Raw genomic sequence first — 144,179 nt, 5'->3', positions numbered from 1 at the left:
ATTTCAAATAGATCTTGTACCAGGAGCTGCACCAATAGCTCGTGCTCCTTACAGACTCGCACCCAGCGAGATGAAAGAACTGCAAAGCCAATTACAAGAACTTTTAGAGCGTGGTTTCATTCGACCAAGCACATCACCGTGGGGAGCTCCTGTTTTGTTTGTCAAGAAGAAAGATGGTACATTCAGGTTGTGTATCGACTACCGAGAGTTGAACAAACTTACCATCAAGAACCGCTACCCACTACCGAGAATCGACGACTTATTTGATCAACTACAAGGCTCGTCTGTTTATTCAAAGATTGACTTACGTTCCGGGTATCATCAAATGCGGGTGAAAGAAGATGATATTCCAAAGACTGCTTTCAGAACACGTTACGGTCATTACGAGTTTATGGTCATGCCGTTTGGTTTAACTAATGCACCAGCTGTGTTCATGGACCTTATGAACCGAGTGTGTGGACCATACCTTGACAAGTTTGTCATTGTTTTCATTGATGACATACTTATTTACTCAAAGAATGACCAAGAACACGGTGAACATTTGAGAAAGGTGTTAGAAGTATTGAGGAAGGAAGAATTGTACGCTAAGTTTTCAAAGTGTTAGAAGTATTGAGAAGGCAAACCCCAAGGAAGACCCATGTTTCGGTTGCGGTGAGATGGGTCATTGGAAACGAAACTGTCCGGTCTACCTTAAGGAGTTGAAGGAGAAGAGGGATGCGGGGCAATCCTCATATATATGGTATATATAGAGCTTAGCATTACTTCTTCTAATACATGGGTATTAGACACTGGATGTGGAACTCACATTTGCAATTCTTTGCAGGGGTTCAAAAGAAGTAACAAACAAACGGGAACATCAAGTCTCTTCATGGGGAATGGAGCTAAAGTGCAAGTGAAAGCTCAAGGAGACTTTGTGTTAAAACTTCCAAGTGGCTTGGAACTTATTTTGAATGATGTTTTGTATGCACCCGACTTATGTCGAAACATTATTTCTGTTTCCCGTTTGAAACAATGTGGTTTTAATCCTAATTTTGTTAATGATGATATCCACATTTATTTAGATAATGTATTCTATTTCAAGGCTTCACCTTCAAATGGAATTTATGAATTGGTTCATGATGACACATTATCTAGTAGCTCAATATACCATACAAGCACCAAGAAACTCAAAAGGGATTTGAGTGATTCCTATTTATGGCATTGTCGCCTTGGTCACAGAAACAAGAACCGAATGCATACACTTCAAAGGAATGGACTTTTGAAATCAAATGAAATGGATTCGTTTGATGTATGCGAATCTTGTTTACAAGGCAAGATGACTAAAGCACCTTTCAAAGGGACTTATGAGAGGGCTAAAGATTTATTGGGATTAATACATTCGGATGTATGTGGACCCTTTAAACCCATGACTAGGAATGGTGAAAGATACTTTGTTACTTTCATTGATGACTTTAGTCGTTTCGGATATGTCTACTTATTAAGACACAAGGACGAAACGTTTGAAGCATTCAAAGAATATCAAAATGAAGTACAAAATCAACTCAATAGGACAATTAAGGTACTTCGTACCGATAGAGGAGGTGAATACCTAAGCGATGCCTTCCAAGATCATCTTAGGAGTTGTGGGATTATCTCACAACTCACTCCACCTGGAACACCCCAACTCAATGGAGTTTCCGAAAGGAGGAACCGAACCCTAATGGATATGGTTCGATCTATGATGGCAAGAAGCTCGTTACCTCTATCATTTTGGGGTTATTGTCTAAGCTCCGCGGTTCGTATTTTAAATATGGCCCCAACCAAGAAAGTGGAACGAACTCCTCATGAGATGTGGTTTGGAAAACCTCCTTCTCTTTCATACTTGAAAGTATGGGGATGTGAAGCTTATCCTAAGTGCCATGTAGCTAATAAGTTACATGCTCGATCCACAAAGTGTATCTTCATAGGATATCCCAAGGATGATATGGGATACTATTTCTATGATCCGACCGAGCAAAATGTATTTATTGCTCGGAAGGCGGAATTCCTTGAAACCAAATTCCTAATGGAAGGTGATGGTGAAAGGAAAATAGATCTTGTAGAGGTACAAGATCAAGTTGATGATACACAAATGGTTGACACTAGTACTCAACATGAGGATGTTGAAAATGATCAAGTGGATGATCAAAGTACACAAGACGTTCGAAGATCTAGTAGGATTAGTAATCCTCCTGAGAGATATGGTTTTCTCGTGGATGGATGCTATACGGTTGATTTGGATGAACCGACAAACTACGAAGATGCTTTATCAAGGATTGATAAAGATAAATGGCAGGAAGCCATGAATGCCGAGATGCAATCCATGTATGAAAACCAAGTGTGGGAACTTGTTGAGCAACCTCCTAGCTCTAAGCTAGTTGATTGCAAATGGCTTTTCAAGAAGAAAACCGACATACATGGAAACTTGGATACATATAAAGCTAGACTTGTAGCAAAAGGTTTCACTCAAACTCAAGGGGTTGATTATGATGAAACTTTCTCGCCAGTGGCAATGCTAAAGTCTATTAGGATATTATTTGCCATTGCTGCTCACTACGACTATGAAATATGGCAAATGGATGTCAAAACTGCTTTCCTAAATGGATATCTTATGGAAGATGTCTATATGGTCCAGCCTGAAGGTTTTGTTGATCCAAAATATCCTAAAAAGGTATGCAAGTTAAAAAAGTCAATCTACGGATTGAAACAAGCATCTAGAATGTGGAATCATCGTTTTAATGAGGAAGCCGAGAAATTTGGCTTCATTAAAAATGGTGATGAAGCTTGTGTATACAAGAAGGCTAGTGGGAGCTCTATAATGTTCCTTGTGCTATATGTGGATGATATATTATTATTTGGGAATGATGTAACCACAATGCAAGAGGTCAAAACTTGGCTAAAAGGTTGCTTCGCCATTAAGGATCTTGGAGAAGCACAATACATATTGGGGATAGGGATCTATAGGAATAGATCCAAGAGATTGATAGGTTTAAGTCAAAGTACATACATTGATAAAATCTTGAAAAGGTTCAAGATGGAAAACTCTAAGAGAGGTTTGGTACCCATTCAAAAAGGAACCGTTCTCAGTTCATCTCAGTGTCCTGCCACGAAAGATGAATAAGAGAGAATGAAGAAAGTCCCATACGCATCTGCTATTGGGTCTATCATGTATGCAATGATATGTACTAGACCGGATGTGTCATGCGCTCTAAGCTTGACAAGTAGATACCAGAATAACCCAGGAAATAGTCATTGGATTGCTGTTAAAAGCATATTGAAATACCTTAGGAGGACTAAGGATATGTTTCTAATATATGGGTCTGGTGAGGAGGAACTCGCTGTAAAAGGTTACGTGGACGCGAGTTTCCAAACTGATCGAGATGACTCTCGATCACAATCCGGTTATGTCTTCATGTTAAATGGTGGTGCGGTCTCTTGGAAGAGCTCAAAACAGGAAGTTGTTGCGTTATCCACTACAGAGTCGGAGTACATTGCCGCCTCACTGGCAGCTCAGGAAGCTGCATGGATGAAGAAATTCATCGACGACTTAGGAGTGGTCCCTTCCATTCAGGACCCTCTTGAGATCTTTTGTGACAACGAGGGTGCGATTGCTCAAATCAAGGAACCTTGTGCTCATCAAAAGACTCGTCACATTGAGCGGAGATTCAACTACATCAGGGATGAGGTTGAAAAGGGAAAGATATGTATTCACAAAGTTCACACAGATCAAAATGTTGCGGATCCACTCACGAAGCTTTTACATGGGCCAAAGCATGAGGGACATGTTAGTGCATTAGGGCTTCGGTATTCTAGTGATTGGTCATGATCTGTTTTAAGTATTGTAACGGAACGAAATTTGTTCAAACTCATTAATATAATTGAGGTATTAATTTATTAATTTTGAGTTATGTTCCTATTTTGCATATTTCATCCATGAATAAGCAATTATTCTAAATTTCCGTAGTCGATCACATTTGTGGGAACAAATGTGAGGTTTAGACTATTATGAACTCGGATTGGTATACATTCATAGGTTGAATGTGGGGCAAGGTTGCAACCAAGGTTCATAGATATTTGTGGGAAACAAATATTGGAAGACCCGCTCTCAAGAATTACTGTATAGAGCCTTTGTGGTTGATCACATGTAATCTTGAGTAAAGGCGAATATCATTGTATCCTCTGACCTGAGATACATATTGGGTTCGGATATTCACCAAGTACTGTGCCTTGATTCTTTCCTTCGCTATTCTGAAACATGGTAGTACATAAGGAAGAACTCAGGTATATTACAAAGTGTATATCTAGGACGTATGTAGTCAAGATGGAATTTGTCCCTCTTATTCGTTGAGAGTCAGATGTCTAAGGCCTGAAAAGTTAAATCTATAAGAGAGTGATCACTCTGTATCTCTTGGATTTAACATGACATCTAGGACGAAAGGAAATAATGAAAGATTCACCTACATATATCAGTTCGAGTAGGGAGCTCGAAAGGGATGATGTTATTGAATGGCACAAAGTCATAACATATTAGGGGTGATGGACGGTGTGTTAGGCTGTATCCATCACTTGCATTAATTTCTTATGTTTCTCGTGCAAGTGGGAGATTGAAGGTATTTCATATGCCCGAGAGACATATTAAATTAACGTGGCTAATATGTTTTGATCCAAGTCGGGTCATACCCAATAACAAGCTTACCGACACCTTATTAGTATTTGATCTTAACAATTGGATCGTTGATTAAATACGAAACACTTGAACTTTAAGAAAAATGGTTTTCTTAAATATTACTTGATGTGTATATATATATAAATTGTGGAAAATTTATATATATGGATTTAATTATTTATAGGTTAAATAATTAATAAATTTATGTTACATTTTATATAAATGGGTTTTATATAATAAAATGTACATAAATATATATGGAAGTTTATGAAATGGTTTTATAAAATACAAGTCTTTTATAAAATAAATTCAAGTCTTTTATAAAACATATTTTATTAAGCAATTGTGGAAGTGGCATTGGAGTCTCAACAAGCATGCATTTGACTAGTATTTTGAGTGGTTACTTCCATATATTCCAAGTGCATATGTACCAAGACCTCTTGGAGACTTAAACACTTGAACAAACACATCAAAAAGCAAAAAATTCTGCTGCATTTAGGCTGTTACAGCCGTGGGTTTTCAAGAGGATTAAGGGGTTCTTAATTTGATTTTGAAAGTCCATATCAAGTGTAAATTAAATCCTAACCAAAGCTAGGGTGTTGGTGCACAAGTTTGGGGTATAACTACTTGAGGTTTCATAGTTTTGGAGCTCCATTCATCATCATCTTCATCATCATCTATCAACAAGCTAGGAGAAGGTATAAACACTTTTCTTACTTGTAGTTTGTAAGTATGTTTCACAACTTGATCCTAATTGGGATTTAACTTTAATTGGTTAAAGATTAACATGTTCCAAAATGGTAATTACATGCTTCCGCTTTTAATTGATTCTTAAATGGTTTTAAGTATAATGGAACTTGTTAAATCCCAACAGGATACATATAAAGCTAGACTTGTAGCAAAAGGTTTCACTCAAACTCAAGGGGTTGACTATGATGAAACTTTTTCGCCTGTGGCAATGCTAAAGTCTATTAGGATATTACTTGCCATTGCTGCTCATTATGATTATGAAATATGGCAAATGGATGTCAAGACCGCTTTCCTAAATGGACATCTTGAGGAAGATGTCTATATGGTTCAGCCTGAAGGTTTTGTTGATCCGAAATATCCTAAAAAGGTATGCAAGTTAAAGAAGTCAATCTACGGATTGAAACAAGCATCTAGAATGTGGAATCATCGATTTAATGAGGAGGCCAAGCAATTTGGCTTCATTAAAAATGGTGATGAAGCTTGTGTATACAAGAAAGCTAGTGGGAGCACTATCATGTTCCTTGTACTATATGTGGATGATATATTGTTATTTGGAAACGATATTCCGGCAATGCAAGGTGTTAAAACTTGGCTAAGTAAATGCTTCTCCATTAAGGATCTTGGAGAAGCACAATACGTTTTGGGGATTGGGATCTACAGGGATAGATCCAAGAAACTGATAGGTTTGAATCAAAGTGAAGGATTTTCTTATGCCCGAGAGACATAATAAATTAATGTGGCTTACATGTTATGATCCAAGTCGGGTCATACCCAATAACAAGCTTATCAATACTTTTAGTATTTATTTTATTAAATGGAACTTTAATAAATAAATACTTGGCACCTATACTTTAGAAATTGGTTTTCTAAAGTTAAAATGCAAGATATAATTATTTGGATGATTATAAGTACAAGTTTAATCATTAAACTTATATGTGTGTGTTATAATTTTATAAAGTGGCTTATAAAATTAGGTATATATATATATATAATATACATGTACAAATCATATTTATTTATCTTTATAAATGGTTTGTAAAGATAAAAATGTGTACATGTTTTAACATATATATATATTTGCAAGTATCATGAGATTTTATTTAACAAGTTTAAAAAAAATAAATAAAAGATATAAAATGGGGAGGCATGGGGCGGTTTTGTGGTCTCCTAGGCACCTCCCCATTTTGTTTTAATAACTAGCAATTACTTCTATACTTGTATGTTTGAATTCTCCAAGACACACACTTACTCTTGCATTTTCAAATTAGCAAAAGCTCTCCTTTTCCTCCCCTTTTTGGCCGAAAGTTTTGAGCAAGGAAGAGGGTTCTTCCATTGATTTTGCTTGTGTTTTAGGTGTCTTGCAAATCCTAACCAAAGGTGGTGTTGATTACATAGCTTGTGGGTATCATTCTCTTGAGGTTTCAAGTTAGAGACTAGCCTTTCTTCATCATCATCTTCATTTTGTTCTACACCTCCATTTGGAGAAGGTATAAACTCCTACTAGCTTATACTTACATTTTAGCATATATTTCAAGACTAGATCTTTAATGGATTTCATGCTTTAAAAGGTTAAACTTTACATGCATGAACTTGAAATTGCTTCCGCTTTATATATACATATACACACGAATTTATATGTAACAAAATGGGTTTTGTAACTTTGTTTATGTATTGAAATCCATCAATGGTATCTAGAGCCAAAGTCTTGTTAATATGCTTCTTGTTTTTGGCTAGAAAACTCATTTGTTTTACAATCTACTAACATGCATGAATGTAGAATGTAAAAATCTTGAGTTTTGGTGGGGTTTATGGTCTTGGCCGAATTATTGGACCCAAAAGTGGGTTTTGGGACTTCAAGTTTGGCCAAGTTTGTTGTTATGTTATTGTTCACAATCAAGCCTAGACCATATGTTTGAATGTTTGGTTGAATTGGTTGTAATATTCATTCATATGATTTGTAATAATTTTGTTATTTTGGTTTGTAATAAGTTGTATGTAATCTTGTAATATTCATGTAATTTGTTCTATTTGGTTTGTAAAATAGAATAGGTTGTTATTTCATTTTCTAGAAAGATTGTATTAGGATATAATTTTGTAAAGAGAAAATGAAGATCATGAAGAAAGTTACAAGATGAAGCATTTGAGGATTACAAGATTAAGTGGGAGATTTTGGTAAAAATCTCTTATTTTGGTTTAACCCCTTAGGTGACATTTGTTTATTGGCTAAACAAATGTCTACCAAAATGGCTCTTGATTGTGAACACTTTGTTATGCATGTTTGTGAATGTTTGTATGTTTGGTTGCTACAAGATCATCACTAGATAACACTTGCATAATACATTATAAAATGGTTATAATAAAACATAACAAAATGACACTAATAATTGGTTATTAGACTTAGATAAAATGGTTTATTTAAAAGCAATGGAATGGTTAAAACTAGTAATTGGTTACTAAAAGGTACATGAAAATGGGTTTTTCATAAACATACTACACACCAAATGCATGTTGGTGTATAGCTCTTTGTTTTCTAAACTAGAATGTAGAAAACCTAAAATCCCTTTAATAAAACAAGGTAAACAAGTTTAACGCCATCCTTTTGTGGAAACACTTAGACATATTAGGAATCTCTTGATGGGATAAAGGTCACCTAACCGTCATGAGTGAACTAATATGAATAAGGTACACTTCACATACATGTGGGATAAAGGTCACCTAACCACTTGTATGTTAAGTCTACATGTCTACACAAGTAGGACAACTTGATTTGGGAATCATGAATTAGGGTCACCGAAGCATGAGGAACAAATAGGCGTTGATGGGATTAATATGCCATGCAAAAGGATTGCATGATCCCATAAATTAGAAGTTGCAAAAGGATTGCAATTGTCATTATGACTACCTAGCAAAATCAAATAACGGGATAAAGGTCACCTAACCGAAATTTGATTTACCGTTGGATTCTAATATTTAATAAAACAAATTAAAAGGGTATTGTTTATTAAATTTGAAATCAATACTTAAATGAACTTTGTTGAATTTTGTAGATGGCCGCTAATAACAACAACAACATGAACAACGCACCACTTAACTTTAACAACCTATCGTTACGGTCTCTCCTCGAGAAAGACAAACTCAACCATACAAATTTTATGGATTGGTTCCGCAATCTTCGGATTGTCCTCAAACAAGAGGATAAAATGTATGTGCTTGAGGACCCCATTCCCGATCAACCGGATGAGAATGATGTGGAGGCAATGGCCGCTTACGATAAGTATTGCCACGACTCCCTTCAAGTCTCATGCTTAATGCTTGGGACTATGATACCCGAACTCCAAAAGGATTTCGAGCATCATAGCGCATACGACATGATAACACAATTGAAGGAGATGTTTCTCCAACAAGCACGTGTTGAGCGTTTCGAAACGGTTCGGGCGCTTCATGCTTGTCGTATGGACGATACCCAATCGGTTTCATCTTATGTACTTAAGATGAAAAGCCTTATCGATCGTGCTAACCGTCTTAACCTTAACATATCTAATGAGTTAGCCACCGATCTTATCCTTAACTCCCTATCAAAGAGGTTTGATCAATTTGTAATTAATTACAACATGAATGGGATGGATAAGAGTATAGGTGAGCTTCATGGTATGCTTAGGACGGCGGAAACTAGCATGGGTAAAAGGACTTTACCCGTGTTAGCAATCGATCAAGGTGGGTCTAAAGGTAACACCTCTAAGCCAAAGGTGGCTAAGAGAAAAGGACCCGCCCATCAAGGCAAAGGGAAGGGGAAGATGGTTACCCCAACCATCAACAAGGCAAAGAAGCAAAAGGTAGCCGAGAAGGCAAACCCCAAGGAAGACCCATGTTTCGGTTGCGGTGAGATGGGTCATTGGAAACGAAACTGTCCGGTCTATCTTAAAGAGTTGAAGGACAAGAGGGATGCAGGGCAAACCTCAGGTAATATATACATGGTATATGTAGAGCTTAGTATTACTTCTTCTAATACATGGGTATTAGACACGGGATGTGGAACTCATATTTGCAATACTTTGCAGGGGTTCAAAAGAAGTGATCATAAAGCGGGAACATCAAGTCTCTATATGGGCAATGGTGCAAAGGTGCATGTTAAAGCTCAAGGAGAATTTGTTTTGAAGCTTCCAAGTGGATTGGAGCTTATTTTAGAAAATGTTTTGTATGCACCGGATTTATGTCGAAACATTATTTCTATTTCTCGCTTAAGACAATGTGGTTTCAATGTTAATTTTATTGATGATGATATCCATTTTTCTAAAGATAATGTATTCTATTTCAAGGCTTCGCCTTCAAATGGAATTTATGAATTGGTTCATGATGACGCATCATCGAGCTCTATATACCATACTAGCACCAAGAAACTCAAAAGGGATTTGAGTGATTCCTATTTATGGCATTGTCGCCTTGGTCATATAAACAAGAACCGAATGCATACACTTCAAAAGAATGGACTTTTGAAATCAAATGAAATGGATTCGTTTGATGTATGTGAATCTTGTTTACAAGGCAAGATGACTAAAGCACCTTTCAAAGGGACTTATGAAAGGGCTAAAGATTTATTGGGATTAATACATTCGGATGTATGTGGACCCTTTAAACCCATGACTAGGAATGGTGAAAGATACTTTGTTACTTTCATTGATGACTTTAGTCGTTTCGGATATGTCTACTTACTAAGACACAAGGACGAAACGTTTGAAGCATTCAAAGAATATCAAAACGAAGTACAAAATCAACTCAATAGGACAATCAAGGTACTTCGTACCGATAGAGGAGGTGAATACCTAAGCGATGCCTTCCAAGATCATCTTAGGAGTTGTGGGATCATCTCACAACTTACTCCACCCGGAACACCCCAACTTAATGGAGTTTCCGAAAGGAGGAACCGAACCCTAATGGATATGGTTCGATCTATGATGGCTAGAAGCTCGTTACCTCTATCATTTTGGGGTTATTGTCTAAGCTCCGCGGCTCGTATTTTAAATATGGCCCCAACCAAGAAAGTGGAACGAACTCCTCATGAGATGTGGTTTGGAAAACCTCCTTCTCTTTCATACTTGAAAGTATGGGGATGTGAAGCTTATCCTAAGCGTTATGTAGCAAATAAGCTACATGCTCGATCCACAAAGTGTATCTTCATAGGATATCCCAAAGATGACATGGGATATTACTTCTATGATCCATCCGAGCAAACGGTATTTGTTGCTCGGAAAGCGGAATTCCTTGAAACCAAGTTCCTTATGGAAGGTGATGGTGAAAGGAAAATAGATCTTGTAGAGGTACAAGATCAAGCCAATGATACACAATTGGTTGACACTAGCACTCAACATGAGGATGTTGAAAATGATCAAGTGGATGATCAAGGTACACAAGACGTTCGAAGATCTAGTAGGATTAGTAATCCTCCTGAGAGATATGGTTTTCTCGTGGATGGTTGCTATACGGTTGATTTGGATGAACCGGTAAACTACGAAGATGCTTTATCAAGGATTGATAAAGATAAATGGCAAGAAGCCATGAACGCCGAGATGCAATCCATGTATGATAACCAAGTTTGGGAACTTGTTGAGCAACCTCCTAGCTCTAAGCTAGTTGATTGCAAGTGGCTTTTCAAGAAGAAAACCGACATACATGGAAACTTGGATACATACAAAGCTAGACTTGTAGCAAAAGGTTTCACTCAAACTCAAGGGGTTGACTATGATGAAACCTTCTCGCCTGTGGCAATGCTAAAGTCTATTAGGATATTGTTTGCCATCGCTGCTCATTATGATTACGAAATTTGGCAAATGGATGTCAAAACCGCTTTCCTAAATGGATATCTTGAGGAAGATGTCTATATGGTACAGCCCGAAGGTTTTGTCGATCCGAAAAATCCTAAAAAGGTATGCAAGTTAAAGAAATCAATCTACGGATTGAAGCAAGCATCGAGAATGTGGAATCATCGTTTTAATGAAGAGGCAAAGAAATTTGACTTCATTAAAAATGGTGATGAAGCTTGTGTATACAAGAAGGCTAGTGGGAGCTCCATGATGTTCCTTGTGCTATATGTGGATGATATATTATTATTTGGGAATGATATAACCACAATGCAAGAGGTCAAAACTTGGTTAAAAGGTTGCTTCTCCATTAAGGATCTTGGAGAAGCACAATACATATTGGGGATTGGAATCTATAGAAATAGATCCAAGAGATTGATAGGTTTAAGTCAAAGTACATACATTGATAAAGTCTTGAAAAGGTTCAAGATGGAAAACTCTAAGAAAGGTTTGGTACCTATTCAAAAGGGAACTGTTCTCAGTTCATCTCAGTGTCCTACCACGAAAGATGAACAAGAGAAAATGAAGAAAGTCCCATACGCATCTGCTATTGGGTCTATCATGTATGCAATGATATGTACTAGACCGGATGTGTCATGCGCTCTTAGCTTGACAAGTAGATACCAGAATAACCCAGGAAATAGTCATTGGACTGCGGTTAAATGTATATTGAAATACCTTAGAAGGACTAAGGATATGTTTCTAATATATGGGTCTGGTGAGGAGGAACTCGTTGTAAAAGGTTACGTGGACGCGAGTTTCCAAACTGATCGAGATGACTCCCGATCACAATCCGGTTATGTATTCATATTAAATGGTGGTGCGGTCTCTTGGAAGAGTGCGAAACAGGAAGTTGTTGCGTTATCCACTACAGAGTCGGAGTACATTGCCGCCTCATTGGCAGCTCAGGAGGCTGCATGGATGAAGAAATTCATCGACGACTTAGGAGTGGTCCCTTCCATTCAGGACCCTCTTGAGATCTTTTGTGACAACGAGGGTGCGATTGCTCAAATCAAGGAACCTCGTGCTCATCAAAAGACTCGTCACATTGAGCGGAGATTCAACTACATTAGGGATGAGGTTGAAAAAGGAAAGATATGTATTCACAAAGTTCACACAGATCAAAATGTTGCGGATCCACTCACGAAGCTCTTACATGGGCCAAAACATGAGGGACATGTTTGTGCATTAGGGCTTCGATATTCTAGTGATTGGAATTGATCTACTTTATGTATTGTAACGGAACGAATTAATTCAAACTCATTAATATAATTATGGTATTAATTCAATTATGAGTCATGTTCCAATTTAGCATATTTTATCCATGAATAAATTATTATTCTAAATTCCGTAGTTGATCACATTTGTGGGAACAAGTGTGAGGTCTAGACTATTATGAACTTGGATTGGTTAACATTCAAATGATGAATGTGGGGCAAGGTTGCAACCAAGGTTCATAGATATTTGTGGGATACAAATATTGGAAGACCCGCTCTCAAGATTACTATATGGAACCTTTGTGGTTGATCACATGTAATCTTGAGTAAAGGAGAAGATCATTATATCCTCTGACCTGAGACACATATTGGGTTCAGATATTCACCGAATATTGTACCTTGATTCTTTCCTTCGCTATTCTGAAACATGGTAGTACTTAAGGGAGGCTTCAGGCATGGTATGAAGTGTAATGTCTAGGACGTATGTAGTCAAGATGGAATTTGTCCCTCTTATTCGTTGAGAGTCAGATGTCTAAGGCCTGACAAAGTTAAATCTATAAGAGAGTGATCATTCTATGTCTCTTGGATTTAACATGACATCTAGGACAAAAGGATATATTGAAAAATTCACCTAAATCATATTCGAGATGGGAACTCGAAAGGGATGATGTTATTGAATGGCACCAAGTCATAACATGTTGGGGGTGATGGACGGTCGTTAGGTGGTATCTATCACTTACATTAATTCCTTATGTTTCTCGTGCAAGTGGGAGATTGAAGGATTTTCTTATGCCCGAGAGACATAATAAATTAATGTGGCTTACATGTTATGATCCAAGTCGGGTCATACCCAATAACAAGCTTATCAATACTTTTAGTATTTATTTTATTAAATGGAACTTTAATAAATAAATACTTGGCTCCTATACTTTAGAAATTGGTTTTCTAAAGTTAAAATGCAAGATATAATTATTTGGATGATTATAAGTACAAGTTTAATCATTAAACTTATATGTGTGTGTTATAATTTTATAAAGTGGCTTATAAAATTATGTATATATATATATAATATACATGTACAAATCATATTTATTTATCTTTATAAATGGTTTGTAAAGATAAAAATGTGTACATGTTTTAACATATATATATATTTGCAAGTATCATGAGATTTTATTTAACAAGTTTAAAAAAAATAAATAAAAGATATAAAATGGGGAGGCATGGGGGCGGTTTTGTGGTCTCCTAGGCACCTCCCCATTTTGTTTTAATAACTAGCAATTACTTCTATACTTGTATGTTTGAATTCTCCAAGACACACACTTACTCTTGCATTTTCAAATTAGCAAAAGCTCTCCTTTTCCTCCCCTTTTTGGCCGAAAGTTTTGAGCAAGGAAGAGGGTTCTTCCATTGATTTTGCTTGTGTTTTAGGTGTCTTGCAAATCCTAACCAAAGGTGGTGTTGATTACATAGCTTGTGGGTATCATTCTCTTGAGGTTTCAAGTTAGAGACTAGCCTTTCTTCATCATCATCTTCATTTTGTTCTACACCTCCATTTGGAGAAGGTATAAACTCCTACTAGCTTATACTTACATTTTAGCATATATTTCAAGACTAGATCTTTAATGGATTTCATGCTTTAAAAGGTTAAACTTTACATGCATGAACTTGAAATTGCTTCCGCTTTATATATACATATACACACGAATTTATATGTAACAAAATGGGTTTTGTAACTTTGTTTATGTATTGAAATCCATCACAAAGTGCATACATTGAAAAGGTCTTGAAAAGGTTCAAGATGGAGAACTCTAAGAAAGGTTTGGTACCTATTCAAAGAGGAACGCTCCTTAGTTCATCTCAGTGCCCCACCACGAAAGATGAACAAGAAAGAATGAAGAATGTCCCATATGCGTCTGCTATTGGGTCAATCATGTATGCAATGATATGCACTAGACCGGATGTGTCATGCGCTCTAAGCTTGACAAGTAGATACCAGAATAACCCAGGAAACAGTCATTGGATTGCTGTTAAAAGTATATTGAAATACCTTAGGAGGACTAAGGATATGTTTCTAATATATGGGTCTGGTGAGGAGGAACTCGCTGTAAAAGGTTACGTGGACGTGAGTTTCCAAACTGATCGAGATGATTCTCGATCACAATCCGGTTATGTCTTCACGTTAAATGGAGGTGCGGTCTCTTGGAAGAGTTCAAAACAGGATGTTGTTGCATTATCCACTACAGAGTCGGAGTACATTGCCACCTCATTGGCAGCGCAGGAAGCTGCATGGATGAAGAAATTCATCGACGACTTAGGAGTAGTCCCTTCCATTCAGGACCCTCTTGAGATCTTTTTTGTGACAACGAGGGTGCGATTGCTCAAACAAGGAACCTCGTGCTCACCAAAAGACCCGTCACATTGAGCGGAGATTCAACTACATAAGGGATGAAGTTGAAAAGGGAAAGACATGTATTCGCAAAGTTCACACAGATCTTAATATAGCGGATCCACTCACGAAACTCTTACATGGTGCAAAACATCAAGGGCATGTTAGTGCATTAGGGCTTCGATATTCTAGTGATTGGTCATGATCTGTTTTAAGTATTGTAACGGAACAAAATTGTTCAAACTCATTAATATAATTATGGTATTAATTTATTTTGAGTTATGTTCCTATTTTGCATATTTTATCCATGAATAAGTAATTGTTCTAAATTCCGTAGTCGATCACATTTGTGGGAACAAGTGTGAGGTTTAGACTATTGTGAACTTGGATTGGTATACATTCACGTGATGAATGTGGGGCAAGGTTGCAACCAAGGTTCATAGATATTTGTGGGATACAAATATTGGAAGACCCGCCCTCAAGATTCACTAAATGGAGCCTTTGTGGTTGATCACATGTAATCTTGAGTAAAGGCGAATATCATCGTATCCTCTGACCTGAGATACATATTGGGTTCGGATATTCACTAAGTATTGTGCCTTGATTCTTTCCTTCGCTATTCTGAAATATGGTAGTTCATAAGGAAGAGCTCGGGTATAATGCATAGTGTATATCTAGGACATATGTAGTCAAGATGGAATTTGTCCCTCTTATTCGTTGAGAGTCAGATGTCTAAGGCCTGATAAAGTTAAATCTAGAAGAGAGTGATCACTCTATGTCTCTTGGATTTAACATGACATCTAGGATGAAAGGATATAATGAAAAGATTCACCTAATCATATTCGAGATGGGAACTCGAAAGGGATGATGTTATTGAATGGCACTAAGTCATAACATATTGGGGGTGATGGACGGTCGTTAGGTGGTATCCGTCACTTGCATTAATTTCTTATGTTTCTCGTGCAAGTGGGAGATTGAAGGTTTTTCGTATGCCCGAGAGACATATCAAATTAACGTGGCTAATATGTTTTGATCCAAGTCGGATCATACCCAATAACAAGCTTACCAACACCTTATACGTATTTGATCTTAACGATTGGATCATTAAACAAATACGCGACACTTAGATTTTAGAAAATCGGGTTTCTAAAATATTATCACTTGAGATAAATTATTTGGATAATTTATATATAATTGTTTATGGGTTTAAATAATTATATTGTGTTATATTTTATAAAAGGTTTTATAAAATATATAAGTAACAAAATAATACATAAGTTTATAACAAGTTTATAAACTTTTATAAACTTACAAGTATTATTATTAAACATTATAAGTGTGCAGATTTTGGGACTCCAAGGAGACACCCCATGCTTATTTTGGTTACTTTAAAGTTGACACAACTCCTAAGGAACATGCCTAACTAGTTTACCAAGGCTTCACTCAAGTGATACATAAAAATACACAAAAATAGCAAGTGAAATTCAGCTCCTTTTGCTGAATTCTGGCTGATTTTTCTGCTGTCCAAGAGGGAGTTCTTGAGCTTATTTGGAAGCTTATTTTCAAGTGTCAAAAATCCTAACCATTGTACAAGGTGTTGGTGTCAAGTTTGGGGTATAATCTCTTGAGGTTTCATCACTTTGAGGCTTGCATTCATCATCATCTTCATCATCATCTTGCAACTTTGAAAACAACCCTCAACTAGCTTGAGGAGGTATAATCTCTAAACCCACTCTTAGTTTGTAAGTATGTTTCACACCTTGATCCTATTTGGGATTTAACTTTAAATGGTTAAAGATTTACAAGTTTTAAAATGGAAATTTATACGCTTCCGCAAATCTTATTTCTTGAATGATTATAAGTATTATGAAACTTGTTAAATCCCAACAAAAGGATCCTTGGATGGCTTGAAAGTTCTTGAAGCAGAATCATGATACGAAAACAATTTCAAGTAAGATTTCCACTCGAAATAAGATTGTTATAGTTATAGAAATTGAATTAAAGTTTGAATATGATTATTACCTTGTATTAGAAAGATAACCTACTGTAAGTAACAAAGGTTTCTTGATCTTGGATGATTACTTGGAATGGATTTAGAAAACTTGGAAGTAAACTTGCAATCTTGGAAGTATTTTTGATTTTATGAAACTAGAACTTTTGGAATTTATGAAGAACACTTAGAACTTGAAGATAGAACTTGAGAGAGATCAATTAGATGAATAAAATTGAAGAATGAAAGTGTTTATAGGTGTTTTTGGTCGTTGGTGTATGGATTAGATATAAAGGATATGTAATTTTGTTTTCATGTAAATAAGTCATGAATGATTACTCATATTTTTGTAATTTTATGAGATATTTCATGCTAGTTGCCAAATGATGGTTCCCACATGTGTTAGGTGACTCACATGGGCTGCTAAGAGCTGATCATTGGAGTGTATATACCAATAGTACATACATCTAAAAGCTGTGTATTGTACGAGTACGAATACGGGTGCATACGAGTAGAATTGTTGATGAAACTGAACGAGGATGTAATTGTAAGCATTTTTGTTAAGTAGAAGTATTTTGATAAGTGTCTTGAAGTCTTTCAAAAGTGTATGAATACATATTAAAACACTACATGTATATACATTTTAACTGAGTCGTTAAGTCATCGTTAGTCGTTACATGTAAATGTTGTTTTGAAACCTTTAGGTTAACGATCTTGTTGAATGTTGTTAACCCATTGTTTATTATAACAAATGAGATGTTAAATTGTTATATTATCATGATATTATGATATATAATATATCTTAGTATGATATATATACAGTTAATTGCCGTTACAACGATAATCGTTACATATATGTCTCGTTTCGAAATCATTAAGTTAGTAGTCTTATTTTTACATATGTATTTCATTGTTAATACACTTAATAATATATTTACTTATCATTTAACATAATTAACCAAGCGTATCAATATCTTAATATGATTCATATGTACCTAGTAAGACGTTGTTATAACGATAATCGTTATATATATCGTTTTCGAGTTTCTTAAATTAATAGTCTCATTTTTATGTATATAACTCATTGTTAAAATACCTAATTAGATACATACTTATAATAAAATCATGTTAACTATATATATAACCATATATATGTCATCGTATAGTTTTTACAAGTTTTAACGTTCGTGAATCACCGGTCAACTTGGGTGGTCAATTGTCTATATGAAACCTATTTCAATTAATCAAGTCTTAACAAGTTTGATTGCTTAACATGTTGGAAACACTTAATCATGTAAATAACAATTTCATTTAATATATATATAAAAATGGAAAAGTTCGAGTCACTACAGTACCTACCCGTTAAATAAATTTCGTCCCGAAATTTTAAGTAGTTGGAGGTGTTGACGTATCTTCTGGAAATAAATGCGGGTATTTCTTCTTCATCTAATCTTCATGCTCCCAGGTGAACTCGGGTCCTCTACGAGCATTCCATCGAACCTTAACAATCGGTATCTTGTTTTGTTTAACTCTCTTAACCTCACGATCCATTATTTCGGCGGGTTCTTCAATGAATTGAAGTTTTTCATTGATTTGGATTTCGTCCAACGGAATAGTGAGATCTTCTTTAGCAAAACATTTCTTCAAATTTGAGACGTGGAAAGTGTTATGTACAGCCGCGAGTTATTGAGGTAGCTCCAGTTGGTAAGCTACTGGTCCGACACGATCTATAATCTTGAATGGTCCAATGTACCTTGGATTTAGTTTCCCCCGTTTACCAAATCGAACAACGCCTTTCCAAGGTGAAACCTTAAGCATGACCATTTCTCCAATTTCAAAATCTATATCTTTTCTTTTACTGTCCGCGTAGCTCTTTTGTCGACTCTGGGCGGTTTTCAATCTTTGTTGAATTTCGATGATTTTCTCGGTAGTTTCTTGTATTATCTCTGGACCCGTAATCTGTCTATCCCCCACTTCACTCCAACAAATCTGAGACCTGCACTTTCTACCATAAAGTGCTTCAAACGGCACCATCTCAATGCTTGAATGGTAGCTGTTGTTGTAGGAAAATTCTGCTAACGGTAGATGTCGATCCCAACTGTTTCCGAAATCAATAACACAAGCTCGTAGCATCTCTTCAAGCGTTTGTATCATCCTTTCACTCTGTCCATCAGTTTGTGGATGATAGGCAGTACTCATGTCTAGACGAGTTCCCAATGCTTGCTGTAATGTCTGCCAGAATCTTGAAATAAATCTGCCATCCCTATCAGAGATAATAGAGATTGGTATTCCATGTCTGGAGACGACTTCCTTCAAATACAGTCGTGCTAACTTCTCCATCTTGTCATCTTCTATTATTGGCAGAAAGTGTGCTGACTTGGTGAGACGATCAACTATTACCCAAATAGTATCATAACCACTTGCAGTCCTTGGCAATTTAGTAATGAAATCCATGGTAATGTTTTCCCATTTCCATTCCGGGATTTCGGGTTGTTGAAATAGACCTGATGGTTTCTGATGCTCAGCTTTGACCTTAGAACACGTCAAACATTCTCCTACGTATTTAGCAACATCGGCTTTCATACCCGGCCACCAAAAATATTTTTTGAGATCCTTGTACATCTTCCCCGTTCCAGGATGTATTAAGTATCTGGTTTTATGAGCTTCTCTAAGTACCATTTCTCTCATATCTCCAAATTTTGGTACCCAAATCCTTTCAGCCCTATACCGGGTTCCGTCTTCCCGAATATTAAGATGCTTCTCCGATCCTTTGGGTATTTCATCCTTTAAATTTCCCTCTTTTAAAACTCCTTGTTGCGCCTCCTTTATTTGAGTAGTAAGGTTATTGTGAATCATTATATTCATAGATTTTACTCGAATGGGTTCTCTGTCCTTCCTGCTCAAAGCGTCGGCTACCACATTTTCCTTCCCCGGGTGGTAACGAATCTCAAAGTCGTAATCATTCAACAATTCAATCCACCTACGCTGCCTCATATTCAGTTGTTTCTGATTAAATATGTGTTGAAGACTTTTGTGGTCGGTATATATAATACTTTTGACCCCATATAAGCAGTGCCTCCAAGTCTTTAATGCAAAAACAACCGCGCCTAATTCCAAATCATGCGTCGTATAATTTTGCTCGTGAATCTTCAATTGTCTAGACGCATAAGCAATCACCTTCGTCTGTTGCATTAATACACAACCGAGACCTTGCTTTGATGCATCACAATAAATCACAAAATCATCATTCCCTTCAGGCAATGACAATATAGGTGCCGTAGTTAGCTTTTTCTTCAATAATTGAAACGCCTTCCCTTGTTCATCCTTCCATTCAAATCTCTTCCCTTTATGCATTAATGCAGTCAAGGGTTTTGCTATTTTGGAGAAATCTTGGATGAATCTTCTGTAGTAACCAGCCAATCCTAAAAATTGACGTATATGCTTCGGAGTTTTTGGGGTTTCCCACTTTTCAACGGTTTCGATCTTTGCCGGGTCCACCTGGATACCTTCTTTGTTCACTATGTGACCGAGGAATTGAACTTCTTCCAACCAAAATGCACACTTTGAAAACTTAGCGTACAGTTTTTCTTTCCTCAATACTTCTAGCACTTTTCTCAACTGTTCTTCGTGCTCTTGATCATTCTTTGAGTAAATAAGTATGTCATCGATGAAAACAATGACAAACTTGTCAAGATATGGCCCACACACTCGGTTCATAAGGTCCATGAACACAGCTGGTGCGTTAGTCAATCCAAACGGCATAAGGGGTTAAACTCGTAATGACCATAACGCGTCCTAAAAGCAGTTTTTGGAATATCATCCTCCTTTACTCGCATTTGATGATATCCAGAACGTAAATCGATCTTCGAATAAACCGACGAGCCTTGTAGTTGATCAAATAAGTCGTCAATTCTCGGCAGTGGATAACGATTTTTGATGGTAAGTTTGTTCAACTCTCTGTAGTCAATACACAACCTAAATGTACCATCCTTCTTCTTGACAAACAAAATAGGAGCTCCCCATGGTGATGTGCTTGGTCGAATGAAACCACGTTCAAATAGTTCTTGCAGTTGGCTTTGCAGTTCTTTCATCTCACCGGGTGCGAGTCTATAAGGAGCACGAGCTATTGGTGCAGCTCCTGGTACAAGATCTATTTAAAATTCAACAGATCGATGTGGAGGTAGTCCCGGTAATTCTTTCGGAAATACATCGGGAAATTCTTTTGCGACGGGAACATCATTGATGCTCTTTTCTTCAGTTTGTACTTTCTCGACGTGTGTTAGAACAGCATAGCAACCTTTTCTTATTAGTTTTTGTGCCTTCAAATTACTAATAAGATGTAGCTTCATGTTGCCCTTTTCTCGGTACACCATTAAGGGTTCTCCTTCTTCTCGTACAATGCGAATTGCATTTTTATAACATACGATCTCTGCTTTCACCTTCTTCATCCAGTCCATGCCAACTATTACATCAAAACTCCCTAACTCTACTGGTATCAAATCAATCTTAAATATTTCGCTACCCAGTTTAATTTCTCGATTTCGGCATATATTATCTGCTGAAATTAATTTACCGTTTGCTAATTTGAGTAAAAATTTACTATCCAACGGCGTCAATGGACAACTTAATTTAGCACAAAAATCTCTACTCATATAGCTTCTATCCGCACCCGAATCAAATAAAACGTAAGCAGATTTATTGTCAATAAGAAACGTACCCGTAACAAGCTCCGGGTCTTCCTGTGCCTCTGTCGCATTAATATTGAAAACTCTTCCGCGGCCTTGTCCATTCGTGTTCTCCTGGTTCAGGCAATTTCTAATAATGTGGCCCTGTTTTCCACATTTATAACAAACTACATTGGCATAACTTGCTCCGACACTACTTGCTCTGCCATTACTCATTCCGACACCATTTGTTCCTTTCGTTCTGTTAACCCCTGGTCCGTAGACCTCACACTTCGCCGCGCTATGACCATTTCTTTTACATTTGTTGCAAAATTTGGTGCAGAACCCCGAGTGATACTTTTCACACCTTTGGCATAGCTGCTTCTGATTGTTGTTGTTGTTGCGGTTGTTATTGTTGTTGGGATGATTGTTGTAGTTGCTGTTGTTGGTGTTGTTGTTATTGTTGTTGTTGTTGTTGTTGTTGGGCCGTTTGTTGTAGTTGCGATTGATGTTGCGATTGTTGGGATAATTGTTGCGATTATTATTGTAATTGCTGTTGTTGTTGTATTGGTGATTCTTATCACCGTTTTCCTCCCACTTTCTTTTGACTTGCTTCACATTGGCCTATTCAGCCGTCTGTTCTTTAATTCTTTCCTCAATCTGGTTCACTAGTTTGTGAGCCATTCTACATGCCTGTTGTATGGAGGCGGGCTCGTGTGAACTTATATCTTCTTGGATTCTTTCCGGTAATCCTTTCACAAACGCGTCGATCTTCTCTTCCTCATCTTCGAACGCTCCCGGACACAATAGGCACAATTCTGTGAATCGTCTTTCGTACGTGGTAATATCAAATCCTTGGGTTCGTAAGCCTCTAAGTTTTGTCTTGAGCTTATTGACCTCGGTTCTGGGACGGTACTTCTCGTTCATCAAGTACTTGAATGCTGACCACGGTAGTGCGAACGCATCATCTTGTCCCACTTGCTCTAGATAGGTATTCCACCATGTTAACCAGAACCTGTGAAGGTATGCGTAGCGTACTTCACTTTGTCCTCTTCAGTACACTTACTTATGGCAAACACTGATTCGACCTTCTCGGTCCACCGTTTCAATCCGATCGGTCCTTCGGTTCCATCAAATTCCAAAAGGTTTGCAGGCAGTGAATTCTTTTTAGGTGCATCCTACACGATTTTCTGTACTGCTAGATCCAAGGTTATTGTTGGTATGTAGCGCAGCCTGTACTGCGGCTATGTTTGAAGCAAGAAAGGCACAAAATTCCTCTTCATTCATATTCACGGTGTGTCGAGTAGTCGGTGCCATTTCCTTCAAAATAGTCAAATGGAACAAGTTAATCATACAGAATATTAAGAGTAGTTAATAGTATTTCGTAGCATAATATGAACTCATTTATAAAAGCTTTTTCTTCATATTAGCGTTTTATAAGTTTAAATTCGGGTAGTACCTACCCGTTAAGTTCATACTTAGTAGCTAATATACAATTCAACTACTACAATTCTATATGAAAAACTGATTATAATAATATTTCGCGTTCAAACTTTTATACAATATTTTACAAACTTACAATACCGCTTATTTTACATAAAGCATAAAATATAGCACACAATAACTTTGATACAAGATAGTTGTGAAGATAATTCTAGCTAGTACACAAGTCGTTCAGCAAAGGCAATAAAGACACGTAATTCATACGTCCAGAAACAAGTCATGCATTCTGGTTTTACTAGGACTACTTCCCATCCTTGGTCTTGTGGAACATAACCGTTATGGCCGTTGATAATGAAATGTCCCGTTCTTATTGATTAAAAACGTTCCATATTAATTGATTTCGTTGCGAGGTTTTGACCTCTATATGGGACGTTTTTCAAAGACTGCATTCATTTTAAAACAAACCATAACCTTTATTTCATCAATAAAGGTTTAAAAAGCTTTACGTAGATTATCAAATAATGATAATCTAAAATATCCTGTTTACACACGACCATTACATAATGGTTTACAATACAAATATGTTACAACAAAATAAGTTTCTTGAATGCAGTTTTTACACAATATCATACAAACATGGACTCCAAATCTCGTCCTTATTTAAGTATGCGACAGCGGAAGCTCTTAATAATCACCTGAGAATAAACATGCTTAAAACGTCAACAAAAATGTTGGTGAGTTATAGGTTTAACCTATATATATCAAATCATAATAATAGACCACAAGATTTCATATTTCAATACACATCCCATACATAGAGATAAAAGTCATTCATATGGTGAACACCTGGTAACCGACATTAACAAGATGCATATATAAGAATATCCCCATCATTCCGGGACACCCTTCGGATATGATATAAATTTCGAAGTACTAAAGCATCCGGTACTTTGGATGGGGCTTGTTGGGCCCGATAGATCTATCTTTAGGATTCGCGTCAATTAGGGTGTCTGTTCCCTAATTCTTAGATTAACAGACTTAATAAAAAGGGGCATATTCGATTTCGATAATTCAACCATAGAATGTAGTTTCACGTACTTGTGTCTATTTTGTAAATCATTTATAAAACCTGCATGTATTCTCATCCCAAAAATATTAGATTTTAAAAGTGGGACTATAACTCACTTTCACAGATTTTTACTTCGTCGGGAAGTAAGACTTGGCCACTGGTTGATTCACGAACCTATAACAATATATACATATATATCAAAGTATGTTCAAAATATATTTACAACACTTTTAATATATTTTGATGTTTTAAGTTTATTAAGTCAGCTGTCCTCGTTAGTAACCTACAACTAGTTGTCCACAGTTAGATGTACAGAAATAAATCGGTAAATATTTTCTTGAATCAATCCACGACCCAGTGTATACGTATCTCAGTATTGATCACAACTCAAACTATATATATTTTGGAATCAACCTCAACCCTGTATAGCTAACTCCAACATTCACATATAGAGTGTCTATGGTTGTTCCGAAATATATATAGATGTGTCGACATGATAGGTCGAAACATTGTATACGTGTCTATGGTATCTCAAGATTACATAATATACAATACAAGTTGATTAAATTATGGTTGGAATAGATTTGTTACCAATTTTTACGTAGCTAAAATGAGAAAAATTATTCAATCTTGTTTTACCCATAACTTCTTCATTTTAAATCCGTTTTGAGTGAATCAAATTGCTATGGTTTCATATTGAACTCTATTTTATGAATCTAAACAGAAAAGTATAGGTTTATAGTCAGAAAAATAAGTTACAAGTCGTTTTTGTAAAGGTAGTCATTTCAGTCGAAAGAACGACGTCTAGATGACCATTTTAGAAAACATACTTCCACTTTGAGTTTAACCATAATTTTTGGATATAGTTTCATGTTCATATTAAAAATCATTTTCTCAGAATAACAACTTTTAAATCAAAGTTTATCATAGTTTTTAATTAACTAACCCAAAACAGCCCGCGGTGTTACTACGACGGCGTAAATCCGATTTTACGGTGTTTTTCGTGTTTCCAGGTTTTAAATCATTAAGTTAGCATATCATATAGATATAGAACATGTGTTTAGTTGATTTTAAAAGTCAAGTTAGAAGGATTAACTTTTGTTTGCGAACAAGTTTAGAATTAACTAAACTATGTTCTAGTGATTACAAGTTTAAACCTTCGAATAAGATAGCTTTATATGTATGAATCGAATGATGTTATGAACATCATTACTACCTTAAGTTCCTTGGATAAACCTACTGGAAGAGAGAAAAATGGATCTAGCTTCAATGGATCCTTGGATGGCTCGAAGTTCTTGAAGCAAAATCATGACACGAAAACAAGTTCAAGTAAGATCATCACTTGAAATAAGATTGTTATAGTTATAGAAATTGAACCAAAGTTTGAATATGATTATTACCTTGTATTAGAATGATAACCTACTGTAAGAAACAAAGATTTCTTGAGGTTGGATGATCACCTTACAAGATTGGAAGTGAGCTAGCAAACTTGAAAGTATTCTTGATTTTATGAAACTAGAACTTTTGGAATTTATGAAGAACACTTAGAACTTGAAGATAGAACTTGAGAGAGATCAATTAGATGAAGAAAATTGAAGAATGAAAGTGTTTGTAGGTGTTTTTGGTCGTTGGTGTATGGATTAGATATAAAGGATATGTAATTTTGTTTTCATGTAAATAAGTCATGAATGATTACTCATATTTTTGTAATTTTATGAGATATTTCATGCTAGTTGCCAAATGATGGTTCCCACATGTGTTAGGTGACTCACATGGGCTGCTAAGAGCTGATCATTGGAGTGTATATACCAATAGTACATACATCTAAAAGCTGTGTATTGTACGAGTACGAATACGGGTGCATACGAGTAGAATTGTTGATGAAACTGAACGAGGATGTAATTGTAAGCATTTTTGTTAAGTAGAAGTATTTTGATAAGTGTCTTGAAGTCTTTCAAAAGTGTATGAATACATATTAAAACACTACATGTATATACATTTTAACTGAGTCGTTAAGTCATCGTTAGTCGTTACATGTAAATGTTGTTTTAAAACCTTTAGGTTAACGATCTTGTTAAATGTTGTTAACCCAATGTTTATAATATCAAAAGAGATTTTAAATTATTATATTATCATGATATTATGATGTACGAATATCTCTTAATATGATATATATACATTAAATGTCGTTACAACGATAATCGTTACATATATGTCTCGTTTCAAAATCATTAAGTTAGTAGTCTTGTTTTTACATATGTAGTTCATTGTTAATATACTTAATGATATGTTTACTTATCATAATATCATGTTAACTATATATATAACCATATATATGTCATCATATAGTTTTTACAAGTTTTAACGTTCGTGAATCACCGGTCAACTTGGGTGGTCAATTGTCTATATGAAACCTATTTCAATTAATCAAGTCTTAACAAGTTTGATTGCTTAACATGTTGGAAACATTTAATCATGTAAATATCAATCTCAATTAATATATATAAACATGGAAAAGTTCGGGTCACTACAGTTGAAATGTCCCGTTCTTATTGATTAAAAACGTTCCATATTAATTGATTTCGTTGCGAGGTTTTGACCTCTATATGAGACGTTTTTCAAAGACTGCATTCATTTTTAAAACAAACCATAACCTTTATTTCATAAATAAAGGTTTAAAAAGTTTTACGTAGATTATCAAATAATGATAATCTAAAATATCCTGTTTACACACGACCATTACATAATGGTTTACAATACAAATATGTTACATCAAAATCAGTTTCTTGAATGCAGTTTTTACACAATATCATACAAACATGGACTCCAAATCTTGTCCTTATTTTAGTATGCAACAGCGGAAGCTCTTAATATTCACCTGAGAATAAACATGCTTTAAACGTCAACAAAAATGTTGGTGAGTTATAGGTTTAACCTATATATATCAAATCGTAACAATAGACCACAAGATTTCATATTTCAATACACATCCCATACATAGAGATAAAAATCATTCATATGGTGAACACCTGGTAACCGACATTAACAAGATGCATATATAAGAATATCCCCATCATTCCGGGACACCCTTCGGATATGATATAAATTTCGAAGTACTAAAGCATCCGGTACTTTGGATGGGGTTTGTTAGACCCAATAGATCTATCTTTAGGATTCGCGTCAATTAGGGTGTCTGTTCCCTAATTCTTAGATTACCAGACTTAATAAAAAGGGGCATATTCGATTTCGATAATTCAACCATAGAATGTAGTTTCACGTACTTGTGTCTATTTTGTAAATCATTTATAAAACCTGCATGTATTCTCATCCCAAAAATATTAGATTTTAAAAGTGGGACTATAACTCACTTTCACAGATTTTTACTTCGTCGGGAAGTAAGACTTGGCCACTGGTTGATTCACGAACCTATAACAATATATACATATATATATCAAAGTATGTTCAAAATATATTTACAACACTTTTAATATATTTTGATGTTTTAAGTTTATTAAGTCAGCTGTCCTCGTTAGTAACCTACAACTAGTTGTCCACAGTTAGATGTACAGAAATAAATCGATAAATATTATCTTGAATCAATCCACGACCCAGTGTATACGTATCTCAGTATTGATCACAACTCAAACTATATATATTTTGGAATCAACCTCAACCCTGTATAGCTAACTCCAACATTCACATATAGAGTGTCTATGGTTGTTCCGAAATATATATAGATGTGTCGACATGATAGGTCGAAACATTGTATACGTGTCTATGGTATCTCAAGATTACATAATATACAATACAAGTTGATTAAGTTATGGTTGGAATAGATTTGTTACCAATTTTCACGTAGCTAAAATGAGAAAAATTATCCAATCTTGTTTTACCCATAACTTCTTCATTTTAAATCCGTTTTGAGTGAATCAAATTGCTATGGTTTCATATTGAACTCTATTTTATGAATCTAAACAGAAAAGTATAGGTTTATAGTCGGAAAAATAAGTTACAAGTCATTTTTGTAAAGGTAGTCATTTCAGTCGAAAGAACGACGTCTAGATGACCATTTTAGAAAACATACTTCCACTTTGAGTTTAACCATAATTTTTGGATATAGTTTCATGTTCATAATAAAAATCATTTTCTCAGAATAACAACTTTTAAATCAAAGTTTATCATAGTTTTTAATTAACTAACCCAAAACAGCCCGCGGTGTTACTACGACGGCGTAAATCCGGTTTTACGGTGTTTTTCGTGTTTCCAGGTTTTAAATCATTAAGTTAGCATATCATATAGATATATAACATGTGTTTAGTTGATTTTAAATGTCAAGTTAGAAGGATTAACTTTTGTTTGCGAACAAGTTTAGAATTAACTAAACTATGTTCTAGTGATTACAAGTTTAAACCTTCGAATAAGATAGTTTTATATGTATGAATCGAATGATGTTATGAACATCATTACTAACATAAGTTCCTTGGATGAACCTACTGGAAAAGAGAAAAATGGATCTAGCTTCAATGGATCCTTGGATGGCTCAAAGTTCTTGAAGCAAAATCATGACACGAAAACAAGTTCAAGTAAGATCATCGCTTGAAATAAGATTGTTATAGTTATAGAAATTGAACCAAAGTTTGAATATGATTATTACCTTGTATTAGAATGATAACCTACTGTAAGAAACAAAGATTTCATGAGGTTGGATGATCACCTTACAAGATTGGAAGTGAGCTAGCAAACTTGAAAGTATTCTTGATTTTATGAAACTAGAACTTTTGGAATTTATGAAGAACACTTAGAACTTGAAGATAGAACTTGAGAGAGATCAATTAGATGAATAAAATTGAAGAATGAAAGTGTTTGTAGGTGTTTTTGGTCGTTGGTGTATGGATTAGATATAAAAGATATGTAATTTTGTTTTCATGTAAATAAGTCATGAATGATTACTCATATTTTTGTAATTTTATGAGATATTTCATGCTAGTTGCCAAATGATGGTTCCCACATGTGTTAGGTGACTCACATGGGCTGCTAAGAGCTGATCATTGGAGTGTATATACCAATAGTACATACATCTAAAAGCTGTGTATTGTACGAGTACGAATACGGGTGCATACGAGTAGAATTGTTGATGAAACTGAACGAGGATGTAATTGTAAGCATTTTTGTTAAGTAGAAGTATTTTGATAAGTGTATTGAAGTCTTTCAAAAGTGTATAAATACATATTAAAACACTACATGTATATACATTTTAACTGAGTCGTTAAGTCATCGTTAGTCGTTACATGTAAGTGTTGTTTTGAAACCTTTAGGTTAACGATCTTGTTAAATGTTGTTAACCCAATGTTTATAATATCAAATGAGATTTTAAATTATTATATTATCATGATATTATGATATATAATATATCTTAGTATGATATATATACAGTTAAATGTCGTTACAACGATAATCGTTACATATATGTCTCGTTTCGAAATCATTAAGTTAGTAGTCTTATTTTTACATATGTATTTCATTGTTAATACACTCAATAATATATTTACTTATCATTTAACATAATTAACCAAGTGTATCAATATCTTAATATGATTCATATGTACCTAGTAAGACGTTGTTATAACGATAATCGTTATATATATCGTTTTCGAGTTTCTTAAATTAATAGTCTCATTTTTATGTATATAACTCATTGTTAAAATACCTAATGAGATACATACTTATAATTAAATCATGTTAACTATATATATAACCATATATCTGTCATTGTATAGTTTTTACAAGTTTTAACGTTCGTGAATCACCGGTCAACTTGGGTGGTCAATTGTCTATATGAAACATATTTCAATTAATCAAGTCTTAATAAGTTTGATTGCTTAACATGTGGGAAGCATTTAATCATGTAAATATCAATCTCAATTAATATATATAAACATGGAAAAGTTCGGGTCACTACAGTACCTGCCCGTTAAATAAATTTCGTCCCAAAATTTTAAGCTGTTGAAGGTGTTGACGAATCTTCTGGAAATAGATGCGGGTATTTCTTCTTCATCTGATCTTCACGCTCCCAGGTGAACTCGGGTCCTCTACGAGCATTCCATCGAACCTTAACAATTGGTATCTTGTTTTGCTTAAGTCTTTTAACCTCACGATCCATTATTTCGACGGGTTCTTCGATGAATTGAAGTTTTTCGTTGATTTGGATTTCATTTAACGGAATAGTGAGATCTTCTTTAGCAAAACATTTCTTCAAATTCGAGACGTGGAAAGTGTTATGTACAGCCGCGAGTTGTTGAGGTAACTCAAGTCGGTAAGCTACTGGTCCGACACGATCAATAATCTTGAATGGTCCAATGTACCTTGGATTTAATTTCCCTCGTTTACCAAATCGAACAACGCCTTTCCAAGGTGCAACTTTAAGCATGACCTTCTCTCCAATTTCAAATTCTATATCTTTTCTTTTAATGTCAGCGTAGCTCTTTTGTCGACTTTGGGCGGTTTTCAACCGTTGTTGAATTTGGATGATCTTCTCGGTAGTTTCTTGTATAATCTCCGGACCCGTAATCTGTCTATCCCCCACTTCACTCCAACAAATCGGAGACCTGCACTTTCTACCATAAAGTGCTTCAAACGGTGCCATCTCAATGCTTGAATGGTAGCTGTTGTTGTAGGAAAATTCTGCTAATGGTAGATGTCGATCCCAACTGTTTCCGAAATCAATAACACATGCTCGTAGCATGTCTTCAAGCGTTTGTATCGTCCTTTCGCTCTGCCCATCAGTTTGTGGATGATAGGCAGTACTCATGTCTAGACGAGTTCCTAATGCTTGCTGTAATGTCTGCCAGAATCTTGAAATAAATCTGCCATCCCTATCAGAGATAATAGAGATTGGTATTCCATGTCTGGAGACGACTTCCTTCAAATACAGTCGTGCTAACTTCTCCATCTTGTCATCTTCTCTTATTGGTAGGAAGTGTGCTGATTTGGTGAGACGATCAACTATTACCCAAATAGTATCAAAACCACTTGCAGTCCTTGGCAATTTAGTGATGAAATCCATGGTAATGTTTTCCCATTTCCATTCCGGGATTTCAGGTTGTTGAAGTAGACCTGATGGTTTCTGATGCTCAGCTTTGACCTTAGAACACGTCAAACATTCTCCTACGTATTTAGCAACATCGGCTTTCATACCCGGCCACCAAAAATGTTTCTTGAGATCCTTGTACATCTTCCCCGTTCCAGGATGTATTGAGTATCTGGTTTTATGAGCTTCTCTAAGTACCATTTCTCTCATATCTCCAAATTTTGGTACCCAAATCCTTTCAGCCCTATACCGGGTTCCGTCTTCCCGAATATTAAGATGCTTCTCCGATCCTTTGGGTATTTCATCCTTTAAATTTCCCTCTTTTAAAACTCCTTGTTGCGCCTCCTTTATTTGAGTAGTAATGTTATTATGAATCATTATATTCATAGATTTTACTCGAATGGGTTCTCCGTCCTTCCTGCTCAAGGCATCGGCTACCACATTTGCCTTCCCCGGGTGGTAACGAATCTCAAAGTCGTAATCATTCAATAATTCAATCCACCTACGCTGCCTCATATTCAGTTGTTTCTGATTAAATATGTGTTGAAGACTTTTGTGGTCGGTATATATAATACTTTTGAGCCCATATAAGTAGTGCCTCCAAGTCTTTAATGCAAAAACAACCGCGCCTAATTCCAAATCATGCGTCGTATAATTTTGTTCGTGAATCTTCAATTGTCTAGACGCATAAGCAATCACCTTCGTTCGTTGCATTAATACACAACCGAGACCTTGCTTTGATGCATCACAATAAATCACAAAATCATCATTCCCTTCAGGCAATGACAATATAGGTGCCGTAGTTAGCTTTTTCTTCAATAACTGAAACGCTTTCTCTTGTTCATCATTCCATTCAAATTTCTTCCCTTTATGCGTTAATGCAGTCAAGGGTTTTGCTATTCTGGAAAAGTCTTGGATGAACCTTCTGTAGTAACCAGCTAGTCCTAAAAACTGGCGTATGTGTTTCGGAGTTTTCGGGGTTTCCCATTTTTCAACAGTTTCTATCTTTGCCGGATCCACCTTAATACCTTCTTTGTTCACTATGTGACCGAGGAATTGAACTTCTTCTAACCAAAATGCACACTTTGAAAACTTAGCGTACAGTTCTTCCTTCCTCAATACTTCTAACACCTTTCTCAAATGTTCACCGTGTTCTTGGTCATTCTTTGAGTAAATAAGTATGTCATCAATGAAAACAATGACAAACTTGTCAAGGTATGGTCCACACACTCGGTTCATAAGGTCCATGAACACAGCTGGTGCATTAGTTAAACCAAACGGCATGACCATAAACTCGTAATGACCGTAACGTGTTCTGAAAGCAGTCTTTGGAATATCATCTTCTTTCACCCGCATTTGATGATACCCGGAACGTAAGTCAATCTTTGAATAAACAGACGAGCCTTGTAGTTGATCAAATAATTCGTCGATTCTCGGTAGTGGGTAGCGGTTCTTGATGGTAAGTTTGTTCAACTCTCGGTAGTCGATACACAACCTGAATGTACCATCTTTCTTCTTGACAAACAAAACAGGAGCTCCCCACGGTGATGTGCTTGGTCGAATGAAACCACGCTCTAAAAGTTCTTGTAATTGGCTTTGCAGTTCTTTCATCTCGCTGGGTGCGAGTCTGTAAGGAGCACGAGCTATTGGTGCAGCTCCTGGTACAAGATCTATTTGAAATTCAACGGATCGATGTGGGGGTAATCCCGGTAATTCTTTCGGAAATACATCGGGAAATTCTTTTGCAATGGGAACATCATTGATGCTCTTTTCTTCAGTTTGTACTTTCTCGACGTGTGCTAGAACAGCATAGCAACCTTTTCTTATTAGTTTTTGTGCCTTCAAATTACTAATAAGATGTAGCTTCGCGTTGCCCTTTTCTCCGTACACCATTAAGGGTTTTCCTTTTTCTCGTATAATGCGAATTGCATTTTTGTAACAAACGATCTCTGCTTTCACTTCTTTCAACCAGTCCATACCGATTATCACATCAAAACTCCCTAACTCTACTGGTATCAAATCAATCTTAAATGTTTCGCTAACCAGTTTAATTTCTCGATTCCGACATATATTATCTGCTGAAATTAATTTACCATTTGCTAATTCGAGTAAAAATTTACTATCCAAAGGCGTCAATGGACAACTTAATTTAGCACAAAAATCTCTACTCATATAGCTTCTATCCGCACCCGAATCAAATAAAACGTAAGCAGATTTATTGTCAATAAGAAACGTACCCGTAACAAGCTCCGGGTCTTCCTGTGCCTCTGCCGCATTAATATTGAAAACTCTTCCGCGGCCTTGTCCATTCGTGTTCTCCTGGTTCGGGCAATTTCTAATAATGTGGCCCGGTTTTCCACATTTATAACAAACTACATTGGCGTAACTTGCTCCGACACTACTTGCTCCTCCATTACTCGTTCCGACACCCTTTGTTCCTTTCGTTCTATTAACCCCTGGTCCGTAGACCTCACACTTTGCCGCGCTATGACCATTTCTTTTACACTTGTTGCAAAATTTGGTGCAGAACCCCGAGTGATTCTTTTCACACCTTTGGCATAGCTGCTTCTGATTGTTGTTGTTGTTGTTGTTGTTGCGGTTATTATTGTTGTTGGGATGATTGTTGTAGTTGCTGTTGTTGTTGTTGTTGTTGTTGTTGTTGTTGTTGTTGTTGTTGTTGTTGTTGTTGTTGTTGTTGTTGTTGGGCCGTTTGTTGTAGTTGCGATTGAGGTTGCGATTGTTAGGATAGTTGTTGCGATTATTGTTATAATTGCTGTTGTTGTTGTATTGGTGATTCTTATCACCGTTTTCCTCCCACTTTCTTTTGACTTGCTTCACATTGGCCTCTTCAGCAGTCTGTTCTTTAATTCTTTCTTCAATCTGGTTCACTAGTTTGTGAGCCATTCTACATGCCTGTTGTATGGAGGCGGGCTCGTGTGAACTTATATCTTCTTGGATTCTTTCCGGTAATCCTTTCACAAACGCGTCGATCTTCTCTTCCTCATCTTCGAATGCTCCCGGACACAATAGGCACAATTCTGTGAATCGTCTTTCGTACGTGGTAATATCAAATCCTTGGGTTCGTAACCCTCTAAGTTCTGTCTTGAGCTTATTGACCTCGGTTCTGGGACGGTACTTCTTGTTTATCAAGTGCTTGAATGCTGACCACGGTAGTGCGTACGCATCGTCTTGTCCCACTTGCTCTAGATAGGTATTCCACCATGTTAACGCAGAACCTGTGAAGGTATGCGTAGCGTACTTTACTTTGTCCTCTTCAGTACACTTACTTATGGCAAACACCGATTCGACCTTCTCGGTCCACCGTTTCAATCCGATCGGTCCTTCGGTTCCATCAAATTCCAAAGGTTTGCAGGCAGTGAATTCTTTGTAGGTGCATCCTACACGATTTCCTGTACTGCTAGATCCAAGGTTATTGTTGGTATGTAGCGCAGCCTGTACTGCGGCTATGTTTGAAGCTAGAAAAGTACGGAATTCCTCTTCATTCATATTCACGGTGTGTCGAGTAGTCGGTGCCATTTCCTTCAAAATAGTTAAATGGAACAAGTTAATCATACAGAATATTAAGAGTAGTTAATAGTATTTCGTAGCATAATATGAACTCATTTATAAAAGCTTTTTCTTCATATTAGCGTTTTATAAGTTTAAATTCGGGTAGTACCTACCCGTTAAGTTCATACATAGTAGCTAATATACAATTCAACTACTACAATTCTATATGAAAAACTGATTATAATAATATTTCGCGTTCAAACTTTTATACAATATTTTACAAACTTACAATACCGTTTATTTTACATAAAGCATGAAATATAGCACACAATAACTTTGATACAAGATAGTTGTGAAGATAATTCTAGCTAGTACACAAGTCGTTCAGCAAAGGCAATAAAGACACGTAATTCATACGTCCAGAAACAAGTCATGCATTCTGGTTTTACTAGGACTACTTCCCATCCTTGGTCTTGTGCAACATAACCGTTATGACCGTTGATAAGACAGCGTGTTGTAACGTCGTCAAAGGGACGAGGGTTACGTAATGTCCAACAGTCCCGTAACAATCTAAAAACCTCATTTCTTATCCCAATTACCGACTCCGTCACTTGTGGAAACGTTTTGTTTAATAGTTGTAGCCCGATGTTCTTGTTCTCACTTTGGTGAGAAGCGAACATTACTAATCCGTAAGCATAACATGCTTCTTTATGTTGCATGTTAGCCGCTTTTTCTAAATCACGAAGTCCAATATTCGGATATATTGAGTCAAAATAATTTCTTAACCCGTTGCGTAAAATAGCATTTGGGTTCCCCGCAATATATGCGTCAAAGTAAACACATCTTAACTTATGGGTTTCCCAATGTGATATCCCCCATCTTTCAAACGAAAGTCTCTTATAAACCAAGACATTCTTGGAACGTTCTTCGAATGTCTTACAAACTGATCTCGCCTTAAATAGTTGTGCCGAGGAATTCTGGCCGACTCTAGACAAGATTTCATCAATCATGTCTCCGGGTAGGTCTCTTAAAATATTGGGTTGTCTATCCATTTTGTGTTTTTAAACTGTAAAATAGACAAGAGTTAGATTCATAAAAAAATACTTATTAATACAAGCAATTTTTACATATATCATAAAGCATACGAACACTATATTACATATATTACACCACACGAATACAACTATCTTATTCCGACTCGCTCGATTCTTCTTCTTCGGTTTTGGTTCGTTTTGCCAAGTTTCTAGGGATATATGATGTTCCCCTAATACGAGCCGTCGTGATCCACATTGGTTTCGAAAAACCTGGTGGTTTAGAGGTTCCCGGGTCATTGTTACAACTTAAGGACTTCGGGGGTTGACGATACATATAAAGTTCATCGGGGTTGGAATTAGATTTCTCTATTTTTATGCCCTTTCCCTTATTATTTTCTTTTGCCTTTTTAAATTCAGTTGGGGTAATTTCTATAACATCATCGGAATTCTCGTCGGAATCCGATTCATCGGAGAATTGGTAATCCTCCCAATATTTTGCTTCCTTGGCGGAAACACCATTGACCATAATTAACCTTGGTCGGTTGGTTGAGGATTCTTTTTTACTTAACCGTTTTATTATTTCTCCCACCGGTTCTATTTCTTCATCCGGTTCCGATTCTTCTTCCGGTTCCGATTCTTCTTCCGGTTCCGACTCTTCTTCCGGTTCCTCTTCGGGAACTTGTGAATCAGTCCACAAATCATTCCAATTTACATTTGACTCTTCATTATTATTAGTTGAGTCAATGGGACTTGTTCTAGAGGTAGACATCTATCACATAATATCAAACACGTTAAGAGATTAATATATCACATAATATTCATATGTTAAAAATATATAGTTTCCAACAAAAATGTTAAGCAATCATTTTTAAAGAAAACACGGTCGAAGTCCAGACTCACTAATGCATCCTAACAAACTCGATAAGACACACTAATGTAAATTTTCTGGTTCTCTAAGACCAACGCTCGGATACCAACTGAAATGTCCCGTTCTTATTGATTAAAAACGTTCCATATTAATTGATTTCGTTGCGAGGTTTTGACCTCTATATGAGACGTTTTTCAAAGACTGCATTCATTTTTAAAACAAACCATAACCTTTATTTCATAAATAAAGGTTTAAAAAGTTTTACGTAGATTATCAAATAATGATAATCTAAAATATCCTGTTTACACACGACCATTACATAATGGTTTACAATACAAATATGTTACATCAAAATCAGTTTCTTGAATGCAGTTTTTACACAATATCATACAAACATGGACTCCAAATCTTGTCCTTATTTTAGTATGCAACAGCGGAAGCTCTTAATATTCACCTGAGAATAAACATGCTTTAAACGTCAACAAAAATGTTGGTGAGTTATAGGTTTAACCTATATATATCAAATCGTAACAATAGACCACAAGATTTCATATTTCAATACACATCCCATACATAGAGATAAAAATCATTCATATGGTGAACACCTGGTAACCGACATTAACAAGATGCATATATAAGAATATCCCCATCATTCCGGGACACCCTTCGGATATGATATAAATTTCGAAGTACTAAAGCATCCGGTACTTTGGATGGGGTTTGTTAGACCCAATAGATCTATCTTTAGGATTCGCGTCAATTAGGGTGTCTGTTCCCTAATTCTTAGATTACCAGACTTAATAAAAAGGGGCATATTCGATTTCGATAATTCAACCATAGAATGTAGTTTCACGTACTTGTGTCTATTTTGTAAATCATTTATAAAACCTGCATGTATTCTCATCCCAAAAATATTAGATTTTAAAAGTGGGACTATAACTCACTTTCACAGATTTTTACTTCGTCGGGAAGTAAGACTTGGCCACTGGTTGATTCACGAACCTATAACAATATATACATATATATATCAAAGTATGTTCAAAATATATTTACAACACTTTTAATATATTTTGATGTTTTAAGTTTATTAAGTCAGCTGTCCTCGTTAGTAACCTACAACTAGTTGTCCACAGTTAGATGTACAGAAATAAATCGATAAATATTATCTTGAATCAATCCACGACCCAGTGTATACGTATCTCAGTATTGATCACAACTCAAACTATATATATTTTGGAATCAACCTCAACCCTGTATAGCTAACTCCAACATTCACATATAGAGTGTCTATGGTTGTTCCGAAATATATATAGATGTGTCGACATGATAGGTCGAAACATTGTATACGTGTCTATGGTATCTCAAGATTACATAATATACAATACAAGTTGATTAAGTTATGGTTGGAATAGATTTGTTACCAATTTTCACGTAGCTAAAATGAGAAAAATTATCCAATCTTGTTTTACCCATAACTTCTTCATTTTAAATCCGTTTTGAGTGAATCAAATTGCTATGGTTTCATATTGAACTCTATTTTATGAATCTAAACAGATAAGTATAGGTTTATAGTCGGAAAAATAAGTTACAAGTCATTTTTGTAAAGGTAGTCATTTCAGTCGAAAGAACGACGTCTAGATGACCATTTTAGAAAACATACTTCCACTTTGAGTTTAACCATAATTTTTGGATATAGTTTCATGTTCATAATAAAAATCATTTTCTCAGAATAACAACTTTTAAATCAAAGTTTATCATAGTTTTTAATTAACTAACCCAAAACAGCCCGCGGTGTTACTACGACGGCGTAAATCCGGTTTTACGGTGTTTTTCGTGTTTCCAGGTTTTAAATCATTAAGTTAGCATATCATATAGATATATAACATGTGTTTAGTTGATTTTAAATGTCAAGTTAGAAGGATTAACTTTTGTTTGCGAACAAGTTTAGAATTAACTAAACTATGTTCTAGTGATTACAAGTTTAAACCTTCGAATAAGATAGTTTTATATGTATGAATCGAATGATGTTATGAACATCATTACTAACTTAAGTTCCTTGGATGAACCTACTGGAAAAGAGAAAAATGGATCTAGCTTCAATGGATCCTTGGATGGCTCAAAGTTCTTGAAGCAAAATCATGACACGAAAACAAGTTCAAGTAAGATCATCGCTTGAAATAAGATTGTTATAGTTATAGAAATTGAACCAAAGTTTGAATATGATTATTACCTTGTATTAGAATGATAACCTACTGTAAGAAACAAAGATTTCTTGAGGTTGGATGATCACCTTACAAGATTGGAAGTGAGCTAGCAAACTTGAAAGTATTCTTGATTTTATGAAACTAGAACTTTTGGAATTTATGAAGAACACTTAGAACTTGAAGATAGAACTTGAGAGAGATCAATTAGATGAATAAAATTGAAGAATGAAAGTGTTTGTAGGTGTTTTTGGTCGTTGGTGTATGGATTAGATATAAAAGATATGTAATTTTGTTTTCATGTAAATAAGTCATGAATGATTACTCATATTTTTGTAATTTTATGAGATATTTCATGCTAGTTGCCAAATGATGGTTCCCACATGTGTTAGGTGACTCACATGGGCTGCTAAGAGCTGATCATTGGAGTGTATATACCAATAGTACATACATCTAAAAGCTGTGTATTGTACGAGTACGAATACGGGTGCATACGAGTAGAATTGTTGATGAAACTGAACGAGGATGTAATTGTAAGCATTTTTGTTAAGTAGAAGTATTTTGATAAGTGTATTGAAGTCTTTCAAAAGTGTATAAATACATATTAAAACACTACATGTATATACATTTTAACTGAGTCGTTAAGTCATCGTTAGTCGTTACATGTAAGTGTTGTTTTGAAACCTTTAGGTTAACGATCTTGTTAAATGTTGTTAACCCAATGTTTATAATATCAAATGAGATTTTAAATTATTATATTATCATGATATTATGATATATAATATATCTTAGTATGATATATATACAGTTAAATGTCGTTACAACGATAATCGTTACATATATGTCTCGTTTCGAAATCATTAAGTTAGTAGTCTTATTTTTACATATGTATTTCATTGTTAATACACTTAATAATATATTTACTTATCATTTAACATAATTAACCAAGTGTATCAATATCTTAATATGATTCATATGTACCTAGTAAGACGTTGTTATAACGATAATCGTTATATATATCGTTTTCGAGTTTCTTAAATTAATAGTCTCATTTTTATGTATATAACTCATTGTTAAAATACCTAATGAGATACATACTTATAATTAAATCATGTTAACTATATATATAACCATATATCTGTCATTGTATAGTTTTTACAAGTTTTAACGTTCGTGAATCACCGGTCAACTTGGGTGGTCAATTGTCTATATGAAACATATTTCAATTAATCAAGTCTTAATAAGTTTGATTGCTTAACATGTGGGAAGCATTTAATCATGTAAATATCAATCTCAATTAATATATATAAACATGGAAAAGTTTGGGTCACTACAACAGTACCTACCCGTTAAATAAATTTCGTCCCGAAATTTTAAGCTGTTGAAGGTGTTGACGAATCTTCTGGAAATAGATGCGGGTATTTCTTCTTCATCTGATCTTCACGCTCCCAGGTGAACTCGGGTCCTCTACGAGCATTCCATCGAACCTTAACAATTGGTATCTTGTTTTGCTTAAGTCTTTTAACCTCACGATCCATTATTTCGACGGGTTCTTCGATGAATTGAAGTTTTTCGTTGATTTGGATTTCATCTAACGGAATAGTGAGATCTTCTTTAGCAAAACATTTCTTCAAATTCGAGACGTGGAAAGTGTTATGTACAGCCGCGAGTTGTTGAGGTAACTCAAGTCGGTAAGCTACTGGTCCGACACGATCAATAATCTTGAATGGTCTAATATACCTTGGATTTAATTTCCCTCGTTTACCAAATCGAACAACGCCTTTCCAAGGTGCAACTTTAAGCATGACCATCTCTCCAATTTCAAATTCTATATCTTTTCTTTTAATGTCAGCGTAGCTCTTTTGTCGACTTTGGGCGGTTTTCAACCGTTGTTGAATTTGGATGATCTTCTCGGTAGTTTCTTGTATAATCTCCGGACCCGTAATCTGTCTATCCCCCACTTCACTCCAACAAATCGGAGACCTGCACTTTCTACCATAAAGTGCTTCAAACGGCGCCATCTCAATGCTTGAATGATAGCTGTTGTTGTAGGAAAATTCTGCTAACGGTAGATGTCGATCCCACCTGTTTCCGAAATCAATAACACATGCTCGTAGCATGTCTTCAAACGTTTGTATCGTCCTTTCGCTCTGCCCATCAGTTTGTGGATGATAGGCAGTACTCATGTCTAGACGAGTTCCTAATGCTTGCTGTAATGTCTGCCAGAATCTTGAAATAAATCTGCCATCCCTATCAGAGATAATAGAGATTGGTATTCCATGTCTGGAGACGACTTCCTTTAAATACAGTCGTGCTAACTTCTCCATCTTGTCATCTTCTCTTATTGGCAGGAAGTGTGCTGATTTGGTGAGACGATCAACTATTACCCAAATAGTATCAAAACCACTTGCAGTCCTTGGCAATTTAGTGATGAAATCCATGGTAATGTTTTCCCATTTCCATTCCGGGATTTCGGGTTGTTGAAGTAGACCTGATGGTTTCTGAAGCTCAGCTTTGACCTTAGAACACGTCAAACATTCTCCTACGTATTTAGCAACATCGGCTTTCATACCCGGCCACCAAAATTTTTTCTTGAGATCCTTGTACATCTTCCCCGTTCCAGGATGTATTGAGTATCTGGTTTTATGAGCTTCTCTAAGTACCATTTCTCTCATATCTCCAAATTTTGGTACCCAAATCCTTTCAGCCCTATACCGGGTTCCGTCTTCCCGAATATTAAGATGCTTCTCCGATCCTTTGGGTATTTCATCCTTTAAATTTCCCTCTTTTAAAACTCCTTGTTGCGCCTCCTTTATTTGAGTAGTAAGGTTATTATGAATCATTATATTCATAGATTTTACTCGAATGGGTTCTCTGTCCTTCCTGCTCAAAGCATCGGCTACCACATTTGCCTTCCCCGGGTGGTAACGAATCTCAAAGTCGTAATCATTCAATAATTCAATCCACCTACGCTGCCTCATATTCAGTTGTTTCTGATTAAATATGTGTTGAAGACTTTTGTGGTCAGTATATATAATACTTTTGACCCCATATAAGTAGTGCCTCCAAGTCTTTAATGCAAAAACAACCGCGCCTAATTCCAAATCATGCGTCGTATAATTTTGTTCGTGAATCTTCAATTGTCTAGACGCATAAGCAATCACCTTCGTTCGTTGCATTAATACACAACCGAGACCTTGCTTTGATGCGTCACAATAAATCACAAAATCATCATTCCCTTCAGGCAATGACAATATAGGTGCCGTAGTTAGCTTTTTCTTCAATAACTGAAACGCTTTCTCTTGTTCATCATTCCATTCAAATTTCTTCCCTTTATGCATTAATGCAGTCAAGGGTTTTGCTATTCTGGAAAAGTCTTGGATGAACCTTCTGTAGTAACCAGCTAGTCCTAAAAACTGGCGTATGTGTTTCGGAGTTTTCGGGGTTTCCCACTTTTCAACAGTTTCTATCTTTGCCGGATCCACCTTAATACCTTCTTTGTTCACTATGTGACCGAGGAATTGAACTTCTTCCAACCAAAATGCACACTTTGAAAACTTAGCGTACAATTCTTCCTTCCTCAATACTTCTAACACCTTTCTCAAATGTTCACCGTGTTCTTGGTCATTCTTTGAGTAAATAAGTATGTCATCAATGAAAACAATGACAAACTTGTCAAGGTATGGTCCACACACTCGGTTCATAAGGTCCATGAACACAGCTGGTGCATTAGTTAAACCAAACGGCATGACCATAAACTCGTAATGACCGTAACGTGTTCTGAAAGCAGTCTTTGGAATATCATCTTCTTTCACCCGCATTTGATGATACCCGGAACGTAAGTCAATCTTTGAATAAACAGACGAGCCTTGTAGTTGATCAAATAAGTCGTCGATTCTCGGTAGTGGGTAGCGGTTCTTGATGGTAAGTTTGTTCTACTCTCGGTAGTCGATACACAACTTGAATGTACCATCTTTCTTCTTGACAAACAAAACAGGAGCTCCCCACGGTGATGTGCTTGGTCGAATGAAACCACGCTCTAAAAGTTCTTGTAATTGGCTTTGCAGTTCTTTCATCTCGTTGGGTGCGAGTCTGTAAGGAGCATGAGCTATTGGTGCAGCTCCTGGTACAAGATCTATTTGAAATTCAACGGATCGATGTGGGGGTAATCCCGGTAATTCTTTCGGAAATACATCGGGAAATTCTTTTGCAATGGGAACATCATTGATGCTCTTTTCTTCAGTTTGTACTTTCTCGACGTGTGCTAGAACAGCATAGCAACCTTTTCTTATTAGTTTTTGTGCCTTCAAATTACTAATAAGATGTAGCTTCGTGTTGCCCTTTTCTCCGTACACCATTAAGGGTTTTCCTTTTTCTCGTATAATGCGAATTGCATTTTTGTAACAAACGATCTCTGCTTTCACTTCTTTCAGCCAGTCCATACCGATTATCACATTAAAACAGCCTAACTCTACTGGTATCAAATCAATCTTAAATGTTTCGCTAACCAGTTTAATTTCTCGATTCCGACATATATTATCTGCTGAAATTAATTTACCATTTGCTAATTCGAGTAAAAATTTACTATCCAAAGGCGTCAATGGACAACTTAATTTAGCACAAAAATCTCTACTCATATAGCTTCTATCCACACCCGAATCAAATAAAACGTAAGCAGATTTATTGTCAATAAGAAACGTACCCGTAACAAGCTCCGGGTCTTCCTGTGCCTCTGCCGCATTAATATTAAAAACTCTTCCGCGGCCTTGTCCATTCGTGTTCTCCTGGTTCGGGCAATTTCTAATAATGTGGCCCGGTTTTCCACATTTATAACAAACTACATTGGCATAACTTGCTCCGACACTACTTGCTCCGCCATTACTCGTTCCGACACCATTTGTTCCTTTCGTTCTATTAACTCCTGGTCCGTAGACCTCACACTTCGCCACGCTATGACCATTTCTTTTACACTTGTTGCAAAATTTGGTGCAGAACCCCGAGTGATACTTTTCACACCTTTGGCATAGCTGCTTCTGATTGTTGTTGTTGTTGCGGTTATTATTGTTGTTGGGATGATTGTTGTAGTTGATGTTGTTGTTGTTGTTGTTGTTGTTGTTGGGCCGTTTGTTGTAGTTGCGATTGATGTTGCGATTGTTGGGATAATTGTTGCGATTATTGTTGTAATTGCTATTGTTGTTGTATTGGTGATTCTTATCACCGTTTTCCTCCTACTTTCTTTTGACTTGCTTCACATTGGCCTCTTCAGCAGTCTGTTCTTTAATTCTTTCTTCAATCTGGTTCACTAGTTTGTGAGCCATTCTACAGGCCTGTTGTATGGAGGCGGGCTCGTGTGAACTTATATCTTCTTGGATTCTTTCCGGTAATCCTTTCACAAACGCGTCGATCTTCTCTTCCTCATCTTCGAATGCTCCCGGACACAATAGGCACAATTCTGTGAATCGTCTTTCGTACGTGGTAATATCAAATCCTTGGGTTCGTAACCCTCTAAGTTCTGTCTTGAGCTTATTGACCTCGGTTCTGGGACGGTACTTCTCGTTCATCAAGTGCTTGAATGCTGACCACGGTAGTGCGTAAGCATCATCTTGTCCCACTTGCTCTAGATAGGTATTCCACCATGTTAACGCAGAACCTGTGAAGGTATGCGTAGCGTACTTCACTTTGTCCTCTTCAGTACACTTACTTATGGCAAACACCGATTCGACCTTCTCGGTCCACCGTTTCAATCCGATCGGTCCTTCGGTTCCATCAAATTCCAAAGGTTTGCAGGCAGTGAATTCTTTGTAGGTGCATCCTACACGATTTCCTGTACTGCCAGATCCAAGGTTATTGTTGGTATGTAGCGCAGCCTGTACTGCAGCTATGTTTGAAGCTAGAAAAGTACGGAATTCCTCTTCATGAATATATTCACGGTGTGTCGAGTAGTCGGTGCCATTTCCTTCAAAATAGTCAAATGGAACAAGTTAATCATACAGAATATTAAGAGTAGTTAATAGTATTTCGTAGCATAATATGAACTCATTTATAAAAGCTTTTTCTTCATATTAGCGTTTTATAAGTTTAAATTCGGGTAGTACCTACCCGTTAAGTTCATACTTAGTAGCTAATATACAATTCAACTACTACAATTCTATATGAAAAACTGATTATAATAATATTTCGCGTTCAAAATTTTACACAATATTTTACAAACTTACAATACCGCTTATTTTACATATAGCATGAAATATAGCACACAATAAATTTGATACAAGATGGTTGTGAAGATAATTCTAGCTAGTACACAAGTCGTTCAGCAAAGGAAATAAAGACACGTAATTCATACGTCCAGAAACAAGTCATGCATTCTGGTTTTACTAGGATTACTTCCCATCCTTGGTCTTGTGGAACATAACCGTTATGGCCGTTGATAAAACAGCGTGTTGTAACATCGTCAAAGGGACGAGGGTTACGTAATGTCCAACAGTCCCGTAACAATCTAAAAACCTCATTTCTTACCCCAATTACCGACTCCGTCACTTGTGGGAACGTTTTGTTTAATAGTTGTAGCCCGATGTTCTTGTTCTCACTTTGGTGAGAAGCGAACATTACTAATCCGTAAGCATAACATGCTTCTTTATGTTGCATGTTAGCCGCTTTTTCTAAATCATGAAGTCCTATATTCGGATATACTGAGTCAAAATAATTTCTTAACCCGTTGCGTAAAATAGCATTTGGGTTCCCCGCAATATATGCGTCAAAGTAAACACATCGTAACTTATGGATTTCCCAATGTGATATCCCCCATCTTTCGAACGAAAGCCTTTTATAAACCAAGGCATTCTTGGAACGTTCTTCGAATGTCTTACAAACTGATCTCGCCTTAAATAGTTGTGCCGAAGAATTCTGACCGACTCTAGACAAGATTTCATCAATCATGTCTCCGGGTAGGTCTCTTAAAATATTGGGTTTTCTATCCATTTTGTGTTTTTATACTGTAAAATAGACAAGAGTTAGATTCATAAAAAAAATACTTATTAATACAAGCAATTTTTACATATATCATAAAGCATAAGCACACTATATTACATATATTACACCACACGAATATAACTATCTTATTCCGACTCGCTCGTTTCTTCTTGTTCGGTTTTGGTTCGTTTTGCCAAGTTTCTAGGGATATATGATGTTCCCCTAATACGAGCCGTCGTTGTCCACATTGGTTTAGAAAAACCTGGTGGTTTAGAGGTTCCCGGTTCATTGTTACAACTTAAGGACTTCGGGGGTTGACGATACATATAAAGTTCATCTGGGTTGGAATTAGATTTCTCTATTTTTATGCCCTTTCCCTTATTATTTTCTTTTGCCTTTTTAAATTCAGTTGGGGTAATTTCTATAACATCATCGGAATTCTCGTCAGAATCCGATTCATCGGAGAATTGGTAATCCTCCTAATATTTTGCTTCCTTGGCGGAAACACCATTGACCATAATTAACCTTGGTCGGTTGGTTGAGGATTCTCTTTTACTTAACCGTTTTATTATTTCCCCCACCGGTTCTATTTCTTCTTCCGGTTCCGATTCTTCTTCCGGTTCCGATTCTTCTTCCGGTTCCGACTCTTCTTCCGGTTCCTCTTCGGGAACTTGTGAATCAGTCCACGAATCATTCCAATTTACATTTGACTCTTCATTATTATTAGGTGAGTCAATGGGACTTGTTCTAGATGTAGACATCTATCACATAATATCAAACACGTTAAGAGATAAATATATCACATAATATTCATATGTTAAAAATATATAGTTTCCAACAAAAATGTTAAGCAATCATTTTTAAAGAAAACACGGTCGAAGTCCAGACTCACTAATGCATCCTAACAAACTCGATAAGACACACTAATGCAAATTTTCTGGTTCTCTAAGACCAACGCTCGGATACCAACTGAAATGTCCCGTTCTTATTGATTAAAAACGTTCCATATTAATTGATTTCGTTGCGAGGTTTTGACCTCTATATGAGACGTTTTTCAAAGACTGCATTCATTTTAAAACAAACCATAACCTTTATTTCATCAATAAAGGTTTAAAAAGCTTTACGTAGATTATCAAATAATGATAATCTAAAATATCCTGTTTACACACGACCATTACATAATGGTTTACAATACAAATATGTTTCAACAAAATAAGTTTCTTGAATGCAGTTTTTACACAATATCATACAAACATGGACTCCAAATCTCGTCCTTATTTAAGTATGCGACAGCGGAAGCTCTTAATAATCACCTGAGAATAAACATGCTTAAAACGTCAACAAAAATGTTGGTGAGTTATAGGTTTAACCTATATATATCAAATCATAATAATAGACCACAAGATTTCATATTTCAATACACATCCCATACATAGAGATAAAAGTCATTCATATGGTGAACACCTGGTAACCGACATTAACAAGATGCATATATAAGAATATCCCCATCATTCCGGGACACCCTTCGGATATGATATAAATTTCGAAGTACTAAAGCATCCGGTACTTTGGATGGGGCTTGTTGGGCCCGATAGATCTATCTTTAGGATTCGCGTCAATTAGGGTGTCTGTTCCCTAATTCTTAGATTACCAGACTTAATAAAAAGGGGCATATTCGATTTCGATAATTCAACCATAGAATGTAGTTTCACGTACTTGTGTCTATTTTGTAAATCATTTATAAAACCTGCATGTATTCTCATCCCAAAAATATTAGATTTTAAAAGTGGGACTATAACTCACTTTCACAGATTTTTACTTCTTCGGGAAGTAAGACTTGGCCACTGGTTGATTCACGAACCTATAACAATATATACATATATATCAAAGTATGTTCAAAATATATTTACAACACTTTTAATATATTTTGATGTTTTAAGTTTATTAAGTCCGCTGTCCTCGTTAGTAACCTACAACTAGTTGTCCACAGTTAGATGTACAGAAATAAATCGGTAAATATTATCTTGAATCAATCCACGACCCAGTGTATACGTATCTCAGTATTGATCACAACTCAAACTATATATATTTTGGAATCAACCTCAACCCTGTATAGCTAACTCCAACATTCACATATAGAGTGTCTATGGTTGTTCCGAAATATATATAGATGTGTCGACATGATAGGTCGAAACATTGTATACGTGTCTATGGTATCTCAAGATTACATAATATACAATACAAGTTGATTAAGTTATGGTTGGAATAGATTTGTTACCAATTTTTACTTAGCTAAAATGAGAAAAATTATCCAATCTTGTTTTACCCATAACTTCTTCATTTTAAATCCGTTTTGAGTGAATCAAATTGCTATGGTTTCATATTGAACTCTATTTTATGAATCTAAACAGAAAAGTATAGGTTTATAGTCAGAAAAATAAGTTACAAGTCGTTTTTGTAAAGGTAGTCATTTCAGTCGAAAGAACGACGTCTAGATGACCATTTTAGAAAACATACTTCCACTTTGAGTTTAACCATAATTTTTGGATATAGTTTCATGTTCATATTAAAAATCATTTTCTCAGAATAACAACTTTTAAATCAAAGTTTATCATAGTTTTTAATTAACTAACCCAAAACAGCCCGCGGTGTTACTACGACGGCGTAAATCCGGTTTTACGGTGTTTTTCGTGTTTCCAGGTTTTAAATCATTAAGTTAGCATATCATATAGATATAGAACATGTGTTTAGTTGATTTTAAAAGTCAAGTTAGAAGGATTAACTTTTGTTTGCGAACAAGTTTAGAATTAACTAAACTATGTTCTAGTGATTACAAGTTTAAACCTTCGAATAAGATAGCTTTATATGTATGAATCGAATGATGTTATGAACATCATTACTACCTTAAGTTCCTTGGATAAACCTACTGGAAGAGAGAAAAATGGATCTAGCTTCAATGGATCCTTGGATGGCTCGAAGTTCTTGAAGCAAAATCATGACACGAAAACAAGTTCAAGTAAGATCATCACTTGAAATAAGATTGTTATAGTTATAGAAATTGAACCAAAGTTTGAATATGATTATTACCTTGTATTAGAATGATAACCTACTGTAAGAAACAAAGATTTCTTGAGGTTGGATGATCACCTTACAAGATTGGAAGTGAGCTAGCAAACTTGAAAGTATTCTTGATTTTATGAAACTAGAACTTTTGGAATTTATGAAGAACACTTAGAACTTGAAGATAGAACTTGAGAGAGATCAATTAGATGAAGAAAATTGAAGAATGAAAGTGTTTGTAGGTGTTTTTGGTCGTTGGTGTATGGATTAGATATAAAGGATATGTAATTTTGTTTTCATGTAAATAAGTCATGAATGATTACTCATATTTTTGTAATTTTATGAGATATTTCATGCTAGTTGCCAAATGATGGTTCCCACATGTGTTAGGTGACTCACATGGGCTGCTAAGAGCTGATCATTGGAGTGTATATACCAATAGTACATACATCTAAAAGCTGTGTATTGTACGAGTACGAATACGGGTGCATACGAGTAGAATTGTTGATGAAACTGAACGAGGATGTAATTGTAAGCATTTTTGTTAAGTAGAAGTATTTTGATAAGTGTCTTGAAGTCTTTCAAAAGTGTATGAATACATATTAAAACACTACATGTATATACATTTTAACTGAGTCGTTAAGTCATCGTTAGTCGTTACATGTAAATGTTGTTTTGAAACCTTTAGGTTAACGATCTTGTTAAATGTTGTTAACCCAATGTTTATAATATCAAAAGAGATTTTAAATTATTATATTATCATGATATTATGATGTATGAATATCTCTTAATATGATATATATACATTAAATGTCGTTACAACGATAATCGTTACATATATGTCTCGTTTCAAAATCATTAAGTTAGTAGTCTTGTTTTTACATATGTAGTTCATTGTTAATATACTTAATGATATGTTTACTTATCATAATATCATGTTAACTATATATATAACCATATATATGTCATCATATAGTTTTTACAAGTTTTAACGTTCGTGAATCACCGGTCAACTTGGGTGGTCAATTGTCTATATGAAACCTATTTCAATTAATCAAGTCTTAACAAGTTTGATTGCTTAACATGTTGGAAACATTTAATCATGTAAATATCAATCTCAATTAATATATATAAACATGGAAAAGTTCGGGTCACTACAGTACCTACCCGTTAAATAAATTTCGTCCCGAAATTTTAAGCTGTTGAAGGTGTTGACGAATCTTCTGGAAATAGATGCGGGTATTTCTTCTTCATCTAATCTTCACGCTCCCAGGTGAACTCGGGTCCTCTACAAGCATTCCATCGAACCTTAACAATTGGTATCTTGTTTTGCTTAAGTCTTTTAACCTCACGATCCATTATTTCGACGGGTTCTTCGATGAATTGAAGTTTTTCGTTGATTTGGATTTCATCTAACGGAATAGTGAGATCTTCTTTAGCAAAACATTTCTTCAAATTCGAGACGTGGAAAGTGTTATGTACAGCCGCGAGTTGTTGAGGTAACTCAAGTCGGTAAGCTACTGGTCCGACACGATCAATAATCTTGAATGGTCTAATATACCTTGGATTTAATTTCCCTCGTTTACCAAATCGAACAACGCCTTTCCAAGGTGCAACTTTAAGCATGACCATCTCTCCAATTTCAAATTCTATATCTTTTCTTTTAATGTCAGCGTAGCTCTTTTGTCGACTTTGGGCAGTTTTCAACCGTTGTTGAATTTGGATGATCTTCTCGGTAGTTTCTTGTATAATCTCCGGACCCGTAATCTGTCTATCCCCCACTTCACTCCAACAAATCGGAGACCTGCACTTTCTACCATAAAGTGCTTCAAATGGCGCCATCTCAATGCTTGAATGATAGCTGTTGTTGTAGGAAAATTCTGCTAACGGTAGATGTCGATCCCACCTGTTTCCGAAATCAATAACACATGCTCGTAGCATGTCTTCAAACGTTTGTATCGTCCTTTCGCTCTACCCATCAGTTTGTGGATGATAGGCAGTACTCATGTCTAGACGAGTTCCTAATGCTTGCTGTAATGTCTGCCAGAATCTTGAAATAAATCTGCCATCCCTATCAGAGATAATAGAGATTGGTATTCCATGTCTGGAGACGACTTCCTTTAAATACAGTCGTGCTAACTTCTCCATCTTGTCATCTTCTCTTATTGGCAGGAAGTGTGCTGATTTGGTGAGACGATCAACTATTACCCAAATAGTATCAAAACCACTTGCAGTCCTTGGCAATTTAGTGATGAAATCCATGGTAATGTTTTCCCATTTCCATTCCGGGATTTCGGGTTGTTGAAGTAGACCTGATGGTTTCTGAAGCTCAGCTTTGACCTTAGAACACGTCAAACATTCTCCTACATATTTAGCAACATCGGCTTTCATACCCGGCCACCAAAAATTTTTCTTGAGATCCTTGTACATCTTCCCCGTTCCAGGATGTATTGAGTATCTGGTTTTATGAGCTTCTCTAAGTACCATTTCTCTCATATCTCCAAATTTTGGTACCCAAATCCTTTCAGCCCTATACCGGGTTCCGTCTTCCCGAATATTAAGATGCTTCTCCGATCCTTTGGGTATTTCATCCTTTAAATTTCCCTCTTTTAAAACTCCTTGTTGCGCCTCCTTTATTTGAGTAGTAAGGTTATTATGAATCATTATATTCATAGATTTTACTCGAATGGGTTCTCTGTCCTTCCTGCTCAAAGCATCGGCTACCACATTTGCCTTCCCCCGGTGGTAACGAATCTCAAAGTCGTTATCATTCAATAATTCAATCCACCTACGCTGCCTCATATTCAGTTGTTTCTGATTAAATATGTGTTGAAGACTTTTGTGGTCAGTATATATAATACTTTTGACCCCATATAAGTAGTGCCTCCAAGTCTTTAATGCAAAAACAACCGCGCCTAATTCCAAATCATGCGTCGTATAATTTTGTTCGTGAATCTTCAATTGTCTAGACGCATAAGCAATCACCTTCGTTCGTTGCATTAACACACAACCGAGACCTTGCTTTGATGCGTCACAATAAATCACAAAATCATCATTCCCTTCAGGCAAAGACAATATAGGTGCCGTAGTTAGCTTTTTCTTCAATAACTGAAACGCTTTCTCTTGTTCTTCATTCCATTCAAATTTCTTCCCTTTATGCATTAATGCAGTCAAGGGTTTTGCTATTCTGGAAAAGTCTTGGATGAACCTTCTGTAGTAACCAGCTAGTCCTAAAAACTGGCGTATGTGTTTCGGAGTTTTCGGGGTTTCCCACTTTTCAACAGTTTCTATCTTTGCCGGATCCACCTTAATACCTTCTTTGTTCACTATGTGACCGAGGAATTGAACTTCTTCCAACCAAAATGCACACTTTGAAAACTTAGCGTACAATTCTTCCTTCCTCAATACTTCTAACACCTTTCTCAAATGTTCACCGTGTTCTTGGTCATTCTTTGAGTAAATAAGTATGTCATCAATGAAAACAATGACAAACTTGTCAAGGTATGGTCCACACACTCTGTTCATAAGGTCCATGAACACAGCTGGTGCATTAGTTAAACCAAACGGCATGACCATAAACTCGTAATGACCGTAACGTGTTCTGAAAGCAGTCTTTGGAATATCATCTTCTTTCACCCGCATTTGATAATACCCGGAACGTAAGTCAATCTTTGAATAAACAGACGAGCCTTGTAGTTGATCAAATAAGTCGTCGATTCTCGGTAGTGGGTAGCGGTTCTTGATGGTAAGTTTGTTCTACTCTCGGTAGTCGATACACAACCTGAATGTACCATCTTTCTTCTTGACAAACAAAACAGGAGCTCCCCACGGTGATGTGCTTGGTCGAATGAAACCACGCTCTAAAAGTTCTTGTAATTGGCTTTGCAGTTCTTTCATCTCGTTGGGTGCGAGTCTGAAAGGAGCACGAGCTATTGGTGCAGCTCCTGGTACAAGATCTATTTGAAATTCAACGGATCGATGTGGGGGTAATCCCGGTAATTCTTTCGGAAATACATCGGGAAATTCTTTTGCAATGGGAACATCATTGATGCTCTTTTCTTCAGTTTGTACTTTCTCGACGTGTGCTAGAACAGCATAGCAACCTTTTCTTATTAGTTTTTGTGCCTTCAAATTACTAATAAGATGTAGCTTCGTGTTGCCCTTTTCTCCGTACACCATTAAGGGTTTTCCTTTTTCTCGTATAATGCGAATTGCATTTTTGTAACAAACGATCTCTGCTTTCACTTCTTTCAACCAGTCCATACCGATTATCACATCAAAACAGCCTAACTCTACTGGTATCAAATCAATCTTAAATGTTTCGCTAACCAGTTTAATTTCTCGATTCCGACATATATTATCTGCTGAAATTAATTTACCATTTGCTAATTCGAGTAAAAATTTACTATCCAAAGGCGTCAATGGACAACTTAATTTAGCACAAAAATCTCTACTCATATAGCTTCTATCCGCACCCGAATCAAATAAAACGTAAGCAGATTTATTGTCAATAAGAAACGTACCCGTAACAAGCTCCGGGTCTTCCTGTGCCTCTGCCGCATTAATATTAAAAACTCTTCCGCGGCCTTGTCCATTCGTGTTCTCCTGGTTCGGGCAATTTCTAATAATGTGGCCCGGTTTTCCACATTTATAACAAACTACATTGGCATAACTTGCTCCGACACTACTTGCTCCGCCATTACTCGTTCCGACACCATTTGTTCCTTTCGTTCTATTAACCCCTGGTCCGTAGACCTCACACTTCGCCACGCTATGACCATTTCTTTTACACTTGTTGCAAAATTTGGTGCAGAACCCCGAGTGATACTTTTCACACCTTTGGCATAGCTGCTTCTGATTGTTGTTGTTGTTGCGGTTATTATTGTTGTTGGGATGATTGTTGTAGTTGATGTTGTTGTTGTTGTTGTTGTTGTTGGGCCGTTTGTTGTAGTTGCGATTGATGTTGCGATTGTTGGGATAATTGTTGCGATTATTGTTGTAATTGCTGTTGTTGTTGTATTGGTGATTCTTATCACCGTTTTCCTCCTACTTTCTTTTGACTTGCTTCACATTGGCCTCTTCAGCAGTCTGTTCTTTAATTCTTTCTTCAATCTGGTTCACTAGTTTGTGAGCCATTCTACAGGCCTGTTGTATGGAGGCGGGCTCGTGTGAACTTATATCTTCTTGGATTCTTTCCGGTAATCCTTTCACAAACGCGTCGATCTTCTCTTCCTCATCTTCGAATGCTCCCGGACACAATAGGCACAATTCTGTGAATCGTCTTTCGTACGTGGTAATATCAAATCCTTGGGTTCGTAACCCTCTAAGTTCTGTCTTGAGCTTATTGACCTCGGTTCTGGGACGGTACTTCTCGTTCATCAAGTGCTTGAATGCTGACCACGGTAGTGCGTAAGCATCATCTTGTCCCACTTGCTCTAGATAGGTATTCCACCATGTTAACGCAGAACCTGTGAAGGTATGCGTAGCGTACTTCACTTTTTCCTCTTCAGTACACTTACTTATGGCAAACACCGATTCGACCTTCTCGGTCCACCGTTTCAATCCGATCGGTCCTTCGGTTCCATCAAATTCCAAAGGTTTGCAGGCAGTGAATTCTTTGTAGGTGCATCCTACACGATTTCCTGTACTGCCAGATCCAAGGTTATTGTTGGTATGTAGCGCAGCCTGTACTGCAGCTATGTTTGAAGCTAGAAAAGTACGGAATTCCTCTTCATGAATATATTCACGGTGTGTCGAGTAGTCGGTGCCATTTCCTTCAAAATAGTCAAATGGAACAAGTTAATCATACAGAATATTAAGAGTAGTTAATAGTATTTCGTAGCATAATATGAACTCATTTATAAAAGCTTTTTCTTCATATTAGCGTTTTATAAGTTTAAATTCGGGTAGTACCTACCCGTTAAGTTCATACTTAGTAGCTAATATACAATTCAACTACTACCATTCTATATGAAAAACTGATTATAATAATATTTCGCGTTCAAAATTTTACACAATATTTTACAAACTTACAATACCGCTTATTTTACATATAGCATGAAATATAGCACACAATAAATTTGATACAAGATGGTAGTGAAGATAATTCTAGCTAGTACACAAGTCGTTCAGCAAAGGCAATAAAGACACGTAATTCATACGTCCAGAAACAAGTCATGCATTCTGGTTTTACTAGGATTACTTCCCATCCTTGGTCTTGTGGAACATAACCGTTATGGCCGTTGATAAAACAGCGTGTTGTAACGTCGTCAAAGGGACGAGGGTTACGTAATGTCCAACAGTCCTGTAACAATCTAAAAACCTCATTTCTTACCCCAATTACCGACTCCGTCACTTGTGGGAACGTTTTGTTTAATAGTTGTAGCCCGATGTTCTTGTTCTCACTTTGGTGAGAAGCGAACATTACTAATCCGTAAGCATAACATGCTTCTTTATGTTGCATGTTAGCCGCTTTTTCTAAATCACGAAGTCCTATATTCGGATATACTGAGCCAAAATAATTTCTTAACCCGTTGCGTAAAATAGCATTTGGGTTCCCCGCAATATATGCGTCAAAGTAAACACATCGTAACTTATGGATTTCCCAATGTGATATCCCCCATCTTTCGAACGAAAGCCTTTTATAAACCAAGGCATTCTTGGAACGTTCTTCGAATGTCTTACAAACTGATCTCGCCTTAAATAGTTGTGCCGAAGAATTCTGACCGACTCTAGACAAGATTTCATCAATCATGTCTCCGGGTAGGTCTCTTAAAATATTGGGTTGTCTATCCATTTTGTGTTTTTATACTGTAAAATAGACAAGAGTTAGATTCATAAAAAAAATACTTATTAATACAAGCAATTTTTACATATATCATAAAGCATAAGCACACTATATTACATATATTACACCACACGAATATAACTATCTTATTCCGACTCGCTCGTTTCTTCTTGTTCGGTTTTGGTTCGTTTTGCCAAGTTTCTAGTGATATATGATGTTCCCCTAATACGAGCCGTCGTTGTCCACATTGGTTTAGAAAAACCTGGTGGTTTAGAGGTTCCCGGTTCATTGTTACAACTTAAGGACTTCGGGGGTTGACGATACATATAAAGTTCATCGGGGTTGGAATTAGATTTCTCTATTTTTATGCCCTTTCCCTTATTATTTTCTTTTGCCTTTTTAAATTCAGTTGGGGTAATTTCTATAACATCATCGGAATTCTCGTCGGAATCCGATTCATCGGAGAATTGGTAATCCTCCCAATATTTTGCTTCCTTGGCGGAAACACCATTGACCATAATTAACCTTGGTCGGTTGGTTGAGGATTCTCTTTTACTTAACCGTTTTATTATTTCCCCCACCGGTTCTATTTCTTCTTCCGGTTCCGATTCTTCTTCCGGTTCCTATTCTTCTTCCGGTTCCGACTCTTCTTCCGGTTCCTCTTCGGGAACTTGTGAATCAGTCCACGAATCATTCCAATTTACATTTGACTCTTCATTATTATTAGGTGAGTCAATGGGACTTGTTCTAGAGGTAGACATCTATCACATAATATCAAACACGTTAAGAGATTAATATATCACATAATATTCATATGTTAAAAATATATAGTTTCCAACAAAAATGTTAAGCAATCATTTTTAAAGAAAACACGGTCGAAGTCCAGACTCACTAATGCATCCTAACAAACTCGATAAGACACACTAATGCAAATTTTCTGGTTCTCTAAGACCAACGCTCGGATACCAACTGAAATGTCCCGTTCTTATTGATTAAAAACGTTCCATATTAATTGATTTCGTTGCGAGGTTTTGACCTCTATATGAGACGTTTTTCAAAGACTGCATTCATTTTAAAACAAACCATAACCTTTATTTCATCAATAAAGGTTTAAAAAGCTTTACGTAGATTATCAAATAATGATAATCTAAAATATCCTGTTTACACACGACCATTACATAATGGTTTACAATACAAATATGTTTCAACAAAATAAGTTTCTTGAATGCAGTTTTTACACAATATCATACAAACATGGACTCCAAATCTCGTCCTTATTTAAGTATGCGACAGCGGAAGCTCTTAATAATCACCTGAGAATAAACATGCTTAAAACGTCAACAAAAATGTTGGTGAGTTATAGGTTTAACCTATATATATCAAATCATAATAATAGACCACAAGATTTCATATTTCAATACACATCCCATACATAGAGATAAAAGTCATTCATATGGTGAACACCTGGTAACCGACATTAACAAGATGCATATATAAGAATATCCCCATCATTCCGGGACACCCTTCGGATATGATATAAATTTCGAAGTACTAAAGCATCCGGTACTTTGGATGGGGCTTGTTGGGCCCGATAGATCTATCTTTAGGATTCGCGTCAATTAGGGTGTCTGTTCCCTAATTCTTAGATTACCAGACTTAATAAAAAGGGGCATATTCGATTTCGATAATTCAACCATAGAATGTAGTTTCACGTACTTGTGTCTATTTTGTAAATCATTTATAAAACCTGCATGTATTCTCATCCCAAAAATATTAGATTTTAAAAGTGGGACTATAACTCACTTTCACAGATTTTTACTTCGTCGGGAAGTAAGACTTGGCCACTGGTTGATTCACGAACCTATAACAATATATACATATATATCAAAGTATGTTCAAAATATATTTACAACACTTTTAATATATTTTGTTGTTTTAAGTTTATTAAGTCAGCTGTCCTCGTTAGTAACCTACAACTAGTTGTCCACAGTTAGATGTACAGAAATAAATCGGTAAATATTATCTTGAATCAATCCACGACCCAGTGTATACGTATCTCAGTATTGATCACAACTCAAACTATATATATTTTGGAATCAACCTCAACCCTGTATAGCTAACTCCAACATTCACATATAGAGTGTCTATGGTTGTTCCGAAATATATATAGATGTGTCGACATGATAGGTCGAAACATTGTATACGTGTCTATGGTATCTCAAGATTACATAATATACAATACAAGTTGATTAAGTTATGGTTGGAATAGATTTGTTACCAATTTTTACGTAGCTAAAATGAGAAAAATTATCCAATCTTGTTTTACCCATAACTTCTTAATTTTAAATCCGTTTTGAGTGAATCAAATTGCTATGGTTTCATATTGAACTCTATTTTATGAATCTAAACAGAAAAGTATAGGTTTATAGTCAGAAAAATAAGTTACAAGTCGTTTTTGTAAAGGTAGTCATTTCAGTCGAAAGAACGACGTCTAGATGACCATTTTAGAAAACATACTTCCACTTTGAGTTTAACCATAATTTTTGGATATAGTTTCATGTTCATATTAAAAATCATTTTCTCAGAATAACAACCTTTAAATCAAAGTTTATCATAGTTTTTAATTAACTAACCCAAAACAGCCCGCGGTGTTACTACGACGGCGTAAATCCGGTTTTACGGTGTTTTTCGTGTTTCCAGGTTTTAAATCATTAAGTTAGCATATCATATAGATATAGAACATGTGTTTAGTTGATTTTAAAAGTCAAGTTAGAAGGATTAACTTTTGTTTGCGAACAAGTTTAGAATTAACTAAACTATGTTCTAGTGATTACAAGTTTAAACCTTCGAATAAGATAGCTTTATATGTATGAATTGAATGATGTTATGAACATCATTACTACCTTAAGTTCCTTGGATAAACCTACTGGAAGAGAGAAAAATGGATCTAGCTTCAATGGATCCTTGGATGGCTCGAAGTTCTTGAAGCAAAATCATGACACGAAAACAAGTTCAAGTAAGATCATCACTTGAAATAAGATTGTTATAGTTATAGAAATTGAACCAAAGTTTGAATATGATTATTACCTTGTATTAGAATGATAACCTACTGTAAGAAACAAAGATTTCTTGAGGTTGGATGATCACCTTACAAGATTGGAAGTGAGCTAGCAAACTTGAAAGTATTCTTGATTTTATGAAACTAGAACTTTTGGAATTTATGAAGAACACTTAGAACTTGAAGATAGAACTTGAGAGAGATCAATTAGATGAAGAAAATTGAAGAATGAAAGTGTTTGTAGGTGTTTTTGGTCGTTGGTGTATGGATTAGATATAAAGGATATGTAATTTTGTTTTCATGTAAATAAGTCATGAATGATTACTCATATTTTTGTAATTTTATGAGATATTTCATGCTAGTTGCCAAATGATGGTTCCCACATGTGTTAGGTGACTCACATGGGCTGCTAAGAGCTGATCATTGGAGTGTATATACCAATAGTACATACATCTAAAAGCTGTGTATTGTACGAGTACGAATACGGGTGCATACGAGTAGAATTGTTGATGAAACTGAACGAGGATGTAATTGTAAGCATTTTTGGTAAGTAGAAGTATTTTGATAAGTGTCTTGAAGTCTTTCAAAAGTGTATGAATACATATTAAAACACTACATGTATATACATTTTAACTGAGTCGTTAAGTCATCGTTAGTCGTTACATGTAAATGTTGTTTTGAAACCTTTAGGTTAACGATCTTGTTAAATGTTGTTAACCCAATGTTTATAATATCAAAAGAGATTTTAAATTATTATATTATCATGATATTATGATGTACGAATATCTCTTAATATGATATATATACATTAAATGTCGTTACAACGATAATCGTTACATATATGTCTCGTTTCAAAATCATTAAGTTAGTAGTCTTGTTTTTACATATGTAGTTCATTGTTAATATACTTAATGATATGTTTACTTATCATAATATCATGTTAACTATATATATAACCATATATATGTCATCATATAGTTTTTACAAGTTTTAACGTTCGTGAATCACCGGTCAACTTGGGTGGTCAATTGTCTATATGAAACCTATTTCAATTAATCAAGTCTTAACAAGTTTGATTGCTTAACATGTTGGAAACATTTAATCATGTAAATATCAATCTCAATTAATATATATAAACATGGAAAAGTTCGGGTCACTACAGATAAGACAGCGTGTTGTAACGTCGTCAAAGGGACGAGGGTTACGTAATGTCCAACAGTCCCGTAACAACCTAAAAACCTCATTTCTTACCCCAATTACCGACTCCGTTACTTGTGGGAACGTTTTGTTTAATAGTTGTAGCCCGATGTTCTTGTTCTCACTTTGGTGAGAAGCGAACATTACTAACCCGTAAGCATAACATGCTTCTTTATGTTGCATGTTAGCCGCTTTTTCTAAATCACGAAGTCCTATATTCGGATATATTGAGTCAAAATAATTTCTTAACCCGTTGCGTAAAATAGCATTTGGGTTCCCCGCAATATATGCGTCAAAGTAAACACATCGTAACTTATGGATTTCCCAATGTGATATCCCCCATCTTTCGAACGAAAGCCTTTTATAAACCAAGGCATTCTTGGAACGTTCTTCGAATGTCTTACAAACTAATCTCGCCTTAAATAGTTGTGCCGAGGAATTCTGACCGACTCTAGACAAGATTTCATCAATCATGTCTCCGGGTAGGTCTCTTAAAATATTGGGTTGTCTATCCATTTTGTGTTTTTAAACTGTAAAATAGACAAGAGTTAGATTCATAAAAAAAATTACTTATTAATACAAGCAATTTTTACATATATCATAAAGCATAAGCACACTATATTACATATATTACACCACACGAATACAACTATCTTATTCCGACTCGCTCGTTTCTTCTTCTTCTTCAGTTTTGGTTCGTTTTGCCAAGTTTCTAGGGATATATGATGTTCCCCTAATACGAGCCGTCGTTTTCCACATTGGTTTAGAAAAACCTAGTGGTTTAGAGGTTCCCGGGTCATTGTTACAACTTAAGGACTTCGGGGGTTGACGATACATATAAAGTTCATCGGGGTTGGAATTAGATTTCTCTATTTTTATGCCCTTTCCCTTATTATTTTCTTTTGCCTTTTTAAATTCAGTTGGGGTAATTTCTATAACATCATCGGAATTCTCGTCGGAATCCAATTCATCGGAGAATTGGTAATCCTCCCAATAATTTGCTTCCTTGGCGGAAACACCATTGACCATAATTAACCTTGATCGGTTGGTTGAGGATTTTCTTTTACTTAACCGTTTTATTATTTCCCCCACCGGTTCTATTTCTTCATCCGGTTCCGATTCTTCTTTCGGTTCCGATTCTTCTTCCGGTTCCGACTCTTCTTCCGGTTCCTCTTCAGGAACTTGTGAATCAGTCCATGAATCATTCCAATTTATATTTGACTCTTCATTATTATTAGGTGAGTCAATGGGACTTGTTCTAGAGGTAGACATCTATCACATAATATCAAACGCGTTAAGAGATTAATATATCACATAATATTCACATGTTAAAAATATATCGTTTCCAACAAAATTTGTTAAGCAATCATTTTTCAAGTAAACACGGTCGAAGTCCAGACTCACTAATGAATCCTAACAAACTCGATAAGACACACTAATGCAAAATTGTGGTTCTCTAAGACCAACGCTCTGATACCAACTAAAATGTCCCGTTCTTATTGATTAAAAACGTTCCATATTAATTGATTTCGTTGCGAGGTTTTGACCTCTATATGAGACGTTTTTCAAAGACTGCATTCATTTTAAAACAAACCATAACCTTTATTTCATCAATAAAGGTTTAAAAAGCTTTACGTAGATTATCAAATAATGATAATCTAAAATATCCTGTTTACACACGACCATTACATAATGGTTTACAATACAAATATGTTACAACAAAATAAGTTTCTTGAATGCAGTTTTTACACAATATCATACAAGCATGGACTCCAAATCTCGTCCTTATTTAAGTATGCGACAGCAGAAGCTCTTAATAATCACCTGAGAATAAACATGCTTAAAACGTCAACAAAAATGTTGGTGAGCTATAGGTTTAACCTATATATTATCAAATCATAATAATAGACCACAAGATTTCATATTTCAATATACATCCCATACATAGAGATAAAATTATTCATATGGTGAACACCTGGTAATCAACATTAACAAGATGCATATATAAGAATATCCCCATCATTCCGGGACACCCTTCGGATATGATATAAATTTCGAAGTACAAAAGCATCCGGTACTTTGGATGGGGTTTGTTAGGCCCAATAGATCTATCTTTAGGATTCGCGTCAATTAGGGTGTCTGTTCCCTAATTCTTAGATTACCAGACTTAATAAAAAGGGGCATATTCGATTTCGATAATTCAACCATAGAATGTAGTTTCACGTTGTAACAACCCGTCCGTATCCCCCTGGACGAAATCATCAACATCTGGTTCCATTGCGTTGATCGACTCCAAGTAATGTCCTTAAAATGAGCAAATGCACAGCGGAAGACTTAATTCGTACCTGAGAATAACATGCTTTAAAATGTCAACATAAAGTTGGTGAGATATATAGGTTTGATGCTAGCAGCGTTATAACTATGGACCTCAAGATTTCATGTTTATACATAATACACTCCTCGTGTATGAAAAGTCGTTGAGCACTTGGTAACCATACTTAACATTTAAATCACAGCAGCATATTCTTAAATAAACCCTACACCGTACCAAGTGTAGTAACGAAACGAAGTACTGTGCAACCGTTAAAAACTGGTCGTCCAGCCCGGTTGGGGTTGTCAGGCCTGATAGATCTATCAACAGGATTCGCGTTTACGCTCCTCACGTAAATATTAGCTACCAAGTATAAAGAAATATGCCATGGTACAACTCAACGTAGAATTTAATTTTGATCACTTGTGTCCATAACGTAAATCATTTATAAAAACAGCGCATGTATTCTCAGCCCAAAAATATTTAGAGTTTAAAAGGGACTATATACTCACCTAATGTATTTTGTAGTAAAAATACATATAACATCATTGAACAAATGTAGGGTTGGCCTCGGATTCACGAACCTATATCAGTTATATATGTTAACACATAATTGAAGTCAACTAATATAATACTTATATAATAAATGTTAATGTCTATTTAATATTTTATGTAATATTAATATCATTATGTATCAAATATTTTTATATTTATTTAGAAATATTGTTAATAATAATAATAAAATGATAATCTAATAATAATGAAATTTTTTAAATTAATAATAATTTTATTAATAATAATAATAATAATGATTCAAATTTAAATTCTAATTTTAATTCTAATAATAATAATGATAATAATAATAATTAATAATAATAATGACACTTTTAAATTTTAATTTTAATAAAATGATAAGTTTAATAATAATGATAATTCTAATATTAGTCTTAATGATAATACTAATAATTATAATGATAATGATAATAATATTAATATTAATGATAATAATAATAGAAATTAAATTAAAAGTATATACCCATTTAAGTCTTTTCTTAAAAAGAAATGCCCACGACGAGGCTCGAACCCGCGACCTCTCGCTCAACACTCAAACCCCTAACCATTTCACTGCCACTGATTTTCTGGAATAATACACAACCTAAAACTATATCACCATTAATATGTTTCGGCCCCAATTGTTTCAGCCCAACAATCAAGTGGATCTCGGCCCAGGTTAGTTTTATAAGCCCAACATATCAAGCCTAATCTTTGACCCAGCCATATTATCATTCAGTGACCCAACATCTAAATCCAACATATAAGGCCCAACACATTTACAAAAACCCATCTGCAGCTTACATTCGATTCATGTAGGGTTATAACAGAAAAATATAAACCACCAAATCTAATTTTCTTTATCATTATAATATGCCTTTAATCAATTACGTGGGACAATTCTTTAGTGGATGTCGGTCAACAACAAAATAATTGAAACAATCCGTTGTTCTCTCAACATCACCGTGTCCTTCATCAATTATTCTCACTAACCACGTTCATCATCATCTCTATCATCATCATAATAACATCACATAACAGGAGGCAATAGCAGCTGTATCACAGGATGATATTTGGTTTCGAATAATAACAGAAAGGTAAGAGAAAACAAATAAATGAATATAGGTTGTGTTGGTGATCGAAAATAGTGAAACGGTAGAGAATAATATAGCAGAAATAATTAAATGGGTTTTGTTTGTCTCCGGTTCAAACACAGAAATGAATATCAGTTCAAGATTATAGTTGGGTTCGAAAGAAAATAGGAATAGAATAGAAGACAGCGAGTACCAGTTAATTTGTATGTTTGCAGGTACAAATATGGGGGTTTATGTAACGACCCGGAAAATTTCGACTAATTCTAAACCAAACTCTCGATACGATAGTGTAATTTCAACACGATAAGCAAAGTTGGTTAGGTTGAGTCTCAAAAATTTTGAACTGATTTATATATTCACGTAACTTCGACTGTTCTCGACGATTCACGAACCATAAATTGTAAATAGATGCATATATATTTAAATATATATATATATATAATAAAAATAATAATAATAATTTGAATTGTAATTTAAAATAATATAATAAAAGTTATTAGGAATATCTATATATATATGTAAAGTATATTAAATATAAAGTTAATATATTCTATGTAATTATAAGTAAAAAATATGATAGTTATAGTAATATTATTATTATTTTCATTATTATTATTAACACTAATGTTAATAATAATGTAAGTACTAGATGCTCTATTATAAATAATATAGATGTGAAATTAAACACAATTAATGTGTTATATGATTATTACCATGACTAATCCTATTATTATCTTTAGTAATTATTATTAAATTTAATACATTTATTAATTATTAATTATTAAGATTAAAACATAATATAGGTAAATATGCTTAACATTGGATACCAGTATATGCTTTTATTTCTTTCTTATCTATCTGTTGGTCATGTGAACTATGGTCGATATTTCACCATCTATATCATTCAACCCTGTTTCGTTCCTGTTTTCTCACTAAACTTCATATATAAATATATACTTTATATATAGCATCTAAATATACAAAACCCACTGAAATTACTCTCTATATCTCATCTTATATCTCTTTAATTTTAAGATCATCACCACCACTAACCATCAACTATCGACATACTACTACTTTGTTGTTCAAGCAACACCGAGACACAACCCATCGACACCTTACAAACCGCCTAACACCCTCTATCACCTCCTGTAATCACCACCAAACACCACGCACACCATGATCACCCTACACCACCTTTGCCTTCCAACCCACTTACATTTTTTTTCTTTCTCTGATTTTATTCGAACCACAAGACAAATCAATCAATCTTCACTACACCAACACCTCTATCTCTCTTCTATTCTCATCGTGATAACTACCCAAAACAATCATTTTTTTTTTCTCGATAGCTCGAAATTATTACTTCTATTTACTCGTTCCTGTTTCTGTTTAAACAAGAACTGCTGCTGTTGCTTCACGCTTGAAATAACATTGATAACAAACCACCACTACCCGCCACTAATGTATTCTGACTTGCCATCGTAAACCACTCCCTACTCGCATGGTTTCTGTTTCTAATCAGTCTAAAAACGCACCATGTTTAACCACCATAACCGTCACCCACCTCACCATCATCACCTTAAATCATCTTGCTTATTCGCTGTTGTTATTGCTGCAAATCGAGAACTTGGTGATGATGACGTATAACAATGATGTTGATGATGATCAACAAGAACTTCTATGGACGCGTTATTTTTTTTTTCCTTAATCTTCCTATTCAAACGAACTCCCTGTAACATTTGGTCTTTTATATTTGAAAAAGACAATACAAAAGAACTCCCTGTGAAGACTTTTGTGTGCGCCACTTTACAGCTAATAGATCACAAAGAATAATATGAAGCTAAATATTAGTGGAGTTGGTTGTTTGAGTTGAATGTAAAGGGGTTTATTATATTCCAAAAGCTATATACCGACACCCACTTTCTATCCATTACAATTATTAAATTGTGGTTGAAGTGTAATACTTTTGGACTGTAAAAGAGCTGTCATCGAATTCCTATATAAAACCGTGACCTTGTTCTAAACTGAAATGTCCCGTTCTTATTGATTAAAAACGTTCCATATTAATTGATTTCGTTGCGAGGTTTTGACCTCTATATGAGACGTTTTTCAAAGACTGCATTCATTTTTAAACAAACCATAACCTTTATTTCATCAATAAAGGTTTAAAAAGCTTTACGTAGATTATCAAATAATGATAATCTAAAATATCCTATTTACACACGACCATTACATAATGGTTTACAATACAAATATGTTACAACAAAATAAGTTTCTTGAATGCAGTTTTTACACAATATCATACAAGCATGGACTCCAAATCTTGTCCTTATTTAAGTATGCGACAGCGGAAGCTCTTAATAATCACCTGAGAATAAACATGCTTAAAACGTCAACAAAAATGTTGGTGAGTTATAGGTTTAACCTATATATATCAAATCGTAACAATAGACCACAAGATTTCATATTTCAATACACATCCCATACATAGAGATAAAAATCATTCATATGGTGAACACCTGGTAACCGACAATAACAAGATGCATATATAAGAATATCCCCATCATTCCGGGACACCCTTCGGATATGATATAAATTTCGAAGTACTAAAGCATCCGGTACTTTGGATGGGGTTTGTTAAGCCCAATAGATCTATCTTTAGGATTCGCGTCAATTAGGGTGTCTGTTCCCTAATTCTTAGATTACCAGACTTAATAAAAAGGGGCATATTCGATTTCGATAATTCAACCATAGAATGTAGTTTCACGTACTTGTGTCTATTTTGTAAATCATTTATAAAACCTGCATGTATTCTCATCCCAAAAATATTAGATTTTAAAAGTGGGACTATAACTCACTTTCACAGATTTTTACTTCGTCGGGAAGTAAGACTTGGCCACTGGTTGATTCACGAACCTATAACAATATATACATATATATCAAAGTATGTTCAAAATATATTTACAACACTTTTAATATATTTTGATGTTTTAAGTTTATTAAGTCAGCTGTCCTCGTTAGTAACCTACAACTAGTTGTCCACAGTTAGATGTACAGAAATAAATCGATAAATATTATCTTGAATCAATCCACGACCCAGTGTATACGTATCTCAGTATTGATCACAACTCAAACTATATATATTTTGGAATCAACCTCAACCCTGTATAGCTAACTCCAACATTCACATATAGAGTGTCTATGGTTGTTCCGAAATATATATAGATGTGTCGACATGATAGGTCGAAACATTGTATACGTGTCTATGGTATCTCAAGATTACATAATATATAATACAAGTTGATTAAGTTATGGTTGGAATAGATTTGTTACCAATTTTCACGTAGCTAAAATGAGAAAAATTATCCAATCTTGTTTTACCCATAACTTCTTCATTTTAAATCCGTTTTGAGTGAATCAAATTGCTATGGTTTCATATTGAACTCTATTTTATGAATCTAAACCAAAAAAGTATAGGTTTCTAGTCGGAAAAATAAGTTACAAGTCGTTTTTGTAAAGGTAGTCATTTCAGTCGAAAGAACGACGTCTAGATGACCATTTTAGAAAACATACTTCCACTTTGAGTTTAACCATAATTTTTGGATATAGTTTCATGTTCATAATAAAAATCATTTTCTCAGAATAACAACTTTTAAATCAAATTTTATCATAGTTTTTAATTAACTAACCCAAAACAGCCCGCGGTGTTACTACGACGGCGTAAATCCGGTTTTACGGTGTTTTTCGTGTTTCCAGGTTTTAAATCATTAAGTTAGCATATCATATAGATATAGAACATGTGTTTAGTTGATTTTAAAAGTCAAGTTAGAAGGATTAACTTTTGTTTGCGAACAAGTTTAGAAATAACTAAACTATGTTCTAGTGATTACAAGTTTAAACCTTCGAATAAGATAGCTTTATATGTATGAATCGAATGATGTTATGAACATCATTACTACCTTAAGTTCCTTGGATGAACCTACTGGAAAAGAGAAAAATGGATCTAGCTTCAATGGATCCTTGGATGGCTCAAAGTTCTTGAAGCAAAATCATGACACGAAAACAAGTTCAAGTAAGATCATCACTTGAAATAAGATTGTTATAGTTATAGAAATTGAACCAAAGTTTGAATATGATTATTACCTTGTATTAGAATGATAACCTACTGTAAGAAACAAAGATTTCTTGAGGTTGGATGATCACCTTACAAGATTGGAAGTGAGCTAGCAAACTTGAAAGTATTCTTGATTTTATGAAACTAGAACTTTTGGAATTTATGAAGAACACTTAGAACTTGAAGATAGAACTTGAGAGAGTTCAATTAGATGAAGAAAATTGAAGAATGAAAGTGTTTGTAGGTGTTTTTGGTCGTTGGTGTATGGATTAGATATAAAGGATATGTAATTTTGTTTTCATGTAAATAAGTCATGAATGATTACTCATATTTTTGTAATCTTATGAGATATTTCATGCTAGTTGCCAAATGATGGTTCCCACATGTGTTAGGTGACTCACATGGGCTGCTAAGAGCTGATCATTGGAGTGTATATACCAATAGTACATACATCTAAAAGCTGTGTATTGTACGAGTACGAATACGGGTGCATACGAGTAGAATTGTTGATGAAACTGAACGAGAATGTAATTGTAAGCATTTTTGTTAAGTAGAAGTATTTTGATAAGTGTATTGAAGTCTTTCAAAAGTGTATAAATACATATTAAAACACTACATGTATATACATTTTAACTGAGTCGTTAAGTCATCGTTAGTCGTTACATGTAAGTGTTGTTTTGAAACCTTTAGGTTAACGATCTTGTTAAATGTTGTTAACCCAATGTTTATAATATCAAAAGAGATTTTAAATTATTATATTATCATGATATTATGATGTACGAATATCTCTTAATATGATATATATACATTAAATGTCGTTACAACGATAAACGTTACATATATGTCTCGTTTCAAAATCATTAAGTTAGTAGTCTTGTTTTTACATATGTAGTTCATTGTTAATATAATTAATGATATGTTTACTTATCATAATATCATGTTAACTATATATATAACCATATATATGTCATCATATAGTTTTTTTTTACAAGTTTTAACGTTCGTGAATCACCGGTCAACTTGGGTGGTCAATTGTCTATATGAAACCTATTTCAATTAATCAAGTCTTAACAAGTTTGATTGCTTAACATGTTGGAAACATTTAATCATGTAAACATCAATCTCAATTAATATATATAAACATGGAAAAGTTCGGGTCACTACAGTACCTACCCGTTAAATAAATTTCGTCCCGAAATTTTAAGCTGTTGAAGGTGTTGACGAATCTTCTGGAAATAGATGCGGGTATTTCTTCTTCATCTGATCTTCACGCTCCCAGGTGAACTCGGGTCCTCTACGAGCATTCCATCGAACCTTAACAATTGGTATCTTGTTTTGCTTAAGTCTTTTAACCTCACGATCCATTATTTCGACGGGTTCTTCGATGAATTGGAGTTTTTCGTTGATTTGGATTTCATCTAACGGAATAGTGAGATCTTCTTTAGCAAAACATTTCTTCAAATTCGAGACGTGGAAAGTGTTATGTACAGCCGCGAGTTGTTGAGGTAACTCAAGTCGGTAAGCTACTGGTCCGACACGATCAATAATCTTGAATGGTCCAATATACCTTGGATTTAATTTCCCTCGTTTACCAAATCGAACAACGCCTTTCCAAGGTGAAACTTTAAGCATGACCATCTCTCCAATTTCAAATTCTATATCTTTTCTTTTAATGTCAGCGTAGCTCTTTTGTCGACTTTGGGCGGTTTTCAACCGTTGTTGAATTTGGATGATCTTCTCGGTAGTTTCTTGTATAATCTCCGGACCCGTAATCTGTCTATCCCCCACCTCACTCCAACAAATCGGAGACCTGCACTTTCTACCATAAAGTGCTTCAAACGGCGCCATCTCAATGCTTGAATGGTAGCTGTTGTTGTAGGAAAATTCTGCTAACGGTAGATGTCGATCCCAACTGTTTCCGAAATCAATAACACATGCTCGTAGCATGTCTTCAAGCGTTTGTATCGTCCTTTCGCTCTGCCCATCAGTTTGTGGATGATAGGCAGTACTCATGTTTAGACGAGTTCCTAATGCTTGCTGTAATGTCTGCCAGAATCTTGAAATAAATCTGCCATCCCTATCAGAGATAATAGAGATTGGTATTCCATGTCTGGAGACGACTTCCTTCAAATATGAAATGTCCCGTTCTTATTGATTAAAAACGTTCCATATTAATTGATTTCGTTGCGAGGTTTTGACCTCTATATGAGACGTTTTTCAAAGACTGCATTCATTTTTAAAACAAACCATAACCTTTATTTCATAAATAAAGGTTTAAAAAGCTTTACGTAGATTATCAAATAATGATAATCTAAAATATCCTGTTTACACACGACCATTACATAATGGTTTACAATACAAATATGTTACATCGAAATCAGTTTCTTGAATGCAGTTTTTACACAATAACATACAAACATGGACTCCAAATCTTGTCCTTATTTTAGTATGCAACAGCGGAAGCTCTTAATATTCACCTGAGAATAAACATGCTTTAAACGTCAACAAAAATGTTGGTGAGTTATAGGTTTAACCTATATATATCAAATCGTAACAATAGACCACAAGATTTCATATTTCAATACACATCCCATACATAGAGATAAAAATCATTCATATGGTGAACACCTGGTAACCGACAATAACAAGATGCATATATAAGAATATCCCCATCATTCCGGGACACCCTTCGGATATGATATAAATTTCGAAGTACTAAAGCATCCGGTACTTTGGATGGGGTTTGTTAGGCCCAATAGATCTATCTTTAGGATTCGCGTCAATTAGGGTGTCTGTTCCCTAATTCTTAGATTACCAGACTTAATAAAAAGGGGCATATTCGATTTCGATAATTCAACCATAGAATGTAGTTTCACGTACTTGTGTCTATTTTGTAAATCATTTATAAAACCTGCATGTATTCTCATCCCAAAAATATTAGATTTTAAAAGTGGGACTATAACTCACTTTCACAGATTTTTACTTCGTCGGGAAGTAAGACTTGGCCACTGGTTGATTCACGAACCTATAACAATATATACATATATATCAAAGTATGTTCAAAATATATTTACAACACTTTTAATATATTTTGATGTTTTAAGTTTATTAAGTCAGCTGTCCTCGTTAGTAACCTACAACTAGTTGTCCACAGTTAGATGTACAGAAATAAATCGATAAATATTATCTTGAATCAATCCACGACCCAGTGTATACGTATCTCAGTATTGATCACAACTCAAACTATATATATTTTGGAATCAACCTCAACCCTGTATAGCTAACTCCAACATTCACATATAGAGTGTCTATGGTTGTTCCGAAATATATATAGATGTGTCGACATGATAGGTCGAAACATTGTATACGTGTCTATGGTATCTCAAGATTACATAATATACAATACAAGTTGATTAAGTTATGGTTGGAATAGATTTGTTACCAATTTTCACGTAGCTAAAATGAGAAAAATTATCCAATCTTGTTTTACCCATAACTTCTTCATTTTAAATCCGTTTTGAGTGAATCAAATTGCTAAGGTTTCATATTGAACTCTATTTTATGAATCTAAATAGAAAAGTATAGGTTTATAGTCGGAAAAATAAGTTACAAGTCGTTTTTGTAAAGGTAGTCATTTCAGTTGAAAGAACGACGTCTAGATGACCATTTTAGAAAACATACTTCCACTTTGAGTTTAATCATAATTTTTGGATATAGTTTCATGTTCATAATAAAAATCATTTTCTCAGAATAACAACTTTTAAATCAAAGTTTATCATAGTTTTTAATTAACTAACCCAAAACAGCCCGCGGTGTTACTACGACGGCGTAAATCCGGTTTTACGGTGTTTTTCGTGTTTCCAGGTTTTAAATCATTAAGTTAGTATATCATATAGATATAGAACATGTGTTTAGTTGATTTTAAAAGTCAAGTTAGAAGGATTAACTTTTGTTTGCGAACAAGTTTAGAATTAACTAAACTATGTTCTAGTGATTACAAGTTTAAACCTTCGAATAAGATAGCTTTATATGTATGAATCGAATGATGTTATGAACATCATTACTACCTTAAGTTCCTTGGATGAACCTACTGGAAAAGAGAAAAATGGATCTAGCTTCAATGGATCCTTGGATGGCTCAAAGTTCTTGAAGCAAAATCATGACACGAAAACAAGTTCAAGTAAGATCATCACTTGAAATAAGATTGTTATAGTTATAGAAATTGAACCAAAGTTTGAATATGATTATTACCTTGTATTAGAATGATAACCTACTGTAAGAAACAAAGATTTCTTGAGGTTGGATGATCACCTTACAAGATTGGAAGTGAGCTAGCAAACTTGAAAGTATTCTTGATTTTATGAAACTAGAACTTTTGGAATTTATGAAGAACACTTAGAACTTGAAGATAGAACTTGAGAGAGTTCAATTAGATGAAGAAAATTGAAGAATGAAAGTGTTTGTAGGTGTTTTTGGTCGTTGGTGTATGGATTAGATATAAAGGATATGTAATTTTGTTTTCATGTAAATAAGTCATGAATGATTACTCATATTTTTGTAATCTTATGAGATATTTCATGCTAGTTGCCAAATGATGGTTCCCACATGTGTTAGGTGACTCACATGGGCTGCTAAGAGCTGATCATTGGAGTGTATATACCAATAGTACATACATCTAAAAGCTGTGTATTGTACGAGTACGAATACGGGTGCATACGAGTAGAATTGTTGATGAAACTGAACGAGAATGTAATTGTAAGCATTTTTGTTAAGTAGAAGTATTTTGATAAGTGTATTGAAGTCTTTCAAAAGTGTATAAATACATATTAAAACACTACATGTATATACATTTTAACTGAGTCGTTAAGTCATCGTTAGTCGTTACATGTAAGTGTTGTTTTGAAACCTTTAGGTTAACGATCTTGTTAAATGTTGTTAACCCAATGTTTATAATAACAAAAGAGATTTTAAATTATTATATTATCATGATATTATGATGTACGAATATCTCTTAATATGATATATATACATTAAATGTCGTTACAACGATAAACGTTACATATATGTCTCGTTTCAAAATCATTAAGTTAGTAGTCTTGTTTTTACATATGTAGTTCATTGTTAATATAATTAATGATATGTTTACTTATCATAATATCATGTTAACTATATATATAACCATATATATGTCATCATATAGTTTTTTTACAAGTTTTAACGTTCGTGAATCACCGGTCAACTTGGGTGGTCAATTGTCTATATGAAATCTATTTCAATTAATCAAGTCTTAACAAGTTTGATTGCTTAACATGTTGGAAACATTTAATCATGTAAACATCAATCTCAATTAATGTATATAAACATGGAAAAGTTCGGGTCACTACAGTACCTACCCGTTAAATAAATTTCGTCCCGAAATTTTAAGCTGTTGAAGGTGTTGACGAATCTTCTGGAAATAGATGCGGGTATTTCTTCTTCATCTGATCTTCACGCTCCCAGGTGAACTCGGGTCCTCTACGAGCATTCCATCGAACCTTAACAATTGGTATCTTGTTTTGCTTAAGTCTTTTAACCTCACGATCCATTATTTCGACGGGTTCTTCGATGAATTGAAGTTTTTCGCTGATTTGGATTTCATCTAACGGAATAGTGAGATCTTCTTTAGCAAAACATTTCTTTAAATTCGAGACGTGGAAAGTGTTATGTACAGCCGCGAGTTGTTGAGGTAACTCTAGTCGGTAAGCTACTGGTCCGACACGATCAATAATCTTGAATGGTCCAATATACCTTGGATTTAATTTCCCTCGTTTACCAAATCGAACCACGCCTTTCCAAGGTGCAACTTTAAGCATGACCATCTCTCCAATTTCAAATTCTATATCTTTTCTTTTAATGTCAGCGTAGCTCTTTTGTCGACTTTGGGCGGTTTTCAACCGTTGTTGAATTTGGATGATCTTCTCGGTAGTTTCTTGTATAATCTCCGGACCCGTAATCTGTCTATCCCCCACTTCACTCCAACAAATCGGAGACCTGCACTTTCTACCATAAAGTGCTTCAAACGGCGCCATCTCAATGCTTGAATGGTAGCTGTTGTTGTAGGAAAATTCTGCTAACGGTAGATGTCGATCCCAACTGTTTCCGAAATCAATAACACATGCTCGTAGCATGTCTTCAAGCGTTTGTATCGTCCTTTCGCTCTGCCCATCAGTTTGTGGATGATAGGCAGTACTCATGTCTAGACGAGTTCCTAATGCTTGCTGTAATGTCTGCCAGAATCTTGAAATAAATCTGCCATCCCTATCAGAGATAATAGAGATTGGTATTCCATGTCTGGAGATGACTTCCTTCAAATACAGTCGTGCTAACTTCTCCATCTTGTCATCTTCTCTTATTGGCAAGAAGTGTGCTGATTTGGTGAGACGGTCAACTATTACCCAAATAGTATCAAAACCACTTGCAGTCCTTGGCAATTTAGTGATGAAATCCATGGTAATGTTTTCCCATTTCCATTCCGGGATTTCGGGTTGTTGAAGTAGACCTGATGGTTTCTGATGCTCAGCTTTGACCTTAGAACACGTCAAACATTCTCCTACGTATTTAGCAACATCGGCTTTCATACCCGGCCACCAAAAATGTTTCTTGAGATCCTTGTACATCTTCCCCGTTCCAGGATGTATTGAGTATCTGGTTTTATGAGCTTCTCTAAGTACCATTTCTCTCATATCTCCAAATTTTGGTACCCAAATCCTTTCAGCCCTATACCGGGTTCCGTCTTCCCGAATATTAAGATGCTTCTCCGATCCTTTGGGTATTTCATCCTTTAAATTTCCCTCTTTTAAAACTCCTTGTTGCGCCTCCTTTATTTGAGTAGTAATGTTATTATGAATCATTATATTCATAGATTTTACTCGAATGGGTTCTCTGTCCTTCCTGCTCAAGGCATCGGCTACCACATTTGCCTTCCCCGGGTGGTAACGAATCTCAAAATCGTAATCATTCAATAATTCAATCCACCTACGCTGCCTCATATTCAGTTGTTTCTGATTAAATATGTGTTGAAGACTTTTGTGGTCGGTATATATAATACTTTTGACCCCATATAAGTAGTGCCTCCAAGTCTTTAATGCAAAAACAACCGCGCCTAATTCCAAATCATGCGTCGTATAATTTTGTTCGTGAATCTTTAATTGTCTAGACGCATAAGCAATCACCTTCGTTCGTTGCATTAATACACAACCGAGACCTTGCTTTGATGCATCACAATAAATCACAAAATCATCATTCCCTTCAGGCAATGACAATATAGGTGCCGTAGTTAGCTTTTTCTTCAATAACTGAAACGCTTTCTCTTGTTCATCATTCCATTCAAATTTCTTCCCTTTATGCGTTAATGCAGTCAAGGGTTTTGCTATTCTGGAAAAGTCTTGGATGAACCTTCTGTAGTAACCAGCTAGTCCTAAAAACTGGCGTATGTGTTTCGGAGTTTTCGGGGTTTCCCACTTTTCAACAGTTTCTATCTTTGCCGGATCCACCTTAATACCTTCTTTGTTCACTATGTGACCGAGGAATTGAACTTCTTCCAACCAAAATGCACACTTTGAAAACTTAGCGTACAATTCTTCCTTCCTCAATACTTCTAACACCTTTCTCAAATGTTCACCGTGTTCTTGGTCATTCTTTGAGTAAATAAGTATGTCATCAATGAAAACAATGACAAACTTGTCAAGGTATGGTCCACACACTCGGTTCATAAGGTCCATGAACACAGCTGGTGCATTAGTTAAACCAAACGGCATGACCATAAACTCGTAATGACCGTAACGTGTTCTGAAAGCAGTCTTTGGAATATCATCTTCTTTCACCCGCATTTGATGATACCCGGAACGTAAGTCAATCTTTGAATAAACAGACGAGCCTTGTAGTTGATCAAATAAGTCATCGATTCTCGGTAGTGGGTAGCGGTTCTTGATGGTAAGTTTGTTCAACTCTCGGTAGTCGATACACAACCTGAATGTACCATCTTTCTTCTTGACAAACAAAACAGGAGCTCCCCACGGTGATGTGCTTGGTCGAATGAAACCACGCTCTAAAAGTTCTTGTAATTGGCTTTGCAGTTCTTTCATCTCGCTGGGTGCGAGTCTGTAAGGAGCACGAGCTATTGGTGCAGCTCCTGGTACAAGATCTATTTGAAATTCAACGGATCGATGTGGGGGTAATCCCGGTAATTCTTTCGGAAATACATCGGGAAATTCTTTTGCAATGGGAACATCATTGATGCTCTTTTCTTCAGTTTGTACTTTCTCGACGTGTGCTAGAACAGCATAGCAACCTTTTCTTATTAGTTTTTGTGCCTTCAAATTACTAATAAGATGTAGCTTCGTGTTGCCCTTTTCTCCGTACACCATTAAGGGTTTTCCTTTTTCTCGTATAATGCGAATTGCATTTTTGTAACAAACGATCTCCGCTTTCACTTCTTTCAACCAGTCCATACCGATTATCACATCAAAACTCCCTAACTCTACTGGTATCAAATCAATCTTAAATGTTTCGCTAACCAGTTTAATTTCTCGATTCCGACATATATTATCTGCTGAAATTAATTTACCATTTGCTAATTCGAGTAAAAATTTACTATCCAAAGGCGTCAATGGACAACTTAATTTAGCACAAAAATCTCTACTCATATAGCTTCTATCCGCACCCGAATCAAATAAAACGTAAGCAGATTTATTGTCAATAAGAAACGTACCCGTAACAAGCTCCGGGTCTTCCTGTGCCTCTGCCGCATTAATATTGAAAATTCTTCCACGGCCTTGTCCATTCGTGTTCTCCTGGTTCGGGCAATTTCTAATAATGTGACCTGGTTTTCCACATTTATAACAAACTACATTGGCATAACTTGCTCCGACACTACTTGCTCCGCCATTACTCGTTCCGACACCATTTGTTCCTTTCGTTCTATTAACCCCTGGTCCGTAGACCTCACACTTCGCCGCGCTATGACCATTTCTTTTACACTTGTTGCAAAATTTGGTGCAGAACCCCGAGTGATTCTTTTCACACCTTTGGCATAGCTGCTTCTGATTGTTGTTGTTGTTGCGGTTATTATTGTTGTTGGGATGATTGTTGTAGTTGCTGTTGTTGTTGTTGTTGTTGTTGTTGTTGTTGTTGTTGGGCCGTTTGTTGTAGTTGCGATTGATGTTGCGATTGTTGGGATAATTGTTGCGATTATTGTTGTAATTGTTGATGTTGTTGTATTGGTGATTCTTATCACCGTTTTCCTCCCACTTTCTTTTGACTTGCTTCACATTGGCCTCTTCAGCAGTCTGTTCTTTAATTCTTTCTTCAATTTGGTTCACGAGTTTGTGAGCCATTCTACATGCCTGTTGTATGGAGGCGGGCTCGTGTGAACTTATATCTTCTTGGATTCTTTCCGGTAATCCTTTCACAAATGCGTCGATCTTCTCTTCCTCATCTTCGAATGCTCCCGGACACAATAGGCACAATTCTGTGAATCGTCTTTCGTACGTGGTAATATCAAATCCTTGGGTTCGTAACCCTCTAAGTTCTGTCTTGAGCTTATTGACCTCGGTTCTGGGACGGTACTTCTCGTTCATCAAGTGCTTGAATGCTGACCATGGTAGTGCGTACGCATCATCTTGTCCCACTTGCTCTAGATAGGTATTCCACCATGTTAACGCAGAACCTGTGAAGGTATGCGTAGCGTACTTCACTTTGTCCTCTTCAGTACACTTACTTATGGCAAACACCGATTCAACCTTCTCGGTCCACCGTTTCAATCCGATCGGTCCTTCGGTTCCATCAAATTCCAAAGGTTTGCAGGCAGTGAATTCTTTGTAGGTGCATCCTACACGATTTCCTGTACTGCTAGATCCAAGGTTATTGTTGGTATGTAGCGCAGCCTGTACTGCGGCTATGTTTGAAGCTAGAAAAGTACGGAATTCCTCTTCATTCATATTCACGGTGTGTCGAGTAGTCGGTGCCATTTCCTTCAAAATAGTTAAATGGAACAAGTTAATCATACAGAATATTAAGAGTAGTTAATAGTATTTCGTAGCATAATATGAACTCATTTATAAAAGCTTTTTCTTCATATTAGCGTTTTATAAGTTTAAATTCGGGTAGTACCTACCCGTTAAGTTCATACTTAGTAGCTAATATACAATTCAACTACTACAATTCTATATGAAAAACTGATTATAATAATATTTCGCGTTCAAACTTTTATACAATATTTTACAAACTTACAATACCGCTTATTTTACATAAAGCATGAAATATAGCACACAATAACTTTGATACAAGATAGTTGTGAAGATAATTCTAGCTAGTACACAAGTCGTTCGGCAAAGACAATAAAGACACGTAATTCATACGTCCAGAAACAAGTCATGCATTCTGGTTTTACTAGGACTACTTCCCATCCTTGGTCTTGTGCAACATAACCGTTATGGCCGTTGATAAGACAGCGTGTTGTAACATCATCAAAGGGACGAGGGTTACGTAATGTCCAACAGTCCCGTAATAATCTAAAAACTTCATTTCTTACCCCAATTACCGACTCCGTCACTTGTGGAAACGTTTTGTTTAATAGTTGTAGCCCGATGTTCTTGTTCTCACTTTGGTGAGAAGCGAACATTACTAATCCGTAAGCATAACATGCTTCTTTATGTTGCATGTTAGCCGCTTTTTCTAAATCACGAAGTCCAATATTCGGATATATTGAGTCAAAATAATTTCTTAACCCGTTGCGTAAAATAGCATTTGGGTTCCCCGCAATATATGCGTCAAAGTAAACACATCGTAACTTATGGGTTTCCCAATGTGATATCCCCCATCTTTCAAACGAAAGTCTCTTATAAACCAAGACATTCTTGGAACGTTCTTCGAATGTCTTACAAACTGATCTCGCCTTAAATAGTTGTGCCGAAGAATTCTGGCCGACTCTAGACAAGATTTCATCAATCATGTCTCCGGGTAGGTCTCTTAAAATATTGGGTTGTCTATCCATTTTGTGTTTTTAAACTGTAAAATAGACAAGAGTTAGATTCATAAAAAAAAATACTTATTAATACAAGCAATTTTTTACATATATCATAAAGCATAAGAACACTATATTCCATATATTACACCACACGAATACAACTATCTTATTCCGACTCGCTCGTTTCTTCTTCTTCGGTTTTGGTTCGTTTTGCCAAGTTTCTAGGGATATATGATGTTCCCCTAATACGAGCCGTCGTTGTCCACATTGGTTTAGAAAAACCTGGTGGTTTAGAGGTTCCCGGGTCATTGTTACAACTTAAGGACTTCGGGGGTTGACGATACATATAAAGTTCATCGGGGTTGGAATTAGATTTCTCTATTTTTATGCCCTTTCTCTTATTATTTTCTTTTGCCTTTTTAAATTCAGTTGGGGTAATTTCTATAACATCATCGGAATTCTCGTCGGAATCCGATTCATCGGAGAATTGGTAATCCTCCCAATATTTTGCTTCCTTGGCGGAAACACCATTGACCATAATTAACTTTGGTCGGTTGGTTGAGGATTTTCTTTTACTTAACCGTTTTATTATTTCCCCCACCGGTTCTATTTCTTCATCCGGTTCCGATTCTTCTTCCGGTTCCGATTCTTCTTCCGGTTCCGACTCTTCTTCCGGTTCCTCTTCGGGAACTTGTGAATCAGTCCACAAATCATTCCAATTTACATTTGACTCTTCATTATTATTAGGTGAGTCAATGGGACTTGTTCTAGAGGTAGACATCTATCACATAATATCAAACACGTTAAGAGATTAATATATCACATAATATTCATATGTTAAAAATATATAGTTTCCAACAAAAATGTTAAGCAATCATTTTTAAAGAAAACACGGTCGAAGTCCAGACTCACTAATGCATCCTAACAAACTCGATAAGACACACTAATGCAAATTTTCTGGTTCTCTAAGACCAACGCTCGGATACCAACTGAAATGTCCCGTTCTTATTGATTAAAAACGTTCCATATTAATTGATTTCGTTGCGAGGTTTTGACCTCTATATGAGACGTTTTTCAAAGACTGCATTCATTTTTAAAACAAACCATAACCTTTATTTCATAAATAAAGGTTTAAAAAGCTTTACGTAGATTATCAAATAATGATAATCTAAAATATCCTGTTTACACACGACCATTACATAATGGTTTACAATACAAATATGTTACATCGAAATCAGTTTCTTGAATGCAGTTTTTACACAATAACATACAAACATGGACTCCAAATCTTGTCCTTATTTTAGTATGCAACAGCGGAAGCTCTTAATATTCACCTGAGAATAAACATGCTTTAAACGTCAACAAAAATGTTGGTGAGTTATAGGTTTAACCTATATATATCAAATCGTAACAATAGACCACAAGATTTCATATTTCAATACACATCCCATACATAGAGATAAAAATCATTCATATGGTGAACACCTGGTAACCGACAATAACAAGATGCATATATAAGAATATCCCCATCATTCCGGGACACCCTTCGGATATGATATAAATTTCGAAGTACTAAAGCATCCGGTACTTTGGATGGGGTTTGTTAGGCCCAATAGATCTATCTTTAGGATTCGCGTCAATTAGGGTGTCTGTTCCCTAATTCTTAGATTACCAGACTTAATAAAAAGGGGCATATTCGATTTCGATAATTCAACCATAGAATGTAGTTTCACGTACTTGTGTCTATTTTGTAAATCATTTATAAAACCTGCATGTATTCTCATCCCAAAAATATTAGATTTTAAAAGTGGGACTATAACTCACTTTCACAGATTTTTACTTCGTCGGGAAGTAAGACTTGGCCACTGGTTGATTCACGAACCTATAACAATATATACATATATATCAAAGTATGTTCAAAATATATTTACAACACTTTTAATATATTTTGATGTTTTAAGTTTATTAAGTCAGCTGTCCTCGTTAGTAACCTACAACTAGTTGTCCACAGTTAGATGTACAGAAATAAATCGATAAATATTATCTTGAATCAATCCACGACCCAGTGTATACGTATCTCAGTATTGATCACAACTCAAACTATATATATTTTGGAATCAACCTCAACCCTGTATAGCTAACTCCAACATTCACATATAGAGTGTCTATGGTTGTTCCGAAATATATATAGATGTGTCGACATGATAGGTCGAAACATTGTATACGTGTCTATGGTATCTCAAGATTACATAATATACAATACAAGTTGATTAAGTTATGGTTGGAATAGATTTGTTACCAATTTTCACGTAGCTAAAATGAGAAAAATTATCCAATCTTGTTTTACCCATAACTTCTTCATTTTAAATCCGTTTTGAGTGAATCAAATTGCTAAGGTTTCATATTGAACTCTATTTTATGAATCTAAATAGAAAAGTATAGGTTTATAGTCGGAAAAATAAGTTACAAGTCGTTTTTGTAAAGGTAGTCATTTCAGTCGAAAGAACGACGTCTAGATGACCATTTTAGAAAACATACTTCCACTTTGAGTTTAATCATAATTTTTGGATATAGTTTCATGTTCATAATAAAAATCATTTTCTCAGAATAACAACTTTTAAATCAAAGTTTATCATAGTTTTTAATTAACTAACCCAAAACAGCCCGCGGTGTTACTACGACGGCGTAAATCCGGTTTTACGGTGTTTTTCGTGTTTCCAGGTTTTAAATCATTAAGTTAGTATATCATATAGATATAGAACATGTGTTTAGTTGATTTTAAAAGTCAAGTTAGAAGGATTAACTTTTGTTTGCGAACAAGTTTAGAATTAACTAAACTATGTTCTAGTGATTACAAGTTTAAACCTTCGAATAAGATAGCTTTATATGTATGAATCGAATGATGTTATGAACATCATTACTACCTTAAGTTCCTTGGATGAACCTACTGGAAAAGAGAAAAATGGATCTAGCTTCAATGGATCCTTGGATGGCTCAAAGTTCTTGAAGCAAAATCATGACACGAAAACAAGTTCAAGTAAGATCATCACTTGAAATAAGATTGTTATAGTTATAGAAATTGAACCAAAGTTTGAATATGATTATTACCTTGTATTAGAATGATAACCTACTGTAAGAAACAAAGATTTCTTGAGGTTGGATGATCACCTTACAAGATTGGAAGTGAGCTAGCAAACTTGAAAGTATTCTTGATTTTATGAAACTAGAACTTTTGGAATTTATGAAGAACACTTAGAACTTGAAGATAGAACTTGAGAGAGTTCAATTAGATGAAGAAAATTGAAGAATGAAAGTGTTTGTAGGTGTTTTTGGTCGTTGGTGTATGGATTAGATATAAAGGATATGTAATTTTGTTTTCATGTAAATAAGTCATGAATGATTACTCATATTTTTGTAATCTTATGAGATATTTCATGCTAGTTGCCAAATGATGGTTCCCACATGTGTTAGGTGACTCACATGGGCTGCTAAGAGCTGATCATTGGAGTGTATATACCAATAGTACATACATCTAAAAGCTGTGTATTGTACGAGTACGAATACGGGTGCATACGAGTAGAATTGTTGATGAAACTGAACGAGAATGTAATTGTAAGCATTTTTGTTAAGTAGAAGTATTTTGATAAGTGTATTGAAGTCTTTCAAAAGTGTATAAATACATATTAAAACACTACATGTATATACATTTTAACTGAGTCGTTAAGTCATCGTTAGTCGTTACATGTAAGTGTTGTTTTGAAACCTTTAGGTTAACGATCTTGTTAAATGTTGTTAACCCAATGTTTATAATAACAAAAGAGATTTTAAATTATTATATTATCATGATATTATGATGTACGAATATCTCTTAATATGATATATATACATTAAATGTCGTTACAACGATAAACGTTACATATATGTCTCGTTTCAAAATCATTAAGTTAGTAGTCTTGTTTTTACATATGTAGTTCATTGTTAATATAATTAATGATATGTTTACTTATCATAATATCATGTTAACTATATATATAACCATATATATGTCATCATATAGTTTTTTTACAAGTTTTAACGTTCGTGAATCACCGGTCAACTTGGGTGGTCAATTGTCTATATGAAATCTATTTCAATTAATCAAGTCTTAACAAGTTTGATTGCTTAACATGTTGGAAACATTTAATCATGTAAACATCAATCTCAATTAATGTATATAAACATGGAAAAGTTCGGGTCACTACAAAATACAGTCGTGCTAACTTCTCCATCTTGTCATCTTCTCTTATTGGTAGGAAGTGTGCTGATTTGGTGAGACGATCAACTATTACCCAAATAGTATCAAAACCACTTGCAGTCCTTGGCAATTTAGTGATGAAATCCATGGTAATGTTTTCCCATTTCCATTCCGGGATTTCGGGTTGTTGAAGTAGACCTGATGGTTTCTGATGCTCAGCTTTGACCTTAGAACACGTCAAACATTCTCCTACGTATTTAGCAACATCGGCTTTCATACCCGGCCACCAAAAATGTTTCTTGAGATCCTTGTACATCTTCCCCGTTCCAGGATGTATTGAGTATCTGGTTTTATGAGCTTCTCTAAGTACCATTTCTCTCATATCTCCAAATTTTGGTACCCAAATCCTTTCAGCCCTATACCGGGTTCCGTCTTCCCGAATATTAAGATGCTTCTCCGATCCTTTGGGTATTTCATCCTTTAAATTTCCCTCTTTTAAAACTCCTTGTTGCGCCTCCTTTATTTGAGTAGTAATGTTATTATGAATCATTATATTCATAGATTTTACTCGAATGGGTTCTCTATCCTTCCTGCTCAAGGCATCGGCTACCACATTTGCCTTCCCCGGGTGGTAACGAATCTCAAAATCGTAATCATTCAATAATTCAATCCACCTACGCTGCCTCATATTCAGTTGTTTCTGATTAAATATGTGTTGAAGACTTTTGTGGTCGGTATATATAATACTTTTGACCCCATATAAGTAGTGCCTCCAAGTCTTTAATGCAAAAACAACCGCGCCTAATTCCAAATCATGCGTCGTATAATTTTGTTCGTGAATCTTCAATTGTCTAGACGCATAAGCAATCACCTTCGTTCGTTGCATTAATACACAACCGAGACCTTGCTTTGATGCGTCACAATAAATCACAAAATCATCATTCCCTTCAGGCAATGACAATATAGGTGCCGTAGTTAGCTTTTTCTTCAATAACTGAAACGCTTTCTCTTGTTCATCATTCCATTCAAATTTCTTCCCTTTATGCGTTAATGCAGTCAAGGGTTTTGCTATTCTGGAAAAGTCTTGGATGAACCTTCTGTAGTAACCAGCTAGTCCTAAAAACTGGCGTACGTGTTTCGGAGTTTTCGGGGTTTCCCACTTTTCAACAGTTTCTATCTTTGCCGGATCCACCTTAATACCTTCTTTGTTCACTATGTGACCGAGGAATTGAACTTCTTCCAACCAAAATGCACACTTTGAAAACTTAGCGTACAATTCTTCCTTCCTCAATACTTCTAACACCTTTCTCAAATGTTCACCGTGTTCTTGGTCATTCTTTGAGTAAATAAGTATGTCATCAATGAAAACAATGACAAACTTGTCAAGGTATGGTCCACACACTCGGTTCATAAGGTCCATGAACACAGCTGGTGCATTAGTTAAACCAAACGGCATGACCATAAACTCGTAATGACCGTAACGTGTTCTGAAAGCAGTCTTTGGAATATCATCTTCTTTCACCCGCATTTGATGATACCCGGAACGTAAGTCAATCTTTGAATAAACAGACGAGCCTTGTAGTTGATCAAATAAGTCATCGATTCTCGGTAGTGGGTAGCGGTTCTTGATGGTAAGTTTGTTCAACTCTCGGTAGTCGATACACAACCTGAATGTACCATCTTTCTTCTTGACAAACAAAACAGGAGCTCCCCACGGTGATGTGCTTGGTCGAATGAAACCACGCTCTAAAAGTTCTTGTAATTGGCTTTGCAGTTCTTTCATCTCGCTGGGTGCGAGTCTGTAAGGAGCACGAGCTATTGGTGCAGCTCCTGGTACAAGATCTATTTGAAATTCAACGGATCGATGTGGGGGTAATCCCGGTAATTCTTTCGGAAATACATCGGGAAATTCTTTTGCAATGGGAACATCATTGATGCTCTTTTCTTCAGTTTGTACTTTCTCGACGTGTGCTAGAACAGCATAGCAACCTTTTCTTATTAGTTTTTGTGCCTTCAAATTACTAATAAGATGTAGCTTCGTGTTGCCCTTTTCTCCGTACACCATTAAGGGTTTTCCTTTTTCTCGTATAATGCGAATTGCATTTTTGTAACAAACGATCTCCGCTTTCACTTCTTTCAACCAGTCCATACCGATTATCACATCAAAACTCCCTAACTCTACTGGTATCAAATCAATCTTAAATGTTTCGCTAACCAGTTTAATTTCTCGATTCCGACATATATTATCTGCTGAAATTAATTTACCATTTGCTAATTCGAGTAAAAATTTACTATCCAAAGGCGTCAATGGACAACTTAATTTAGCACAAAAATCTCTACTCATATAGCTTCTATCCGCACCCGAATCAAATAAAACGTAAGCAGATTTATTGTCAATAAGAAACGTACCCGTAACAAGCTCCGGGTCTTCCTGTGCCTCTACCGCATTAATATTGAAAACTCTTCCACGGCCTTGTCCATTCGTGTTCTCCTGGTTCGGGCAATTTCTAATAATGTGGCCTGGTTTTCCACATTTATAACAAACTACATTGGCATAACTTGCTCCGACACTACTTGCTCCGCCATTACTCATTCCGACACCATTTGTTCCTTTCGTTCTATTAACCCCTGGTCCGTAGACCTCACACTTCGCCGCGCTATGACCATTTCTTTTACACTTGTTGCAAAATTTGGTGCAGAACCCCGAGTGATTCTTTTCACACCTTTGGCATAGTTGCTTCTGATTGTTGTTGTTGTTGCGGTTATTATTGTTGTTGGGATGATTGTTGTAGTTGCTGTTGTTGTTGTTGTTGTTGTTGTTGTTGTTGTTGTTGGGCCGTTTGTTGTAGTTGCGATTGATGTTGCGATTGTTGGGATAATTGTTGCGATTATTGTTGTAATTGCTGTTGTTGTTGTATTGGTGATTCTTATCACCGTTTTCCTCCCACTTTCTTTTGACTTGCTTCACATTGGCCTCTTCAGCAGTCTGTTCTTTAATTCTTTCTTCAATCTGGTTCACTAGTTTGTGAGCCATTCTACATGCCTGTTGTATGGAGGCGGGCTCGTGTGAACTTATATCTTCTTGGATTCTTTCCGGTAATCCTTTCACAAACGCGTCGATCTTCTCTTCCTCATCTTCGAATGCTCCCGGACACAATAGGCACAATTCTGTGAATCGTCTTTCGTACGTGGTAATATCAAATCCTTGGGTTCGTAACCCTCTAAGTTCTGTCTTGAGCTTATTGACCTCGGTTCTGGGACGGTACTTCTCGTTCATCAAGTGCTTGAATGCTGACCAAGGTAGTGCGTACGCATCATCTTGTCCCACTTGCTCTAGATAGGTATTCCACCATGTTAACGCAGAACCTGTGAAGGTATGCGTAGCGTACTTCACTTTGTCCTCTTCAGTACACTTACTTATGGCAAACACCGATTCAACCTTCTCGGTCCACCGTTTCAATCCGATCGGTCCTTCGGTTCCATCAAATTCCAAAGGTTTGCAGGCAGTGAATTCTTTGTAGGTGCATCCTACACGATTTCCTGTACTGCTAGATCCAAGGTTATTGTTGGTATGTAGCGCAGCCTGTACTGCGGCTATGTTTGAAGCTAGAAAAGTACGGAATTCCTCTTCATTCATATTCACGGTGTGTCGAGTAGTCGGTGCCATTTCCTTCAAAATAGTTAAATGGAACAAGTTAATCATACAGAATATTAAGAGTAGTTAATAGTATTTCGTAGCATAATATGAACTCATTTATAAAAGCTTTTTCTTCATATTAGCGTTTTATAAGTTTAAATTCGGGTAGTACCTACCCATTAAGTTCATACTTAGTAGCTAATATACAATTCAACTACTACAATTCTATATGAAAAACTGATTATAATAATATTTCGCGTTCAAACTATTATACAATATTTTACAAACTTACAATACCGCTTATTTTACATAAAGCATGAAATATAGCACACAATAACTTTGATACAAGATAGTTGTGAAGACAATTCTAGCTAGTACACAAGTCGTTCAGCAAAGGCAATAAAGACACGTAATTCATACGTCCAGAAACAAGTCATGCATTCTGGTTTTACTAGGACTACTTCCCATCCTTGGTCTTGTGCAACATAACCGTTATGGCCATTGATAAGACAGCGTGTTGTAACGTCATCAAAGGGACGAGGGTTACGTAATGTCCAACAGTCCCGTAATAATCTAAAAACCTCATTTCTTACCCCAATTACCGACTCCGTCACTTGTGGAAACGTTTTGTTTAATAGTTGTAGCCCGATGTTCTTGTTCTCACTTTGGTGAGAAGCGAACATTACTAATCCGTAAGCATAACATGCTTCTTTATGTTGCATGTTAGCCGCTTTTTCTAAATCACGAAGTCCAATATTCGGATATATTGAGTCAAAATAATTTCTTAACCCGTTGCGTAAAATAGCATTTGGGTTCCCCGCAATATATGCGTCAAAGTAAACACATCGTAACTTATGGGTTTCCCAATGTGATATCCCCCATCTTTCAAACGAAAGTCTCTTATAAACCAAGACATTCTTGGAACGTTCTTCGAATGTCTTACAAACTGATCTCGCCTTAAATAGTTGTGCCGAAGAATTCTGGCCGACTCTAGACAAGATTTCATCAATCATGTCTCCGGGTAGGTCTCTTAAAATATTGGGTTGTCTATCCATTTTGTGTTTTTAAACTGTAAAATAGACAAGAGTTAGATTCATAAAAAAAATACTTATTAATACAAGCAATTTTTACATATATCATAAAGCATAAGAACACTATATTCCATATATTACACCACACGAATACAACTATCTTATTCCGACTCGCTCGTTTCTTCTTCTTCGGTTTTGGTTCGTTTTGCCAAGTTTCTAGGGATATATGATGTTCCCCTAATACGAGCCGTCGTTGTCCACATTGGTTTAGAAAAACCTGGTGGTTTAGAGGTTCCCGGGTCATTGTTACAACTTAAGGACTTCGGGGGTTGACGATACATATAAAGTTCATCGGGGTTAGAATTAGATTTCTCTATTTTTATGCCCTTTCCCTTATTATTTTCTTTTGCCTTTTTAAATTCAGTTGGGGTAATTTCTATAACATCATCGGAATTCTCGTCGGAATCCGATTCATCGGAGAATTGGTAATCCTCCCAATATTTTGCTTCCTTGGCGGAAACACCATTGACCATAATTAACTTTGGTCGGTTGGTTGAGGATTTTCTTTTACTTAACCGTTTTATTATTTCCCCCACCGGTTCTATTTCTTCATCCGGTTCCGATTCTTCATCCGGTTCCGATTCTTCTTCCGGTTCCGACTCTTCTTCCGGTTCCTCTTCGGGAACTTGTGAATCAGTCCACAAATCATTCCAATTTACATTTGACTCTTCATTATTATTAGGTGAGTCAATGGGACTTGTTCTAGAGGTAGACATCTATCATATAATATCAAACACGTTAAGAGATTAATATATCACATAATATTCATATGTTAAAAATATATAGTTTCCAACAAAAATGTTAAGCAATCATTTTTAAAGAAAACACGGTCGAAGTCCAGACTCACTAATGCATCCTAACAAACTCGATAAGACACACTAATGCAAATTTTCTGGTTCTCTAAGACCAACGCTCGGATACCAACTGAAATGTCCCGTTCTTATTGATTAAAAACGTTCCATATTAATTGATTTCGTTGCGAGGTTTTGACCTCTATATGAGACGTTTTTCAAAGACTGCATTCATTTTTAAACAAACCATAACCTTTATTTCATCAATAAAGGTTTAAAAAGCTTTACGTAGATTATCAAATAATGATAATCTAAAATATCCTATTTACACACGACCATTACATAATGGTTTACAATACAAATATGTTACAACAAAATAAGTTTCTTGAATGCAGTTTTTACACAATATCATACAAGCATGGACTCCAAATCTTGTCCTTATTTAAGTATGCGACAGCGGAAGCTCTTAATAATCACCTGAGAATAAACATGCTTAAAACGTCAACAAAAATGTTGGTGAGTTATAGGTTTAACCTATATATATCAAATCGTAACAATAGACCACAAGATTTCATATTTCAATACACATCCCATACATAGAGATAAAAATCATTCATATGGTGAACACCTGGTAACCGACAATAACAAGATGCATATATAAGAATATCCCCATCATTCCGGGACACCCTTCGGATATGATATAAATTTCGAAGTACTAAAGCATCCGGTACTTTGGATGGGGTTTGTTAAGCCCAATAGATCTATCTTTAGGATTCGCGTCAATTAGGGTGTCTGTTCCCTAATTCTTAGATTACCAGACTTAATAAAAAGGGGCATATTCGATTTCGATAATTCAACCATAGAATGTAGTTTCACGTACTTGTGTCTATTTTGTAAATCATTTATAAAACCTGCATGTATTCTCATCCCAAAAATATTAGATTTTAAAAGTGGGACTATAACTCACTTTCACAGATTTTTACTTCGTCGGGAAGTAAGACTTGGCCACTGGTTGATTCACGAACCTATAACAATATATACATATATATCAAAGTATGTTCAAAATATATTTACAACACTTTTAATATATTTTAATGTTTTAAGTTTATTAAGTCAGCTGTCCTCGTTAGTAACCTACAACTAGTTGTCCACAGTTAGATGTACAGAAATAAATCGATAAATATTATCTTGAATCAATCCACGACCCAGTGTATACGTATCTCAGTATTGATCACAACTCAAACTATATATATTTTGGAATCAACCTCAACCCTGTATAGCTAACTCCAACATTCACATATAGAGTGTCTATGGTTGTTCCGAAATATATATAGATGTGTCGACATGATAGGTCGAAACATTGTATACGTGTCTATGGTATCTCAAGATTACATAATATATAATACAAGTTGATTAAGTTATGGTTGGAATAGATTTGTTACCAATTTTCACGTAGCTAAAATGAGAAAAATTATCCAATCTTGTTTTACCCATAACTTCTTCATTTTAAATCCGTTTTGAGTGAATCAAATTGCTATGGTTTCATATTGAACTCTATTTTATGAATCTAAACCAAAAAAGTATAGGTTTCTAGTCGGAAAAATAAGTTACAAGTCGTTTTTGTAAAGGTAGTCATTTCAGTCGAAAGAACGACGTCTAGATGACCATTTTAGAAAACATACTTCCACTTTGAGTTTAACCATAATTTTTGGATATAGTTTCATGTTCATAATAAAAATCATTTTCTCAGAATAACAACTTTTAAATCAAATTTTATCATAGTTTTTAATTAACTAACCCAAAACAGCCCGCGGTGTTACTACGACGGCGTAAATCCGGTTTTACGGTGTTTTTCGTGTTTTCAGGTTTTAAATCATTAAGTTAGCATATCATATAGATATAGAACATGTGTTTAGTTGATTTTAAAAGTCAAGTTAGAAGGATTAACTTTTGTTTGCGAACAAGTTTAGAAATAACTAAACTATGTTCTAGTGATTACAAGTTTAAACCTTCGAATAAGATAGCTTTATATGTATGAATCGAATGATGTTATGAACATCATTACTACCTTAAGTTCCTTGGATGAACCTACTGGAAAAGAGAAAAATGGATCTAGCTTCAATGGATCCTTGGATGGCTCAAAGTTCTTGAAGCAAAATCATGACACGAAAACAAGTTCAAGTAAGATCATCACTTGAAATAAGATTGTTATAGTTATAGAAATTGAACCAAAGTTTGAATATGATTATTACCTTGTATTAGAATGATAACCTACTGTAAGAAACAAAGATTTCTTGAGGTTGGATGATCACCTTACAAGATTGGAAGTGAGCTAGCAAACTTGAAAGTATTCTTGATTTTATGAAACTAGAACTTTTGGAATTTATGAAGAACACTTAGAACTTGAAGATAGAACTTGAGAGAGTTCAATTAGATGAAGAAAATTGAAGAATGAAAGTGTTTGTAGGTGTTTTTGGTCGTTGGTGTATGGATTAGATATAAAGGATATGTAATTTTGTTTTCATGTAAATAAGTCATGAATGATTACTCATATTTTTGTAATCTTATGAGATATTTCATGCTAGTTGCCAAATGATGGTTCCCACATGTGTTAGGTGACTCACATGGGCTGCTAAGAGCTGATCATTGGAGTGTATATACCAATAGTACATACATCTAAAAGCTGTGTATTGTACGAGTACGAATACGGGTGCATACGAGTAGAATTGTTGATGAAACTGAACGAGAATGTAATTGTAAGCATTTTTGTTAAGTAGAAGTATTTTGATAAGTGTATTGAAGTCTTTCAAAAGTGTATAAATACATATTAAAACACTACATGTATATACATTTTAACTGAGTCGTTAAGTCATCGTTAGTCGTTACATGTAAGTGTTGTTTTGAAACCTTTAGGTTAACGATCTTGTTAAATGTTGTTAACCCAATGTTTATAATATCAAAAGAGATTTTAAATTATTATATTATCATGATATTATGATGTACGAATATCTCTTAATATGATATATATACATTAAATGTCGTTACAACGATAAACGTTACATATATGTCTCGTTTCAAAATCATTAAGTTAGTAGTCTTGTTTTTACATATGTAGTTCATTGTTAATATAATTAATGATATGTTTACTTATCATAATATCATGTTAACTATATATATAACCATATATATGTCATCATATAGTTTTTTTTTACAAGTTTTAACGTTCGTGAATCACCGGTCAACTTGGGTGGTCAATTGTCTATATGAAACCTATTTCAATTAATCAAGTCTTAACAAGTTTGATTGCTTAACATGTTGGAAACATTTAATCATGTAAACATCAATCTCAATTAATATATATAAACATGGAAAAGTTCGGGTCACTACATAAACCTTGGGCCGTGAATTGATTCTATTACTAGGCCGAGAGTTTTAAAGGGTGTTGGGCCGAGTCTTTTTGATTGGGCCGAGATTATTTGTTGGTTGGGCTCTTAATTTAATCGGGTTGAAGTACTGCAGCTACATCTGTTACAAAGGAAGCTAAATATTTTGTTCCCAGGCCACGATGATGATGGTAACATGTATTATGAGGATCACGTATAATGACTAGAATGATAGTTTGATTGTAATAGGTGGTCATGATGATTATAAGAAGTAAAAATGATTCGATTAGTCAATTAGATGAAGTTAAGATAACAATGATTATTATGATCTTGACGATGAAGGTAATGAAAATAATGATAAGATGATGATAAGTCGATGTATAGAGTATGATTCAGTGTGACGATTATGAGGATGATGGTGTTGATTAATTTAAATAAATGAAGATGAAGGAACTGAATGATATTACAGATAAAATTAAAAATCACGTTTAATACCGAAAGAAAACAGTGGAAGAATGGTTAGAGGAGTGGTTGCTTAAATTAGAGGTCTTGGGTTCGAGTCCCGTCTCGGGCAATTTACTCCTTTTTAATGCTACAAAGGTATAATTTAATATTACCATTATTTTTATTATTATTATTATGAAGATAAATATATAGATTATAAACAAGGATATTAATATGAAATTGATAAAAATTACAATTAGGTTACAATTTAAATGAAATATTATTATTATTATTATTTATATTATTATTATTATTTACATTATTATTATTATTATTGTTATTAAAATTATAATTTATTATTAAAGTTAGTATTATAATTAAAATTATCATTTTTTATTCATTATTATAATTAGTATTATTAATTATCAAATAAAGATTTACTATATAAAAATATATTTAATACGTATAACATAAATGTATTAAAATGTTTATAATAAATAATAATAATTTATTTAAAGTATATATATAACAAATGCACCTAATTAATTAATAAAGCCTATAGATTATTAAATAAAACAAGTATATCTCTAATAAAATATAAATTTGTTCGTTTACCATCTTGTGTGTTAATATATATACGAATGTTATAGGTTCGTGAATCCGAGGCCAACCCTATACTTGATCAACGATGTTATATGTATTTTTACTACAAAATACAGTATGGTGAGTATATAGTCCCACTTTTAAACTTTAAGTATTTCGGGATGAGAATACATGTATTTTATGTTTTACGTTATGGACACAAGTAACTGAAAAATATATTCTACGTTGAGTTGTACCACTGGCATACTTCCCTGTAGCTTGGTAACTATTATTTACAGCGGTATTGTAAACGCGAATCCTGTTGATAGATCTATCGGGCCTGACAACCCCAACCGGACTGGACGACCAGTATTCAACGGTTGCACAGTACTTCGTTTCGTGACTACACTTGGTACAGTGTAGTAAGATTTCATATTAAAGGGAATATGCGACGTGATTAAATGTTAAGTATGGTTACCAAGTGCTCAACCACTTAGAATATTTTTATTAAAATGTTTACATATGAAATCTTGTGGTCCATAGTTATAACGCTGTTAGCAACAAACCTATATATCTCACCAACTTTATGTTGACTTTTTAAAACATGTTATTCTCAGGTACGAATTAAGCCTTCCGCTGTGCATTAGCTCATGTTAAGGACATTATTTGGAGTCGATCATCGCAATGGGACCAACTGTTGAAGTTTCCGTCCGGGAGGATTAGTCGCGGATATTTCAGTTGGTATCAGAGCGTTGGTCTTAGCGAACCAGGCCTTGCATTAGTGTGTCTAACTGGTAGTTGTTAGGATACATTAGTGAGTCTGGACTTTGACCGTGTCTGCCTGTCAAAAGTTTTGCTTATCATTTCTAGTCGGAAATCATCTGCTTATCATCCTTAGGAAATTGCCTGCCTATCATTCTCAAGTCTAGACACGTTCTACTGCATTTAGTGCATCGATAGTGTATAGACGAAATTCATATCTTAGCGTATCTGATAATTCCTATCTTGGCGCATCTGTAGACTTGCCTGACATATGCCGTAGGTTCCTCTGTAGTTTATGAAATCTTTAGTATTATATATATAGATATTCTATATAGTTAGAATATCATCCGATATTTGAAAAACCATTTCACATCGAAGATTCCAATCCATCCACCAAATTGCCCTCTTGGCGATGAACCTGAAGCACTTACCGGCGAACCTGTTCGAGAAACCATTTTCTCTCTCATTTCTAGAGTATCTCGTCACGATTATATCCTATCCCATATTTTGGATCTTATTCATCCGCTCGTTTCGACTGCCAAACATCCTGGTATAATAGAAGAAGTTAACGAACTTCGCGCTCGCGTGATGGCTTTAGAGAACATGATGCGAAGGTTGCAAACACCAGCAGCAGCACCAGCAGCATAATTCGTATCACCATCATCAACGCCGACCGTACCCATAGCACCCTCAACCACAACCGCGTCGTAAACCACAACATCACAATCTGTACCTCGGATATCAACATCACACGCCTCAATATTACCATCTGTACTTTGAGTATAATCCTCGTTCTATATATCGTTTTACATCGGCTACCTTCGCTTTACGTAACGTCCTACCTCATATATCTTCGTTCGACATGGTGATTATGAAATCTCTAATGTTTTAGAGATCATGTAATCCAGTATTAACGATAAATCAAATGAGTTTAATATCTTATTGACTCATTAAATCCATGATTGCATCCGATGAAAATATATATGCAAGTATATTTTCATAAAGATTGTAATTAAAAATTCTTTTGTACAAACGGTTAATGGTGAAAAATATTTTAACGGGTGGGTAATACCCGAGAAATATTTAGATTTCACATTAATAAGTTACACTGTACATTCTTCGAATCTGATTCAATGGTCATCTATTATCCCACATACGACTACCGATATACGTATCCGTTCACCACAGAACAATCATTTCTATTCAAATTTCATATTTGGATTTTGATCTATCAGAATTCAGCAAGTGGCATAAAGAAGAAAATATTGGACAAAATAAAAATTTGATAGAAACAGATGAATTAACTAATTGAAATTTGGTTAGGATTACACGCTAACTGTTCCGGCTAACTGTTCCCAGCTAACTGATTAACATTTAATTTATCGCAATTTACATTCTCGCAATTTTAATTTCTGCACTGTACATACTGTCGGGACGCATGTACAACAATACGTCGGATTAATTCTGAGACAACACGTTGTATAATGGGTCATGATATATATTTATTTATTTTACGCATTTAAAATAACGGGACACGTATACAAGGTTTCGACTTATCATATTGACCCATCTATATATATATTTCGGAACAACCATAGACACTCTATATGTGAAGGTGGGAGTTGGCTATACAGGGTCGGAGTTGATTCCAAAATATATATATACTTTGAGTTGTGATCGACACCGAGACCGGTACACGGGTCACGATACGTATTAATTAATTATATATATTAAGTTATATATGAATATATTGAACTGTTGAACTATTGGACCATTGGACAATCGGACTATTAGACTGCTAACTATGGACAAGTAAAATGAATTAAAATATTGATTATAATATATGAAACTAAACAATTCTTCAAGTTTGCCACTTGATTCTATCTTAAACCTCATTCGTATCTTGACGATTATAATTCACATTCAAATCTTTTCATGATTCTTGCAAAAGTCTCGATCGGAAAAAAATGAACCAACCGCACCTCGTCTACAAAAGGAAGATTTATGCATACAGTTGTGCACCTGAAAGACTTTCGAAACCAAAGTTATAGTTAAAACCTATCCGCGTCAAATTCCTTATCATTTATTAGCAAAAACAACCTTATGATTTCTTTTCAAAGTAGCCAATTTTGTCACAGCTCCAGCAAGTTAACCTCGATTTTTCATCAAGATTAGTCTTATTATAACCTCGATATATATGCGTCATTCTTTCGTCGTCGTTACCGGAGAACCTATTATATTCCATAACATCATCGGCAGATGCACAAGCAGATCGTTATCTCTTTGGCGAAATCCGCAATCAGTATTTTGAAAATCTCGCAGAACTTCTCCCGTCATATCTATAACGTCTATCCCTAAGAATTTCATACTCCGAATGTGAAGTTTTGAAAACACCCTGAACTGCGAAGTAGTTCTTGGAATGCTGATGAAGCAACAAAAACCATAAACGACAGTCAAAATTTTGATGATAAAAGTATAGTGTGTTGGTAAAGCTCAGAAAAATAGAAGGGGTTGGAATTGGAAAATGGATTGAGCAAAGTATGAAAGAGGCTGTGGATAAATCACAAGAACTGAACCTGTTTTCAAAGAATCCAAACGATTCGGTGCCTGCTGAAACCGTTAGTAAGAACCCTAAACCTTATTCTAAACCTTTCCAGATGATATTCAAAATCATCATCTTATCTTAGATATTTTAAGATATCTTCATATCTTCTGTTATACATATTCTCCATATTTCTGGAGATATTTTCACAACTATTCCTATCTGGTATCGTTTATCTCTTCGTAACATCTGCGTTACAACATAAAAGAAACTGTGTTAGTTTCTAAATTTTGAAACCTTCAAATTTAAAATATGAATGTTTTGAAGTAAGTGTTGGGAATTGATGCATGAATTAGTATAATATAATGAAACTTGATCAACTTCATTATATTACAGTAAGTCATGTTAAGTTTCTAATGGAAAGTGATGATTCACAGTACCATCATCATGTGCCATGTTACACGGCTCTTACACTCTATCCAATATCCAAACATATTAGAAATGTATCATCTTGATAGTTCTATTCTTCCAGGGTATTCTGGTAATTTAACGAATCAAAATCATATCAATATCATTTCTTTCTAAAAGAGCATTAGCCATGTTCATCTCCAATCTCATATCTACGAATTCCGGACCATTACAAAAGATACTTAGTTAAAGAGGAGGAAAAGAAAAAGAATGAAGCTCCGAAATAAAAATTATAGTAAAAATCGCAGCAATTAGAAGAGAATATTAACTGTGGATAACAATGATTATAGAGGACAGAAGCAGGAACATTGTAGTATAAGGGAAGATATAAAACCCAACAACCACTCAGAAACTACAAACCGTGTATATCAATACGTATTGCAACGTAAAGACACGGGAGAATTAGAAACATTATAACCCCAAGGAAATCATAAAAGTGAATGGATTCTTCTGGCGGCAGATGAAATAGAAGAATGAAAGATATGAAAGTTAGAAGAATAATAAGAATCAGAATTGGATGAAGCATATTAAGGAATGAGTAAAGGAATAAGGAATAGAAGGTGTGGGATATGGAAATAAGGGAACGAAGGAGGTAGTTTTATAAGTGAAATATCCGACAAAGAAATCACAACAGATTTGCCGCATTAAATCAAAGGAGATCCTGTGTAACGACCCGCACTTTTTCGATCATACTATACTTATAAGATTAATATTTACATAAATTAAACCTTGCCAACATGATAAGCAATCCAAATTGTCGAGACTTATATTTCCGAAAAGAGTTTTACACAACGTTTGACCGTCTAGTTTGACCGATGATATCACGAACTATACAATATATGATAATTATACGTTTGTGTATATAAATGTATATATACATATTTAACATGATTAATAAATGTTTTAATATCTCATTTTGTATTAATAACAACAAGTTATATGTGTATTTTGAAACTACTAACTTAAGTTTTCAAAACGATAACTATACGTAACGTTATTTGACATAAATACTTAAGACATATAATGTTTATACATATATTGTATAAGTAATGTATTTAATCACTTTTAAAGACTTAAATACATAAAACCATATAAGTGTATTCACAAAAGATAGCTATATTTGAATCCTCATTTCATTTTTCACAAAATTTCTATACGTATACCTAGAGTATTTGTACTCGTATCATACCAAGCTCCTATACGTATTTACTAATAGTAAATACACATCAAAATCACCACCTAACCAGCCATTATTCATGCCATGAGGGCTAGGTAATTGAACTTGGATGCAAATAAGACTAGATACATAAAATGATAGCTTGAATTTTTGTCTCCATGCCCCCCCATTCACGTTTTTTTAGCTATATATGTATCATCATTTTCTTTCATTTTAACTCCAAATTTCTTAAGATAAACACACACTCTCTCTTCACTCTTAACCTCCATAAACATTCAGCAAGAAACCTTGAAGATCTAGCTTCAAAAACCATACTAAAACACCATAAGAAAACCATACAAAAACACTTCAAGAAAACCCTCCAAGAACACCAACTTACTTCCAAACTTTCATCCACTTCTATCACCCTTTTGATTCTAGCTTCTTACTCCTCTTTTACAGCAAACTTATCCAAGGAACTTGAGGTAGAATCTATGTTCATAACCTTATTCGATTCATATATATATAGCTATCTTATTTTGTGGTACAAAAGTTTAACAACAAGAACATAGTTTGAATGTTTTCAAACTTGTTTGCAAACTAAATAGATCCTTCTAACTTAACTTTTAAAATACTTCAAGACATGTAACATAACTTATTTATATGTTAATTTAACAAGGTAAAACTTGGTTTTTCAAAGTATAAGTATTTTTGGAAAAATGGTCATTAAATGATTTTGTTGTAACAAAAATGTTTAACTTCATATGTTTCACTAAACTTTCACCTATGCCGTATGATTTTGAATACAAACCAAGGTATTTACAGTTCATAGTCTTAAAGAAGAACTCGATCCAAGAAGATGGCAATTTGAATCAACGAAAACGGACTTGTAACGAAGAAACTATGACCGAAACAAAATTGGTTATCCTAGACTTTTTCAACTTCGGGATTCATTGGAAAAATTTGCATAAAATCACATCTTTATAAGATAACATGATATTTTATATATATGTACTCATAATTCAATTTCATATGGTTCAGGATCACCCGTAAACAATACGAGAAGATTAATCATAAGATCCCATGATTGTACGCAACACGTCATTTGACAACACCGGTACTTTATGTACGCAACACGTCATTTGACAACACCGGTACCATGGGTCAAGATTAATCTCGACCAATACATATACGATGGGGTTTTATTTATTTCGTTGGGGGTTTTGTTTATTGCGGGTATATTAAACATCTAAAAATGAACCATTAAAATTGAATTACTAACATCGGAATGCTAACTACGGACTAAGGAAATATTCAAAATATTAAAAGTATAACAAGTATATATATATATAACGTTTGTTTTAAAATGAAAACATATTGATATATTATATATGGATAGGTTCGTGATATCAACCGGAAGACCGAGTCAAAATATATATATCATCAAGACAAGGGTGAGTATATAGTCCCACTTTTAAACTCTAAATATTTCGGGATGAGAATACATGTATTTTATGTTTTACGATATGGACACAAGTAACTGAAAAATATATTCTACGTTGAGTTGTACCACTGGCATACTTCCCTGTAGCTTGGTAACTATTATTTACAGCGGTATTGTAAACGCGAATCCTGTTGATAGATCTATCGGGCCTGACAACCCCAACCGGACTGGACGACCAGTATTCAACGGTTGCACAGTACTTCGTTTTGTGACTACACTTGGTACGGTGTAGTAAGATTTCATATTAAAGGGAATATGCGACGTGAAAATGTTAAGTATGGTTACCAAGTGCTCAACCACTTAGAATACTTTTATTAAACTGTTTATATACGAAATCTTGTGGTCTATATATATATTGCTGCCGGCATTAAACCTATATCTCACCAACTTTATGTTGACCTTTTTAAAACATGTCTATTCTCAGGTGATTTCTAAAGCTTCCGCTGCATCATGTTGGATCTAACCAGGATCTTGCGTACGCATGTTTGTGTCAAAAATAAAACTGCATATCCGAGATGTTGTACTGTAAAATATGCTAGAAACCGTGTTGTTGTCATCATTTGTAAAGTTTGTAAGTCGAAGATTATCGCTAAACGTTAATCTTCTTTTTATTGTCTTAAGCTTGTAACAAAAATAATGGTTATGGTTTGCAATGTATAATATATGCAGTTTTCTTTCAAAAATGTCTCATATAGAGGTCAATACCTCGCAATGAAATCATACGTTATCTAACGCGTTCTTATGGTTAAGGACGGGTTATGACATGTGGTATCAGAGCGTTGGTCTTAGCGAACCAGGTTTGCATTAGTGTGTCTAACCAAGAAGTCGTTAGGATACATTAGTAAAGTCTGGACTTTGACCGGGTCTGATTTTAAAAAACCATTGCTTATCACTGTTGGTTAAAAATTTATATGTAAATATTATGTAAGTACTAATGGGTTAGTTGTTATGTGATAGATGTCGGGCTCGAAACTTATTATCACATTCAGCGACTCCGAACCTTCAGATTGTGTTTCAGTCATTAACATATCCGATGACGAAAGTGGTATTTTTGGGGAAGACTCACAATTTCCGGATGAACCAACTATAGAAATATCGGAAAGTGAACCCGAGGAGGAAAGTGAACCCGAAGAGGAAAGTGAACCCGAGGAAATTACGAAAGAAAAATATAATCAAGGAAAGAAACGAAAAGCTAGTGAATTAGAAAATCCAAATCCCGAGTTTAATGAGAATGATGTGGCACCAATTCCACTCAACACTACCACCCCTATCCCCGCTATTCCTATTAGTGCTATCCCCGCATCTAGTTCTTCGGCACCTCAGCCAAAACGTAGGGAGACAGCTAGGATTCGCGTTGGGGGATTCCCTGGACATAAATGTTTTGGGAAATAGACCAAATGATGCGCTGCCGTATTAAACCATGGAATCACATAATGTTTTGTATAATATTATTAGTGTGGTTTGTTTAAAGTTTGATGTAAGCATATGTAAAATAGCGAAGTATGAAATGCAATAATTTTCCATGGTTAAGTATTATTTAGATTGTAGTAATTGATTCTGTACTAAGCTATTAAGTATGAACATTAACGGGTAGGTACTACCCAAGATATAATTATAAAACGCTAATAAGAAGAAAAGGCTTTTATAATAATACCTGGTTCATATTATTAACAAGCTATAAATGTACTATAAATACACACTACATCTATAATATTCCATGTGAATAATTATTTTCTTTCATTAGGAAATGGCGCGATTGAATCGAATGACGGAACAAGAACTCGAGGAACTCATCAACCAGCGAGTGAACGACAGAATGTTATGGGTTGAGGCTGCAAGAGCTGCTGCAGTTAACCCAAATCCTCGTGTAGGATGCTCCTACAAGACGTTTCAAGCTTGCAAGCCCTCATCATTCAGTGGAACGGAAGGACCGATCGGTTTAACCCGATGGATAGAAAAGATGGAGACGGTGTTTAAAATCAGTGGTTGTGATGAAAAAGACATGACCAAGTTTGCATCGTGCACTTTACAAGATAGTGCACTCACATGGTGGAAGAATTATGTGAAGGCGGTAGGAGGAGATGTAGCTTATGATACTCCATGGGAAGAATTCAAAGCAATGATAATCACCGAGTATTGTCCAAGGAATGAGGTTATTAAGTTAGAAGATGAGTTACGAAGTTTGAAGGTGGTTGGTACTGAAATCACCAACTACAATCAGCGATTCATGGAATTGGTTTTACTATGTCCTGAATTGGTTCCAACCGAAGCACGGAAGATTGAAATGTACAAAGGTGGTTTGCCCAGAAAGGTCAAGGCAAACGTTACGGCGTCGAAACCTAAGACAATTCATGAAGCTATAACCATGGCGAACGAGTTAATGGATCAGGTCATTCTGGATAAGAAAGCATTCACTACTGAGGTGAAGGTATCGAGTAACAAAAGGAAGTGGAACGGAAATTATGATCGAGGTTACCAACAGCAATCTTTTAAGAAACCAGAAACCCCGAAAGGTGCGGGTAGCGGTTCAGGCTTTGGTTACAAAGGACAAAGTCCTTTATGCAACCGTTGTCACAAACATCATTTTGGTTACTGTAGTGTGTTGTGCACTAAATGCAATAGACAGGGACATCTTGCTGAAGATTGTAAGGCTCTCGTTACAAATGCAAATGGTAACAAGACTCCTGCCACCAACGCAAATAGAACTGCTTTGGCTAACATTACTTGTTTTGGGTGTGGAAAACAAGGTCACTATAAGAGCCAGTGCCCGAATCAGAATGGCGAACCTGCACGTGGAAGAGCGTTTGTTATTAATGCTAGAGAGGCACGAGAAGACCCGGAGCTTGTTACGGGTACGTTTACCATTAATAACTTATCAGCATCTATTTTATTTGATACTGGCGCCGATAGAAGTTACGTGTGTATAAATTTTTACACTAAATTGAATTGTCCATCATTACCTCTAGATGCTGAGTACTTGATTGAGTTAGCTAATGGTAAACTAATTAAAGCCGATAAAATTTGTCGTGATTGTGAAATAAATCTAGCCGGAGAAACGTTTAAAATCGACTTAATACCCGTAGAATTAGGAGGTTTTGATGTAATAGTCGGCATGGACTGGATGTCCAAAATAGGAGCGGAAGTTGTTTGTGCCAAGAAGGCAATTCGTATTCCTGGTAAGGATAAAATGCCAGTGATGATTTATGGAGAGAAGGGTAATTCAAAGCTAAAACTCATTAGCTGTTTGAAAGCCAAGAAGTGTTTAGAAAAGGGATGTTACGCTATTTTAGCACATGTTAATAAAGTCGAAAAGAAAGAAAAGTGCATCAACGACGTGCCTGTGGCAAGAGATTTTCCTGAAGTTTTTCCGGAAGAATTGCCGGGATTACCTCCATTTAGATCGGTAGAATTTCAAATAGATTTAGTACCAGGAGCTGCACCAGTGGCTCGTGCTCCATATAGACTTGCACCGTCCGAGTTAAAAGAACTTCAAAGTCAGTTAAAAGAATTACTGGACCGTGGATTCATACGACCGAGTACTTCACCATGGGGAGCTCCAATTTTGTTTGTTAAGAAGAAAGATGGATCTTTTAGGATGTGTATAGACTATCGTGAATTAAATAAGTTAACTATCAAGAATCGGTATCCACTACCGAGAATTGATGACTTATTTGATCAATTGCAAGGATCATGTGTTTATTCAAAAATCGACTTAAGATCGGGCTATCATCAACTACGCGTCAAAGAAGAGGACATTCCGAAAACTGCTTTTCGGACACGTTATGGTCATTACGAATTTTTGGTTATGCCGTTTGGATTGACGAATGCGCCAGCTGTATTCATGGACCTCATGAATCGAGTTTGTAGTCCGTATTTAGATAAGTTTGTTATCGTTTTCATTGATGATATTCTTATCTATTCCAAGAGTGAGCAAGAGCATGAAGAGCATTTAAGGTTGATACTGGAGTTGTTGAGAAAAGAACAACTTTATGCTACATTTTCTAAGTGTGCTTTCTGGTTGAAAGAAGTGCAATTTCTTGGTCACGTTGTTAATAGCGAAGGAATTCAGGTTGATCCAGCAAAAACTGAAGCTATTGAAAAATGGGAGACTCCTAAGACACCAACGCAGATACGCCAATTTTTGGGTTTAGCCGGTTATTATAGAAGGTTTATTCAAGATTTTTCCCGAATAGCTAAGCCGTTGACAGCGTTAACGCAAAAAGGGAAGAAATATGAATGGACCTCGGAGCAGGAGAACGCATTTCAAATACTGAAGAAAAAGTTAACTACGGCGCCTATATTATCGTTACCAGAAGGGAACGATGATTTCGAAATATATTGTGACGCTTCGCGACAAGGTTTTGGTTGTGTTCTTATGCAACGAAAGAAAGTAATTGCATTCGCATCCCGACAATTGAAGATTCACGAGCGAAATTATACGACGCATGATCTAGAATTGGGAGCAGTCGTGTTTGCATTGAAGATGTGGAGACATTACTTGTATGGGGTTAAATTCACTGTGTTTACTGATCATAAAAGCCTTCAACATATTTTTGATCAGAAACAATTGAACATGAGGCAACGTAGGTGGGTCGAGTTAATAAACGACTATGATTGTGAAATTCGTTATCATCCCGGGAAGGCAAACGTGGTGGCTGATGCTTTAAGCAGAAAAGAACGAGAACCAATTCGAGTTCGAGCAATGAACATAAAAATTCGTATGAATCTCAACTCACAAATCAAATAAGTTCAACGAGAAGCACTCAATGAAGAAAACATAAAGAATGAAATAATGAAAAAGTACGAGAAACAACTTGTTGTATGGGAAGATGGAATTCGGTATTTTGCAAATCGTATTTGGGTACCGAAGTTGGGTGGATTAAGGAAGTTGATATTGAACGAGGCACATAAGACAAGATACTCGATACATCCTGGAGTTGGAAAGATGTATCAAGATCTTAAGACACGTTATTGGTGGCCTAATTTAAAAACAGACGTTGCAACATATGTTGGGGAGTGTTTAACTTGTTCCAAGGTTAAAGCAGAACACCAAAAGCCGTCAGGGTTACTTCAACAACCAGAAATCCCAGAATGGAAATGGGATGGTATTACCATGGATTTCATCACGAAGTTACCAAAGACTGCCTGGGGATACGACACCATTTGGGTGATTGTTGATCGTCTCACCAAGTCTGCACATTTCTTGCCTATAAAGGAAACGGATAGAATGGAGAAACTATTACGATTGTATATAAAGGAAGTTGTTTCAAGGCATGGGATACCTATTTCCATTATATCCGATCGTGATAGTAGATTTACCTCAAAGTTTTGGCAATCACTACAGGAGGCACTAGGAACTCGTTTGGATATGAGCACCGCATATCATCCGCAAACCGACGGGCAGAGTGAAAGGACAATTCAGACTCTCGAGGACATGCTCAGGGCATGTGTGATTGATTTTGGAAACGGATGGGATAAATATCTACCGTTAGCAGAATTCTCGTATAATAATAGTTATCATGCGAGCATTGGAGCTGCGCCATTCGAAGCATTGTACGGAAGGAAGTGTAGATCTCCTATCTGTTGGAATGAAGTAGGAGATCGACATTTAACTGGCCCCGAGATCATACACGAAACGACCGAGAAGATAGTACAAATCAAGGAGAGATTGAAAACAGCCCGTAGTCGCCAAAAGAGCTACGCCGATGTCCGAAGGAAATCATTAGAGTTTCAGGTCGGGGACATGGTTATGCTAAAGGTGTCACCTTGGAAAGGTGTGATACGTTTCGGCAAAAGGGGTAAACTAAACCCAAGGTACGTAGGCCCGTTCAAGATCATCGAACGCATTGGACCGGTAGCTTATCGACTCGAGTTACCGCAACAACTCGCCGGAGTACATAATACCTTTCACGTCTCAAACCTTAAGAAGTGTCTTGCAAAGGAAGACCTCACCATTCCTCTTGAAGAAATCCATGTCGACGAGAAACTACAATTCGTCGAAGAACCAATTGAAATCATGGACCGTGAAGTTAAACAGCTCAAACAGAGCAATATACCGATTGTTAAGGTTCGTTGGAATGCTAGAAGAGGTCCCGAGTTTACTTGGGAACGAGAGGATCAGATGAAGCAAAAGTATCCACACTTGTTTCTCGATGACGCAAAATAGGTACAATTTTAAAATTTCGGGACGAAATTTATTTAACGGGGAGGTAATGTAACGACCCGCACTTTTTCGATCATACTATACTTATAAGATTAATATTTACATAAATTAAACCTTGCCAACATGATAAGCAATCCAAATTGTCGAGACTTATATTTCCGAAAAGAGTTTTACACAACGTTTGACCGTCTAGTTTGACCGATGATATCACGAACTATACAATATATGATAATTATACGTTTGTGTATATAAATGTATATATACATATTTAACATGATTAATAAATGTTTTAATATCTCATTTTGTATTAATAACAACAAGTTATATGTGTATTTTGAAACTACTAACTTAAGTTTTCAAAACGATAACTATACGTAACGTTATTTGACATAAATACTTAAGACATATAATGTTTATACATATATTGTATAAGTAATGTATTTAATCACTTTTAAAGACTTAAATACATAAAACCATATAAGTGTATTCACAAAAGATAGCTATATTTGAATCCTCATTTCATTTTTCACAAAATTTCTATACGTATACCTAGAGTATTTGTACTCGTATCATACCAAGCTCCTATACGTATTTACTAATAGTAAATACACATCAAAATCACCACCTAACCAGCCATTATTCATGCCATGAGGGCTAGGTAATTGAACTTGGATGCAAATAAGACTAGATACATAAAATGATAGCTTGAATTTTTGTCTCCATGCCCCCCCATTCACGTTTTTTTTAGCTATATATGTATCATCATTTTCTTTCATTTTAACTCCAAATTTCTTAAGATAAACACACACTCTCTCTTCACTCTTAACCTCCATAAACATTCAGCAAGAAACCTTGAAGATCTAGCTTCAAAAACCATACTAAAACACCATAAGAAAACCATACAAAAACACTTCAAGAAAACCCTCCAAGAACACCAACTTACTTCCAAACTTTCATCCACTTCTATCACCCTTTTGATTCTAGCTTCTTACTCCTCTTTTACAACAAACTTATCCAAGGAACTTGAGGTAGAATCTATGTTCATAACCTTATTCGATTCATATATATATAGCTATCTTATTTTGTGGTACAAAAGTTTAACAACAAGAACATAGTTTGAATGTTTTCAAACTTGTTTGCAAACTAAATAGATCCTTCTAACTTAACTTTTAAAATACTTCAAGACATGTAACATAACTTATTTATATGTTAATTTAACAAGGTAAAACTTGGTTTTTCAAAGTATAAGTATTTTTGGAAAAATGGTCATTAAATGATTTTGTTGTAACAAAAATGTTTAACTTCATATGTTTCACTAAACTTTCACCTATGCCGTATGATTTTGAATACAAACCAAGGTATTTATAGTTCATAGTCTTAAAGAAGAACTCGATCCAAGAAGATGGCAATTTGAATCAACGAAAACGGACTTGTAACGAAGAAACTATGACCGAAACAAAATTGGTTATCCTAGACTTTTTCAACTTCGGGATTCATTGGAAAAATTTACATAAAATCACATCTTTATAAGATAACATGATATTTTATATATATGTACTCATAATTCAATTTCATATGGTTCAGGATCACCCGTAAACAATACGAGAAGATTAATCATAAGATCCCATGATTGTACGCAACACGTCATTTGACAACACCGGTACTTTATGTACGCAACACGTCATTTGACAACACCGGTACCATGGGTCAAGATTAATCTCGACCAATACATATACGATGGGGTTTTATTTATTTCGTTGGGGGTTTTGTTTATTGCGGGTATATTAAACATCTAAAAATGAACCATTAAAATTGAATTACTAACATCGGAATGCTAACTACGGACTAAGGAAATATTCAAAATATTAAAAGTATAACAAGTATATATATATATAACGTTTGTTTTAAAATGAAAACATATTGATATATTATATATGGATAGGTTCGTGATATCAACCGGAAGACCGAGTCAAAATATATATATCATCAAGACAAGGGTGAGTATATAGTCCCACTTTTAAACTCTAAATATTTCGGGATGAGAATACATGTATTTTATGTTTTACGATATGGACACAAGTAACTGAAAAATATATTCTACGTTGAGTTGTACCACTGGCATACTTCCCTGTAGCTTGGTAACTATTATTTACAGCGGTATTGTAAACGCGAATCCTGTTGATAGATCTATCGGGCCTGACAACCCCAACCGGACTGGACGACCAGTATTCAACGGTTGCACAGTACTTCGTTTTGTGACTACACTTGGTACGGTGTAGTAAGATTTCATATTAAAGGGAATATGCGACGTGAAAATGTTAAGTATGGTTACCAAGTGCTCAACCACTTAGAATACTTTTATTAAACTGTTTATATACGAAATCTTGTGGTCTATATATATATTGCTGCCGGCATTAAACCTATATCTCACCAACTTTATGTTGACCTTTTTAAAACATGTCTATTCTCAGGTGATTTCTAAAGCTTCCGCTGCATCATGTTGGATCTAACCAGGATCTTGCGTACGCATGTTTGTGTCAAAAATAAAACTGCATATCCGAGATGTTGTACTGTAAAATATGCTAGAAACCGTGTTGTTGTCATCATTTGTAAAGTTTGTAAGTCGAAGATTATCGCTAAACGTTAATCTTCTTTTTATTGTCTTAAGCTTGTAACAAAAATAATGGTTATGGTTTGCAATGTATAATATATGCAGTTTTCTTTCAAAAATGTCTCATATAGAGGTCAATACCTCGCAATGAAATCATACGTTATCTAACGCGTTCTTATGGTTAAGGACGGGTTATGACATCCTGTTTCCTAAATCGCCGAAGAACCAAATCTTCTTACGAATGATTTTCTTTAAATCTCGTGAATTCCGGAAATCAATCATAACCACGTCATCAGTTAAAACGATACCATATTACTCATTTCACTCTTTTGTGACTGCTTCACTCATACGCTTCACATGATCAAATCGTTTTATCTATTTTAACTAAAAATGATAAAACTCTAATTATCAACTCATATTCGTCATGAAAACATTTTTATTGTTAGCCATGATGACCTCGATCAAATTTCGGGGACGGAATTTCTTTAACGGGTGGGTACTGTAACGACCCGGAAAATTTCGACTAATTCTAAACCAAACTCTCGATACGATAGTGTAATTTCAACACGATAAGCAAAGTTGGTTAGGTTGAGTCTCAAAAATTTTGAACTGATTTATATATTCACGTAACTTCGACTGTTCTCGACGATTCACGAACCATAAATTGTAAATAGATGCATATATATTTAAATATATATATATATATAATAAAAATAATAATAATAATTTGAATTGTAATTTAAAATAATATAATAAAAGTTATTAGGAATATCTATATATATATGTAAAGTATATTAAATATAAAGTTAATATATTCTATGTAATTATAAGTAAAAAATATGATAGTTATAGTAATATTATTATTATTTTCATTATTATTATTAACACTAATGTTAATAATAATGTAAGTACTAGATGCTCTATTATAAATAATATAGATGTGAAATTAAACACAATTAATGTGTTATATGATTATTACCATGACTAATCCTATTATTATCTTTAGTAATTATTATTAAATTTAATACATTTATTAATTATTAATTATTAAGATTAAAACATAATATAGGTAAATATGCTTAACATTGGATACCAGTATATGCTTTTATTTCTTTCTTATCTATCTGTTGGTCATGTGAACTATGGTCGATATTTCACCATCTATATCATTCAACCCTGTTTCGTTCCTGTTTTCTCACTAAACTTCATATATAAATATATACTTTATATATAGTATCTAAATATACAAAACCCACTGAAATTACTCTCTATATCTCATCTTATATCTCTTTAATTTTAAGATCATCACCACCACTAACCATCAACTATCGACATACTACTACTTTGTTGTTCAAGCAACACCGAGACACAACCCATCGACACCTTACAAACCGCCTAACACCCTCTATCACCTCCTGTAATCACCACCAAACACCACGCACACCATGATCACCCTACACCACCTTTGCCTTCCAACCCACTTACATTTTTTTTCTTTCTCTGATTTTATTCGAACCACAAGACAAATCAATCAATCTTCACTACACCAACACCTCTATCTCTCTTCTATTCTCATCGTGATAACTACCCAAAACAATCATTTTTTTTTCTCGATAGCTCGAAATTATTACTTCTATTTACTCGTTCCTGTTTCTGTTTAAACAAGAACTGCTGCTGTTGCTTCACGCTTGAAATAACATTGATAACAAACCACCACTACCCGCCACTAATGTATTCTGACTTGCCATCGTAAACCACTCCCTACTCGCATGGTTTCTGTTTCTAATCAGTCTAAAAACGCACCATGTTTAACCACCATAACCGTCACCCACCTCACCATCATCACCTTAAATCATCTTGCTTATTCGCTGTTGTTATTGCTGCAAATCGAGAACTTGGTGATGATGACGTATAACAATGATGTTGATGATGATCAACAAGAACTTCTATGGACGCGTTATTTTTTTTTTTCCTTAATCTTCCTATTCAAACGAACTCCCTGTAACATTTGTTCTTTTATATTTGAAAAAGACAATACAAAAGAACTCCCTGTGAAGACTTTTGTGTGCGCCACTTTACAGCTAATAGATCACAAAGAATAATATGAAGCTAAATATTAGTGGAGTTGGTTGTTTGAGTTGAATGTAAAGGGGTTTATTATATTCCAAAAGCTATATACCGACACCCACTTTCTATCCATTACAATTATTAAATTGTGGTTGAAGTGTAATACTTTTGGACTGTAAAAGAGCTGTCATCGAATTCCTATATAAAACCGTGACCTTGTTCTAAACCTTGGGCCGTGAATTGATTCTATTACTAGGCCGAGAGTTTTAAAGGGTGTTGGGCCGAGTCTTTTTGATTGGGCCGAGATTATTTGTTGGTTGGGCTCTTAATTTAATCGGGTTGAAGTACTGCAGCTACATCTGTTACAAAGGAAGCTAAATATTTTGTTCCCAGGCCACGATGATGATGGTAACATGTATTATGAGGATCACGTATAATGACTAGAATGATAGTTTGATTGTAATAGGTGGTCATGATGATTATAAGAAGTAAAAATGATTCGATTAGTCAATTAGATGAAGTTAAGATAACAATGATTATTATGATCTTGACGATGAAGGTAATGAAAATAATGATAAGATGATGATAAGTCGATGTATAGAGTATGATTCAGTGTGACGATTATGAGGATGATGGTGTTGATTAATTTAAATAAATGAAGATGAAGGAACTGAATGATATTACAGATAAAATTAAAAATCACGTTTAATACCGAAAGAAAACAGTGGAAGAATGGTTAGAGGAGTGGTTGCTTAAATTAGAGGTCTTGGGTTCGAGTCCCGTCTCGGGCAATTTACTCCTTTTTAATGCTACAAAGGTATAATTTAATATTACCATTATTTTTATTATTATTATTATGAAGATAAATATATAGATTATAAACAAGGATATTAATATGAAATTGATAAAAATTACAATTAGGTTACAATTTAAATGAAATATTATTATTATTATTATTTATATTATTATTATTATTTACATTATTATTATTATTATTGTTATTAAAATTATAATTTATTATTAAAGTTAGTATTATAATTAAAATTATCATTTTTTTATTCATTATTATAATTAGTATTATTAATTATCAAATAAAGATTTACTATATAAAAATATATTTAATACGTATAACATAAATGTATTAAAATGTTTATAATAAATAATAATAATTTATTTAAAGTATATATATAACAAATGCACCTAATTAATTAATAAAGCCTATAGATTATTAAATAAAACAAGTATATCTCTAATAAAATATAAATTTGTTCGTTTACCATCTTGTGTGTTAATATATATACGAATGTTATAGGTTCGTGAATCCGAGGCCAACCCTATACTTGATCAACGATGTTATATGTATTTTTACTACAAAATACAGTATGGTGAGTATATAGTCCCACTTTTAAACTTTAAGTATTTCGGGATGAGAATACATGTATTTTATGTTTTACGTTATGGACACCAGTACCTGAAAAATATATTCTACGTTGAGTTGTACCACTGGCATACTTCCCTGTAGCTTGGTAACTATTATTTACAGCGGTATTGTAAACGCGAATCCTGTTGATAGATCTATCGGGCCTGACAACCCCAACCGGACTGGACGACCAGTATTCAACGGTTGCACAGTACTTCGTTTCGTGACTACACTTGGTACAGTGTAGTAAGATTTCATATTAAAGGGAATATGCGACGTGATTAAATGTTAAGTATGGTTACCAAGTGCTCAACCACTTAGAATATTTTTATTAAAATGTTTACATATGAAATCTTGTGGTCCATAGTTATAACGCTGTTAGCAACAAACCTATATATCTCACCAACTTTATGTTGACGTTTTAAAACATGTTATTCTCAGGTACGAATTAAGCCTTCCGCTGTGCATTAGCTCATGTTAAGGACATTATTTGGAGTCGATCATCGCAATGGGACCAACTGTTGAAGTTTCTGTCCGGGAGGATTAGTCGCGGATATTTCAGTTTACAAAGAAGAGATAAAGAGAGAGTTGATGAGAGAGGAAGGTTTAATGGAGAAGATGGTTGTCGAGATGGATTTGTGGGGTGGTGGCGACGGTTTGGAGCTGAAGCAGAAACGAAAAGGGATAGAAATTGTAGCAGTTGGATTGTGTTTTGGTTTTTTTTTTTAATGGGACCGAAGTAAAACCGAACAGAAAATTATATATAACAGAAGTGATGGGTTTCCATGATTTTGGTGTTTAATTGTGGAAGGTGGAGGTTTTGGGTTTGTCAACGAATAGAAGGAAATAGCTTATAGCAGTTGTCGTCAATCATATTTGAAGTCGAGATAAGTGATTATGGCTGTGATTTGGTTCTGGTTGTTTAACAGAAGAAGGAAAGGAAAACACAGGAAATAGGTTGGTTGTTGGTGACCATTTGTTTGTTGATGAAATTGTAAACAGCAACAAATACAATTAAATGTTGTTTTGATGGTGATTATAGCTCATGATGTTCTTAAATGTTCAAAAGAGAGAAAGAAGGAAAAAAAAAAAAAAAAAAAAGAAGAACACGGTGGTTAAAAGTTTAAAGGTTTTAAGGTGATGATCTGTTTTGAAGAAGGAGAAGATATATGATGTATACTTATATAGAAAATAGGTACACAGATGGAATAAAAAAAATAAGTATAGATATGACCTTTCAACAAAATTTAACCTCATCTGTTTAGAATCGAATATTAGGTACAGCTTTGGATTAAGACTTGTAACAAAGTTGGGATAGAAACAAGGGATTTAAAACAGCTCGTTCATAAAGAAAAGTAGAAAAAAATAAAGTTGAATGGCTCTCTGATTGAATTATATCCGGGTTTTTGTATATAATTAATAATAATAATTAAATATAATAATTAATATAAATAATACTTTTAATGTTATTAAGAATAATAAAAATTCTTAGTAATAATAATAATATCAATAACAATGCCAATATTAATGATAATAATAGTTATATTAAATTCATAAAATTAATAATATTAATAATACCAATATTAATTATAATAACTATCTAATAGTTTAATTAACATGTTTTATGTTATCTTAAATTATCTTTCATAACAACAAATTCACATAATAGTTTAATTTGTTATATATAATTATTTACATACATTTTTTTTTTTTTACGATTTAAGGTTCGTGAATCGTCAGGCTTGGTAAAAGGGTAATTGATTATCTGAATATAAATTTCAAACTTTCTAGACTTAACATTAAGGTTTTTGCTTATCGTGTCGGAAACATATAGAGATTATGGTTTAAATTTGGTCGAAAATTTCCGGGTCGTTACAGTACCCACCCGTTAAAGAAATTTCGTCCCCGAAATTTGGTAGAGGTTGTCATAAATAACAATAGGAATGTTTTCATGACGAATATGAGGTAATAATAGAGTTTTATCATTATTGGAAGATATGGATAAAACGATTCGATCATGTGAAGCGTACGAGTGAAGCTATCACAAAAAAAATGAAATGGGTAAATATGAAATTGTTTTAACCGATGACGTAGTTATGATTGATTTCTGGAATTTATGGAAAGAAAATCTTCGTAATAGGATCTAGTTCTGCGGCGATTTAGAAAATCAAAATCTTCTTTGATTAATGCAATAATCTGTTCTGATTTCTCTGTCGGATATATTGCTATTAATCTACCCCCTTCGTTTCCTTATTCTCCACACCTTTTTTTTTCTTCCTCTACCCATTCTTAATATGCTCCATCCAATTCTGATTCTTATTATACTTCTAACTTTCATATCTTTCATTCTCCTCTTTCATCTGCCGCCAGAAGAATCTATTTACTTTTATGCTTTCTTTGGAATTATAATGTTTCTAATTCTCCCGTGTCTTTTCGTTGCAATACGTATTGATATACACGGTTTGTAGTTTCTGGGTGGTTGTTGGGTTTTATATCTTCCCTTATATTTAGATGTTCCTACTTCTGTCTTCTATAATCATTGTCATTCACAGTTAATGCTTTCTCCTATTTGCTGTGATCTATACCCCAATTTCTATTTCGAAACTTCATTCTTTCGTTTCCTCTTCTTGTGTTTAAGCGTCTCTTGTAATAGTCCGGAATTCGTAGGTATGAGATTTGGAATGAACATAGCTAATGTTCTAAGAAAGAAAGCGTATTGGCACGATTTTGATTTGTTAAATTTCTAGAATACCCTAGAAAAGATAGAACTATCAAGACAATATGTTCCTAATACATTTGAGGATTGGATAGAATGTAAGAGCCGTGTAACATAGCACATGATGACGGTACTGTGAATCATCACATTCCATTAGAAACTTAACATGACTTACTGTAATATAATGAAGTTGATCAAGTTTCATTATATTATACTAATTCATGCATCAGTTCCCAACACTACTTCAAAACATTCATATTTAAACTCGAAGATTTTAGAACTTAGAAACTAACACAGTTTCTTTTATGTTGTAACGCAGATGTTACGGAGTGGTAAATGTTTTCAGATAAAGATAGTTGTGAAAATATCTCCAGAAATATGGGGAATATGTATAACGGAAGATATGAAGATATCTTATAATATCTAAGATAAGATGATGATGAAGAATATCATCCGGAAAGGTTTAGAATATCGAGTAGGGTTCTTACTAACGGTTTCAGCAGGTTCTGAATCGTTTGGATTCTGTGAAAGCAGATTCAGTTCTTGTGATTTATCCACACCTTCCTTCATACTTTGCTCAATCCATTTTCCAGTTTCAAATCTCCTCTTTTTCTGAGCTTTACTAACACATGATACTTTATCGTCATCTTTTGACTGCTAAATTCATTCACAGTTTTTGCTGCTTCATCAGCATTTTAAGAACTACTTCATAGTTTAGGGTGTTTTCAGAAACTTCACATTCGGAGTACGAATTTCTTAGGAATAAATATTATAGGTATAACTGGAGAAATGCTACGAGATCTTCAAAATACTAATTGCGGATTCCGCCGAAGAGATAACGAGCTGCTGGTATATCTGCTGATGATGTCGGGGATATAAAAGGTTTTCCAGTAACGACGGAGAAAGGACAACGTATTTATATCGAGATGATTGTAAGACTAGTTTTACTGAGAAGTCGAAGTGGAGCTGTGACAAAATTGGCTACTTGAAAAGGAATCGTAGGGTTGCTTTTACTAATGGATGATAAGAAATTTTGACGCAGATACGTTTTAACTATAACTTCGGTTTTTGAAAGTTTTTCAGACGCATAACTGTATGCATGAATCTCTCTTCCATAAACGAGGTGTGGCTGATTCAATTTCTCAATCGAGGTGTTCTCAAGAATCATGAAAGATTTGAACGCGAATTGTAATTGTCAAGATACGAATGAGGTTTAAGATAGAATCAAGTGGCAAACTTGAAGATTAGTTTAGTTTCATATCTTATAATCAATATTTTAATTCATTTTACTTGTCCATAGTTAGCAGTCTATTGTCCGATTGTCCAATGGTCCAATAACAGTTCAATATATTCATATATAATTTAATATAAATAATTAATACGTATCGTGACCCGTGTACCGGTCTCAGTGTCGATCACAAATCAAAGTATATATATATTTTGGAATCAACTCCAACCCTGTATAGCCAACTCCCACCTTCACATATAGAGTGTCTGCGGTTGTTCTGAAATATATATATAGATGGGTCAATATGATAAGTCGAAACCTTGTATACGTGTCCCGTTATTTAAAATGCGTAAAATAAATAAATGTATATCATGACCCATTATACAACGTGTTGTCTCAGAATTAGTCCGACGTATTGTTGTGCATGTGTCCCGACAGTGCAGAAATTAAAATTGCGAGAATGTAAATTGCGATAAATTAAATGTTAATCAGTTAGCTGGGAACAGTTAGCCGGAACAGTTAGCGTGGAATCCTTAACAGATTTTCAATTAGTTAATTCGTGTGTTTCTAACAATTTTTAATTTGTCCAATGTTTCTTCTTTATGCCACTTGTTGGATTCGGATAGGTAAAAATCCAAATATGAAATTGAATGAAAATGGTTATTCCGGGGTGAGCGGATATGAATATCGGTGGTTGTAAGTAGGATAATAAATGACCGTTGAATCAGATTCGAAGAATGTACAGTGTAACTTGTTAATGTGAATTTTAAATATTCCTTGGGTACTACCCACCCGTTAAAATATTTTCATCATTAACAGTTTGTACGAAAGAATTTTTAATTACGATCTTTATGAAAATATACTTGCATATATATTTTCTTCAGATGTAATTATGGATTTAATGAGTCAATAAGATTTTATACTCATTTGATTTATTGTTAGCACTTGATTACATGATCTATAAAACTTTAGAGATTACATAATTGCCACGTCGGACGAAGGTAAAATGAGGTGGAATGATACGTAAAGCGAAGATAATCGATGTAGATCGATGTGTAGAACGAAGTTCATACTCGAAGTACAGATGGTGATATTGAGGCGTGTAATGTTGATATTCGAGGTACAGGTTACGATGTTGAGGTTTACAACGCGGTTGTGGTATAGGGGTGATAAGGGTACTGTCGGCGTTGATAATGGTGGTACTGATTATGCTGCTGGTGCTGCCGCTGGTATTCGTAACCTTCGCACCAGGTTCTCCAAAGTCGTCACACGAGCGCGTAGTTCGTTAACTTCTTCTAGTACTACGGAATGATTGACGGTTGAGACGAGCGGTTGAGTAAGATTCGAAATATAGAATAATATATAATCGTGACGGGATACTCTAGAAATGAGAGGGTAAATGGTTTCTCGAACAGGTTCGCCGATAAGTGCTTTCAAGTTCATCGTCAAGAGGGAAATTTGGTTAATGAAAAGGATCTTCGATGTGAAATGATTTTTCGGATGTTGGATGATATTCTAGCTATATAGAATATCTATGTATAATACCAAAGATTTCGTAAATTACAGAGAAATTTACGGCATATGTCAGGCAAGTCTACAGATGCGCTAGGATATGAATTTTATCTATACACTATCGATGCACTAAATGCAGTAAGACGTGTCTAGACTAAATGATAAGCAGGCAATTCTCTAAGGATGATAAGCAGATGGTTTCCGACTAGATATGATAAGCAAAACTTTTTACATGTAAACACGGTCGAAGTCCAGACTCACTAATGTATCCTAACAACTACCAGTTAGACACACTAATGGGAGACCTGGTTCGCTAAGACCAACGCTCTGATACCACATGTAACAACCCGTCCGTATCCCCCTGGACGAAATCATCAACATCTGGTTCCATTGCGTTGATCGACTCCAAGTAATGTCCTTAAAATGAGCAAATGCACAGCGGAAGACTTAATTCGTACCTGAGAATAACATGCTTTAAAATGTCAACATAAAGTTGGTGAGATATATAGGTTTGATGCTAGCAGCGTTATAACTATGGACCTCAAGATTTCATGTTTATACATAATACACTCCTCGTGTATGAAAAGTCGTTGAGCACTTGGTAACCATACTTAACATTTAAATCACAGCAGCATATTCTTAAATAAACCCTACACCGTACCAAGTGTAGTAACGAAACGAAGTACTGTGCAACCGTTAAAAACTGGTAGTCCAGCCCGGTTGGGGTTGTCAGGCCCGATAGATCTATCAACAGGATTCGCGTTTACGCTCCTCACGTAAATATTAGCTACCAAGTATAAAGAAATATGCCATGGTACAACTCAACGTAGAATTTAATTTTGATCACTTGTGTCCATAACGTAAATCATTTATAAAAACAGCGCATGTATTCTCAGCCCAAAAATATTTAGAGTTTAAAAGGGACTATATACTCACCTAATGTATTTTGTAGTAAAAATACATATAACATCATTGAACAAATGTAGGGTTGGCCTCGGATTCACGAACCTATATCAGTTATATATGTTAACACATAATTGAAGTCAACTAATATAATACTTATATAATAAATGTTAATGTCGATTTAATATTTTATGTAATATTAATATCATTATGTATCAAATATTTTTATATTTATTTAGAAATATTGTTAATAATAATAATAAAATGATAATCTAATAATAATGAAATTTTTTAAATTAATAATAATTTTATTAATAATAATAATAATAATGATTCAAATTTAAATTCTAATTTTAATTCTAATAATAATAATGATAATAATAATAATTAATAATAATAATGACATTTTAAATTTTAATTTTAATAAAATGATAAGTTTAATAATAATGATAATTCTAATATTAGTCTTAATGATAATACTAATAATTATAATGATAATGATAATAATATTAATATTAATGATAATAATAATAGAAATTAAATTAAAAGTATATACCCATTTAAGTCTTTTCTTAAAAAGAAATGCCCACGACGAGGCTCGAACCCGCGACCTCTCGCTCAACACTCAAACCCCTAACCATTTCACTGCCACTGATTTTCTGGAATAATACACAACCAAAAACTATATCACCATTAATATGTTTCGGCCCCAATTGTTTCAGCCCAATAATCAAGTGGATCTCGGCCCAGGTTAGTTTTATAAGCCCAACATATCAAGCCTAATCTTTGACCCAGCCATATTATCATTCAGTGACCCAACATCTAAATCCAACATATAAGGCCCAACACATTTACAAAAACCCATCTGCAGCTTACATTCGATTCATGTAGGTTTATAACAGAAAAATATAAACCACCAAATCTAATTTTCTTTATCATTATAATATGCCTTTAATCAATTACGTGGGACAATTCTTTAGTGGATGTCGGTCAACAACAAAATAATTGAAACAATCCGTTGTTCTCTCAACATCACCGTGTCCTTCATCAATTATTCTCACTAACCACGTTCATCATCATCTCTATCATCATCATAATAACATCACATAACAGGAGGCAATAGCAGCTGTATCACAGGATGATATTTGGTTTCGAATAATAACAGAAAGGTAAGAGAAAACAAATAAATGAATATAGGTTGTGTTGGTGATCGAAAATAGTGAAACGGTAGAGAATAATATAGCAGAAATAATTAAATGGGTTTTGTTTGTCTCCGGTTCAAACACAGAAACGAATATCAGTTCAAGATTATAGTTGGGTTCGAAAGAAAATAGGAATAGAATAGAAGACAGCGAGTACCAGTTAATTTGTATGTTTGCAGGTACAAAGATGGGGGTTTACAAAGAAGAGATAAAGAGAGAGTTGATGAGAGAGGAAGGTTTAATGGAGAAGATGGTTGTCGAGATGGATTTGTGGGGTAGTGGCGACGGTTTGGAGCTGAAGCAGAAACGAAAAGGGATAGAAATTGTAGCAGTTGGATTGTGGTTTGGTTTTTTTTTTAATGGGACCGAAGTAAAACCGAACAGAAAATTATATATAACAGAAGTGATGGGTTTCCATGATTTTGGTGTTTAATTGTGGAAGGTGGAGGTTTTGGGTTTGTCAACGAATAGAAGGAAATAGCTTATAGCAGTTGTCGTCAATCATATTTGAAGTCGAGATAAGTGATTATGGCTGTGATTTGGTTCTGGTTGTTTAACAGAAGAAGGAAAGGAAAACACAGGAAATAGGTTGGTTGTTGGTGACCATTTGTTTGTTGATGAAATTGTAAACAGCAACAATACAATTAAATGTTGTTTTGATGGTGATTATAGCTCATGATGTTCTTAAATGTTCAAAAGAGAGAAAGAAGGAAAAAAAAAAAAAAAAAAAAAAAAAAAGAAGAAGAACATGGTGGTTAAAAGTTTAAAGGTTTTAAGGTGATGATCTGTTTTGAAGAAGGAGAAGATATATGATGTATACTTATATAGAAAATAGGTACACAGATGGAATAAAAAAATAAGTATAGATATGACCTTTCAACAAAATTTAACCTCATCTGTTTAGAATCGAATATTAGGTACAGCTTTGGATTAAGACTTGTAACAAAGTTGGGATAGAAACAAGGGATTTAAAACAGCTCGTTGATGTCGAACGAGGTGTATATAAAATAGTTATTATTTTAGCAGAAAATACTATTAAATACGATACAATTTTACACAAGATATTTATTTATTTATAGAATGGATATACTTAAACCTTGCTACAACACTTATAGGCAGTGTACCTAATCGTACAGTAGTGTAGTTTTTAGTAAGTCCGGTTCGTTCCACAGGGAAATCTTTAAACAAAGCTCAACGCTATATTAGTTTACTTTTATAAAAATACAAATATATATATAGGTAATATTATTATTATAAAGGGGGGTTTTTACCGTTTAATGACCGATTTGTCGATTTTAAGACTTTAGTCGCAGTTAAAACCTAATGTAAAATATAAAATAAATACAAGACTTAAATTAAAGCGTAAAGTAAATAACGATAATGAAATTGCGAATAATAAAAATGCGATAAAATAAAATTGCGATAATTAAAAAGTACGATAATTAAAAGTGCGATAAAATAAAATAAATAAAAGTGCGATAATTAGAAGTGCAATTAAATATAAAATAAAGGAAATTAAATATGAAATAAAAGAATTATGCTTATTTAAACTTCCGTAATCATGATGTTTGACGTGTTGATTTTAGTTTTATGCCCATGGGTTAATTGTTCTTTGTCCTGGATTATTCAATATGTCCGTCTGGTTTTTGTCCATAACAGTCCATCAGTCATAAATATAAATTGCAAGTGTCCTTGTCAAATTATTATTATACCCGAAGTTAAATATTCCAACTAATTGGGGATTCGAATTGTAACAAGGTTTTAATACTTTGTTTAATGAATACACCAGGTTATCGACTGCGTGTAAACCAAGGTTTTACTACTTTGTTAACAATTACACCAATTACCCTTGAATGTAATTTCACCCCTGTTTTAATTATTCTAGTGGCTATTAATCCATTCCCGTGTCCGGTTAAATGAACGATTATTCGTACATATAAATACCCCGCCCATCGTGTCCGATTGAGTGTATATGGTAGTTTATAGGGACGCCCAATTGTAAATCTTTATATTAACATTAACAAACTTTCATTTAGTTAAACAAATATAAAGCCCATTAATAGCCCATAGTCTAATTTTCACAAGTGTCGTTCTTTTGTCCAAACCCCAATTATGGTACAAAGCCCAATTACCCAATTTTAGTAATTAGCCCAACATCATGATTACTTCGTTTTAAATAAGCATAATAATAACTTAGCTACGAGACATTAATATAAAAAGGTTGAACATAACTTACAATGATTAAAAATAGCGTAGCGTTACACGGACAGAATTTCGACCTACACCCTTACAACATTCGTTAACATACCCTTATTATTAGAATTAAAATTAAAATTAAAATATAAATTATAAATATAAATATAAGTTTTACGTATGAAGAGGAAGAAAAAAGATATGAAATTTGATCAGAATTCGGTTGGCTTTATAGCCAGAGTTGAAAATTGGGGCTCCGCGACTCGCGGCAAAATGCCCTTAAAACTCCGCGAGTCGCGGAGATGTATTTACAGCTCACACCCTTGGAGTTTCTTGCTGCCGACGGTTTTTAATATATATATAATATATATATAATTAATATAATTAATTATATATTATATTATATTTATATACATAGTTAACTTGTAATTTTTAGTCCGTTGCGTCGAGCGTTAAGAGTTGACTCTAGTCCCGGTTCCGGATTTTCGAACGTCCTTGCGTACAATTTTATATTTTGTACTTTGCGTTTTGAATCTTGTACTCTTGTGATTTTGAGACGTTTCTTATCAATAATTGGAACCTTTTTGATTGTCTTTTGTACTTTTGAGCTTTTTGGTCGTTTGCGTCTTCAATTCGTCGAATCTGTCTTTTGTCTTCACCTTTTATTATTTAAACGAATATCACTTGTAAATAGAACAATTGCAACTAAAAGCTTGTCCTTCTTGAGGAATAATGCTATGAAATATATGTTCGTTTTTAGCATTATCAAATATTCCCACACTTGAGCGTTGCTTGTCCTCAAGCAATATTGTTTTGAAATACTAGAATCACTTCTTTATTCTTCACACTTTGTACATCAGTGATTTCTATACGGTGGTATAAACAATGGTAGTAACGATATGGTTTACAGTCCCACATGACTATAAAAATTTAGATCCATTAAGGAAATTGGATCTTTATGAAAACATTTGATCTTTTGAAAATCTAGTTTTTACCCTAGATAAGTTTTCCGGGATAACCCTTTACCGGTGTTTGCAAAATATTTTTGTGGGTTTGGTGGGTTTCAGATTTGAAAATTTTAGCTCAAAACTTGCGGTTTTGTGTCACCCACTTGCTAACCTTGTATTTGGAAAGCAACACGTCCAGTTTACTTGTCCCGTATATTACCTTTCGGTAAACTACCGTCCGGTTGTAAAGGAAAGCGTTGAACAAGCAACTGTTAAAGGCAATGTCCCGTGACATGCTTTTGATTATGGTCTATAACATGTCGGACGCAATTACTATCCTTGGTAGGAGCAATAGTAAAGCTCACCCTTATAATTTTTCGGTCTGGCACAAGGTCCTGTCTTTGACCATGCTATGCAACCACCGTTCTTACGGTTGACACCCGATTTAGTTCAGGTGACCTAATGAATTCCAGGTGAATTCCTAGGATTTTACGTTCAATGGTAATGAACGCATTGAAAATGGGTTTTCAGAAAACAAATCGGTTTGTATTTTTGATCAAAATATTTTCTCGTTCAAGCTCGAGTTTAGATATCATTGAATTCCATGAGTTTGAATTCTCAATCTTTAAGGTCAATCTCAAGGATTGAGTAATATCAGGCTTAAAAGCTGATTTTTAATCTTTAAGGAGATTATCCTTTCTGGGGATCTGATTCATTAGTCTTATCCAGCTAATTTGCATGGTGCCCCCCCATTGTACGAGATAAATCCTTCTCATGGTTAGGATAAATCTGACCACTTGGCAACCCTGTTTAATGCTGAGGTCCGTGGATTTCCTGCTGATTTTAGTGATGACTTTTCTAGATTTTTCGTCAACCTACAGCTGGTCTGGACGACAACTTCTTGACCTAAATCAAGAAGTGCGTGTCTTTTTCGGAAGACTTTACTTCCTTTTAATGATGGAATTGATTCATCGTGTAGATCCATCTCTTCTTTTCTTTCATCGGGTAAAATAGTTTAGTTTAGTCCAAAGCAAAAGTATTTTCAGTTATTTGTTACAGATATATGTGACATATGTTAAGATAACTTGGTAAATTTTCCCACACTTGGCTTTTATTTTCCTTTTTATCGTCCTCTATTCCATTTTAAATGAATTTTAACATTTTAGTTTGTTTCTCAATTTATGTCCTTTCCGAGGTAACAATAATTTCGGTGTTAAAACCTAGTTTTATCGTTCATAAATATGTATAAACATGATTTTGAATTCATTTAATTGAAAATTTTGAAAAATTTTACTAGAATTGGGTAGTCAGTATATAAGACTGGGGCTGTTCTTTTTTATCAGAGAGCACTAGATTCTAATACAACTACTGCTTTACTAGTATTTTTAATGGTAACCAAGTGTTTAATATAAAAATTTTAAAATCCGAAAGAATTTAACCCCTTCCCACACTTAAGATCTTGCAATGCCCTCATTTGCAAGAAATCAGTAACAATTTAAATTATGGAGGGTGATTTGTGTGAAAATGATTAAATTTTTACCAAAGTTTCCAAATATATTGGCGTATGTTTGCTGAATGATAAATGGTGCACATCATTTGTTCATTCCGTCTTGTTGTTATTTCACATGTATTTTGCATCTTGTCGTCAAAATTAGTTGCTTTTGCTGAACTTAATGCCAGTCTTTGAAAATGCGTTGTTTTACCCTGTTGTGTACATAAGATAAACTGCAAACATATATACATATTTTTGAAGTTTGGTATATTACCCCACATTCAAAAATTATTAAAATCTAAGAATAAAAGTTAGATAATTATAAAAATGATTACAATATTAACAAAAGTATTAAACATATCAATAATTACAAATTACAAAATAAAAAAAAATAATAAGTAAACTAAGGATGATATTGGTACCAATAGGGGTTCCACGCATAACCATAAGTGCTATAGAATGCTTCGGCAGGGTCATACGTAGGATATGGTGGCTGCATCTCTATCGACCAAGGAGGGAAGACGGGTTTCGGTGTAGGAATATAGTTTCTACCTATATGTTGGCAATGCGCTATGATCTGGTTCTGATGAACTTGCCAATCTTCAAATGCTCTCTGTCTAGCATTTTCGTATTCCTGAGAAGCTATAAACCTATGCATTTCTTGCATCTCATTCCCCCCTCCTACATTACCTTGTTCCTGGTTTCTCTCCACCTGTGGATGTCTACCATGGTATCGTACTGCGGCGTTATTTCGCCGCTTCAAAACTTTCGCACCATGGTATACATTTAAACCTATAGTGTCGCGGGGTTCCGGCTCTTCTAGTAATAATCCCCCCCGACTTATATCCACACCGAGATATTCACCAATCAAAGTAATAAAAATACCACCTCCTATTATGCTATGTGGACGCATCCCCCGAACCATAGCTGATAAATAATAACCCACACAATATGGTATACTTACAGCGCTCTGTGGGTCTCGAATACACATATGGTAAAACAAATCTTGTTCATTTACTTTTTCTTTGTTCTTACCCCTTTGTGTAATCGAATTAGCTAAAAACCTATGTATTACTCTTAATTCGGCTCTATCTATATCCAAATAAGAGTAGTTTCCCCCTTTGAAATGGTGATGGCTTGTCATTTGACTCCACACACCGTGTGTATCAAAATTCTCATCTATCTTTCTACCGTTTAGTATCAATCCTCTACAATCGGCAGACGCTAATTCCTCAGGCGTATATATACGTAAAGCCTGAGCCATGTCCAGTAAAGACATGTGGCGCATCGAACCGCCTAACAAAAATCTAATAAAAGAACGATCGGTTAAACTAGCTACCCGATCATTCAACTCTATACTACATAACAACTCTTCACACCATACTTTATATACAGGTCTGCGTATGGTGAATAAACATATCCAGTCATTAAAAGAAGAATTACCATACCTCTGTACAAGTAATTCCCTAATTGGCCCGGCCAATTCTACAGCTTCCAAGGGTCCCCATTCTATGACCCTCGGTACCTCAACAACCTTGGAATGAAGAGTATGCAAACCCCGTTGATATTTTGGATAATCTATCCAAAGTCTGTCAAATCTCAGGTTCGGGTGCAACTCTTCCAAATGCATATCGGAAAAGGTCATGACTGGATGAGGTACATCCTGCTTGTAGTAGTTATCTACCTCCTGTTGTTCCAAATTCTCAGCAGGAGCATGGCGGGCTTGGGATGAAGATTCACCCCTTTCATTCTGCAAAACACATCAAACACAAATTTTGTGCATCCAAATATGCATTAGTGTCAGCAAAATCATCAATCAAAATAATTACAATGACATTATCAATTTATATCAAACTTAAGCTCATTTTCACATTTTTATCAAATATATACTTTTTCAAATAAGCATATACGAAAATTTTCGCCAAGTTCATAAGCATTCAACTCAAATAACATGTCAAAATAATCATTACTAGCAAATAAACAAGTCTCAAATGGCATTATCTTTCAAAAATCAAGTTCATGAATTTTGGACTTGAAAAAGTCCACTTTAATTCTCAAAATCATGTTTAGGCTCAAAGTTTGGATCATTTAACTACCTAGACATGTTACACTACTCAATTTAGCAACAATTCATGACAAAAATCGGCCATAACCTGTTTATATCAAAAAGCCCCAAATTGCTCAAGAACACAAACCCTAGATTATTCAAAATTTGAAGTTTAAGGCTTCTAATCATGTTAAACAGCATCAATCTAGGTTATACAAGCATAATACATAAACAATTTAAGTCTAATTACACTAAAAAGCATCAAAATCAAATTGGGAAAAAAATAGCTCAAGAACACTAAAATTCGAATTAAATGGTGTTTAGGTGTAGAAATTTACCGTTTTTCTTGAGTAATTCTTAGATATCATCCTTCTCAACATGATTTTAGCAAAAAATTTGGTGATTAACGGTTAAAAATTGAGATTTTTGGGGTGTTTTTGGGTGTATTTTCGTGGGTTTTCGCAGCAGAATTCGGGTGTTTTTGTGTTGTGGATTATACTGATCGTTCAGCTATTTTTATTTTTTTTTCTGGGTTTTGGTCCCTCCGCGAGTCGCGGAGATTTAGGCTCCAAACTCCGCGAGTCGCGGAGTTTGGTATTTTTTTTTTTTTTTTTTTTTTTTATAATCATTAACTTTTGAAAACAATTAAGAAATTAATTTTAAAATTTTGTTTCCCTTGTTATCTAGGACGAGGTCGTTTCGGATCGATGTCCTAGTCCGTCCCTCGACAAAATTTTAAAATTTGTCTTTTTGTAGCGATTGTTTTAAAAGCTAAGATTTTTTTTGGGTTTTTTCAATGTTTTTGGCATACTTTAATTCAATAAGATTAAAAATAATGATAATAAAAGTTCTCGTCCCTCCCTCGGGTAAAGCAATTTCGGTTCAAAGACCTAGTCTTCAACTTACGACGAATTTTAAAAATCATATTTTTAACTTAATGAGATAAAGTAAATTTTTGTTTTTAAATTCACACAACTTAAATATAAAATTCAAAATTAAATATTAAAAATTCACACCAAACTTAAAATTTGAAATGCATAAAATTAAAATTTCATATTTTAAAAATTAAAAATTCAAACCAAACTTAATTTAAAAATTCATAAATTCATATCAAACTTATATTATTTTTTTAAATATTTACAATTTTAAATATATTGTTTTTACAAAGTTTACAATATTAATTTAAGATTTAAATATTAATTTTAAAAACATGGTAAAAATAAAATTAAAAATCTTTTTGTCTTTTTATCCCACTTTAATCAATCAAATATTATCAAAAATATGCGCCCCTCTTTTCGGTAAAGTAATTTCGGTTCCAAGACCTAATTTAACTCATGACGAATTTTTGAAATATTTTGGGTTGATTGATTAAAGATATTTATACCTTAAGAATAAACGTTAAATTTCGCAGTGATGTAATAAATTTTTGAATGATATCAATAATTTCGGTCGCCAAACCTAATTTTATTTAATACCAATTTAATACTTTTTAGCGAACAAATTAGCGTTTATTATCAAAAGGTTAAAAATAGAAATAAAAACTGTACAGACATACCTGTGAAATAGATTTCTTAGTTATATGATCTATTATATTCATAAGATAGTCGGTTTAATTGGTTTTCCATGGCTGCATAGGCGTAACCTCGAGCATTCATTGTCTTTTCTTCTAAACATATGAACGGTCCGTCTCTGCATAAAGTAACAAATTCGGTATTTGAATAGGTTTGATTATTTGAACATTTACCTCCATGTGACCATTTTCCGCATTTGTGACATCTTTCTAGGTGTCGTGCTCTTCTTTTCGCTGCGGATTTTGATTTTCCTTTACCAAATTGTAACTTATTATCTTCGCATCTGGATCCTTTTCTAACTCCGTCCATTCTTTCTCTGATTACTGATACTAATTCACTCGGTAGTATATCATTATTTCTTTTAGTGATCAAAGCGTGTAGCATTAGACCATGGTTTAGTTCACAGGCAGTCTTCATTTCGTAAAAACCTAAAAAAAATAAAAATTCAGAATGGGGGGAGAAGACTAGTTCTTTAGGGTCTGCTAGGGAAAGACCATTCGGGTTCCATTTTCGAGAACTACACGAAAACAGACAATCTAACTCTAACAGAAATACATATTATCCTTTAAAGACTTGATTCTCCCCACACTTAGTTAGCTGTGGTGTCGAAATTGTGATTAACTTCGTTGTCGACTTCCATCGGACCATGTATGTAATGTTTAATTCTGTGACCATTAACTTTAAATTCAATCCCATTTGAATTTATTAATTCTATCGTTCCGTATGGGAAAACTCTTTTGACTATGAATGGTCCAGACCATCTTGATTTCAATTTTCCAGGAAATAGCTTGAATCGTGAATTGAAAAGAAGAACTCTGTCTCCTTCTTTAAATTCTTTTGAACTTCTGATTCTTTTATCATGCCATTTCTTCGTTCTTTCTTTATAGATTAACGAATTTTCGTATGCTTCATGTCTTAATTCTTCTAATTCGTTTAGTTGACTTAATCGTAGACGTCCGGCTACATGTAAATCAAGATTACATGTCTTCAAAGCCCAAAATGCTTTGTGTTCGATTTCTACTGGAAGATGACATGCTTTTCCATAAACAAGTCTAAAAGGTGTGGTTCCAATTGGAGTTTTGTAGGCTGTTCTAAAAGCCCAGAGTGCATCCTCCAATTTAATGGACCATTCCTTCGGATTTGATCCTACGGTTTTCTCTAGAATACGTTTTAAAGCTCGGTTTGTATTTTCAACTTGTCCACTTGTTTGTGGATGATATGCGGTGGAGATTTTATGAGTTACTCCATATCTTTTAAGAACTTTCTCAAGTTGATTATTACAGAAATGAGTACCCCGATCACTTATTAAATCTTTCGGTGTTCCAAACCTTGCAAAAAGACGTTTTAAAAAGTTGACTACAACTCGTGCATCGTTAGTTGGGAGAGCTTGTGCTTCCGCCCATTTAGATACATAATCAATGGCTACGAGTATATATAGATTATTATGAGATTTTGGAAATGGACCCATAAAGTCAATACCCCAAATGTCAAATACTTCACATACTTGGATGACATTTTGTGGCATTTCATCACGTTGACTTATTTTTCCGGCCCTTTGACATGCATCACAGGATTTGCAAAGAAGGTGTGCGTCTTTGTAAATTGTAGGCCAATAGAATCCAGCTTCATAAACTTTTCTTGCTGTTAGTTGAGGCCCATAATGCCCTCCTGTTGGTCCTGTGTGACAATGGTTTAAAATTTTACTAGCTTCATCTCCAAATACACATCGGCGTATTATTCCATCGGGACAACTTTTAAACAGATGTGGATCTTCCCAGAAATAGTGTTTTATATCACTGAAGAATTTCTTTCGTCTTTGGTACGATAATCCTTTTTCAAGGAATCCACAAACTAAGTAGTTTGCATAGTCTGTAAACCATGGGATTTCTTTATAATCTATCTTCAATAGATATTCATCAGGAAAGTTGTCTTGTATGGCCGATTCATTCAGAACTTCTAATTCGGGATTTTCAAGACGAGAAAGATGATCAGCGGCGAGATTTTCTGCTCCTCTTTTATCTCGGATTTCAATATCAAACTCTTGTAAGAGTAAGATCCAACGGATTAATCTTGGTTTAGCATCTTGTTTTGAAAATAGGTATCTAAGAGCAGAATGGTCGGTATAGACCACCGTTTTTGCTAGAACGAGATATGATCGAAATTTGTCAAAAGCAAAGACAATAGCAAGGAGTTCTTTTTCAGTAGTTGTATAGTTCGTTTGTGCTCCTTGTAATGTCTTACTAGCATAATATATAGGTTGAAATCGTTTTTCAATCCTTTGTCCTAAAACGGCTCCCATTGCAAAATCACTTGCATCGCACATTAGTTCAAATGGTAGATTCCAATTTGGTGTTATCATGATCGGCGCATTAGTGAGTTTTTCTTTAAGAATATTAAAAGATTTGATACATTCATCTGAAAAGATGAATGGCGCATCCTTTTCTAGGAGTTTATTCATAGGAGTGGCAATTTTAGAAAAATCTTTTATGAAACGTCGGTAAAAACCGGCATGCCCTAGAAAACTCCTAACTCCTCTAACATTGGTGGGATGTGGAAGTTTAGCAATTACATCTACTTTAGCTCTATCCACTTCAATTCCTTCTTTTGAAATTTTATGTCCAAGAACGATGCCTTCTTTAACCATGAAATGGCATTTCTCCCAATTAAGTACTAGATTTGATTTTTCGCATCTAATTAGCATTCGTTCCAGATTAACTAGACATGATTTAAATGTATCACCGAAGACTGAAAAGTCATCCATGAATACTTCCATGCATTCTTCTATCATGTCATGAAAAATTGCCATCATACACCTTTGAAAGGTTGCAGGGGCGTTACAAAGTCCAAATGGCATGCGTTTGTAAGCAAAAGTACCATAAGGGCACGTGAATGTGGTTTTCTCTTGATCTTCGGGTGCTATTGGAATTTGAAAATATCCGGAAAATCCATCTAGAAAACAATAGTAACTATTTCCGGCTAATCTTTCCAACATTTGATCAATGAAAGGTAAGGGAAAGTGATCTTTTCTGGTGGCGTCATTTAATTTTCTATAATCAATACATACACGCCATTCTGTTACAGTCCTAGTAGGAATAAGCTCATTTTTCTCATTTGTGATGACAGTCATGCCACCCTTCTTAGGTACGCATTGAACTGGGCTTACCCATGGACTATCAGAAATTGGATATATCAAACCTGCATCTAGCAGTTTAATAATCTCTTTCTTAACTACATCTTGCATAATAGGATTTAGTCTTCGTTGGCGTTGCACATACGTTTTATGACCTTCTTCCATAAGGATTTTATGTGTGCAATACGAAGGACTTATTCCTTTAATATCATGAATCTTCCATGCAATGGCTGGTTTATGAGCTTTCAACACAGAAATGAGTTGTGATTTCTCATTTTCAGTAAGAGAAGACGATATTATTACAGGTAATTCAGATTCACCATGTAAATAAGCGTATTCCAAATGGTTTGGAAGTGGCTTTAACTCTAATTTCGGAGGTTCTTCTATCGATGATTTATATCGATATCTGTCTTCTTCTTTTAGCATTTGTATTTCTTCTGTTGTTGGTTCATATCCATTAGCTATAAGTGTAGCTAACATTTCAGCTTCATCAATTGGTTCATTACCTTCTCCTAAAGAACATTCTCCTGTTCCTTGTAATTCTGGAAATTCTTCTAATAATTCTGCATGTGCATCTATAGTTTGAATATAATAACATGTATCATCTGCAGATTGTGGTTGTTGCATTGCTCTATCAACTGAAAAGGTAACACTCTCATCCTCTATACTTAGGGTCAGTTTCTTACCGAACACGTCTATCATTGCTTTAGCCGTGTTTAAGAATGGTCTTCCTAATATGAGAGGAACTTGAGAATCTTCTTCCATGTCCAAAACAACAAAATCTACTGGAAATACTAAAGTACCAACTTTAACTAGCATGTTCTCCATTATCCCTCTAGGATATTTTATTGATCTATCGGCTAGTTGTATGCTTATTCTGGTTGGTTTCAATTCTCCAAGGTCTAGTTTAGCGTATAGTGAATACGGCATTAGATTTATACTAGCACCTAAGTCTGCCAATGCTTCTATTGAACTAAGACTACCCAGAAAACATGGAATTGTGAAACTTCCTGGATCAGATAGTTTTTCTGGTATCTTATTCAACAGCACTGCTGAACAATTAGCATTCATAGTAACAGCCGAGAGTTCTTCCATTTTCTTTCTATTTGAGATTAGATCTTTCAAGAATTTAGCATATCTTGGCATTCCTGAAATCACATCAATGAAAGGAAGATTTACATTTATCTGTTTAAACATATCCAAGAATTTGGATTGCTCGGCTTCAAGTTTTTCTTTCTTCATTTTACTCGGGTAAGGAAGTGGTGGTTGGTATGGTTTAACATAAGGTTTAGCCTTAACTGTGTTATCTTCATTAACCTTTTCAACTACCGGTTCTTTTTCCTTATCTTGATCAGGTTGTGGTTCTTGTGGAGTAGGAATAATTTCATCAGAAGTTACAGGTATTTCAGGTGGTTTAAGTGTTGTACCACTTCTTGTGGTAATAGCTTTAGCTGTTTCATTCCGGGGGTTAGCATTTGTATCGCTAGGTAGACTTCCCGGTTTTCTTTCACCTATTAACCTTGCTAGGTTACTTACTTCTTGTTCCAGATTTTGAATAGAAGCTTGTTGATTTCTAAATGCTTGAGCATTTTGTTCATTAGTTTGTTTCTGAGATGTGAAAAACTGTGTTTGAGTTTCAACTAGCTTTGTCATCATATCTTTTAAATTCGGCTTTTTATCATCGGTTTGTTGTGGTGGTTTGTTTTGAAAATTTGGTCTTTGCTGATTGTAAGTATTATTGGATACTTGTTGATTGCTAGGACCTTGTTGGTTGTTGTATGGAATATTTCGGTTATAATTCTGGTTTTGATTGTAAATCGGTCTTGGCGGTTGATAATTATTCTGGTAATTATTTCCAGGCCTTTGGTTTATGTATGAAATATTCTCTCTTTGTTCCATTGTTAATTCAATACTGAGACAATCTTTTGTCAAATGTGGTCCTCCACACTGCTCACAACTAATTCGTATTGAGTGAATATCCTTAGTCATCTTTTCCATTCGTCTCTCGAAAGCATCTATCTTTGCCGAAATGGAATCTAAGTCATGGCTAGAATCGGCTCTAGCTGCTTTAGATGATCTAACGATATATTTTTCTTGGTGCCACTCATGTGAGTGGGAAGCAGTATTATCAATAATTTTGTAAGCATCAGTTTCGGTTTTCTTCATAATAGAACCACCAGCTGCTATATCTATGTCTTTTCTTGTAGTGATGTCGCATCCTCGGTAGAATATTTGTACTATTTGACAGGTGTCTAAACCATGTTGCGGACATCCTCTTAATAACTTTCCATATCTTGTCCACGCCTCATATAGAGTTTCATTTGGTTTCTGTGTGAATGTAACAATTTCTGCTTGAAGTCTTACGGCTTTAGATGCAGGAAAGAATTGTTTAAGAAATTTGTCAACTAAAACGTCCCATGTATCGATCGCCCCTTCAGGTAACGATTCCAACCAATCTTTGGCTTCTCCCTTTAAAGTCCAGGGAAATAACATGAGATATATCTGTTCATCCTCCACTTCTCGGATTTTAAATAGTGTGCAGATCCTATTAAAGGTACGTAGATGTTCATTTGGATCTTCCTTCGGCGCACCACTAAATTGGCATTGATTAGTCACCATGTGTAGAATTTGTCCTTTGATTTCATAATCTGGCTCATTAATGTCTGGATGAGTAATTGCGTGACCTTGGCCAGTGCGTTTAGCTCTCATTCGGTCTTCCATACTTAAAGGTTCCAGATTCTCCATAATTGAATTTGTTGAATCGGTATCACTAGATGATTCTGATTTAATGGTTCATTCCTCAACAATCTCTGTTTGAATGATTGGTGGTTCCGGAGGAAAGTTTAATGGTTCAGGATCTACGAACCTTTCCTGAATATTTTCTGGATTCTCAATTGTGAGGTCGGGTTCAAAAAATGGATTATCGGTAATTTGAACTGAAGTACTTGGTCGACTGGATGACGATTCTAAAGAAAAATCAACGGCGGTTATATTTGTTAAACGATGTCTTGATCGAGTTACAGGTGGTGAACGTACAAAAGGTGATGAACGTCTTGCTCGGTGCATTCACTGAATATCCTATTAGTTTTAAAAAGGAAAGAAAAATTATAATAAGTTATCCAATCAATAGACTTTTCTGATTTTGCCCACGTTTCGAATAGCCAAAAGATGCAGCAGAGGGGCAGGATTCGTTTGGTCTCAATATAATTGAGGACTGTTTGGCTCCAATAACCCGGTCCACGTACAAATCCAACTATTACTACGAACCAGAAAATTTTGATGTCTATCAATTTAACCACTTAAAATAAATTTTCGTTATTTTAAGAAATTTAGATAAGAAGTAGAAAAAATTCTAAGTCCTAAAAACTAGAATGGCGAGAAATAAGAGAGAAAAAGAGTTCGTCGAAAAAGGTCGAAAAAGAGAAAAAAAAAAAAATGGTTGAAAAATAAAAGGTGACGGAAAAATAAAAGAAACTTAAAAACTTAAAAATATTTGACTAACCTAACCTTATTACTACAACTAACTTAAAATTATAATCGCAAATTGAAATTACTAATTGGAATGATAATTGGTACATAGTAAAAGGTCTAAAAATATTAAAGCTTACAAGGAAAAACTAAATCCCAAATGGAAATAACTTAAAAAGAAACTAAAACTTAAAAAGGTGTCGCAAAATTCTAAAGCACCTAAATCTTAGTCTAAAGAAAAAGCACTTAAGGAATTCTACGGCAAAGCCTAAAAATCTAGGAGTAAAAATAACTATAGCAAAAACTAAGTTTAAAATTAAATATGAGCTAAAAATACAAATATTACGCTACAACGATTAAAAAAGGGACAAAATATGAAAATATACAAAAAGTTGTAAAAAGTACAATTTTTATAAAAATATTATTTTTATATTATTTATTTTAATAAAACTACTAATTTTACAATTTTATAAAAACTAATTAATACTAAATACATAAATTAAATAAAAAGTAAAAATAAAACTAAAACTAATAATAATAATAATAATAATAATTAGGTTTTAATAATAATTAATTAATAATATCCGTAATTAATGCTCGATTAGGGCTTCCTTGTCGCCTGTCAGAGAAGCTCCGCGAGTCGCGGCAATTAAAGAAGAAAACCCCGCGAGTCGCGGGGTTCAGAAATTCTGTTGACAGGTTTGAAATTTTTACGCGTTTTCTTTATTTATTTATTTTTTTTTTTATTTTCTGTTTTCTGTTTTTTTTTTTTAAATAAATAAAAGGTTTTAAAATAAAACTTATATTTTTATAAACTAAAATAGAAATAAAGAAACTTATAAAACTTAAATATTTAACAAAATCTTAAAAATACTAATATTTTTGTTTTTCTTTTTATATTTTCGAATATTTAAAACGTATTTTTACAAAAACGACTTTTAATAAAAGTAACTAAAATTTTTTTTTTTTTTTATATTAGCGTTGCGCTTCCGGCTTTTAAGATAGTTCCCCGGCAGCGGCGCCAAAAATACTTGATGTCGAACGAGGTGTATATAAAATAGTTATTATTTTAGCAGAAAATACTATTAAATACGATACAATTTTACACAAGATATTTATTTATTTATAGAATGGATATACTTAAACCTTGCTACAACACTTATAGGCAGTGTACCTAATCGTACAGTAGTGTAGTTTTTAGTAAGTCCGGTTCGTTCCACAGGGAAATCTTTAAACAAAGCTCAACGCTATATTAGTTTACTTTTATAAAAATACAAATATATATATAGGTAATATTATTATTATAAAGGGGGGTTTTTACCGTTTAATGACCGGTTTGTCGATTTTAAGACTTTAGTCGCAGTTAAAACCTAATGTAAAATATAAAATAAATACAAGACTTAAATTAAAGCGTAAAGTAAATAACGATAATGAAATTGCGAATAATAAAAATGCGATAAAATAAAATTGCGATAATTAAAAAGTACGATAATTAAAAGTGCGATAAAATAAAATAAATAAAAGTGCGATAATTAGAAGTGCAATTAAATATAAAATAAAGGAAATTAAATATGAAATAAAAGAATTATGCTTATTTAAACTTCCGTAATCATGATGTTTGACGTGTTGATTTTAGTTTTATGCCCATGGGTTAATTGTCCTTTGTCCTGGATTATTCAATATGTCCGTCTGGTTTTTGTCCATAACAGTCCATCAGTCATAAATATAAATTGCAAGTGTCCTTGTCAAATTATTATTATACCCGAAGTTAAATATTCCAACTAATTGGGGATTCGAATTGTAACAAGGTTTTAATACTTTGTTTAATGAATACACCAGGTTATCGACTGCGTGTAAACCAAGGTTTTACTACTTTGTTAACAATTACACCAATTACCCTTGAATGTAATTTCACCCCTGTTTTAATTATTCTAGTGGCTATTAATCCATTCCCGTGTCCGGTTAAATGAACGATTATTCGTACATATAAATACCCCGCCCATCGTGTCCGATTGAGTGTATATGGTAGTTTATAGGGACGCCCAATTGTAAATCTTTATATTAACATTAACAAACTTTCATTTAGTTAAACAAATATAAAGCCCATTAATAGCCCATAGTCTAATTTTCACAAGTGTCGTTCTTTTGTCCAAACCCCAATTATGGTACAAAGCCCAATTACCCAATTTTAGTAATTAGCCCAACATCATGATTACTTCGTTTTAAATAAGCATAATAATAACTTAGCTACGAGACATTAATATAAAAAGGTTGAACATAACTTACAATGATTAAAAATAGCGTAGCGTTACACGGACAGAATTTCGACTTACACCCTTACAACATTCGTTAACATACCCTTATTATTAGAATTAAAATTAAAATTAAAATATAAATTATAAATATAAATATAAGTTTTACGTATGAAGAGGAAGAAAAAAGATATGAAATTTGATCAGAATTCGGTTGGCTTTATAGCCAGAGTTGAAAATTGGGGCTCCGCGACTCGCGGCAAAATGCCCTTAAAACTCCGCGAGTCGCGGAGATGTATTTACAGCTCACACCCTTGGAGTTTCTTGCTGCCGACGGTTTTTAATATATATATATAATATATATATAATTAATATAATTAATTATATATTATATTATATTTATATACATAGTTAACTTGTAATTTTTAGTCCGTTGCGTCGAGCGTTCCGGTTCCGGATTTTCGAACGTCCTTGCGTACAATTTTATATTTTGTACTTTGCGTTTTGAATCTTGTACTCTTGTGATTTCGAGACGTTTCTTATCAATAATTGGAACCTTTTTGATTGTCTTTTGTACTTTTGAGCTTTTTGGTCGTTTGCGTCTTCAATTCGTCGAATCTGTCTTTTGTCTTCACCTTTTATTATTTAAACGAATATCACTTGTAAATAGAACAATTGCAACTAAAAGCTTGTCTTTCTTGAGGAATAATGCTATGAAATATATGTTCGTTTTTAGCATTATCACTCGTTCATAAAGAAAAGTAGAAAAAAAATAAAGTTGAATGGCTCTCTGATTGAATTATATCCGGGTTTTTGTATATAATTAATAATAATAATTAAATATAATAATTAATATAAATAATACTTTTAATGTTATTAAGAATAATAAAAATTCTTAGTAATAATAATAATATCAATAACAATGCCAATATTAATGATAATAATAGTTATATTAAATTCATAAAATTAATAATATTAATAATACCAATATTAATTATAATAACTATCTAATAGTTTAATTAACATGTTTTATGTTATCTTAAATTATCTTTCATAACAACAAATTCACATAATAGTTTAATTTGTTATATATAATTATTTACATACATTTTTTTTTTTTACGATTTAAGGTTCGTGAATCGTCAGGCTTGGTAAAAGGGTAATTGATTATCTGAATATAAATTTCAAACTTTCTAGACTTAACATTAAGGTTTTTGCTTATCGTGTCGGAAACATATAGAGATTATGGTTTAAATTTGGTCGGAAATTTCCGGGTCGTTACACACGTACTTGTGTCTATTTTGTAAATCATTTATAAAACCTGCATGTATTCTCATCCCAAAAATATTAGATTTTAAAAGTGGGACTATAACTCACTTTCACAGATTTTTACTTCGTCGGGAAGTAAGACTTGGCCACTGGTCAATTCACGAACCTATACAAATATGTACATATATATCAAAGTATGTTCAAAATATATTTACAACACTTTTAATACATTTTGATGTTTTAAGTTTATTAAGTCAGCTGTCCTCGTTAGTAACCTACAACTAGGTGTCCACAGTTAGATGTACAGAAATAAATCGATATATATTATCTTGAATCAATCCACGACCCAGTGTATACGTATCTCAGTATTGATCACAACTCAAACTATATGTATTTTGGAATCAACCTCAACCCTGTATAGCTAACTCCAACATTCACATATAGAGTGTCTATGGTTGTTCCGAAATATATATAGATGTGTCGACATGATAGGTCGAAACATTGTATACGTGTCTATGGTATCTCAAGATTACATAATATACAATACAAGTTGATTAAGTTATGGTTGGAATAGATTTGTTACCAATTTTCACGTAGCTAAAATGAGAAAAATTATCCAATCTTGTTTTACCCATAACTTCTTCATTTTAAATCCGTTTTGAGTGAATCAAATTGCTATGGTTTCATATTGAACTCTATTTTATGAATCTAAACAGAAAAAGTATTTTATAGTCGGAAAAATAAGTTACAAGTCGTTTTTGTAAAGGTAGTCATTTCAGTCGAAAGAACGACGTCTAGATGACCATTTTAGAAAACATACTTCCACTTTGAGTTTAACCATAATTTTTGGATATAGTTTCATGTTCATAATAAAAATCATTTTCCCAGAATAACAACTTTTAAATCAAAGTTTATCATAGTTTTTAATTAACTAACCCAAAACAGCCCGCGGTGTTACTACGACGGCGTAAATCCGATTTTAAGGTGTTTTTCGTGTTTCCAGGTTTTAAATCATTAAGTTAGCATATCATATAGATATAGAACATGTGTTTAGTTGATTTTAAAAGTCAAGTTAGAAGGATTAACTTTTATTTGCGAACAAGTTTAGAATTAACTAAACTATGTTCTAGTGATTACAAGTTTAAACCATCGAATAAGCTTTATATGTATGAATCGAATGATGTTATGAACATCATTACTACCTTAAGTTCCTTGGATAAACCTACTGGAAAAGAGAAAAATGGATCTAGCTTCAACGGATCCTTGGATGGCTCGAAGTTCTTGAAGCAGAATCATGACACGAAAACAAGTTCAAGTAAGATCATCACTTGAAATAAGATTGTTATAGTTATAGAAATTGAACCAAAGTTTGAATAAGATTATTACCTTGTATTAGAATGATAACCTACTATAAGAAACAAAGATTTCTTGAACTTGGATGACCACCTTACAAGATTGGAAGTGAGCTAGCAAACTTGAAAGTATTCTTGATTTTATGTAACTAGAACTTGTAGAATTTATGAAGAACACTTAGAACTTGAAGATATAACTTGAGAGAGATCAATTAGATGAATAAAATTGAAGAATGAAAGTGTTTGTAGGTGTTTTTGGTCGTTGGTGTATGGATTAGATATAAAGGATATGTAATTTTGTTTTCATGTAAATAAGTCATGAATGATTACTCATATTTTTGTAATTTTATGAGATATTTCATGCTAGTTGCCAAATGGTGGTTCCCACATGTTTTAGGTGACTCACATGGGCTGCTAAGAGCTGATCATTGGAGTGTATATACCAATAGTACATACATCTAAAAGCTGTGTATTGTACGAGTACGAATACGGGTGCATACGAGTAGAATTGTTGATGAAACTGAACGAGGATGTAATTGTAAGCATTTTTGTTAAGTAGAAGTATTTTGATAAGTGTATGGAAGTCTTTCAAAAGTGTATAAATACATATTAAAACACTACATGTATATACATTTTAACTGAGTCGTTAAGTCATCGTTAGTCGTTACATGTAAGTGTTGTTTTGAAACCTTTAGGTTAACGATCTTGTTAAATGTTGTTAACCCAATGTTTATAATATCAAATGAGATTTTAAATTATTATATTATCATGATATTATCATGTATGAATATCTCTTAGTATGATATATATACATTAAATGTCTTTACAACGATAATCGTTACATATAAGTCTCGTTTAAAAATCATTAAGTTAGTAGTCTTGTTTTTACATATGTAGTTCATTGTTAATATACTTAATGATATGTTTACTTATCATAATATCATGTTAACTATATATATATATATATATATATATATATATATATATATATATATATATATATATATATATATATATATATATATATATATATATATATATATATATATATATATATATATATATATATATATATATATATATATATATATATATCCATATATATGTCATCATATAGTTTTTACAAGTTTTAATGTTCGTGAATCACCGGTCAACTTGGGTGGTCAATTGTCTATATGAAACCTATTTCAATTAATCAAGTCTTAACAAGTTTGATTGCTTAACATGTTGGAAACATTTAATCATGTAAATATCAATCTCAATTAATATATATAACCATGGAAAAGTTCGGGTCACTACACATATGAATCATATTAAGATATTGATACACTTGGTTAATTATGTTAAATGATAAGTAAATATATTATTAAGTGTATTAACAATGAAATACATATGTAAAAATAAGACTACTAACTTAATGATTTCGAAACGAGACATATATGTAACGATTATCGTTGTAACGGCATTTAACTGTATATATATCATACTAAGATATATTATATATCATAATATCATGATAATATAATAATTTAACATCACATTTGTTATAATAAACAATGGGTTAACAACATTCAACAAGATCGTTAACTTAAAGGTTTCAAAACAACATTTACATGTAACGACTAATGATGACTTAACGACTCAGTTAAAATGTATATACATGTAGTGTTTTAATATGTATTCATACACTTTTGAAAGACTTCAAGACACTTATCAAAATATTTCTACTTAACAAAAATGCTTACAATTACATCCTCGTTCAGTTTCATCAACAATTCTACTCGTATGCACCCGTATTCGTACTCGTACAATACACAGCTTTTAGATGTATGTACTATTGGTATATACACTCCAATGATCAGCTCTTAGCAGCCCATGTGAGTCACCTAACACATGTGGGAACCATCATTTGGCAACTAGCATGAAATATCTCATAAAATTACAAAAATATGAGTAATCATTCATGACTTATTTACATGAAAACAAAATTACATATCCTTTATATCTAATCCATACACCAACGACCAAAAACACCTATAAACACTTTCATTCTTCAATTTTCTTCATCTAATTGATCTCTCTCAAGTTCTATCTTCAAGTTCTAAGTGTTCTTCATAAATTCCAAAAGTTCTAGTTTCATAAAATCAAGAATGCTTCCAAGATTGCAAGTTTACTTCCAAGTTTTCTAAATCCATTCCAAGTAATCATCCAAGATCAAGAAACCTTTGTTACTTACAGTAGGTTATCTTTCTAATACAAGGTAATAATCATATTCAAACTTTAATTCAATTTCTATAACTATAACAATCTTATTTCTAGTGGAAATCTTACTTGAAATTGTTTTCATGTCATGATTCTGCTTCAAGAACTTTCAAGCCATCCAAGGATCCTTTGAAGCTAGATCTATTTTTCTCATTTCCAGTAGGTTTATCCAAGGAACTTGAGATAGTAATGATGTTCATAACATCATTCGATTCATGCATATAAAGCTATCTTATTCGAAGGTTTAAACTTGTAATCACTAGAACATAGTTTAGTTAATTCTAAACTTGTTCGCAAATAAAAGTTAATCCTTCTAACTTGACTTTTAAAATCAACTAAACACATGTTCTATATCTATATGATATGCTAACTTAATGATTTAAAACCTGGAAACACGAAAAACACCGTAAAACCGGATTTACGCCGTCGTAGTAACACCGCGGGCTGTTTTGGGTTAGTTAATTAAAAACTATGATAAACTTTGATTTAAAAGTTGTTATTCTGGGAAAATGATTTTTATTATGAACATGAAACTATATCCAAAAATTATGGTTAAACTCAAAGTGGAAGTATGTTTTCTAAAATGGTCATCTAGACGTCGTTCTTTCGACTGAAATGACTACCTTTACAAAAATGACTTGTAACTTATTTTTTCGACTATAAACCTATACTTTTTCTATTTAGATTCATAAAATAGAGTTCAATATGAAACCATAGCAATTTGATTCACTCAAAACGGATTTAAAATGAAGAAGTAATGGGTAAAACAAGATTGGATAATTTTTCTCATTTTAGCTACGTGAAAATTGGTAACAAATCTATTCCAACCATAACTTAATCAACTTGTATTGTATATTATGTAATCTTGAGATACCATAGACACGTATACAATGTTTCGACCTATCATGTCGACACATCTATATATATTTCGGAACAACCATAGACACTCTATATGTGAATGTTGGAGTTAGCTATACAGGGTTGAGGTTGATTCCAAAATATATATAGTTTGAGTAGTGATCAATACTCAGATACGTATACACTGGGTCGTTGTAACGACCCGGAAATTTCCGACCAAATTTAAACCTTAAACTTTATATGTTTCCGACACGATAAGCAAAATCTGTATTGTTGAGTCTAGAAAGTTTGAAATCTATATTCGGATAATCAATTACCCTTTTGACTATTTCCACGATTCACGAACCAATATTTGTAAATAGATATATATAATTATGTTTTCATTTGATTTGATCTTTAACCGTAATCTGAATCAAAACTTAAATTAATAATTGAATTACTGTGTTAGATTGGTTTAGTTATTGTACATGATTGATTCTTGTTTTTCTTTGCATGATTTTTCTCTACACGTTTCCAATCTTCCATTACCTCATGAATTATTAATATACATTTTAATATTAATATTAATATTATTATTATTATTATTATTATTATTCTAATTATTATTATTATATTATTAAAGTTATAAGATTATTGTCAAAATGATTGAATATGATTTCTGTTTTTCCGTGATTTTGTGTCACCAATCAAGACAAAGCACCCACTGTTTTTAATTGATATTGATCTCTGTGTTTTCTGTTTTAAATCTCATTCACAACCATCTTCTATCTATATTTATATATACTTAGATATAAAGAACCAAATATACCACCTTCCCTCTCCTCCTTCTCTTCTTGATTCGGCATTCTCCACGATCCATCTTTGTGCTACAACCGAAACCCAAAACAATTTTCACTTGCTTCGTTAAGCTGCTGCCACTGGTCTCTCTTTATTTACAGTCGATTACCACCACTAGGAACTACAAACTACCATCCCACCAATTGCCTTCTTTCTTTTCAACAACCTATTTAAACATCACTTATCTCTTCTATTACCAAAAACCCAACACCATCTTCTACAACCACCATACTCCACTACTAGACCACGTCAACTACTATCAACACCCACTTGCAACTTCTATTGATCGAAGCATATTTTCCGGTTACAATCCTCTTTAAACCAACCAACATCTCCACTATGTCCATCACCTTCATTCCCGTTCGAATCACCCCATAGCCCCACTAATCGAAACCCATTTAAAATCACCACCATCATTAACTTAAACCACCACCCTACCACTACCATAAGTCGACCCAATCCCAATCTCATAACCATCGTTGAGTTGTCTTTTGTCTGAGAGTGTTGTTCATTGTTTGTTTTCTTTTATTCGAACCATCCATCATCATCCGGTCACCACTACTCAGACCCTTTCGCCACCATTTACATCTGTTATGCTACAGTTACTAGAGTTGTTTTTCTGTTCGAGTACGATGATAACCAGACAACTTCCTGTTTCGTGAACACTACAAAACCATCACGACTCGACGTAAATAACTGCTGCTAATAACTTTCGGTTTGAACTAGAACCGTACCCAAACAACCACCTACAATTCGCTACCGCTATATTTCTGTTCTTTTCGTGATCGCCAACCACTCTCTAATCAACCCATGATAGATAAGGTTATTTGTTCGAGACACTAACATACTGCCGTTATAAAGTTATATATGCAGTTTGTAAAAATGAGTGATAATATAAAACTGCTAACGTGTGGTATTTTCTTCCTCTTTCATATGATGGCCGACAATCACAACCCCACCTCAAATCATTTGATTATTCTTAATGATATGTAACTATTATTTTTCTTAATTGTGTTTCTGTGCGGGTATGACAAGAAAGAAACGAACCCCACAAGTCCCTGTTCGATTTACATAAAAACATATATGTTTGGATTTGTGTAACTTGGACTTAGGAAAAGTATTGATGGGCCGAGGACTAGATTCTTCAAGTTGGGCTGTTTTTGGGCTGTGATCC

Source organism: Rutidosis leptorrhynchoides, chromosome 1 (genome assembly GCF_046630445.1).
Source record: "Rutidosis leptorrhynchoides isolate AG116_Rl617_1_P2 chromosome 1, CSIRO_AGI_Rlap_v1, whole genome shotgun sequence".
NCBI classification, from domain to species: domain Eukaryota; kingdom Viridiplantae; phylum Streptophyta; class Magnoliopsida; order Asterales; family Asteraceae; genus Rutidosis; species Rutidosis leptorrhynchoides.
Note: the sequence above shows the minus strand (reverse complement) of the source record.